General features: G+C 38.3%; 1 protein-coding gene across 1 annotated transcript; it reads left to right on the top strand.

Annotated features, from left to right (window-relative positions):
* The first annotated feature begins 55,788 nt into the window (after positions 1 to 55,788).
* On the top strand, positions 55,789 to 138,168 carry LMBR1 (limb development membrane protein 1). Its single transcript, XM_088018339.1, has 13 exons — positions 55,789 to 55,829; positions 80,265 to 80,391; positions 80,834 to 80,902; positions 81,615 to 81,679; positions 85,357 to 85,429; positions 103,965 to 104,045; positions 109,221 to 109,297; positions 109,936 to 110,013; positions 112,240 to 112,313; positions 112,535 to 112,625; positions 113,879 to 113,945; positions 129,011 to 129,172; positions 132,254 to 138,168. The coding sequence occupies exons 2-13, from the start codon at positions 80,298 to 80,300 to the stop codon at positions 132,337 to 132,339; spliced, it is 1,017 nt and encodes a 338-aa protein (XP_087874465.1). The 5' UTR covers positions 55,789 to 55,829; positions 80,265 to 80,297; the 3' UTR covers positions 132,340 to 138,168.
* Positions 138,169 to 144,179: the final 6,011 nt, after the last annotated feature.

Genomic DNA, 144,179 nt, shown 5'->3' with positions numbered 1-144,179 from the left:
TTAGTGGTTTTTTTTCGTTTCTAGCTTCACTATTGTGTTGGGTTGTTGATCTTTTTTTTTTGATTTTGAGAGTGGTCCTCTCTACCTCTTGGACTTGAATGTCTGTGTCCTTCCCCAGATTAGGGAAGTTCTCAGGTATGATTTGGTCAAATATACCTTCTGTCCGTCTCTCTTTCTTCTTCTTCAGGGACCCCAGTAATTCTAATATTGTTTCACTTTATGGTATCACTGATTTCTCGAAGCCTCCTCTCATGGTCCATTAGTGTTTTTTTTCTCATTTCCTCAGCTTCCTTCCTTTCCATCAACTTTCTTCTATGTTACTTATTCTGTCCTCTGCCTCATTTACCTTAGCTGTTAGAGCATCCAACTTAGACTGCATCTCAGTGAAAGCATTTTTAATTTCGGCCTGATTAGATTTTATTTCTGCACCAAGAGACTCTCTAGTGTCTTTTATGCCTTTTCAAGCCCAGCCAGTAACATTATAATCGTTGTCCTGAATTCCAGCTCTAACATTTTACTTAAATCCATATCGATTAGATCTCTGGCAGAGAGTATTACCTCTGGTTCTTTCTTTGGTTGTGAATTCCTCCTCCTAGTAATTTTGCCCAGAGAATAGATGAATGAGAGAACAAAAAAAATGGCTCAGTCGGTTAAGCATCTGTCTTTGGCTCAGGTCATGATCTCAGGGTCTTGGGATCGAGCCCTGTGTTGGGCTCCCTGGGGGGGGGGAGTCTGCTTCTCCTTCTGCCCCTCCCCCACTGGTGCTTGCTCTCGCTCTCAAATAAATGAAATCTTTAAAAAAAATATTAACCGCAACCCAAGTGAAATACACACTAGAGAAATCCGAAGAGGTTGGAAACCAAAAAAGAAAAGAAAAAAAAATGGGAAAAAGGGAGAATATAATCTCCCAGGTGGACAAAACAGGGTGATCCACTTGGTCCTGGGTGTATCTGGTTTGTTTGTTAGAAGGCACTAAATCCCCAAGTTGTAAAGAAAGCAAAACTTATGTCTATACAAAAATAAAGTTGAATACAGTGAAAGGAAGCGAAAAGTGAATATATCTATAAAATGTAAATGTAGGGCGCCTGGGTGGCTCAGATGGTTAAGCGTCTGCCTTCGGCTCAGGTCGTGATCCCAGGGTCCTGGGATCGAGTCCCGCATCGGGCTCCCTGCTCCTTGGGAGCCTGCTTCTCCCTCTGCTTCTCTCTCTCTCTCTCTCCCTCTCTCTCTCTCCTCCTCTGTCTCTCATGAATAAATAAATAAAATCTTTAAAAAAAAATAAAATGTAAATGTAAAAATGAAAGTTAAAGACTTAACAGAGTTGATAAAATAAGAAACTAGTTGAAAAGGAAAAAAAGAAAAAAAAGGAAAATTTTAAACTGAAAGATAAGAGAATCATGAAAAAAACCCCTTGAATTGTATATACTATTTTCCCCTAGTGCTGGAGTTTTGCAGTTCTGTGAGCTCAGTAAACTTGGTATTCACCTGATGTTCCAGCTGGTCTTCTGGGGGAGGGGCCTGCTGCACTGATTCTTAGGTGTCTTTGCTTGGGTGGAGTTGAACTGCCCCTTGCCAGGGGGCTGGGCTCAGTGTAAGCTGCTTGGGGTTGTTCTATGTGGCTTTTATTCCCTGGAGGCTTTGCGTGCTGCTTTAGAGGATGAAAATAAAAATGACTACGCCCTGATCTCCAGCCCCAGAGCTGAGAGACCATGGCCCCTCTCTTCAGTAAACCCTCAAGGAAGAGCAGTCTTCACTTTTGTGTGTGCTAAACTCTGCAGACTCCCGCAGTGCCCACCCGCGCCGCTCCTCCCCGGGGGAGGGGGGAGGGAGAAGTTTGCTGCATTTCTGCCCTTTGCAGGGCCCCTGCACAGAGAGTGGTCGCCAAATGGTACCGTGGTTTGCAGTTCATGGCAAACCGAGCTGAGAGCCTGGGCTCACTGACTGTAACTGGTTTCCCTGCTCCAGTGCTTGGGAACTCTGCTGGCTCAGGCAGCCCTGTTCTTTCTGTGACCTGGGGCAGCCTGAGACCACACTGTCCCACCTAGGATTCTGCCTTGCTTTGCCACCTGAGCACCTTTCAGGCAGGGACGTCTCTCACTGGAGCAGACTGCTAAAAGTTCAGATTTTGCAGTCCACTGCTATATCACTTTCCTGTAGTTGGCTCCCTCCCTCCTGCTGTTTATCTTCCGATGTATCCCCTCAGATTCACTTCTCTGTACCTCCTACCTTGCAAAATGTGGTCGCTTTTCTATTTGTAGAATTGCAGCAATTCTTTTCTTATATCTCAGGTTGAATTCATAGGTGTTCAGAATGATTTCATAGTTATTTAGCTAAATTCAAGGGATCAGATGAAACGAGGTCCCCTACTCTTCTGTCCATCTTGCCTCCCTCCTAGATTCATTTTCTTTAACCAAGGTAAAATCTAAAAACTTGAGTTAGTTATATATCATAGAAGACATTGGAGATGTGTTTAATACTCTCTATCACATAAAATATTGGGACCTGATGACTTCATAGCCGAATTCTGTATCACCCTTCAAGGTAATAATGATTATTATTATTTGATGTAACTCACACAAAAAGGAGGAAAGCTCCCAATTTCATTTTATGAAGTTACCATAACCTCAAAATCTGAATAAAAAAGAATTATAAAAAAATTTAAATATAGTACAATATAATAATGTATGAAAGGATTAATACACAGTAAATAAAATGGATTTATTCCAGGGGAATGGGTCAGTATCAGGATGGCTTAGGACCATGAAACATACTAACATAATTTATCATCTCAAGAATTTATTTATTTATTTATTTTTCAAGAGAGGGAGGGGTTACGGGCAGAGAGAGAGGCAGAGAGAGAATCTTAAGCAGGCTCCACATGAGGCTTGATTTCACAATCCTGAGATCATGACCTGAGCTGAAATCAGGAGTTGGATGCTTAATCAACTGAGCCACTCAGGCGCCTCTATCATCTCAAGAATTTAAAAGAAAAATTGATTATTCCAGTAAATGTTGATAAAATTAAGCAACCATTCCTAACAAAAGTGCCAAATAAGATGGAAATTAATGACAATTACTTAAATATTTTTTAAAAAGAACAGGAAGGATTATACTAAATGTGGAATTTCATATTTTTACTTTCTTCCTTATACTTCTTTGAATACATTAGATTTTTTAAAAAAATTTTATTTTTAGGTAATCTCCATACCCACTGTGGGGCTTGAACTTACAACCCTGAGATGAAGAGTTGCGTGTTCTACCCACTGAGCCAGCCAAGTGCCCCTGAATTGATTGAATTTTTAATAAGGATTTTTATTTATGTAATTGGGAAAAAAATAACACTATTTTCAATATGAACAAAATAAAATGGATTCTAATAACCATGCTGGAAAGCAATATGATGGAGTATTTATACACTATGATTCAATAACCTTATTCCTGGGAATTTATATTGCATTTATGTAAAAATGTGGCTTGTATGCATTAAAATTTTCTTTGTCTCATTATCTTAAACCATGAAAAACTAAAGAGAACCATTCATCTATTGTTAGATAATTAGTTTTTTTTTTTTTTTTTTTACTACTTATGATGATGTTAATAATCACAATAATGTAATAGCAGCTACTAGAGAATTTAGGAGCAGGAAGACATCTGTCAGCTACACCTTTGGGAATAAACTGGTAAGACAAGAAGTAAAGATTTAAATCCTTAGCGGGTTACCCAAGAGAATAACAAAGAGTAATAATATAATAAATGCCAGAGGAGGAAGTGGAAGACAGGTAGTAGTGGTAATAGTCATTAATTGGCGTAAATCCTCAGTATCAGAAAGCTAATCGGTAAATTCTGAACTTCTGTATTGGGTAGTCAGTATATATTGTTAATGTCAGTAAACTGAAACATTTCCTAGTATTACGGAAATGGCTTAGGAAAACAACAGATTGCCTATGGAGGAGAGTTGGATGGAAGTCTTTTTTTTTTTTTTAATACTTACTTTTTTTCCTGAGAGAGAGTTTGTGTGAGCAGGGGGAGGGACAGAGGGAGAGTGAGAGAGAGGATCTCAAGTAGACTCCACGCTGAATGCGGAGCCTGATGTGGGGCTTGATCTCACAACCCCAAGATCATGACCTGAGCAGAAACGAAGAGTCGGCCACTTAACCAACCGAGGCACCGAGGCGCCCCTGGCAGTCTTTTCTTGAGGTCTGTATATCACATGCATGTATATCTCTGACACAACAATTTATATATATATATATATATATATATAATTGTTATGTTAATTACCATACATTACATCATTAGTTTTTGATGCAGTGTTCCATGATTCATTGTTTGTGCATAACACCCAGTGCTCCAAGCAGAATGTGCCCTCTTTAATACCCATCACCAGGCTAACCCATCCCCCCACCCCCCCCCCTAGAACCCTCAGTTTGTTTTTCAGAGTCCATCGTCTCTCATGGTTCGTCTCCCCCTCCGACTTACTCCCCTTCATTCTTCCCCTCCTGCTATCTTCTTTTTCTTTTTTCTTAACATATCTTGCATTATTTGTTTCAGAAGTACAGATCTGTGATTCAACAGTCTTGCACAATGACACAACAATTTTTAAGTCATTCCTTAGAGATTTAGCTTCCATTCCTTCACTTGAAAATTTACATTATTTGAAAAAATTAAAACCAAATAATATAATTTTTACATTATTTCTTTTTTCCACATTTAGCATTCATTTCTTAGACCACTGGTTCTCAACTGGGTCCCCTTCCCACCCCCCCAGAAAACATGTAGTAGTGTAACAACTTGAGGGGTGGATTATGTGTTGGCATCTAGTGGGTAGAGGACCAAGATGATACTAAACTCCTACATTGCAAGGACCCTCACAGCAACAAGGAATTATTTGGCCTAAAATGTTAAGAGTGCCAGGGTGGAGGAACTCTCTTTTAGACTAACTGCCAAAAAATACATAAGCACAGAAATAATTACATAATCAACACAATTTGAATAGCCTCTTACAAGTAATGCTTGTTTTCTATTATAAGTTGCCTTAGTAGGGAATGCTTATATTAATTTAATTGGAACATTGTAATAACTGAATTCCTTTCTCTTTAAAAAAAAATAGGCACATTAAGAGATTAAAGGATAGATCATTCCAAACTACTTAGTATTAAAATGGGGGAGAAAGCACTTTCCATTATGATCTTACGCCTTGTGTTTTTTTAAAAAATGATTAAAATAATGTTTACTCTGTCAACCAGAAACTTATATTTAAAATTAAAAGTAAAACAGAATAAGTTAGAAAGAAGCCCTGGCATAACTCATCTGGATTAAGTCTATGCAGAGACTGCATATCAGAGGAAGATCCCAAGCAGCTGCCAAATGATGAATCCAAGAGAGTTCTCCAAGAGAATAAGTATTTTTAAAACAGTATTTTACATCATATACACCATACACAGAAAATAATTTCCAAGTAAATCAAAGACCTAAAGCTAAGAGCTAAAACAATAAAACATATAGGTGACTTCTGGTTTCCAGTCCAATTTGAAAAGAGCTTGGAGTCATCATTCCCAAACTCCCAATAGTGAGAAAAGCTGAAGAACTGGAAAATCAGCAGCTCTTCTTAGATTCGTCAGAGAATTGAGATCATAGGGCACATTGCTGCCTTGAAAACTGGAAAGAGAGGTGGATACCTAGAATCATAGCTTACCCAGAACAAAAGCCTATATAGCAGAAGCCTGCTAAGTAGCTAGTACTGGTAGGAACACTTAAGCTGTAATTAATTAATTGATGGAGGTTTAGTGTGGACTAACCAGAGTTTGAACCTCCAGAGGTCTAGTCTTCATAGGGGGTGCTTCTACACTTTAATGAGTTTTACTTCTAAGAGCTCTATTGGGTTCTCAGGTAAAAAAAAAAAAAAAAAAGTCCCCTAGTGCTTCTGGCAGGGGGGAGGGAAAGTAACCATTCTGGAAAATAACCAGAACATTTTGTTCACCTTGACAAAAGGCCTGCTCTCGAGGGAAATTGTTTTTACCAGAACCAACCGCTTTCTACCATATCAGTCAGCCTTCTGTATAATTACAGGGGATTACAGCTAAAAGAACTGCAAGGCTCAGACTCTCTTTAAGAGGAAGTCTCTATAGAAAACCAGAGGCAACAGGGGAGACAAAACCAAGCACCCTAGAGGACATTCTAGCCTCTGGCTCCTACAGCTTCATCAAACAGTAAACAGCCCAGCTCACAGCCAGATAAACATAAACCTCACTGAAGACCTATTTACCCTAGTTCCTCTTACCCTCTATATAATGTCTTTTTTTTCTTTAAATTTTGTTATGTTAATCACCATACATTACATCATTAGTTTTGTTATGTTAATCACCATATATTACATCATTAGTTTTTGATGTAGTGGTCCATGATTCATTGTTTGCATATAACACCCAGTGCTCCACGCAGAATGTGCCCTCTTTAATACCCATCACCAGGCTAACCCATTCCCCCACCTCCCTCCCCTCTAGAACCCCCAATTTGTTTTTCAGAGTCCATCATCTCTCATGGTTCGTCTCCCCCGATTTACTCCCCTTCATTCTTCCCCTCCTGCTATCTTCTTTTTTTTTTTCTTAACATATATTGCATTATTTGTTTCAGAGGTACAGATCTGTGATTCAACAGTCTTGCACAATTCACAGCTCTCACCATAGAACGAACGTACCCTCCCCAATGCCTATCACCCAGCCACCCCACCCCTCCCACCCCCCCACCACTCCAGCAACACTCAGTTTGTTTCCTGAGATTAAGAATTCCTCATATCAGTGAGGTCGTATGATACATGTCTTTCTCTGATTGACTTATTTCACTCAGCATAACAACCTCCGGTTCCATCCACGTCGTTGCAAATGGCAAGATCTCATTCCTTTTGATGGCTGCATAATATTCCATCGTGTATGTATACCACATCTTCTTTATCCATTCATCTGTCGACGGACATCTTGGCTCTTTCCACAGTTTGGCTATTGTGGACATTGCTGCTATACACATCGGGGTGCACATACCCCTTCGGATCCCTCCATTTGTATCCTTGGGGTAAATACCCAGTAGTGCAATTGCTGGATCGTATGGTAGCTCCATTTTCAACTTTTTGAGGAACCTCCATACTGTTTTCCAGAGGGGTTGCACCAGCTTGCATTCCCACCAACAGTGTAGGAGGGTTCCCCTTTCTCCGCATCCCCGCCAACATCTGTCCTTCCCTGACTTGTTAATTTTAGCCATTCTGACTGGTGTGAGGTGGTATCTCATTGAGGTTTTGATTTGGATTTCCCTGCTGCTGAGCGATGTTGAGCACTTTTTCATGTGTCTGTTGGCCATTTGGATGTCTTTTTTGGAAAAATGTCTGTTCATGTCTTCTGCCCATTTCTTGATTGGATTATTTGTTCTTTGGGTGTTGAGTTTGATAAGTTCTTTATAGATTTTGGATACTAGCCCTTTATCTGATATGTCATTTGCAACTATTTTCTCCCATTCTGTCGGTTATCTTTTGGTTTTGTGGACTGTTTCTTTTGCTGTGCAAAAGCTTTTTATCTTGATGAAATCCCAATAGTTCATTTTTGCCCTTGCTTCCCTTGCCTTTGGCGATGTTGCTAGGAAGAGGCTGAGGTCGAAGAGGTTGCTACCTGGGTTCTCCTTTAGGATATTGATGGACTCCTGTCTCACATTTAGGTCTTTCAACCATTTGGAGTCTATTTTTGTGTGTGGTGTAGGGAAATGGTCCAGTTTCATTCTTCTGCATGCAGCTGTCCAATTTTCCCAACACCATTTGTTGAAGAGACTGTCTTTTTTCCATTGGACATTCTTTCCTGCTTTGTCCAAGATGAGTTGACCATAGAGTTGAGGGTCCATTTCTGGGCCCTCGATTCTGTTCCATTGATCTATGTGTCTGTTTTTGTGCCAGGACTATACTGTCTTGATGATGGCAGCTTTGTAATAGAGCTGGAAGTCCGGAATTGTGATGCCGCCAGCTTTGCTTTTCTTTTTCAATATTCCTCTGGCTATTCAGGGTCTCTTCTGGTTCCATACAAATTTTAGGATTATTTGTTCCATTTCTTTGAAAAAAGTGGATGGTATTTTGATGGGGATTGCACTGAATGTGTAGATTGCTCTAGGTAGCATTGACATCTTCACAACATTTGTTCTTCCAATCCATGAGCATGGAACGTTTTTCCATTTCTTTGTGTCTTCTTCAATTTCTTTCATGAGTATTTTATAGTTTTCTGAGTACAGATCCTTTGCCTCTTTGGTTAAATTTATTCCTGGGTATCTTATGGTTTTGGGTGCAATTGCAAATGGGATCGACTCCTTGATTTGTCTCTCTTCTGTCTTGTTCTTGGTGTATAGGAATGCCACTGATTTCTGTGCATTGATTTTATATCCTGCCACTTTACTGAATTCCTGTATGAGTTCTAGCAGTTTTGGGGTGGAGTCTTTTGGGTTTTCCACATACAGTATCATATCATCTGCAAAGAGTGAGAGTTTGACTTCCTCTTTGCTGTTTTGGATGCCTTTGATTTTGTTGTCTGATTGCCGTGTTTAGGACTTCTAGTACTATGTTGAATAGCCGTGGTGATAGTGGACATCCCTGCCACGTTCCTGACCTTAGGGGGAAAGCTCTCAGTTTTTCCCCATTGAGAATGATATTCACTGTAGGTTTTTCATAGATGGCTTTTATGATATTGAGGTATGTACCCTTTATCCCTATACTCTGAAGAGTTTTGATCGAGAAGGGATGCTGTACTTTGTGAAATACTTTCTCTGCATCTATTGAGAGGATCAAATGATTCTTGTTCTTTCTTTTGTTAATATGTTATATCACATTGATTGGTTTGTGGATGTTGAACCAACCTTGCAGCCCAGGGATAAATCCCTCTTGGTCATGGTGAATAATCCTTTTAATGTACTGTTGGATCCTATTGGCTAGTATTTTGGTGAGAATTTTTGCATCTGTGTTCATCAAGGATATTGGTCTGTAATTCTCCTTTTTGATGGGGTCTTTGGTTTTGGGATCAAGGTAATGGTGGTCACATAAAATGGGTTTGGAAGTTTTCCTTCCATTTCTATTTTTTGGAACAGTTTCAGAAGAGTAGGTATTAATTCTTCTTTAAATGTTTGGTAAATTCCCCTGGGAAGCCATCTGGCCCTGGGCTTTTGTTTGTTGGGAGATATTTGATGACTACTTCAATTTCTGTAGTGGTTATAGGTCTGTTCAGGTTTTCTATTTCTTCCTGGTTCAGTTTTGGTAGTTGATACATCTCTAGGAATGCATCCATTTCTTCCAGATTATCTAATTTGCTGTCGTATAGTTGCTCATAATATGTTCTTACAATTGTTTGTATTTCTTTGGTGTTGGTTGTGATCTCTCCTCTTTCATTCATGATTTTGTTGATTTGGGTCATTTCTCTTTTCTTTTTGATAAGTCTGGCCTGGGGTTTATCAATCTTGTTAATTCTTTCAAAGAACCAGCTCCTAGTTTCGTTGATGTGTTCTACTGTTCTTTTGGTTTCTATTTCATTGATTTCTGCTCTGATCTTTATTATTTCTCTTCTCCTGCTGGGTTTAGGCTTTATTTGCTGTTTTTTCCCTAGCTCCTCTAGTGTAATGTCTTTTTTAAAAAATAGTTTATTTATTTATTTGGCAGCTAGAGAAAGTACAAGCAGGGGGAGCACCAGAGGGAGAGGGAGAAGCAGGCTCCCCGCTGAGCTGGTAGCCCGATGTGGGGCTCAATCCCAGAAGCCTGGGATCTTACCTGAGCCAAAGGCACATGCTTAACTGACTGAGTCACCCAGGTGCCCCTATAATGCCTTGACTTTTAATGAAAAAATTTAAAAACCAAAAGGCAAAATATACAGTTGAAAGAGACAAAGCAAGCATCAGAAGCAGATTTAGATATGACAGAGACTTGGGGTTTATAAAGCCCGAATTTGAAATAACTAATTAATATGCCAAGGGTGGTAATGGAAATAGTGCACAATATGCAAGAACAGATGGATAATATAAGCAAAGAGATGGAAACTTTAAGAACGAAGGAATGGTAGAAATCAAATAAAGTGTAATAGAATGAGAAACAGATAATCTGAGTAGGCCTGTATCTTTTAAAGAAATTGAATCAGCAATTGACCTTCCAAACAGTCCTAGATGGTTTCACCGGTGAATTCTACCAAATGTTTAAGGAAGATGTGATACCAATTCTCTGTAATCTCGAACAGAAAATAGAAGCAGAGGGAACACTTCTAGCTCATTCTAGGACGCCAGCATTACCTTAATACTAAAATTGGACAAAAACATTGCAATAAAGGAAAACTACAGACCAGTATCTGTTGTGAGCATAAATGCACAGTTCTGCAAGAAAATATTAGCAAACTAAATCCAGTAGCATATCAAAAGAATTATTATATACCACGACCAAGTGGGATTTATTCCAAGTATGCAAGGGTGGTTCTACATTCAGAAATCACTTGGTGTGTAATCCATCACATAAACAGACTCAAGAAGAAATAGCATATAATCCTATTAATATCCTATCGGAGAGAGCATTTGACAAAATCCAATACCCATTTATGATAAAAGCTCTCAATAAACCAAGAATAGAGGGGAACTTCCTCAGCTTGATAAAGAACATCCACAAAATATCTACAGCTAATATCATACTAATGAAGAAACCAAAAGCTTTCCAACTAAGATCAGAAACAAGGCAAGGATGTCCCCTTTTATCACTGCTTTTTTGTGGAAGTCCTAGCTAATGCAGTGAGAAAAGGAAAGGAACTGATAGGTTTACAAATTGGGGAGAGCAAAAGCAAACTGTCTTCATTCAGAGATGACATGATAGTCTAGGTAGACAATCCCAGAAAGTTAATAACAACAATAGAACTCCTGGGACTAATAGATTATAGCAAGACATTAAGATACAACGTTAATACACAAAAGTCCGTTGCTGTCCGGTGTATACCAGGATGAAAAATTGGAATTTGAAATTAAAAATACACCATTAACATTAGCATGAAGAAAAAAGTGCTTAGGTATAAAGCTAACAAAACATGTACCTGATCTATATGAGGAAAACTACTCTGATTTAAAAAAATCAAAGAAGATAATTAGTGGAGAGCTGTTCCTCTCCTGGAAGGAAGACTTAGTATCGTTCAGAGGTCGTACTTAACTGGTTATTGTGTGGGTAAACTTGGTAGGAAATAGTTGTAAAGCAGTTTCATTTTCTCCCACTGCTGCTTGCAAGGATCCTTTGTTGGGTCTCTGTTCCCTTCCTTTGGTGACAACTTTGGCTCATCTGATAGTTTTATGGTCACTCTCACATATTGAAAAATCAAGTCCAGTCGATTTTAAACTTCTGTCTTTCATCCTATTCAAAGTGTCTCCCCTTTGCCGTGATTGGGCCTCATGGAGGTTAAGGAACCAGAAGTGGGAAGGATTGTAATTTACTCTGTTTATTTTAAAATTATTTATCTAGGCACTCAGGAAGATTCAAGAGATGTATAAGGTAGTTCCTGTTTGTATTAGTACCTTTAATGTGCCTAAACGATATATAATAAGAATTTTAGGAGACACATTTTATTTACGTGAAACATTTAATGGAAATCAGTGGTTGTGCTGAAATACTGTGAACTAGGAGTATTGTGAGGGTTCAGAAGGGGGGGGCTTTGTGGGTAGAATAGCTGTGCTTGGGATGTAGAACACGAAGGACAAAGTGAGTGACAGCTGGCTCTGGTGGCAGCTTCTCTCAGGTAAAGCTGTCTTTCGTTTACATTTTGCTGGAGTCTGGGTCTCAGAAGGGATTTAGAGAACTTTTGGCTGGTGACATACAATGTAAGATTAGACAGAATCTGAAAAATCTCAATAAGTAATAAAGTGTAATATTGTAGATGACATTACTGAATTTGACATTTACTGTGATAATCTTGAAAAACAGAATATTTACTCCTTGTTAAAGGTCTCTGTTAGATGTTTATGAGGAAATACTGTTTTACCTTTATTGAAGCACAAGTTGATGGACACAGGGCAATTTATTATGATGGTGCCGATAACAGAAAAGTGGATATCAGCTTGTGTTTCAAAGTCATGTTAATTGTTTGGGAGATAGAATATTGCTAATTTTGTTTTCTTATCTCTTTAAAAGGTGGTTTGTTGCAGTAATAAACAATGAACATATGCAAATGTATCTGAAAGGAATGCTTGCAGCTGCTAGCAACAAAATATTCACTGTGTTTTTAATTACATAGTGTTTTATTTTTCTTGTAAAAAGTCTGGAAGAACGATGTATTGGTACATGCTATAGCATGGATGCACCTTGAAAACATTATGCTAAGGGAAAGAAGACAGACACAAAAAGGCGCATATTATGTTTTCATTTATATGAAATATCCGGAATAGGCAAATCCATAGAAACAGAAAACAGTAGTTGTGAGGGGCTAGGACATTGGGGTGGCAGGACATGGATTTATAGGTATATAGCATTGAGTATGATAAAGCCATTTATTTACTGGAGCAATATTATTACTTTAAAAAAATTCATATTTATTATTATGTATTTGGTTTGCATTTGCTTTTTCTTTGATGGTGAGTTGAAGACTCCCAACTAAAGTAGTGGTTTACATTTTCCCTTTCATACTCAGTTTTGAAAAATTATCTTGGTGTTTTTGGTACATGAGGATTCTTTCTTCATTGTGGGCGATACTGTTGTTCATAAAGTACCCTATTTTGTCTTCACACCTTATTAAAAAAAAAACGACAGCTTCTTTGTTAGCATCTGCCTGGTTTGTCTCTGTTTATCCTTTTGTTTTCAATCTTTTGGAGTCACTTTATTTTATTTCATTTTTTTTTAAAGATTTTTTGAGAGGAAGAGTGAGAGCGAGAGCAAGGAAGAGAGGGAGAAGCAGGCTTCCCGTGGAGCAGGGAGCCCGGTGCGGGGCTCCACCCCAGAAGTGTGGGGTCAGGGAACTGAGCTGAAGGCAGGCGCTTAACCAGCTGAGCCACCCAAGTGCATGAGTCACTTTATTTTAGATATGTCTGTATCTGTGAGAGTTTTCTTTTAATAATTTGTCTCATTTACAATTTTGGTTTTAGTGTTTCATCTTTAATCTGTTGTATTATTATTTTCATAATGTTGGTGTCTTCCTGTCTTTTACTACATAGTCTGGATTTTTCTTTGTTTTATTCTTGTTTTCCTGGCTCTTAGGGTAACTTGAAGAATTTTAATTTTATTTTAGTGGTTAGCTTGTAATGTTAAAGGATACTTAACATCTCTATTTTTTGATTTAGTGACCTTAAAATAAAGCAGTGTCTATTGGCTCTCAGCTGTGGTATGAGATTATTGGCTCAATTATAGTTTCCTCATTTCTCTGCCAAGATTTTGTCAGAAATGTGTTCACGGTAACAGTCCTTGAGCCTCTTTGCACCCATGACTCTTTTATGATACTCATTCCTTCTGGTTACCCTAAAATAGTTGAAGCCTATCGGCCTTGAATGAAAAGCTACTAGGTAGTACCATTTGATTATAATGTACCAGTTTGAATTTAGGTTCAAATCTTATACCTGGAATTTAAGAATTTTAGCTTTTAACATTGTATTTTGAAAGCATTATTAGATTATTTGTGACCGGGTAATTCAGTTCCCAAATGCCTAGCCCTTTTTTTAATTAAAAAATTATAATTTAAGTATAGTTAACATACAATGTTATATTAGTTTTAGGTGTACAACCTATTGATTCAACAATTTTGTACATTACCCAGTGCTCGCGACAATAAATGTAGTCACCATTTGTCACCATATAACATTTTTACAATATTATTGACTGTATTTCCTATGCTGTACTTTTCATCTCAGTGACTGACTGACTTTATAACTGGAAGTTTGTACCTCTTAATGCCCTTTATCTGTTTCACCCATCCTCCTACCCACCTTCCCTCTGGCAACCACCAGTTTATTTTCTGTATTTAAGAGTCCATTTTGTTTGGTTGTTTGCTTTTCATTTTTTTTAGATTCCACATGTAAGTGAAATCATATGGTATTTTGTCTTTCTTTGTCTGACTTATTTCACTCAGCATAATACCCTTAGGTCCATCCATGTTGTTGCAAATGGCAAGATATCGTTCTCTTTTATGGCTGAGTAATACTCTATTTTATTTATATATATGTGCCACATATTCTTTACTCATTCATCTATTGGTAGACACTTGGGTTGTCTCTGTATCTTGGCTGTTGTAGAAAATGCTGCAATACACATGAGTATATACATCTTTTCAAATTAATGTTTTTGTTTTCTTTGGGTAAGTACCCCGTAGTGCAAATATTGGATCATATGGTATTTCTTTTTTTAATTTTTGGAGGATCGTCCATACTGTTTCACAGAGTGGCTGCACTGATTTGCATTCCCACTAACAGTGCACAAGGGGTCCTCTTTCTCCACATCTTCACCAACACTTGTTATTTTTTGTCTTTTTGATACTAACCATTCTGACTGGTGTGAGGTCGTATTTATTTGTTTGTTTGTTTTTGGTGTAAGGTGGTTCTGATTTGCATTTCCCTGATGTTGCACATCTTTTCACATAGGCTTATCTGTATGTGTTTTTTGGAAAAATGTCTATTCAGGTCCTCTGCCCATTTTTAAATTGGAGTGTTTGTTTTTTTGGTATTGAGTTGTGTAAGTTCTTTATGTATTTTGGATATTTGCCCCAAATATCTTCTCCCAGTCATTAAGTTGACTGTTTGTTTTGTGGATGGTTTTCTTTGCTGTGCAAAAAGCTTTTTGTTTCGGTGTAGTCCCAATGGTTTATTTTTACTTTTGTATATCTTGCTTCAGGAGACATATCCACAACTATGTTGCTAAGGTGATTTCCAAGAGGTTGCTAGCTCTGTTTGCTTCTGGAGTTTTATGATTTCAGGTCTCATATTTAGGTCTTTGATCTGTTTTGAATTTATTTTGGGGTATGTTGTAAGAAAATGGTCCAGTTTCATTCTTGTGCATGTAGCTGTCCAGTTTTCCCAGCACCATTTATTGAGAAGACTGTCTTTTCCCCATTGTATATTCTTGCCTCCTTTGTTGTAGATTAATTAACCATATAGATACGGGTTTGTTTCTGGTCTCTCTGTCCTGTTCTGTTGACCCGTGTTTCTTGTTTTTGTGCCAGTACTGTACTATTTTGATTACTTTAGCTTTGTAGTATATTTTTAAATCTGGGATTGTGATACCTCCAGTTTTGTTCTTCTTTCTCAAGATTGCTTTGGTTATTCAAGGTCTTTTGTGGTTCTCTACAAATTTTAGGATTATTTGTTCTAGTTCTGGGAAAAATGCTATTGGTATTTTGGTAGGGATTGCAGTGCATCTGTAGATAGCTTTAGTATGGACATTTTAATAATATTCTTCCAGTCCATGAGCATGGTGTATCTTTCTGTTTGTGTCATCTTTATTTCATGAATGTCTTATAGTTTTCAGAATATGGGTGTTTTACCTTTTTGATGAGTTTATTCCTAGGTATTTTATTATTTTTGGTACAATTGTAAATGGGATTGATACTTTCATTTCTCTTTCTGCTACTTTGTTATCAGTGTATAGAAATGCAAGTTTTCTGAATATTAATTTTGTGTCCTGCAACTTTACTGAATTCAGTATCAGTTCTCATAGTTTTTTGGTGGAGTCTCTAGTGTTTTCTATATATTGTGTCATGTCATCTGCAAACAGTAGTAGTTTTACTTCTTCCTTAGCAATTTTTTTTTTTTTTTAAATGTAGGCTCCATGCCTAGCATGGAGTCCAATGTGGGGCTTGAACTCACGACCCTGAGATCAAGACCTGATCTGAGATCAAGAGCTGGACACTTATCGAGTGAGCCACCCAGGCACCCCACTTCCTCAGCAATATATGTCTTTTATTTCTTTTTCTTGCCTGATTGCTGCAGCTAGGACTTCTAGTACTTTGTTGAATAAAAGTGGTGAGAGTGAACATCCTTGCCTTGTTCCTGATCATAGAGAAAAAGCTTTCAGTTTTACATCATTGAGTATGATGTTAACTGTAGATTTTTCATATATGACCTTTATTATGTTGAGGTATTACTCCCTCTAAACTCACTTTGTTGAGTGTTTTTATCATGAATGGATGTTGTCAGTTGCTTTTTCTGCATCTACGAAATGATCATATGGTTTTTATCCTGCCTCTTGTTAGTATGATGTATCACATTGATTGGTTTGTGAATATTGAGCCATGTTTGAATCCCTGGAATAAATCCCACTTGATTGTGGTGAATGATTTTTTTCATGTATTGTTGGATTGGGTTTGCTAGTATTTTGTTGAAGAGTTTTTGCCTCTATGTTCAGCAGAGATATCAGCTTGTTTTTTTTTCCCCTCAGGTTTTTGTCTGGTTTTGGTATCAGGGTAATGCTGGTCTTATAAGATGAATTTGGAAGCTTTTCTCCATCTTCTATCTTTTTGGAATAGTTTGAGAAGAATAGGTATTAACCATTCTTTAAATGTTTGGTAGATTCACCTGTGAAGCCATCAGGTCCTGGACTTTTGTTTGTTGGTGGTTTTTCATTACCCATTCAATTTTATTACTAGAAATCGGTCTGTTCAAATTTTCTATTTCTTCTTGTTTCAGTTTTGGAAGAGTGTATGTTTCTAGGATAGCCATCCTTGATCATCATCAGGACTAAAGCCATGTGGCCCCCGAGAGGGCTGAATTTTCTGCTGTCTAGTTTAGCTGGCATAGAAGACATGCAACTGGTATTGTTTCTGCTTGAGTTTCAGTAACCTTGCTCTTCCTCCCTGACCAGGAGGGAAGAGCTCAGTCTTCTTAGAGAACCATGAGAGCCTGTTCCTCTCCCTTTTTATCAGCTGTGTCTTACTCACTGTTAATGGCGAGGAGCTGTAATGACTTTCTTCTTCTTTTTTTTTTTTAAGATTTTATTTATTTATTAGAGAGAGAGAGAGCATAAGCAGGGGGAGTGGCAGAGGGAGAGGGAGAAGCTGACTCCCCACTGAGCAGGGAGCCCCATGCGGGGCTAGATCCCAGGACTAGATCCCAGGACCCTGGGATCATGACCTGAGCCAAAGGCAGGTGCGGAACCAGCTAAGCCACCCAGGGTGCCCCGCCTTTCTCCTTTTTTGGTTAGGAATTTCCTTTTGTTCCCACCAGATATAGGGACAATAAAAGGCATCACGACAGCTTGCTTTCATTTCACTCATCTCTGGGTTGCTTTCTGTTGAAGATGCACTCATTTAGGGGAGGCATTTGCTCCTAGTCTCACTTTTGGAACTAGAAAAATAGTCTAACCCATTCTGTGAGTTTTCTAATCCGTTATAGTTGTATTTTTATTTTCCTAATGCGTGGCTTTTATATTTAAATTAGTAATACTTATATTTGTTTTTATAATTGTTAGCCTTATTTCCATTCTTAAATGAATCGCTTTCCATTAGTCTTTTCATTTTATGCCATGCATTTTGGTTTCTTAATTTCATTTTGTTCATTACCTCTCATGCCTTCTCATCTTCTGCTTCTGCATGAACTTTCTGGAATTCCTGACACTTTTGTTCTCTAAATTCAAATACTAAGTTTAAAAATCTATAAACATTCTTTAATCATAACCTTTTCTTCTTCCACGTTCCTTGGTCTCCTGCAGTTCTTCTGGGAGCCTCAGTTGATAGACATCTCCACTTATCCATCACTCTGTACTTGGTTTCCTTTTCCCCCCCCAATCTACTTAGGATTTATGGCCATTCATTTCACTCTTTTTTTTTTTTAAAGATTTTATTTATGTTTTAGAGAGAGCGTGCAAGAGAGCGAGCACAAGCTGTGTGGGGGAGGGGCAGAGGGAGAGGGAGAAGCAGACTCCCTTATGAACAGGGAGCCTGACGCAGGGATCAATCCCAGCGTATTGCAACCTAAGCCTAAGGGAAACACCCAACCGACTGAGCCACCCAGGTGCCCTTTACTTACTTTTGCTAATACCCTAATCCAATGGTTTTCACACTGTTGTCCAGGGATTTCTGGGGTTGATGGTTAAAACCCTGGGAGCAGATTAGGTTACCTGTGAAGAGTTTGTGGATTGAGAACAGATTTCTGGCTCAGCCCTGAAATCATGGAGAAGAAAAATAGTGTGCTGTGTTTTGTTTTGTTTGTTTTAGAAGAATAATGTTTAAAGACTGGCAGGAAAAGGGAAGCTAGTGATGGAAAATGGGTGAATAATCAGAGAAGGAGGATGATTGCTGAAATAGGAGGGGCTGCTCAGAGATCAGGTGAAATTGTGAGAGTGGAATTCGGATGCTGGGTCTTGACTGACCACTGCCAGAGCACTTGGAGTTGGTCAGTGGACATGAAGTCAGATCTGTGACTGGAGGAGTGAGTGAGCGGTACCTAGCACAAGTCTGCCAGTGTAGGCTGTACAGGGGAGGAGAGAATAGGGTCGTTGTTAGAATCCTCAAAGCTCTGCTTGGTGTACCTGCAGCTTCCCCAGCACCTAAGAGCTAGGCCGTCGTGTTGTAGAGCAGCAGTAGGCCTCCTGCCTGGCTCGGAGGTTCAGCTTGGGCTTGCCTGGAGCTGTGAAGTCCATTTCATCTTGCCGTGGCTCTCAGGATTCCCTCATATTCTCTACTCCATTTACGGTGTCCTCCTCCTGTGTGCATTCTGTCTCCATGTGTAACTCTTATTTGAGGAACTTGGCTTCTATTTTACTAAGAAAATAGAAACCATCTAAAGGGAATGTTTTTGTGCTTTTGCCACGCATCTGCTTACCTAGCTGCAGTGGAACTCAAATGTTCTGTCCTCTGCTCCTCCTCCTTCTGACTAGGGATACATTTATTTCTAGCTCCTCACCTTGAATGCATTGCTTTAGCACTTCTCCTTTTTCTTTCTTGCATCAATAATTTTTCTCTCTACCTGATTATTATTGCAATGTGTAACTTTTCTCATCTTAAAAAAAAAAAAGCCCTCTTCATAGTTCCCATCACATTTCTTTTGCTTCCCTTTACCTTAAAATTCCTGGAAAGAACTGTCTATGTACATTTTATTTTCAGTGCTTCTTCTGTCTTAATTTACTTCAGTCAGGGTTTTACGTTCACTGCTTCAGAAAAACAGCTCTGGTCAAGGTCACCGATGACCTCCATGTTGCTAAATCCAGTTGTCAATTCTCAGTGCTCGTCTAACTTGGCCTGTCAGCAGCATTTGACACGGCTGATAATTCCCTTTTCCTACATGAACTTTCTTCATTTGACTTTTGGGACATCACAGTCTGTTGTTTGCCTCCTACCTGCTGACTGCTGCTTCTCAGTTAGCTCTTCCTGGTTCCTTCTGTCAAGTTGACTTCTAAATATTTGAGAGCTCCGGGGCTTGGTTCTCCGACTTCTCTGGTTGTACTCACTCCCTGGGGTGGAAATCTCATCTGGTCTCAGGGCTTTAGCTATCTATCTGCTTATGTCCCCCCTGCTCCTCAGCTTAAAAAAAAATTCTGGCCAGGCTCCTTTCCTTGGACTGTACAGATTTTTATATCCAACAGCTCATCCACCCTCTCCACCTGAGTGAATAATAAGTATTTCACATTCATCAGTGTAAACTGTACTTTTTATTTCCAGCACAAAATAACTTTACTCATAATCTTTCCTGACTCAGGAAATGGCCACTCTCTCTTTCCAGTTTCTTCGGCCAAGCCTTAATGCCTGCAAGCCCTCTCAAGTCTGTTTTCAAAACATACCTAGAACTTAATAATTTTTGATATTTCTACTACACAGGTCCAAGTGACCTGTCTTCTGGATGATTGCAGGGCACTCCTAACTGGTCTCTCTGCTTCTGACCTGTCCCTTCTAAGTTACTTTCCACATTGTACCTAGAGTGAGCCTTTTGCCCTCTGTCAGATCCTGTCACCCTTCTGCTCAGAGTCTCGTCGCACGGATTCCTGTCTCACTCAGGGTGAAAACTAACTCTTCACTGTTTGTGAGAACTGACGCTTAGTACGAACTCCTGTATGACCTCATCTCTTACTTCTCTCTTGCTGTTTGAACACACCAGAGCTTTTCCTGTCTCAGACCCTTGGTGTGACTGTTCTCTGTCCCTTGAGTACCCTCCCTCCAGATTTCTGCATGTCTTGCTCTCTCTTCTCCCATAAGTCCTTCCTCAGATGTCACCTTATTAGTGAAGCGTGCCCCCTCACCTGAGCTCACACTCCCTGTTCCCGTAATCCTGCACCAATTGTCATTTGCCCCGTTGCCTGTTTATTGATGGGCTGTTTTCTTAGTGGAGTGTAAGCTCAGTGAGGGTGGGAGTTTTGTTTTGTTCACTGCTGTGTTCTCAGTTCTGAAAAGAATGCCTGGTGTACAGTAAGCTCATGACAAGTAATTGTTGAATGAATTGAATTTCATTTAGCTTCTGTAATAAATATTAATTGCCTTGGTCATTCGATCCCTCTGACTTTAACCTTGTAAGTCACGGAGTTTCTGCCCAGTTACCCTGTTTCTAGTGCTCTTGCAGCCCTACTCAGACTTCACCATTCCATTATAAACAGTCTCCCCCGACACTCAACATCTTCTTAGGAGACCCCCTCCGTTTACATTTCTTCACCAATAACTGGTTTCCTTTTTTGACCCATTTTCCCTACTCATAGGATTTTGGGAGGAAGTAGTGATGGTGCTAACATTCTCTTATCCATCTGGAGTTCTTAGTGGGCTCCCAGCAGTAGGCCAGTTTGATGCTTTTGACTCTTGGCTCCTTTTTGGTCACTGTCATTATGGTCCGTTGTCACTTTCCCACTCCACTGGTATTGGAAGAACATGAGGCTCGTGGTCTTCCTGTCCACTCTTAGTTTGTCATTTCCTAGATGACATTTCACAGTGGCTGTTCACACCTAGATCTAAGGTCCTTTTTAGTCATGTGGCCAACAATCCTTCAGAAATCTATGCATAGGGGTGCTCCCTAGACTATCGTCACTTTGAATTGTTTCATTTGAGAGTCTTCAAATTATTTTTACCCTGGTTCATAGCTCTAGTGAGACTGTATTTCTGCACACTTGGTCTTTGACAGGGACGAGGTCTCCCGTTCTTTGACCCACCCTCTTTTACCTATCGTTCCCATGAAATTAAATGGAATTTAATTTGAATTTAATATTTAAGAAGTTTCTCATTCAGCTGCTGTTTATTTTGATATGTGGTTTATTTATTGAATGATTATTCCCCCCACATTGATTTGTGATGCTTTCTATATGTAGAACCAAATTATATAAATTTTGTGTAGTAGATGTTTCATTTGTCTGTCAAGTTTTGGTGCCATCACACTCTTTAAATGTTACTGAAGCTTTATAGTGTGTTTGATATTTGGAAGGGATAGTAGCGTCTCATTGACTTTGGTTTTCAGAATTATTGGTGTTGGTCTTGCTCTTTACACTTCCATATGATTTTGAAAACAATTTGGTTAAGTTATGAAAAGAAAGATCTTCCTTGGGCTTTTTCTTCTGCAATGATATTAAACACTGGGCTATTTGAGTTATTAGTTCATATAAGTTAGTATTTTATCAAAACTTTATATTAGCAAAATATCTAAAAATTTTTACTTTTTTAGTAGATCAAATCCTTCTTGCATATAAATACCAAAGATGTATCTTCTATAATTTATTAAAAAAATATGCCACAAATGTAAATGAACTGTTAATTTTTTTTTCCAGATATGTTTCCTTCTTTTTGCCATTCTCTACATTGTTTCCTACTTCATCATCACAAGATACAAGAGAAAATCAGGCAAGTAGAAACACTGTAGTTAAAACTTAGATCATCATGTCCGCTGGTCTGTGGTATTTGGGCTGTATACTGTGCCTGTCAGTGTGGGAGTATATATATTCAGTATGGCCATGATTGAAGGACACGATAGCCTGGTACTAAGAGTAAACAGTAACCTTCAGGGAATCTGACTGCTTGCAGGGTCGTCATTCTCAGACCTGAGCCCTCGTTTACTACCGTTCTTATGTCCAACCAAGAACAGTGTGGGGCTGCTCAGTATCTGGGAAATTCTAGAGTTTATAAGGATATATGAGTTCTTGTGACTGGCTCTGAGTTTGAACATGCATACCCTATCCCATCTTTTCTCTGACTACTAGACTATCTTTTCTTTCTCTAAAGTAATACAGAATTTAGAGTCTCCATGATACCATTTAGTATCAGTTTAGGATTCAATCGTATATTATTCTTTTTATTATTTCATATATATCGTGTCTACCAGAGGGACCACTAAATCTTTGTTCTTTTTTTATTTAAAAAGTTATTTTTATTTTTTATTCATATATTTTTTATTATTGTTATGTTAGTCACCATACATTACATCATTTGTTTTGGTGTAGTGTTCCATGAATTATTGTTTGCGTATGACACCCAGTGCTCCACGCAGAACGTGCCCTCTTTAATACCCATCACCAGGCTGACCCATCCCCCCACCCCCTCCCCTCTAGAACCCTCAGTTTGTTTCTCAGAGTCCATCGTCTCTCATGGTTCGTCTCCCCCTCTGAATCCCCCCCTTCATTTTTCCCTTCCTATGATCTTTTTTTTTTTTTTAACATATATTGCATTATTTGTTTCAGAGGTACAGGTCTGTGATTCAACAGTCTTACACAATTCACAGCGCTCACCATAGCACATACCCTCCCCGATGTCTTTCACCCGGCCACCCCATCCCTCCCACCCCCCACCACTCCAGCATTGTTATTATTATTTTTAAAGATTTTATATTTTTGAGAGAGAGAGGGAGCGAATGTGCATGTGCATGAGCAGGGGGAGGAGCAGAGGGACAGGGAGGGGGACAAGCAGACTTCCTGCTGAGCAGGGAGCCTGGTGTGGGGCTCGATCCCAGGACCCTGGGATCATGACCTGAGCTGAAGGCAGACACTTAACTGACTGAGCCACCCAGGCACCTGTTCTTTTTTTTTTTTTAAGATTTTATTTATTTGTAGAGAGAGGGAGAGAGAGTGAGCACAAGCAGGGGGAGCGGCAGGCAGAGGGAGAAGCAGGCTCTCCACTGAGCAGGGAGCCTGATGTGAGACTTGACCCCAGGACCCTGGGATCGTGATCTGAGCTGAAGGCACGTTCTTAACTGACTGAGCCGCCCAGGCATCCCATCCCCTATTCTTTTTTTAAAAATGAACTTTGTGCTAATTCATTCACAGATTTTTGTGCCAGGGTTTTGTAAGGACCTAAACAGTTGCCTTACTGCCTTCTGTTAAATCTCAGCTATTTTCTATAAATCACAGGATTTTCTACCTGTGATGTTGGGCTAATAGTAGGTACCATATGAATACTTAAGGATTCCATATAATAGGGACTCTTTATGTGATAATATTAAACTTGTTAGACATTTGAAAGCAGTCAGTAAATGCTTGCTCTCTAGTGTTTTAGTTTGGCTCTATGATTACACTAAAATACTTCCTAGAATCTATAATCTCTCAAAAATTTGAAGACCTGCAGATTCAACACAGTATCTTAGCTATTTTTAAAGTTGTTTTGGCATCAGGTTTTAATGATTATGGACATAGAAGGTGGGGGGAGAATTAATGAATATAAATGCATCATTTTAGGGGAAATTAGGGGATGATGAGCAGGAAAATTAGAGATTTATTAGATAATTTAGATGATTTTTAAGTATTTATTTATTTTGAGAGAGAGTGAGCAGGGGTGGGGGGCAGAGACAGAGGAGGAGAGAGAGCCGCAAGCAGACTCCCCTGACCCCTTCAGTCAGCCTGGAGCCTGATGCAGGGCCTGATCCATGATCCCGAGACATGACCCCAGTGGAAATCAAGACCTGGATACTCAACTGACTGAACCACCTGGGCACCCTTATCAGATGATTTTTAAAATAATGGCAGGGAGAGGTGATGAATACCCTGGATTTTAGTAGAGTGTAGGGAGAAGAATTGAAATTTATGTGAAGCTATTAAAACGTTCTTCAGTAGTGGATGGTTAATTGGGGTGTGTACAACAGTATAAAAATTGTGACTGTTATTTTATGGTCCTTTTGGTTGTAAAGCTATTTTGGGCAGCCCATAATTAAGAATGGAGATTGGAGTAAGAGAATGGCTCAAATAAACCATTGACACGGAAGCAGGTGGACACTCATAATTACAGAGACTTAGAGAGAGAGCCTTTGAGGACAACCCCAGTTAGGTATTGAGGAGAAGGAGGGGCCAGGGGGTGCTGTGCAGTATTCTTGTAATTGGATCAGACTTTCTTTAGCTGGTAAATTTATGTGGGAGGACAGAGAGAAGGCGAGCAGCCATGAGGGAGAGGTAGAGGAGGTGAGCGAGCATTGGGGCAGAGGGTATCTGCTACTTGTAAGAGATACAGAACTTGATACTTTCCACTCTATAACTTGCACAGTAATTATGAAGTATTGAGGCAGTGGTATCTAAATGGTTTAGACTGGTCGAAGAGAATCTTCCTTATTACCATTAATAATGACAAACTCAAATCATAGAAAACTACATGAGTTTTAAGATTCTGACTTCTAATTTTATAGTAAAGATTTTTGCTGGATACTATCAACTAAAAAATTTCATTCATTAGCAATTATAATTTTACTTATATTGTATGACAGTAAACTTGATAGTGGTCCTAAGGTTCTACTAAGTTTTATTTTCTTGAGCAATAAATATTTGGAAAATTTCAATTTACATATGGTAGTTTTGTTAATCAGGATTTTGGTTAATCACAACACTCTTACCTAGCTACATTCTCTCTTACGTGATTTAATGAGATTTAAATTTGGATCCATGTTGAAATAAATACAGTGCATTTTGAAAATCAGTTCTTTTCAAAATAATTAAGTTTCTATTTTTGTTTAATTTCCTAATAAATTAATGAAACATTTTATTGAAGATAAAAAAATTAATACCTTAACCATTTTTACAGATGAACAAGAAGACGAAGATGCCATAGTCAACAGGATTTCGTATGTATTTTAAAATTCATTTGTTCTGTTTCAAATTTTGATGTCATAAATTCTTCAAATTTAATTCACACCTTTGGGCATAAATGTGGAAAAAATTCACCTGAAGTATTACAATGCTTTTATCGATATTAACCCTATCCTTAGAAACACATAGAGACAGATACCCAGTTGACTCTTGAACACCGTGGGGGTGAGGGACGCTGGCCCTGTGCAGTTGGAAATTGTGTATAATTTTTGACTTATCCAAAACTTAACTACTAATAGCTTACTATTGACTGGAAGTCTTACTGATGACATAAACAGCTGATTAACACATATTTTATATGTTATATGTATTATATACTGTATTCTCCCAATAAAGTAGCTAGAGAAAAGAAAACTATTAAGAAAATCATAAGGGAGAGAAAATACATTTATATTACTGTACTATATTTATTAAAAAAATTCACTTGTAAGTGGACCTGTGCATTTCTAAGCCATATTGTTCAAGGATCAACTGTACATGGAAAAATGAGGATTGATGTCTCCTGTTAAAATTTGCTTGTTTGAGGAGCTGACAATTTTACCTTCAGAGGTTTTAACCAGGAAGTGGGCTTATGGTTGGGGAAGTTGCTGGGCCATACGAAAGAAAACTCTTGGCTGTTTAATGGTCTGCTGAGAAGGCTGTGACAGTCTTGGAATAGGGAACAGACATCTCTTCTAGTTAATCGAACATCTACCTGCTGTGAGCAGGGAGACGGACTCAGATGGTTCTTTAGGTTCCCGATAGCTCTTTTTCTGCTTATATATGCTGATATATGATTGATGTACCCTTTAATTTTTTTTTTTGAGGTATCAAACCAGATGGGAAGCAGTGAGTTTCTTTCTATCATATTTTGCTTGACTAAAATTTGAAATCACACAGATGTAACTACATTGGAGAGATTATTATTCCAGGATTCTTTTGATTCTTGAAAAATTTTTGGCGTAGTCCTGAATTTAGACAAAAGTTAGAAATATAACAAAAAAGAGCCTTTTTGCCCCAGAACTGTTTGAGAAGTTGCTGACCTGGTTCTCCATTTCCTCAGGATACTTTTGTATATAATGCCTATAAACAGTGCATTCTCCTGTGTAGCTACCATACAAACATCAAGATAATGAAACTGATGCTGTACCACTCCTGCCCCATTCAGATTTACCAGTTGTCCCGTTCATGTCCTTTGTTGCAAAAAGATCCCACTCAGAATCACACACTGCTTGTAGTTGTCATGTCCCTTTAGTTGCCTTCAGACTGAAACCCTTCAGTATGTTCTTGACTTCCCTTACCTTGATACTTCTGAAGATGACAGGCCAGTTATTTGGATTTGTTTCTTCGCGATTAGTATCAGATTATTCACCTTTTGCCTGGGGTGGGGAGGAGGTGAGGGAAAGGGAGAAAGGCTGCCCGCACTTACGCACACATTCACGGATACTCTCGTGTACCCGGGGATATTATTCAGCCATAAAAAGGAATAAGGTACTGACACATACTACAGCATGTAGGAACCTTGAAAACATCATGCTAAGTGAAAGAAGCCAGACATGAAAGGCCATGTAGTGTAGGATTCCATTTATGAGAAATATCCAGAATAGGTAAACCCATCAGTGTCATATTGATGGTTACCAGGGACTGAGGGGAAGGCAAAATGGGGAGCAACTGCTTAATGAATACAAGGTTTTATTTTGGGGTGATGGAATGTTCTGGAACTAGAAAGTGGTGGTGTTTGCACAACAGACCAGAACACATCACTTAGACTGTACCTAGCAGTGTATTCTGTGAAACGGTGGCTGTGCCTCGTTTCCTTGTGAGGAGGCTCAGGAGCCCTGACCTCCCCTTCTGCTTTCATCAGTTCTGCTGCCATCGCTGTTGTGGCGGGTCTGAGGGTTCTCCTGGCAGGTGGCTCCTGCATCACGTGCCTGGAGCTGGCATCCCTTTCCTGCAGGCCGACGGGTGTACTTACAATAAAGACAGGAGAGGGCGCGGGGTGGCGGGGGGGGGCACCTGAGAGAATCAGGGCTGCTCTGTCCCCCCCCTTGCCCAGTAATCCTTTTGGCTTTCACCGCCTGTTTTCCCCCTTGTGTGATAGAATGAGTGAGAATGGAAGAGGAAGGTAGATCTGGGTTCAAATTCCGAACTCAAGATTAACTTAAGATCAGAAGAGATTGAGAAAGATTTGTTTTCTTCGTGTGTGAAGGAGAGCTGCCACTTACTCTGTCATGCTGTTGTGTGGATTCAATCACATCTGCAAAACAATCCAGGGTTGGTGCTCGTGCACAGTATGTGGGAATTTGGGGTTGCCTCCCTTCTCTCCACCGTCTTTCCTTGCCTGGCCCCCTCCACCAAAAAGGAGGAAATGGAAGGAGAGTCCTGCTGAACAAAGAGAAAAAAGGGGAAGAGCTCCGACAAGTTTTTTTTTTTTTTAAGATTTTATTTATCCATTTGAGAGAGAGAGAGAATGAGAGATAGAGAGCACGAGAGGGAAGAGGGTCAGAGGGAGAAGCAGACTCCCCGCCGAGCAGGGAGCCCAATGCGGGACTCGATCCCAGGACTCCAGGATCATGACCCGAGCCGAAGGCAGCCGCCCAACAAACTGAGCCACCCAGGCGCCCTCGGACAAGTTTTTAAGTGTAATGATTGGCAGCACTACCTGGCCACTTGAAACAGGGATCTCTGCAGCTGGTTCAGCACCCATGTCAAAATGGAAAGCCTGTCCCTTGGCCGTTCTCACCTCCCGTTAGACCCACGTTTGCTTTCTCCTTTGCTCCTTTGTTCTGTTCTCTGTTTGTATCTACTTGTGCCCCCAAATTAACTTTGCAACCAAAAACTACATTTTATGAGAGCTACTGTTGGCTAGTTAGTTGATTTGATTTGGATTTAAGTTATTGATATAAAAATGGAATGCCTAACTGGTGAAACTTTTGGGAGCCCTTGCAGGTGAGAGGAGAGTCTCCATTGCAGGAAGTAGGCCTGGCATGAGGTATCAGAGCCCGGGGGTGACCTGGTGTGGGCTCTCAGGGTCCAGGAGCAGGGAGGGAATTTTCCCTGCAGAGGGAAATCCTTGGTGGAGTGTCAGCTTGAGCGGTGATGAGGGGCACTCGCGTGTGTTCAGGGGTGCTCTGTTACAGGGAGTCAGAGGTTGGGGAGGGCATCCAGGCAGGATGACAGAGCCCAAGCAGGCTGAGGAGGGTGTCCCCAGAGGGATGGCCTGGCATAGGCATCAGAGGTCCGTGGGGAGAGAGGTGGGAGGGTCCGGAATGGGGCGTCACCTGAGCAGGAGGGCGCCTCCGCAGGGGGCGGGGTGTCAGATCATTTCCAGGGGGTTGGTCCATTAAAGGTGAGGGGAACCATTTTGTAGTTAAGGGAAAGGGAGAAAAATGAAAATGAACAGGGTTGTTGCATTGCAGTTGGACTTGCAAGTGAACTATCAGTGTGGACTCACGGTTTTCAATACAGAGTTGTTGCACCAGATCTAGATGTGAAGGTGGGTGTGTGTTAGTGTGTATATGTACATGCAGGCGTAGTGCATACTTGCATTCCTTGCCTGTCCATTGGGAGCATGACACCCCAGGAGCAGTGAATATACTTAGCACTAGATCTGTGCTTCTAAATACAACTTTCCACTGATAGGAACCAGGGCTCCTTGGGGAAGAAGCTGACTGCAGGGGTAGGAGAGGGGAAGTTCCAGGCTCATTTTGTACGTATGGTACTGCCAGAATGCAAGGAAGTGCTCCAAGAACGATGGGGTGCATGTCTAAAAGACCCAAGAGCCTTGAAGGGCTTTCACATCAATCAGGGACAATCTGAGTGTCCGGAGAACGATTGTAATGGATCCTGCACAGAATAAAATAGAACAATCTTGAGTCCATACTGATAGGCATCAGTAAATGAATAAACTTTTTGGCAAGGAACAGGGTATTTTTCCTAGTTTCAAACTTAGCTTCCCACAAAATACTTACTAATTAAAAGTGGAAGAGTGATGTTAGAGTCAGAGAGCCCTGGCAGACACCGTCCTGCCCAGTGGTCAGTCAGAACGTAACCAGCAATGGGGCAGACAGAAGTTCTAGGCCACCTGGTAGCCTGCGGAGAGGTGTGAAGCGTGGCCTCCGTGATGCTCCTGCCTTGTGGACATGACAGACGAGGCCGGGCCAAAGCTGAGTCCCGTGTTTCCCCGCCGGCCCGCTCCAGCTGTGGCCTTCTCCGTCACGGGCGATACCAGCTCTACTCTTCCCGTTCTCAGGCTGAAGGCTCAGCGTCAGCCTTGAGCCCTGGCTGCCCCGACCCCAGGAAGTCCTGTGGGTGCTGTCCTCAGAATCTGCTCCGTTTCGGAAGGTGACTTTTGTGAAACGGCACTTTAATCTGAAGGGCACTTCAGGAGGTCTGCAAGCTATGACCACTACTGGTCTTTTTCGATCTGGCCTTCCCTTGGGGACCCCTTGCCAGCATTGACCTGACCTGCATCGGCCTTTTCTCAGTAGCTTTCATGCTAGGTGCTCACAGGCAGGGTGAGAGGGTGGCAGCGGCGCTCTGTATCCAGAGCCCAGGCACAGTACCTGAGATGCAGTAGATTCTGCAAGTGTTTGTTTAGAGTTAGGCTTTTCTGGATCGTTTATGATTTCAAATACTTTACCTATTCGCCCTCATAAGCTTAGTTTTTTGTCAGATTACTGGTCCCGGTTTTTGATTTGGAAACTCTGGTTGGTCTTGCTGGTTATGTGGTCAGTGTCGTGTGAGCTGAGAGGAGAAGCATTGACTGTTGAGAGGAGTGTGGAGCGTGGTGCTGAGGCTGCTTCACAGGGCAGATGACATAAAGCGACCCTAGGGGCAGAGCTGACTGTGCCCCAGAGCACAGAACCGTGAGACGCATTGAGGTTTGGTGTGTGAGCAGGTGGGTACATCACACTGTATGTGGGAGTCTGTCGTGGCAAGAGGAGCCTGGCACACATACTGGAATAGCTGTTCAGGACCTGGAATGGTGACCTTGTGGGTTTGATCCTATTTTTGGCATTGGAAGGAAGCAATGGGAGCGATTGGGATAACTTCCTCCCTTGACTTGCAAGGACAAAACCAGAGAAGCACGCTTCAGGCCACGGGCTGGTAGTTGCCAGAGTTGGCAGTGGACCTGGCTGGACATTTTTCCTAGTGCGTTTCCCAGGAAACATGCCCACTCAGCAAAACAGCTTCTAAGCCTTCTTCTGTGTCTGATTTGAGCTGTATTTTTGGTATGTATGATATGGTCTACATTTAAACATTATCGATGATTTACTGAACAGAGGTTTCGTGGTTGTTTTGGCTTTTAAGTAGGAAAACACTTCTGTTGGTTGCCACAAGATGGCATTGGTCTCAAAGTTACTCTAGTGGATGTGTATTTCAAGCGTTTATTACGTGTTTTTTTTTTTTCTTATGTGTTACATTTATTTTCACGTTCTTCCTATATTGACTTTAATGGGATGGATATTAAATTAAGATTCCATCTCTAATGTTGGTGAGATTTTCTTTTCCTTTGCCTTTTAAGTCTTAAAAAAATCTTTTAAAAATTAGATAAAAAATTTTAAACATTTCAGACATATATATAACTGAGAAAGTGAAAGCCCTTTAGAATTCCACTCTCCTGTGGGATTGTTATATATTGTGCTAGGTTTTTTTTTGTGTGTGTGTGTGTGTGTGTGTGTGTGTGTGTGTACCTCTATTTTCCTGTGTGTATAAATGCATTTTTTTTGGGGGGGGAGCATGTTTTCTATTTATTGTCCGTGCCTTTTCAGTTTTTTTAACTTAATTTATCTTAGACATTTCTCTGTATCAGTATTTATGAGCAATATCTTATTTTTAAAAATGACAAATAGTGTTTTAAATACTGCTTAATAGTAGAATATTGTTTAATAGTTCTCTACTGTTTCTTAGTATAATTTATTTTGCCTTTACCCATTTTAAGAGGTAGCTGACCAATGGCTTTGTTAAGTTTTTTTCTCTTGAAATAACCATTTTGAATTGATTTGTTTTTCATACTGTTTTCACAAGTTTTTGTTTTTTTTTCATCTGAAATCAGCTTTTGCATTGCTGTTAGGATGTATTTGCCAATGTAGTTAATTAAATGCAATTGTGAAATAAATATTTAAATTTAAAAGAGGAAAGAGACTATGACTTATTCTTTGTAAAATGTGCAAAGTACTCTGTCTTCTGTATGTGATTCTTCTAGGGCCTGCTTGTTCAACAAGTTAATGACCCTTTTCACAGAGTGAGTAGTTTTAGAGTATACCTAATTGAACTTCTAGTATCATATATATATCATTTGTCTCCCAACTACACATATTTAATGAAAATCTTATGTAACTTTTTGGATTAAAAGATTTAAGAGTTTTTATCCTTTTTAAATTCCTACCGTATTCCTTGCTTTTTTCAATTGCTGGTGACAATGATCTCTTCTCTTCCAGGTTGTTTTTGAGCACGTTCACTCTGGCAGTTTCAGCTGGGGCTGTTTTGCTTTTACCCTTTTCAATAATCAGCAATGAAATCCTGCTTTCTTTTCCTCAAAACTACTATATTCAATGGCTAAATGGCTCCCTGATTCATGGTTAGTATATATTGCTTAATATCACAATGAATGTTTTCATTTTTTACTGCACTGTATTTTTAGATTTGCCTTTTCTTAATTTCCTTCATAATTTGCATCTTCCTCCAATAAACCAGGAGTCCTTCATAAAATCAGAAAACCAGATTTTTACTTACTATTCCTATTCTTAGTTGTGAAAGGCTTTTCTGTTTTACTTAATCAAGAAGCAGTCTTTATACTTAATGATTTGGTAAGTTCTCATTTAAATATTTAGCAAGAGAATTTCGGTTTATCTGGATATGTCAAAAGAACTCAGCCTCCATTTAAGACCTAAGAATACTAGCCATAGTTTTCTACTTAATTTATTTTCTGTTACTTTTGTTATTTAAGAATGTATAATTGAAGGGGGAAAAACTCTTTTGTCAAGTACAAACTTTAAAATTAATGTGGTTAAAAAAGTGACTTACTTACTGTGGGCAACATGGTATATTGCTTGGAGGCCAATTAGACCTGCATTCCAATCTTGACTCTGCCATTTCCTGGAAATTTTTAGTGAGGTGTATGACATTTTAATTTTAATTTATAAAATATATTACAAGATCTAATACATAGATCTTTTTTATATGTTTCATTGTCCTTCCCCCTTTTATTCTTTTTGAATTGTAATATCTTTATATGGAAAGCACATCAGCTTTTTATTAGATTTTTGTAAATATGTTCTAGTTATTTTTCTTTTTAACTTTACTTGCTTTTTATTTTTATTTTTATTTTATTTTTTTTAAAGATTTTATTTATTTATTTGAGAGAGAGAATGAGAGATAGAGAGCACGAGAGGGAAGAGGGTCAGAGGGAGAAGCAGACTCCCTGCTGAGCAGGGAGCCCGATGTGGGACTCGATCCTGGGACGCCAGGATCATGATCTGAGCCGAAGGCAGTCGCTCAACCAACTGAGCCACCCAGGCGCCCTTTACTTGCTTTTTATTGACAGAATTTTTAACATTTGTATATTGTCCAGTGTCCAGCCTTTTTTCTTCCTTTGGTTTCTCTAATTGTTTTGTGTTTAGAAGATCCTTTCCCTTCCTGATATGTGACAAATACTCTCTTTTTCCACCTCATTTTCTAAAGATGACTTTTTTTGTGCATAACTGTTTAATTCGTCTGGAATTTATACAGACAACTACCATTTCTCTCACTCCTTTGTGTTTAAAAAAAATGCTTCGTTTGCTGGAGAATATTTGGAAAACAATATATGGTGAAGAAAATTAATGTTACCCACAATCCTATAACCCACAGAGCTATTGTGAATACTGTGGTCTGTAATCTTCAGTAAGGTGTCTTCCTGTGAATACATAACCAGATGGCAACCTTCATGGACTCACTGATGATTTATGTTTCCCTAAATCAACATGTAAGTGGGAGGTTTCCATGCCATTAACTACTTTTCTGTGCAATTTATAGTAGTGCCTGGAGCTGTTATAAGCATGGATTGTTCCCAGTTTTTTTTAACTAAAAGAGCTCCAGTGTACATCTTTACAAATATTTGTCCTTAGGATAAATTTCTGCAATTCACTTTCTAGGTAAGCACACTTTAAAAGTTTTGAGAAGATGTTTCCTGATTCCGAAAAGCTGTGTGAATTCCACTAGTGGTTTCACTTTCACTGAGGGGCTCCTCTTCCCAGAATGTATCTTCATCAACTGTGGGTGGTACTTAAAACCTGCCAATTCAAGGAGTGCTTGGGTGTCACAGTTGGTTAAGTGTCCAACTCATGGTTTCTGCTCAGGGTCATGAGATTGAGTCCTGCATCAGGTTCCATGCTCAGTGCAGTCTACTTGAATTCTCTCTCTCTGCCCACCCCCCACCCCCTGCAATAAATCTTAAAAAAAAAAAAAGTTCCAGGTCAGAAATATGAAACATTTCCCCTCTTAAATGTACTTTCCTTTAATTACTAGTAAGGATAGACATTTACAAAACATACTCAGAGGTCATTCATAGTTATTTTTTAGTAAATTGCCTACCTATGTTTCCTTTGCCCATTTTTACAGTGTTTTCCCCTCCTTTTTTTTTTTAATTAAAATTTTACTTCCTGTTAGTTAACATACAGTGTAATATTAGTTTCAGGTGTACAGTGCAGTCCTTCAGCACTCCATACACTGCCCCGTGCTCATCCCAAGTGCTCTCCTTAATCGCTATCACCTATTTCATTCATCCCCCCACGACTCCCTCCCCTCTGGTAACCATCAGTTTGTTCTCTATAGTGAAGAGTCTGTTTCCTGGCTTGCCCCCCCCCCTTTTGTCCGTTTGCTCATTTGTTTTGTTTCTTAAATTCCCCATATGAGTGAAATCATAGGGTATTTCTCTGACTGACTTATTTCTCCTGCATTATACTCTCACTCCATCCATGTTGTTGCAAATGGCAAGATTTCATTCCTTTTTACACTTGCAGTTTTTTTTTAAGTAATTAGTTGTCTCTCAGAGGTTAATTGCAAACATTTTCCTCCCATTTGTCCTTTAATACTGCTTAAACTGTTTTTTAACATGAAAAATTTTAACATTTTAGTTTAATCATATATTTGAATCTGGCCTTTGTGGTTTCTGTCATGCTTGAAAGTAGAAACAAATGGAGTCATGATGCTCTGAAGACCAAATGAATTCAGTAAAATTAGGACTAATTATTAACTGAATAAAAAGAAATTACTCCATTTTTTTGCTTAGCAATTGAAAAAAACTGAATAAGCAAACTGAAATTGATACAAAAAATAAATCCTCTACTGAAAAGTCAGCTATTATTATGAAAGGCACGAGGCAACCTGGAAAGTAATGGCTGTGAATGTTTTGGTGAGTTTTTTTTAGATGACATGTTTTTAGTTATTAAAAATACTTGGATAATATATAATTTAGAAAATGGTTTTTATATGTATTGTCTAAAATGTTTGAGGAAGACTGTTTGGCATGGTTCCCCTTGGCCCTAGCTTTCTGTAAAGCTATAGGTACTATAGCACATACATTTTTCAGGATTGGGCTCCAGGTGTTCTTACCAGCAGTGCAGGTGGTCTCAAGCTGGGCTAACCAGTATGACAGGTGAACTGGCCTTTGTTTCCAGTTTTACTGAGTAGAAATTGCATGCTATACTTAGTGACCTTCACATACTCTAAATCAAGGCTATTTCTTTTATTCTGTTTATGGACTGTAAGTAAGAGCTACTAACACATGACATGCCATATATTTGGAGGCCTTAACTCTGGAAGTAAATATATTTGTTTTATTGGTAGTCTTTCTCATTATAATGTAAGGTGTGTAAGCTCAAATATTTTGTTTATAAATTAGGGCTTAGAACAATGATTCCCACATAGTGATTGCCTAATAAACCTATTGAATGAATATGTGATAGACAATAATTTTGAACTCCAATAAACCACATCATCTGAAAGTTGGGGAACTAGAGGAAGAACCTTCTAAATGATGTCACTGCTTCTAAATGTACCCTTAGGAATAGGTTTCAGGAGGCCTGGGATATAAGCCCTAGAAATTTTCCTTGAGGGTTTTATGACCCCTGGCTTTGTTTCTGCTAAATCTTTGGTAGGTCTGTATCCTTTGCTGCATGTAGTGAATTTCGTAAATCTTTTAAATTCATCTTTCTCTTCTAAATTCATAGCTTTCTTTAACCTTGTCGATGACATTCAAGGGAGTGCTTATTATTAGTCCCTTAGATTGTCTTGGGGTTGAAGATTTGTCAACCTTAGACATACTTGCTTCTTGGCTTTTAAAAAATCATTAATGGGGCCAAATTATGGTAATACTAAGACATGCCCTGAGGCATGTTCTGTGTTCAAGACACGCTCTTCCTCACTTCTATTGTGGAGGAGGCGTCCAGGTTCCCCCTGGGGGTCAGAACTCCCTTCCTTGCTGGTTGATTGAGAGGCATGAGGACCGCAAAGTGCTGGACAGTAGTCTGAACTTCCATTTCAGTGGAATCATTGTTGTGTCTCCTGGTGGAAACGTTCCTCCCTTTGGAGCTAGAACTCTAGTCTAGCAGCACTGGTTCCTAAGGTTACAGGAACAGGAGACAGAAAGTTTGCTAGTGGGTCATTACGGATAATGGTGAGTGCTACCACTCCCGATTCTACTCCTCGATTCTACCTGTGAACCCCGGCGATGGGAGAAGTACCACCATATATTGAATACAGATTCAGGGCGAATACAGCCTCCTAGAGTACCTTTCTTCAGCCCTGCGAGGTATGGCCACCTAGCGGGCACCGTAACAGTCTTCAGAAGGACATTCCACTATTCTGTCGAACCAGCTGCTTCAGGATCGTGGGAAACATGCATGACCAGTGAATTCCGAGGGCATGGGCCCATTGTTGTTCTTCTGCTGTGAAGTATTTCCTAGATCAGAAGCACTGCTGTGATGATGGTGGGCAAGGCATTCTGAAAGTCCACAGATAGTAGTTTTGGCAGCAGCTTTGCGCGAAGTTCAAGGCAAATCTGTACCCAGAGTGTCTGTTCCAATAAGGACAAATTGCTGCCCTCTCCATGATGGGAGTGGCCCATTTCAGTGAACCCACCACCAGGTAGCTGGCTAATCTCCCCTGGGTGTGGTGCCATATTGAGGTCTCAGTGTTGGTTTTTGCTGCTGGTGATTAGGCATGCAGTTGGTAGCCATAGCCAGGTGAGTGTGATGAGTAGACGTGCACACTGCTGAGCCCGTGCCTAATCTCTACCCTGCCATCGTGGCCACTTTGCTTATGAGCCCATTGGATCATGACGGGTGGCGGGGAAAGAGGCTGACTGGTATCTGCAGAACAGGGAGTCCCATGCACTTGATTATTAAACTCCTCCTTTGCCAGGGTCCCCTTTTGATGAGCAGTCACATGGGACATGAATATCTTCATGTTTTTTTTCCCCATTCAGAGAGCACTGTCTGTACTACCTCTGCCCCAAATTTCAATTTCCTTGTTACCAGTTTTCTAGTCATGTTTCTTCCTGACCTTCTAGCCAGATCACTGGACACAACCCATGAATTTATAATTACGTGTCTGGTCATTTCTCCTCCCAAGCAAAGTGAACAACCAGGGGCATCGGGAGGATTTCCCTTCACTGCTGTCTTAGAGGGCTCTGGTGCTGCAGCTGTCCACTCTGGGTGGTGTCGTGCAGAACCATCTGTAAACCAGGCCTGAGTCTTTTCTTCCCTCTGTCAACTGATTGTAGGGAACTCCCTATGAGGCCCTAGGCGCAAGTTGGGGAAGAGAAGTAGTAGAGCAGGAGTGGAGACCATGGGCGTTTGGGCCACTTGTTCACGTAACTTACTTGTACCTTCAGGGCCTGCTTGGGCCTGATCTTATGTATACCACTTCTGTTTGATGATGGAGTATTGCTGTTGCATGTCTGATGTTACAGGTCGGTGGGTCACATAACAAACACCCTGTTCATCATGGGCAGCTCCAGTCACATGGTAACTTGGTGGCTCATGGTCAAGTGTTCAGTCTCTTCTAAGGCCCGGTAACAGGCCAAGATTTACTGTGTTAATTAAATTAAATTACAAGTGTTACTTAAACGAGAATGGTTATCTGTGCAGGGCTGTCCTTCAGGTATATCCCAGAGGGGCTGTAGTGCTGTAGGGCTTTGCTCTAAAGTCCTACGGGCCTGTGCTGTGATCCATCTATAGCGCCTGCCAAAGGCTCCACGCAGCATTCCTGCCTGCCGTGGACACTTCAGGCATCGCTGGGTTTGCGGATCAGATGGCCTACATAACAGAGCAACTTGTACAGCGGCCTATACTTGTTGTAGAACCTTCTCTTATTCTGGACCCCACTGTAAACTGGCAGCTCTGGGCGTCACTCGGTAAGTGAGCTGCAGTAACACACCCAGAGGAGGAATAGGGGGCATATGTTACCTTCAAAATCCCAAGAAGCCCATGGACTTTGTGCCTTTCTTGGTTGTAGGAAGAGCCAGATTCAACAACTCATCCTTCGCCTGAGAACAGAGATCCCCACGTCCACACACCACTAGACCCCTAGAAATTTCACTGACATAGAAGGCCCCTGAATTATTTTTGGATTTATTCTCCACCTTCTGACATGAAAATGTCTTACCAATAAGTCTAGAGTACTTGCTACTTCTCGCTCACTACATCCAGTCGGCACAGTGTCATCATTAGTATGGGCCACTGTGACATTTGGTGGAAGGGAAAGGCGATCAAAATTCCTGCAAATTAAATTGTAACAGGGCTGAGGAGTTGGGGTGTCCCTGGGGTAAGACAGTGAGGGTGCTTTGCTGGCCTTGCAGCTGAAAGTAAACTTCCTCTGGTGGGTCTTATGGACAGAGATGGAGACAGAGGCCTCTGTCACATTAGGAGTCACACACCAGGTACCACGGTATGTGTTAATTTACTTAAGCAGTGAAACCACATCTGGAACAGCAGCTACAGTGGGAGCCACCACCTAGTGAGGCTTACAGTAATCCACTGTCATTGTCCTAAGGTCTGTCTGTTTTGGGGATGTGGGAGTCACTACTTCTGCGTCTTTCAAACCCTTGATGGTGGCATTAATCTCTGCATTTCCTTTGGGGATGTGGCATGACTTTTGGTTTACTGTTTTCCTAGTTAGAGGCAATTCTGGGGGCTTCCACTTGGCGTTTCCCATTGTAATAGCCCTTACTACACAGGTCAGGGGACCAGAGTAGGGGTTCTGTTAGCTGTGAAGTATATCTATTCCTTATGCATTCTGGCACTGGGGATATGACCACAGACCTGGTTTGCAGACCCACTGTGACACATGTGAGACCTGAGCTAACACTCAGTTGACCAGCTGACCTCCATAAGCCTTTGCTCTGACTGGTGGGCCGCAGTGATGTTTTGGGTCTCCCAAAAGCAGTCCCTGAAAAGTCTGATGATTTCCTTAACCCCAGTGCAGTTATATCATCCATATTCATTTGTCAATCATTTACCATCTTGTAACACTTAACGAGATTTTCTTAAGTTGTTACTTGTCTTTTTGTGTTAAGCTTTTGTGAATTTATGCCAAGTTCTTTGAGGTCTCAGAATATGTCTGAAATTCTCTTAATCTCCCACGGATCACTGCTCCAGTACTTTCACACTGAAATTGTCCAATAAAGATTCATCGTTGAGTGAATAAAAGTTATTTATTGTGTCATTAGGAATACCTTGGTAAAAAGGAACTTAATTTGAAAACAAATGTAATGGCTTATCCTGTAAAATTGTCAGTATGGATGGTTTTGATCACTTGTGCCTTTAGTGTGTAAATCATATGGATTAGGCCACTGTATGTGTTGATAATGCTTTAGTATGTATAAAAATATTTAGTTTGAATTAAATATAGTGTCTGGATTTGGGCCACTTGGGTTTGAGATGTTACATGTTAACCAGATTACGTTAGAATGCCACTTCACTTCTGTGGGCCAGAATTTAATAACATAAATAAATAAAATATTACCCTTAGTTTTAAATCTGTATCGTGTAGCAAGATGTATCTCTGTCTACAAGGGGAAAATGATTAAAATAGCTTGGAAAATGTGATATACAAAAATGATATTGGAGCTAGAATGGGGCAGAATGGTAATCTGGTCATTGGCAGTTTTAGCCCAGGGTCTTTTTTGCTTGTCAGCTGGATGTTGTGAGGTGTGTCCCATCATTCACTTAGTGTGGGTATGACATGCCGGCAACTATAGTTATTATAGGATGGTACAAAGAGAGCAGAGATGACAAAATGGTAGCTAAAATTTGTATTGTCACTTTTATTGTTAAAATTGAAAAAGGGTAAAAAATGGACAGAAAAAGAAAGCATCTATTTGTATTCACTTTCTTTGTATCTTGTTAAAAACTTAGCAGAAAAATAGGAAACTTTTCAGTTCCATAAATTGAAAAACTGATACAAATGCTTAATGGGTTTTCCTTTCGGGGTGATAGACATGTTTTGGGGTGAGATGGTGGTAGTGGTAGCATGATTTGTGAATGCACTAAATGCATTGAATTACTTCCTTATTTAAATGGTAATTTTATGTAATGTGATATTAAAGTTAAAAAATAAACAGGAATAAATCTTTGGAAGGTAGGAGAATGATGGAGTTAAGTTGTAGCCTTAAATAAAGTCAGGAAATAATTCTTCAGTTTTTTGAGGTATCCCCCATTGGGGGCCAATTTTTGCTAAGCCGTTCATACTTATTTATGAAAGAGACAGAGACACACGTTTATAACATGATTGCCTAGTTGACATTTAGGTCTGTTAAAAGATAACCAACATGAACCTGACTAGTCTTTTCAAGGTATGGGTGTTTTATTTTGATTTTTCAACAGGAATAGACAATATGCTATTGTGGATATCATGAAGGAACAATACAAAATCCATCTTTAATTTAGCCATTTTCAAGTCCCACAGAAGATTAAAAAAATCAGACTTCTAGATTATAAGCAATTAAATTTAAAAATAAGTATTACATCTACTTATGTATAGATATTAAATCAAAGTCAGTCCTTCATAAAGTTTAATATACCATTATTAGTTAAATGTTACTAGTAGTTTCTAATTAATTGGTCTTAATAGTCATTTGTCATAGTATGCATCACCGTAGTTACTGGATATTAATGGAGGTATTGTTTATAAAAATTTTAAAAATGAAACAATCTAAGTGTCAAAGTAAGAAATTTGCTTAATTGAATTTTGGTAAATCCTAACAGTGGAGTGCTTTCTTGGCCATTATAGATGATGATGTAGAAGAGTATTTGTTGATAGAGAAAGATGTTGAAAAACATGTTTTTCCCTGGGTGGTAGGATTAATTACAGGATATAAACATTTTTTTGGTGCTTGTATTGTATAATATTTCTGCAATGGACATGTATTGCTTTTTTGTTACAAGAAAAAAGTTATATTAAGGTAAAAAGTTTCACAACTCATTGCTAAAGTTGTTTTTTAATTTTTGTTTTTCTTCTAATAGACGGAAGCTGTTCTAATTCTGAGGTTCACACAATACTTACTGTTCAAAAGCAAACTTGTCTTTCTCTAAGGCTTCTGCTTTCTTGGTAGAATTTTTTTATTATATAACTCACTTTTTGACAATAGCGTTAGATCCTCAATTCCACTGCAATACTGATTTTAACTTAGATTTATCATTTTAGAAATTATTGAATATGGCTGAACTCTGATTAATTTTCTGTTTTAAATTCATGAAGTGTTTGGTCTGTATGATAAATTGTAGATCATTTGTTTCATAGTATTTTATGTCAGATTTTGGAATATTTTGTGACTCCAGCAGATGGAGCTAGAAGTTAATGCATCCTATGGTGATCTGGCAATTCAGTTTGGTTTGGTTTGAAATGAAGTATTCTAGGATTAGTAAATAACCTTTGTTTAAGTTCAGATACATCTTTGGGAGATAGGCATAGGACATCTTTCAGAAAGGTTGTCACTGATACTGATTTAGACAAACTACAAGGTTTTTGAATTTTTTGGGTTATATTGAAGGATTTTAGCTATATGAAGTAATTTTAGCCTTTTGAAGTAGAGAAATTTGATTATTTTTATTTTATAAATTAATATGTAGTCATATAAATAAGTTATATTATAAATATTAGTCCTAATTTAAAATTAGGAAAGTTTCATCAAAATTACAGAATAATTCTTAAGGGATATTTATGTATATATGTCTGATGTATGTTTGTAAAATGTTGGAAACTAATTAAGTCTTAATTGTCAAGAATATAATTACTACTTAGGAATGTATGTTAGATATATTTCTCTATATTAGATGTTTTTCTCATAGTAACTTTAACTTATATGTTGTAGATTTAATAATTAAATTAGCATAAGCTAAGCCTGAAACTTTCACATTTACTTACTCTGGTAAATAAACTTAATTCTTTGCATTTAATTATTTAGACTTTGAATAAAAACTGGTTATTTGTGTAGATGATTTTTCTGTTAAGATAAGACCTCAGCTCTCAAATTCTTTGTGTTAAGTGAATATTTCTTGCAAAAATAAATACAGTGGAGGTTCTGTATCACATATCCCTTCCTACAATTGTGGTTGTCAAAACCATTAGTAGTAATGTTGAGTCTCCTGGAAAAGGGGCAATTGGGGGAAAATAAAAAAAAAATTTAAATGATATATGTATATATATACACACACTTATGTATTATATATGCACACATATATAGCATACATATGTACACACATATATTACTTATATATAAAGTATATATAATATATATACTTTATATATATAAAGTTACTTATATATAAAAATGTAGGCATCTAATTTCCTGTCAAACTAAATGAGTTGGTATTCAGAATCTTTGTGATCATACTCATCATTTTCTCCACTTGTTCTGCAGACATTGCTGCTTGTTGATATCTGTTGATACAGGTTTCTTTATTTAGCTTTTCTTAATTATCTTCATTTTAAGTGTGTAGGTTAGTCAGAGCAGATACTTTTTCTGATTTGTGAGCTTTTGCCCAAGGCAGAGTTTTATTTCTTTTTTCTTTTTTTCAAGATTTTATTTATTTATTTGACAGAGAGAGACACAGCGAGAGAGGGAACACAGGCAGGGGGAGTGGGAGAGGGAGAAGCAGGCTTCCCGCGGAGCAGGGAGCCCGATGCGGGGCTTGATCCCAGGACCCTGGGGTCATGACCTGAGCCGAAGGCAGATGCTCAACGACTGAGCCACCCAGGCGCCCCCAGAGTTTTATTTCTTAACTTTTGATTTTCAGAGAACAATTTGTAGTTTTCCCTGCATGAAAGGAGACATATATGATCAGAAGGATGAATTCTGGGAGTACGTGTATTTATAGTTCAATAACAATAAAAAAGTTCCTTTCTGTGCTACGAATGTTGTTTCAAATTACAAAAACTAATAAAGTTTTACCCCTTATTATAAAAGTATAGTGGATTTTAAGCATTCAGGGGTTTATATTCATGGTGGCAACTATTTGAGAGCAAGCTTTGAGCTCCCTCCTAAGTGGTAATCTGTGACTTGGCTGAAGCTTGGATTTGAACTGTGTTGTCAGTGAGGCTGGTAAATAGAGTGAATGGCATGGCTGACGGGAAGGCCAGCATTTTGTTGGGAGATTACCTAACAGGGATTTGGAGAATTTTGAGTTTCACAACAAGGTCTAAATATATTTCATTTTTTTTAAGGGTCTTTATTTGCTCCTTATAGAAAACTAATAATATGTAGAAAAGTAGGAAGCAAATCATCCATAATTTTAGTACATTCACATTGTTAGTAATTTGGTGTATTTCTTATTTTCTGTTTCTGTTTTTGGTCGTTGTTTATATATATATATGTTTATATATATATATATTTTAAAGATTTTATTTATATATGTGATGAAGAGAGAGACAGCGAGAGAGGGAAGACAAGCAGGGGGAGTGTGAGAGGGGAAGCAGACTCCCTGCTGAGCAGGGAGCCCGATGAGGGCCTCCATCCCAGGACTTTGGGATCATGACCTGAGCCGAAGGCAGACACTTAACGACTGAGCCACCCAGGCGCCCCTGTTTTTATATATTTTTAATGTGTGTATATACAGGTTTTTGTTTTGTAAGCTTTTTGGGGTATAATTAATGAGAATCATGCTTTTTAAAAAAAATTTTAAAAGATTTTATTTGTGAGAGCAAGTGTGAGAGACCATGAGCTGGTGATTGGCAGAGAGAGAGGGAGAAGCAGACTCCCTGCTGAGCAGGGAGCCCGAAGAGACTCGAAGAGACTCGGGGCTCCATCCCAGGACTCCAGGATCATGACCAGAGCTGAAGGCAGATGCTTAACTGACTGAGCCACCCAGGAAGCCCCTAATGAGAATAATTCTTTAGGGAAAGGTTGAGAGCTGATTTTAGCTGTAAATCACTTTCTTGTCTTTATCAGGTCAAAGCTGGTGTGCATTAGAATTTTTCAGTTGTTTGGAACATTTACATTATTTTGAGATGGCTGGCGGGAGGCACTGACATTTGTTTAGTATTTGGTATGTTATTTCTCTTCTTTATGAGAGCCCTTAACTATGAGTTAAGTTGTAGCCTATTTTATGAGGACACAGAGTTGAAGTTCCTTTTCCAGCTCATGTATAGCTGATAGATGCAATCTTAGGCTAGTCAGACATAAAGTGCCACTTACTCAGACATCTGGCCTCAGGACTTTTAGGCCTTTTAAATCATGAATAGTGTGAATGCCTTGTTTTGTCAGAGGACATTATAGCACACAGAGTACATATAGTACAGTCAGTGTTTTATCAGAGTTGGATTTGTTAAAACCTTTCTGTATTTGATGTTTTCAGAGGCTTGGGTGTACATGTGCTCACATATAATGTAGAAGTGCTGAATTCTGTTTCAGTGTCTTTCAAACTGATCAGAAGCTCCACTAATTTTGTTTTACACCGATGGATAGAATTAATAAGCTGTCATATTCTCAGTTTAAACATTTCCTTTAGTAAAATCTTATTAAACTGATTGCTTTTTTCAGCAGATGATATTAACAAAATTCAAAATATTGTGCTTTTTTCATCCAGAATGATAAGTGTGAGATCCATACAGTAGTGTAGAAAGAGCAAGAGATCTTGGATCTAATCCTTTGTCCATTATTTGTAAGTTTTGGAATTTGTGTGGCATTTATTTAACCACTTTTAAAAATTTTAAAAAAAGAATTTGGTTTCTGAGTGAATTAAACAAGCGATCTCAAAGTTCTTTTCTGCTCCAAAATTCTGTGTTTACTTGTTATTCTTGGTGCATTAAAAGTACACTTTTGCTTATTTTGAATAAATCTTAATTTCAGAATCTTACAAATGTATGTCTACCCTGCTTAAGTATTTTGTTAAAGAGATCTTTATTTAGACCAGTAGAAACAGGAAGAGAGGTCCTTTTAATTTAACACAATTCTTTGAGAAGATATAAAACTGGTACTTTTTTTCCTAAGTGATTTTTTTTTTCCCTTTCAGAGTGTAAATTGAAAGTAGCAGGTATTGAATAGTATAATAGGAGCTTAACAAAGTGAGGCTTTGCAATGATTTCATTATGTTTAATATGTTTTTAGGACACTGTCGTTTTTTTAAAAAAGATTTTATTTATTTATTGACAGCGAGAGAGAGAGAGAGAGAGAGAGAGAGAGACACACACAAGCAGGGGGAGTGGCAGGCAGAGGGAGAAGCAGACTCCCTGCTGAGCAGAGAGCCTGATGCGATGCAGGACTCAATCGCAGGACCCTGGGATCATGACCTGAGCTGAAGGCAGATGCTTACTGACTGAGCCACCCAGGTGCCCCTAGGATACTATCCTATTTGATTAGAGTGCACTTTCTAAATGTATCAAAGAATATAATGGGCAGGGTATAGAAAAGGGAGAAAAAAGAATAAGCATGATGGTTTTGTGAGCTATCCTAGAGGCCCACTATAGAATGTGTACTGGAGCAGTTATATTTTAGGAATTTAGGGCAAGAGAGTAAAGAGAATGGATATTTTACAATAGGGAACAATTTTGTCTAAGACATAGGAGTTGAGGCTTAGGCTTTATTGAGTTGTGTGTTGAAACAATTTAAAAAAGGGTCAAGGACCTCAATAAGTATTTGGGAAGTCAACTTCAAACAGTGGGTAACTACCCGTTAAAAGCAGCTTTTTAAAGATTAACAAATCCATGAGGACAGTGAGTAAAGAATGAGTGATCTGCTATGGTATTTTATGCCCAGAGCATTCCCTGTGTTTATTGTTTTATCAAAAACTAAGGCTCAGGTATGAAGTAAGAAAAATTAAAATCAGCATTCAAGTTTAAAAGCTACATATAGTCTGGCCAAGATGAAGTAAGAGACTGTATATACCCTGTCACCTAAAACAACTAAGTTTTCAAGAAAACCTAGGCACTGAAGAATAGCAATTCAGCATATAAATAAATACATTCAACTGCTGGAGGGTGCTGCCGAGAGAATGGAGGTGCAGGCTATAGTTGGGGGGCAGGTGGCTGGAGGTTCTGGGCAGAGTACTAGACAGGTGAGAGTTGCACAGAGAAACATCTTGTTTTACAGATGAATAGAATTAATGGACTATCATAATCTCAGTTTAAACATTTCTCTTTGTAAGATCTTATTAAATGGATGTTCTTTTGTGGGGGGAAGCTGAAATGAAGGTTTTCGTGAGGTTGCATTCCTTATTGGAGGCTCTGGGGAAGAATTTGCTTCCGGGCTCATTCAGGTTATTGGCTGAATTTGGTTCTTTGTGGTTGTAAGACTGAAGTCCTCCATTTCCTTGCCAGGTGCTGGTCTTTGCCCTAGAGGCTGCCCACCTCTTATGTTTTTCATGTGACCCCCTCCAGAAAAAGTGGCTTGAGTTCCTCCCTGATTTACCCTTCTACTGCTTCTCTCTGACTTCAGCTGGAGAAAGTTCTCTGCTTTTAAAGGTTCGTTGGGTAGGTTTCACCCACCTGGCTAATCTAAGATGATCTGTCTCCCTATATTAAGGTCTATAGCCTTAATAATTATATCTGCAGTCTTTTTGGCATGTATACTGGATTGGATAATGGTCCTCTTTCCTGCCCACCCTTCTTTCCCCCATCAGGTCCACCTCGAACCTCAGAATGTGGCCTTATTTGGAAATAATGTCTTTGAAGTTGTAATTAGTTAAGATAAGGTCACACTGGGTTAGGGTGGGCCCTAATTTAATTACTAGTATCCTTATAAGAAGATAAAACAGAGACACAGACACACCTGAAAAAGGCCATGTGAAGACAAGTAGATTTGGAGAGATACTTCTATAAGAACTAGGAATGCAGCTACCTTGTCTCTACCAGAGATAAGGAAGGATTCTTGTCTAGAGCCTTCAGAAGGGATATGGCCCTACTGATACCTTGATTTTGGACTTACAGCCTCCAGAACTGTGAAAGAACAAATTTCTGTTGTTGGAAGCCATCCAGTTTGTGGTACTTTGTTAGAGCAGCCCTAGAAAACTAATATACCATGTAATGTAACATATTCACAGATTCCAGGGATTAAGATATGGACATCTTTGGAGGTTCACTCTGCCTACCTTGAGTCTACAACTGAGTACAAAGCAGGAAAGGAAAACTCATAACAAAGAGAAAAATAAGTCAAAACTGACTTACAATTGACACAGATTCAGAATTGGTAGACAATGTTTTCATGAGGTTGCATTCCTTATTGAAGGCTCTTGGTAAGAATTTGCTTCCAGGCTCATTCAGGTTATTGGCTGAATTTTGTGGCAAAATATAAAAGTTTTTATTATATGTCTTTTAAAAAGATAATTGGGGGCACCTGGGTGGTTCAGTTGGTTAGCGTCTGACTTCGGCTCAGGTCATGATGCCAGGGTCCTGGGATTGAGCCCCTGCATCGGGCTCCCTGCTTAGTGGGGAGCCTGCCTCTCCCTCCCCCCCGGTTGTGCTCTCTCAAATAAATAATTAAAATCTTTAAAAAAATAAAAAGAGGGGCGCCTGGGTGGCTCAGTTGGTTGAGCGACTGCCTTTGGCTCATGTCATGATCCTGGAGTCCCGGGATCGAGTCCCACATCGGGCTCCCTGCTCAGCGGGGAGTCTGCTTCTCCCTCTGACCCTCTTCCCTCTCATACCAAATTCCACCTCTGACCCTCTTCCCTCTCATGCTCTCTATCTCTCATTCTTTCTCTCAAATAAATAAAATCTTTAAAAAAAATAAAAAGATAATTGGCTGCTTAAAAAGTAGTAACAATGTATTGTGATTTTATAGTATATACAGGTAAAATTCATGACAACAATAGCACAGAGGCAGAAGGAAAGAAATGGAAATATACTATTGGAAGGTTATTATGCTGTACATGAAGTATTATATCACTTGAAAGCAGATTGTGATGAGTTAGGGTGTATGTGATAAACCTGCAGATGACCGTAAAATAGCTCAACAAGGAGATACAGTCAATAAGCAACTGTAAGAAATAAAATGGAATCATAAAAATTAATCCAAAGGAGCACAGAAAAAGAAGAAAAAGGGAAGATAAATGGGACAAATAGAAAACAAAGAGCAAATCAATAGACTTAAACCTGACCATATCAGTAAACATTAGTGGTCTAAACATTCCAATTAAAAGACAGAGATTGGGGACACCTGGTTGGATCAGTCGGAAGAGCATGTAACTCTTGATCTTGGGGTTGTGAGTTCGAGCCCCACGATGGGTGTAGACATTACTTAAAAATAAACAAATAAATAAACTTAAAAAAAAAGGCAGAGATTATCAGACTGAATAAAAAGGAAGGACTCAAGTATATGCTGCCTACAGTAAACCCATTTTAAATATACAGACACAAATAGGTTTAGAGCAATAGAAGAAAAAAGGTATACCATGCTAATTCTAATAAAAAGAAAGCTGGAGTAGGTATATTATTATTATTAGAAAAGGGTATAGATTTTGCCAGGCATAAATAAGATCATTTCATAATGATGAAATTCATCAAAACATAATAAACATTTATCTACCTAATAAGTAGCTATTAAATACATAAAGCAAAAATTTAATAGAAATGAAAGGATTAATGGTCAAAATCACAGTTCTATTCAGATTTATCAATATCTTCTTTTTAATAATTGATAGAACAAATTAAGAAGACAACACAGAAGATTTGAATAACATTCTTAACTAATTTGGCCTAATTTGCATTTATAGACCACTCTGCCCAACAGTTGTAGAATATACATTCTTTTAGTACAGTAGGCACATTTACCAAGAGAGACCATATTCTGTGCCATAAAATAAATCTCAGTACTTTTAGAAGAATTTAAGTCATACAAGATAGGTTCTCTAATGAAATTAAATGGGAAACCAGTAAAAGAAACATATTTAGAAAATCACTCAATTATTTGGTAACTAAATAATAGGTCAAAGAAGAAATTAGAAGGGAAGTTTGGAAGTTCTTTGAACTAAATGAAAACAAAAATAAAACATTTGAAAATTTATAGCACTAAAATGTCTATTTTAGAAAAGAAAAAAGGTCTCAAATCAGTGCCCACAATTTCCACCTTAAGAAAACAGGAAGAGGGGAACAAATGAATACCGAATTAAGAAAATTGGAGGGCGCCTGGGTGGCTCAGTTGGTTAAGTGGCTGCCTTCGGCTCAGGTCATGATCCTGGAGTCCCGGGATCGAGTCCCGCATCGGGCTCCCTGCTCAGCGAGGAGCCTGCTTCTCCCTCTAACCCTCCCCCTCTCATGTACTCTCTCTCTTTCTCATTCTCGCTCTCTCAAATAAATAAATAAGTCTTAAAAAAAAAGGAAAATTGGAAATAAAAAAAGGATAAGAGGAGAAATCAGTGAAATAGAAAACAGAAAATACAGAGAAAGTGAGATTGATAAAATTGATAAAGCTGCAGCAAGGTTGATTAGCAAAAAAAAGAGAAGACACCAATTACCAATATCAGGAGTGAAATAGATGACATCACTATGGATTCTACAGGTATTTTTTTTATTATTATGTTAATCACCATACATTACATCATTAGTTTTTGATGTAGTGTTCCATGATTCATTGTGTGCGTTTAACACCCAGTGCTCCATTCAGTACATGCCCTCTTTAATACCCATCACCAGGCTAACCCATCCCCCCACCCCTCTCCCCTCTAGAACCCTCAGTTTCTTTCTCAGAGTCCATAGTCTCTCATGGTTCGTCTCCCCCACCTATTTCCCCCCCTTCATTTCTCCCTTCCTACTATCTTCTTCTTTTTTTTAAAACATAAAATGTATTATTTGTTTCAGGGATACAGGTCTGTGATTCAACAGTCTTATACAATTCACAGCGCTCACCATAGCACATACCCTCCCCAATGTCTATCACCCAGCCACCCCATCCCTCCCACCCCCCACTACTCCAGCAACCCTCAGTTTGTTTCCTGAGATTAAGAATTCCTCATATCAGTGAGGTCATATGATACATGTGGATTCTACAGGTATTAAAAGGATAATTAGTGCACATTGTGAAAACCTTTATGCCAATACAACACCTTAGAGAAATGGAAAAATTTGGAAGGCAAAAACTACTAAAGTCTCTCAGACATTGTAAAAATGTTACAAATTTCTCACAAATAAAACTGTAGGCCAAGAAGACTTCACTGTCAATTCTATCAAATATTTAAGGAAGAAGCAATACCAGTTCTACACAGACTCTTTTAGAAAATTAGAAATGAAGGAACACTTCCTAATTCATGGTGCCTAGCATTACCCTGATTCCAGAACCAGACAGACATTACATGAAAAGAAAATTACAGACTAATATCCCTCATGAACATATATGCATAAATTCTAAACAAAATTTAGCAAATCAAATACAGCAATATATAAAAAGGATAATACAGTATGACTTTTGAAAAATCAATGAATGTAATTACTATATTCAAACCCTAAAAAAGAAAAGTCACCACAATACATGCAGAAAAAGCAGAAAAAAAATTCAACATTCATTCTTTTTTTTTTTTAAAGATTTTATTTATTTATTTGACAGAGACATAGCAAGAGCAGGAACACAAGCAGGGCGAGTGGGAGAGGGAGAAGCAGGTCTCCTGCAGAGCAGGGAGCCCGATGCAGGACTCTATCCCAGGATCCCGGGATCATGACCTAAGCCGAAGGCAGACGCTTAACGACTGAGCCACCCAGGCACCCTCAACATCCATTCTTGATAAAATCAGCAAACTAGGCATGAAAAGGAATTTCTTCATCCTAATAAAGAGCATCTGTAAAAACCCTACAGATAACATCATGCTTAATAAAGACTGAATGCTCTTTTCCCTGCGAATAGAAATAAGGCAAGGATGTCCCCTCTCACCACTTCTATTCAACATTGTTCTGGTGATTTTTAGAAAATAAAGGACATTGAGGTTGGAAAGGAAAAAGTGAAACTGTTTCTATTAACAGATGATATGGTTGTCTATATAGAAATTGTGATGGAATCTGTTATTAAAAAGCTATTAGAACCAATAAATGAATTTGCAGGGTTGCAGGATACACGGTAAATATACAAAACTCAATTGCATTTCTGGATTCTCGCAATGAATAATTGGATATTGATTAAAAAAAACAAGCCCACTTGTGTACAGTAGCATCATAAACCTGATATACTTAGGGATGTGTGGGACCTGTATACCATAAACTATAAAACACTGCTGACAAAAATTAAAGAATGCCACAATAAATGGAAAGATATACCATGTTCATGGACAAGAAGACAATGTTAAGATGTCAGTTTTCCCCAGATGGGTCTCCCAATTAAATGCAACCTCATTCAAAATCCCAGCAGGCTTTTTTTTTTTTTTTTTGTAGAAATTTAAAAGCTGATCTGAAATTCAGATAGGACTTCAAAGGACTTAGAATAGTCAAAACAACTTTGAGAGAGAACAAAATTGGAGGACTTACTACCCAACTCGAAGACTATATTAAGGCCATAGTAATCATTGATGGTGTGGTATTGGCATAAAGATAAATAGATCGACTCGATGGAATAGAGGATCCAGGAATATATCTACACATATATTGTCAATTTACTTTCAAAGAAGGTGCAAAGGCAATTTGGTGGAAAAAGGGTATTCTTTTCTACAAATGGTGTTGGAGCAATTGGATAATCATAGGGAAAAAAATGAACTTCAGTCCATACCTGGCACCATATACAAAAGTGACTCAGAGGGATCATAGATCTAAATGTAAATCTTAAAACTGTAACCCTTGTAGAAGGAACCATAGGAGAAAGTCTTAGTGTTACTGGGCTAGACCATATAATTTCTTGGGTAAGATGGTCTGTAAAAGAAAAAATTGGTAAATTGGACTTTGTCAAAATGAAGAAATTTTGTTCTTTGAAAGATACTTGTTAAAAAAATGAAAAGACAATCTAGAGATGGGGAGAAAATATCTGCAAATTATATACCTGATAAAGGACTTGTATTCAGCATATATAAAGAACTTGACAGACTCAACAATAAGTAAACAATCTAATGAAACAATGGGCAACAGACTTGAAGAGACTCTTCACCAAAGAAGATATACATGGGTGGCAGATAAGTTAATGAAGATGTTCATGTTATTCTTTATTGATTAGGGAAATGTAAATTAAAACAGTAAGGAGATACCACTTTATACTTGTTAGAATGGCTAAAACTGAAAAGATTCCTCATACCATATTTTGGTGAAAACAAAGGTTTTGTGTTTTGTTTGTTCCTGTGTCTCCTGTGCTTGGAACGGTGCCTTCTAAATAAGGGTGTTGAAAGAATGTTGGTTTCCCATTTTCCAAAGCACTGAATGATAAGTGCATGCGATAGATTGAATTTATGCTTAGCATAATTTTATCTTTAACTTTTGATTTTATAAGTATTATAGGCATTATTTTGGCACGCCTGGGTGGCTCAGTTGGTTAAGCGACTGCCTTCAGCTCAGGTCATGGTCCTGGAGTCCCGGGATTGAGTCCCACGTTGGGCTCCCTGCTCAGTGGGAAGTGTACTTCTCCCTCTGATCCTCCCCCCTCTCATGTTCTCTCTCTCTCTTCTCTCATTCTCTCTCAAATAAATAAAAATCTAAAAAAAAGTAGGCATTATTTTGAAAATTGTTTTAAATTTGAGTGTTATACCTATAAAAGGTATAAGATGTTTGGCCAAACATAATCCCAAAGACAGACTTAGTCTTCTTTTTCTAAATCTATTTTTATTGTCATCTTAGTACCTTTTTATTGTGGTTTTACAAGAGTACAGAATGTGTCAGAAAGGGAAAAGGTAATATGAATTTGCCTGCCTCTCTTAAATTTTCCTTCCCACTTAGAATTGCTTACTTAAACTTCTATGATATAGTGGTTTTTAAAAATCCCAGGAGTTAGTTCTGCCACTGGCTCTGCAACCTTGGCTAAGTTATATAACCAGCCTGTTTCTCTGTCTTGTTGGGGGATTCCTATGAAGAGTATGTGAGTTTGTATAATATTGGTAAATCACTCAGAATAGTGCTTGGCACAGAAGGGCTCAATAGATGCTAATTATTACCCTTAGTGTTTTTACTAGGCTTAAGTTAAATGATATTATGCATGTACAATGTCTAGTAGAGTATCTGGCATTTATTAAGTGCTCAGTAAATGCTAGTGGATCTAATTTAAATATTCAGTTGCCAGTATGTCTAAAGAGACTGTGTCTTTGGATCTCTGCATTTGTCATATCTTTAGTGAATTTGTTTTAGGACATGAGGAAAAATATTTCTAGTTTCTATATTGGCTTTTCCTAATAGGTTACAAGTTACAAAGTTACAGAAATTTGGATGTGTAATTATTTTCTCATTTCTAAGTTTAGGTGATTCGTTAGTCCACTGTCCTCAAGTTTATGTTTATTTTTATTAGTAAAAAGTATAGATCTTCGACTAATATCATAATTTAGCATAGTAATTTTTTTTACAAGTCCTGTCTCTAATCTTTATTCTTTTTTTTGCTATCTCCTTATAGGCTTGTGGAATCTTGCTTCTCTCTTTTCCAACCTTTGTTTATTTGTGTTGATGCCCTTTGCCTTTTTCTTTCTGGAATCAGAAGGTTTTGCTGGCCTGAAAAAGGTAAGGGAATCATATTTTGGAATTAAACTTGTCAAATTAAGAAGTATACGTCATTCATGTTGAACTAGTAAAAGCAGGCTTGAGCCACCATTTGAAATACAAAAGTTTAATTAGTAATAATAACATCTTATTAATATTAATCATGTTGACAGTACTATTAATAATAGTGCATATTGAATGATTTTGTGTGCCCACAGGGAGGAAGTCATCTTTTGGCCTTTGAATGTTTACTTGGTGGAATGTTTGTAGAGAATAAAGCTGATAAAATAGCCATTCTTCCTTTCCTAGGCTCTCTCGCATTTAGTTTAAAGCATGACATGAAATTCTCAAAATATTAAAACATATCTTGATGTAAAAGTTATTTTATATCTAGTATTTTCAGAAGAGTAGCATTTTATAAAATCAAACATGCCCTGGAGATAGTCAAATTCTCAAGATACTGTGAGTTACTGATCTTAGTGAATGTGGGAGGTTAGAAGTGAGCAAAACAGGAGACTTTGCAAGGGCATCTTAAACAATCAGTCCAGACTGTATCAGTGGTAATAACTTCATCTGTCTTTGAATATAACATTTTAAAGTGAAATGAACAATGTTTCTGTTTATAGCTTGTGGAGGTCTTTGCTATAAACATTTGGAATATAATACAAAGATTTAAGTAGTTAATACTTTTTGGCAAAAATGAGTTCTAGGTTACAGTTTATTTATAGACACATTACACCTTTTTAGTTGTTAGTTCTATTCATATTGTGATACATGAAGCGAAAGTATGCCTATGTATCTTATTGTTGAATAATACTATAATGCCAGTTCCATAAATTTGGCAAGGGAAGCCATAAACTGTGAATTTATATGACTTTTTATTTCATATAACTTTTTGTAGGTACTTAGGAATGAAATTGTTTAGTTTCACATTTTGATAAGTCTTCTGATTTTAAACCTTAAGTGCAGCACTTTTTAGGTCTGTGTGTTGAAGGATGCTGGGAAAGAGTCACAGAGGTGATAAAGTATTGTTTTAGTGGATGCACCTTTTTGCTTTCTAGATATTATTCCATACTTGAATAGTTTGAAGCTGAAAAACTCAGCGTTGATTTCATATATAGTAAATGTCCTGAGATCAGAATGGATGGTTGTATTTGGTAGTCAACCCTGACATTGAGAAAACTGGCTTTGGTATATTGGAATTGTTTTTTATCATGATGTATTTGAATTATTTAAGTCATCTGTATAATGTGAAAGAATTGTGTAGTTTCAGTTTAAAAAGCTCTTTGAGTGTTTATGACTTCGTGAAGAAATTATAGGAGTTTTGCTGAATGGGATTTAATACAAACCTTCCTTTTGTAAGGAGAAAACTGAGGTCCAAATATATTAAATATTATTAAATTGTCTAAGGGCCTTGTATGTACAATTCCAGAACTGGTACTAAAACCTAGGGTCACTTTTAACCACCCCAAAGTGGTTGTGATCTTCACACGTCAACACTGTGGAGTGTACTGGGGCCGCCCAAGGGGATGAGGTGGCCGAGGACAAGTGAGGCTGGAGCAGAGAAGAGGGCTACACGGCCTGCTGCAGGGGGGAGGAAGCGGAGGGGACCACTGAGCAGGTCCTGCCAGAAGGCAGGGGAGCAAGAGAAGTGTGGTTTTCTGGGAGCCAGAAGACAGAGTTTCTAGAAGAATGGAATGTAAAATATTGTGTTAAAGAGGGCTGGAAAGAACATCAAGAAGAAGTGAGAGCATAGGAGACACTTGAGAAAGCGATTTCTGTATAATTTTAGAGCCAAAGCTTTTGATGGATATTCATTCATTCAACAGAGTTTTACTACGCACCTACTAGAAAGTAATTATTATGCTACTGTAGGACTTTGCTGGGGACAGAAATGAAGTCAGGGCTTCTGCCTCCCAGGGGTAGGCGGAAGGAGAAAGAAGAGGTGCAGTCTGCCAGGACGCAGTGTGATGGACTTTCACACCGCTGCGGTGGGGGGCACTATGGAGTGAAGAGCTTGATTTGCCTAGGGAACTGGGGGAAGGCACGGGTTCTGACTGGATTGAGGGAATGGCTGACCCTTAGCTACAGAACGGAGAATTGGTGAGAGATCAGGGTGCATGGAATCTTGTTGGGGTCACATCCTGGAGGCCTTGAATCCTCTGCCAGTTAGTTTGGATTTTGTGCTCCATTATCTATAGATAATGGAGTTGGCAACAGAATTTTGAAAAAGATTTTTGCATCTACTGTTTTATTTAAGTATGGAGATAAATGCACATGTCAGAGTTTAAACATACGTCACTAAGGGAAGGAGTACATGTGGAGACACCACCATACTGAATCGGTCACGCACCTTGTCCTGCTAAACAGCGTTGCAGCATAGGTCCCCAACATTGTTCTGCTGGTGTTTGCGTTAAATATGCAGATTGTTCTTTTGTCCTATCTCTGCCTTGTGTGTAATCTTGCCAAGTACAAAAACAATTGGTAAAGCTCAGTGTTAAGTGTAATTTCATATTTGGTAGTATACGTTTCTCTACCTAATTTATACTCTTTATAAAATTCTAGTTTTTAGTTAAATAGGTTATTTTAAAAAACAGTGTGTAATGTGGACAGACCTCTTGTCTCCAAATTGCTTTCCTCCCTTGTTGTGAACTAACCAACTAGAAGAGGGACTTGGCTACATTTATTGGAGTAGAATTACCATCTCTAGAATAAAAAAAAAACTGACAAAAACCCCAGTGACATGTCACTGTTCTCTTGTTTCCCCTTGTAGACTAAGGTCCAAGGGGAGACGCAGCTTGAGGAAGGACACAAGAAGGTACTTGAAGATATTTCATACCTACCACTGTAGAGCATTCTTTCCTCTTAAGTTTTTTACGTCTAGTCTCTCTATACGCACTTAAAAGAATATTCTTTTCTAAGCACATCTTTGTTAGTCTCCTCAGAATCCCTCAACATCACCAGCCCCATTTCGTGATCTCAGAGGGGACTGATGTGTTGGATGACTGTAGGGTACAGTCGACATGACCAGTCCAGGTGATTCCCCAGCTCAGCGAAGGATCTAAAGGAGGGCAAGGAGACAGAGCTCAGGATGGTTGGTTACCATTTGTCCAACTTGCATCTCTGGACAATGATTGGGCGTTGTAGGAACCAAATGAAAGAACTTGGTCTTTAAAACTCTTAGAGGAGGGAAGGGAAAATGGGGCTGTAGCCTGGAGGCAGAAGAGGCAGAATGATTCTGCTCTTCTTGCACTGAGGGGCCTGTGGCAGAGAGATGGAGGGTGAGGGTGCTCAGGTGAGGAAATCTGCCCTTTGAGTCTCACAGCCTGGGCCGGTTTTTTCATCTGGACCTCACGTTCTCTTTCTGTAAAATGAGTATAGTAATGATTGTTACCTTACTGTATTATTTAAGGATTAAATGAGAGGGGATTATTCATGTAGAACACACAGCCCAGGGTATGGTAGCTATTAGTGCTGTCATTCTAGAGCTTAATGCATTTCACCAGTAAGTGTTCTATGGGGCCATCAGAAAGCAACGGAGTACAGTACAGTCCGTTCTTAATTATTCACATATTACCTTGGGCAATTTTAAGGTTACAAATTATTTTTCCCATTTTGAAATGACATGGACTGAAGCAAAATCAAACCTGCTTGAAGATAAGGTGCATTCTAGACCCTGTTAGAATTGTTTGGAAAGCTTTAAAATTGAGGTAATTGTGACATATTATTTTAAATATTCATATTTTTCAGTTTTAAAATCAATTACGTGAAAGTTGCAAGGGTTATTAGCATTGCATGGTTAAGTCTTAAATGTGTAAACTATGTTTGAGCCTTTCATTGTTAGGCCTTTCTCTAATACACGATCCTAGGAGTTGACTTGTGCAGGTTTTACATCGTGTTTGTTGAGATCTGTAGTTCTTTACACGGTGTTGTAGACTGTATCCCAGACTTGTACTGCTGCCTCACTGAAGCGAATGTATCACAGACATTGACTTTTAACACAGCTGGCTAGCAAGGATATTCCTTTGTGTATATCCTTTAAAGCTTTTTGCTCATTGGCATTAGACACATCTAGTCTGAAGGGATATTGAAGAGGGCTTAGAAAACACTTCTAATTGGTAGATTCCGCACAATGATTTGAGTAATGACAAACTTGAAATATGGTTAAGTTAAATTTCTTTTTTATTCCTTTGGCCACCCTCCTGGTGCTGTTTTACTATGTCTAAGTCTGGTGGAGTCCCTAAATGGCATATGGCTCCACCATACTCCCATTGATTCCCCTGGGCAATCGATTTTAAAACAGCCCCTTGCATATTGTGCCGAGACGCGGAAATTGGCCACTGGCCACGGGCGGATGCAGAGCTTGAATTGAAAATCAAATTAAGCAGAATTCTCTACTTAGTTTTTAATTAAACCACTATGTTAATTCAAACAGGACATTTTAGGCCTGGGGGGTTGACCATGCCCTTTTAAGGGCCTTAAATGAGCCTTTCTTCTCTCTCCTTACCATGGTGCATGTTTCTATTTTATTAGGACCATCTCCTCACTATTCCCATTCTTTATATTCTCAAGGGTAGGAGAATGTAAATGGTTTGGATAAAGCAAAACATTTTTTTAGTAAGGTAACTTTTATCTTAGAACTCTAACTTATTATTAGCACCTAAATGTTTATCAAATTTATATTATTAGTAACCTTTATGTATTGTGTCAAGCATTATATTTGTTCATGTGTGTTTGAACCTGATCCCATGCTTGCATCTTAATGTTTGTTTCAGTTCTGATAAAAACGGTTGCATCTGCTGAGTGTTGTGGTGGAGATCCTTTCTCTGCAGTTTTTGTCTTGGTCACTCAGTCATATACCAGAGTACAAGGGTATTGGGGCCGACAGCACTGCTGTTCCTGTCACACCTCAGATCAGCTGTGTGGTTTTCTCTTCCCATTCTGCCTCGGAGAGGCCTCTGGATTATGTGGGATGATGTCAGAAGATGTTTGCTGATTGCATCGTGAACTCTGAGGGTCTAACCTCTGGCCAGGGTTGAAATAAGGGTTAGGAATATATTTATTTCATATTATATTTTAACATCTTACTTTGAGTTCAGATGTTACGAAGTAAAAATTCAACAATTTAATGAAAGTGAAAAAAATATAATCAGTGACAGATTAATTCGCAAACCAAAGATGTTTCTGGGAGTAACTTTATATTGTGCCTCACCTTAGTGCCTATCTTTGATTTGAAGCCTTGGCATAAAATTTAACATAAGCGACAGCAACATCCTGACCAATTATCCAGCTATATCCAGACATCCCCAAATGTCCAGAACATAGCACACGGTCTGTAGGATTAAGAGGTTAACTCCTATAACTTCAAACGAAGTGCTTGATAATAAAAGCAAAAAGTACAGAATTTGAGGTAACTTCCTTTCTTAATTAATTAGACTGACCAGGTGGAAGCGAAGAGCCCGGTGCCGGTGCCGGGAAGGCCTATAAAGCTGAGCACTGTGACAGCACAATGGAGGAGGAACAGAGATTGTTTTAATATGTTTCTATCCTGTGTCACAGTGTGAAATTGTCCTGGTTTATGTCCCTTTTGGCAAACTTACATAAAAGTGACCTTGTACTGTATTTTATGACCAGATGACTTTTCCCCCCAGTGGCTAATTTGTATCAGGCCTCCATCTGAAAGAGACACAGAAATGAGTAGGAAGTCCAGCTTGGTCTCAGGGAGCTTTCATGGCATTCTTTCATTATTTTTGCTCGTTTTTGCCACTGATCATCCATAAATTGTTGGACATGAGTGAATAAGGAAGTGCTGCTTAGTGTTAGCGGCACATGCGCGTATTTGGCCTGGTTTTTGTGGGTGAGAGGAAATCGCATACAAAAAGGAAAACTCCTGCTGGGGAACTTGCAAGGAAATTTACCTTGGGTGCGTTTTGATCTTGGTGTTTATTACAGAAAATGGAGTCATATCTCACTAACTATTGTTATGTGTTAATTTGATTTTCCCAACACCTTCAAGAAAAAAAAAATCATTCAGTAATTTATTAATAGAATTCCTCTGCCCTCCCCCACTTGGGAGCACTCCCTGTTTTCCATAGAAACAACATGGATAAAGATGATTATTTTTAAAACGTTTGATTCTGGTAGTGTTGTTATGCTCAGGGTTCTTTTTGGAATTGTTAATCTACTGTAAAAGGCGTGGTTATAATGATTTATTGAAGCTTGGCGTATGGGATCTCAGAGAAAGATGTATAAAAGTACTACTTTGAGGAAAAGAATACATTTGTTTCATTTAAAATTATTTGAGTTTATAAAGATTTTGAACTAAAAATCATTTACTTCATGAAATGATCTTAATTTTGTCACTGTTCTTAGTATAACGGCATATTGGAGGGAACTAAATTATAATTTCAGTAACAGTAACTGTTACTGTTAAATAGCAGCTGTGTTTCTAAAAGTTATCACTGGTATACCCATATACTTTGAGATGGTATGAGTGTTGAATTGGACCAATATGTAGCACTTTCATCTTTCTGTCCTATCAGAAAATGAGAGATTTCTACTCTAAGGCTAAATTTTCTCTTTATTTGCATAATAGTATAGTGGACAAATTGTGAGCTTTGGCATTTAGACTGACTTAAATCCTGACTCTTCTCCTTACTGACGTGGGACTTCAGGCATGTTTCTTAGTGTCTGCATCTGTAAAATGGGCTGGCAGTACTTATCTCGGTGTGGAGTTGCTGAGGGTCTTGTTTGTCTCACCTACCATATGAGATGCAGTAGGAGCAGCCACTCTTAGTAGGTGCTTAAATGTATTGGCTGTGTGGAAGTTGATATGAAACATCAGGAAGATTTGTGTAGGATTATTTTTTACATATGATAGCAAAGCTACATATAAGATATTATTGTGGTGTCAACATAGCTTTATTTATTTACTTTTTGAAATAGGAACCGTCTTATCTTGTAACAGTATAAGTTGTAAAAAAATAGGTATTATGTTTAATAGGTAACTAGACTTCAAACTTTATTTTATATGATGATTAAATTATTAACTAAAAGTCTCACAATTTTGGGCTCTTTGTTAAATGAAGAGTTTTAGTATGGAGGAAATAAAAAATAGGTTCAGATTTTAAAGTAATTATACTCGTAATTAAATTGGCCCTACTACTTCCAACATTCATGAAACAATTTTATGGAAATAATCATTGTCGATTAGAGTCTCTTTTCCAAAACTTTTCTTGGGGGGGGACTTGAAAACTATCTACCCTTGGCTGGAATAAACTTTATTTGAAAGTAAAATTAATGTCTAATTTCATGCTGACTAGAGAGCTGCTTACCTGGTTATGGCACGTTATGGCACATGCCCACAGGTCCACAGGACGGCTGGAGTTTGGGCTATTAAAATCTGTTTGGCATTTAAACATATTTATTTGTCTATAAAATAATTTATTCAGCATGGTACAGTGTTAATCTTCTGATCTCTATGAAATGTTTGCCAGTGTATAGTTGAAACTTGGTATATTACTTTACCAACCCATTTATTTGGCCCATTTGTATGGGAAATAAATGTTGCGTAAGCAGATAAATCAAAGGCGATTGGATTGTTTGATAGTTTTTTTTTTTTAAAGATTTTATTTATTTGACAGAGAGAGAGAGACAGCGAGAGCAGGAACACAAGCAGGGGGAGTGGGAGAGGGAGAGGAAGAAGCAGGCTTCCCAGTGAGCAGGGAGCCCGATGCGGGGCTCGATCCCAGGACCCTGGGATCGTGATCTGAGCCGAAGGCAGACGCTTAACGATTGAGCCACCTAGGCGCCCCTGATAGTTTTGACATTAGGGAATATTTTAGGTTGTGATATACCTACTTTTTTTAAAAACTGAAGTTATTAGCAGTTTCATTACTTACAAATTTACTGGTTTGCACATCTGGTAAGCAAAGGAAGTTCTTATCTAAAAAAGACAAGTTCTTACTGTTCTAGAATGATTGAATTTTAAAGCACTGAATTGTCAGAAGTATATATATGAATGTATGTTCTTTTAGTTATTAAAAATAAGATTAGCAGGCAAAAACTGAAAAAATAAGGCTATATCAACAGAAGAAAAAGTTTGAATTAAGTACTGAAATGACCAGTTCTTAGAAAACATTTCCTGTTATCTTTTTTTTAGAACACAAAGAAGAAATTTGAAGTTGTTCAGAATGCTAGATTTAAATACTTGTATACTTTCATATTTTAGTTGGGATTACTTGATATTTAATGTTTCTCTTTACACATTAATTAATGAGTATTAATTTTTATTATAAGCGTGGGATTTTTTTTTTTTAAAACAGGCGTGGGAAGGGCTTAAAATTTTTTAAAGCTTTTTTGAGTTATCATAAAGATTTGTCTGATCTCATGATGACTTTTGTTTCCTTCTTAAATGCCCAGAATTAAATTATACTTCTGATTTATTTTTTTTAGAAGAGATGTAATAAAGTACCTTACCTTGTAATAAGAACTTAGTGCATTAGATAGCTTAAAAGTACTGGATTCACTACTATGAATAACTTCTGAATAAGTGTTCTGAATGTTCCTCTTTTCTTTTTGCCGTTACCTTAGTTCAGGCTTCATCATTTTTTGCTTGGATTTATTTAAACCACTGTCCTACTGTTTTTCCTGCTTCCAGTTTCCTTCCTATACAATGTAATCTCCACACTGCCTTCCAGCATTGTTTTCTTAATGATATTGTGTAACTAACCTCCATAAAATCTTTTGATAGTTTTTAACTGCCAACAAAATGAAGTCTAAAATCTGTAACGTTATATCTATAACTCTGGAAATTTGGCTTCCATCTGTCATTTCGGCCACATTTTTCAGGAGGCTCCCCTGTTCCCCAAGCTGTATCCCCCTGAGCTCCTCACCTTGCCCAGGACTTTCCAGGTGCTTTCATGGCCTCCTGTCTTCATGTGCTGTTCTGCCAGGAAGCCCTCTACTCACTTCCCAGTGGAATCTGTCTTTTAGTGCTACCTCCTGGTGCTCCTTAAGTCTTTCCGGTGGGCCTCCTTTGTGGTGACCTGCTTCCTCCCCCTGCAGTTAGGGATTGTAATTCTATTGTGATTGTTTGTAGGTGTGTCTTTTTCTCTTATTTACCATGGTATTCCCAAATATATATACTTAGCCTACTGCAGACAAAGCTTTTGTACAGGAAAAATAAAGCATAAAAGCTGAGTAGGTCTTAGGTTCCATTGGTTTGTCAGAGGAAGGATCTAAAAATGCATCAATGCTCCCCTTTCTGGAGGGGGCTGGTTATGGGTTCCTGCGTGGTTATCTTTCAGGGTGTGTTATTTTTAGAATCATTTTAGAACCTCAACACAAATGAAGACATGAGAGTTTGCATTGTTTTAGTACAGCTTAGGCTTTTAGTCCAGAACCTCCAGGTTAAATTATAATGAGGCTCTTCACTAATGAAGTGAGTCTTTACAGGATCTTTACCATCCTTGGCTTGGTTTACAAAACCGTATCTCCCCCACCCCATCCTGGTTCTTTAGCTGGCTGTTAGGAATGAGCCCCACAGTCACCACCGTGTTTGCCTGTTGGGTGAGACTGGTAGTTCTAGCTCTCTTGTTGTGCTAGAGCTCAGCCTGACTGTAGCCTGCCTGGCAGGATGTTGACCACCTGCCAGGGTGTGAGGTCTTCCTTCTCCTGGCCATGCCCTTCAAGGGCCACGTGTTCAGCAGTGGAGCTTTCCTCTGTCCATAGTGCTCCATTCCCAGTTTCCTTCTCTGCCTGGCCTGTCAGTGGAGGACTAGCATGCCTCCTGGGTTGGAGTGCCTGAGAGGCAGGAAGACAGGTGCTAGTGTTTACTTGTGATAGAAATTGATGAAAAGTTAAACTCTGAAAATAGCGTTAATATTGTTAACCTAATGTCTTCTATGCCAAATCTGATTCTCACATAGAATAGGCACTAGCCTCTTTTTTCCCTGCAGCCAGGTATTATTGAAGGTTCATGCCTGCTTTGTATTTTATTGTTTTTAAACTGCTTTCATATATTTCATTTGATTTGTTAAATATCTGAGAAGTAACCAAGGCAAGTTATATTGCACATTTCTTATAGATAATGTCTTGAAGCCCAGGTTTCTTGGGAAACTTCCAGGACATGGTCCATGGCAAAGCTCGTAATAGACTCCGAAGAGTGTGTTTTCCCCGTGTTAGTATTTACTAATCAAATAGTTCTCAAACCTTCTCAAGATTAGAGAAGGGTTACTGCAGTGCAATTCTAAAAAGAGATCTCATACTATTTCTATTTTTAAAAAATCAATAAATGTATATTTTTTCCTTAAAAGAAAATATCTTGAGAGCTTGTGAATGTGTATTTGGTGAGATTGCCAGGTTTTAGTGGAGATTCAGGGAGCATGCTCATGGTTGCAGGACTCCACTGATTGATCACTCAGGTGAACCCCACAAGCCACAGTAGTGGTTTTGAGCATTGTGTGTTTTCTTTTTTAAAAATTCTTAGTCATTTAGTGCTACAATGAATGATTGTTTAAATACCATGAATCTAAGGGGCACTGAGGTTTAAGTGCAATGTGGATAGAGAACATGCAACTAATAACGAGACAAATCATGATTCTGCAGACCCACCCAGTAAATCCTCACCGGGTTGTGGTGAAGGTATTTGCCTCATTAAAAATTCTGTACTGCACATTAAGATGGCCCTGGAGCTTCAAAATTAATGCTAACCAGAGAAAATTGAATAATAATTTTATCTAATTTGGCTTTTTATGTATTAAAAATAGACAACTTGGGCCTGGAGTGTTATTTATTGAGGAACATTTGCAAATAACTGCTTGAAATCTTCTCTTACTTCAATATGTAGAAATAAAATATGAAGGTTATAAAAATAGTTTTTTAAAAGTTAGAGACGTTAGAGTTTAAAAAAATACTGTAAGATGTAATACATAGAGAAAATTTAGTCTATATATTTTATACGTAAGGCTTTGTTTAGGTCTGCTTATATGATGTTTGATGCCAACTCATGAATTTTTTTTTAAAGATTTTACTTATTTGTTTGACAGAGAGACACAGTGAGAGAGGGAACACAAACAGGGAGAGTGGGAGAGGGAGAAGCCGGCTCTCCGCTGAGCAGGGAGCCCGATGTGGGGCTCAATCCCAGAACCCTGCGATCATGACCTGAGCCAAAGGCAGATGCTTAACGACTGAGCCACCCAGGCGCCCCAACTCATGAGTTTTCTTACATAGTTAGTTTAAAGGAAGTTAAATAGCATCTATCATTGTTAAATAGAACCAAGTCAAAAATTTAATTGTATAACCAAATCCCTGTATGATTAAATGCATCGATAAGTTCCAGGAAAGCAAGAAGATCTCCAAAGACCAAACTGAAAAGGCACCAAAAACATGAATAGTGAGTAGGTGATGCCCTGGCTGCGTTGGTCAGGACAGCGAGGTGGTTATATGGTGACAGAGGATCATAGGCACATAGAGGCAAGGAGATGGAACTGAGGCCCCTCTGAAAACCTTCAGCAAAAGGGCCTCCTTGTTTAACACAGACACACAGACACATACACACACACTCACACCCTTTGCCCACTGATAGGGGAAGACTGTACTGTCAGCCTTAGTTCTGGGTAGAGAGTTACTGCACAGGCCTTTACCTCCTAGGAGTTGGGGTTCAGTATTTAACAACTGCTGGGAAATCCCAAGACAAGAAATTAGCATAAAGGTTGTTTCAAAGCATTATGCATCATTTTGTCATTTTAACCTAGTGTGTAATACTTTTAAGTAAATTTTAGTTAAAAATGGTTTATATAAATATATAATTAAAGTTGGTTTTAGAAAGTTCATTTACTATAATTCAAGATTCATAATCCATATATGATTTTGACCTGGTCCTATTTAACTATGACATGTGTTGTTTAATTGCCTTTAAATTAATTGTGTGAGAAAACTCAGGCCTGACAATAAATGTTACATAAGCAGGCCTAAATAAAACCTGGTTTCATTTTATCCTAGCTTTTGTACACTTTAAACTTATACTCTTTCTTAGTAGTTTGATATTGGTTTAGTTTGTTAAGTGTTATCATCCCTCAAAGTCAAGAATGAATAATGTAGTCTCTTTTATTTTAGCTACCCTTTTCTGTGAGTTTTTACAAAGATCTAGTATTTTAATCTATGTAGTTAATTTTGTGAGGTGATTAAAAAGAATGAATCTAAATTATTTTTCTCTGTATTATTCAATTCTAAGGCAATTTATATAAGAATATTACTCTTATCTATTATTTTAAATATTTTATTGTGTTCTGATCTTTTCTATATTTATCTATAATTTTTGGATTTTTTGACTAGAAGCTTATAGCTCTTAGAATCACTGCTCTTTTCTTATTTCCCCCTTTTTTTTAAGACTATAATTTCTCTATAGATTTGATCCCATCTACTTTCTATCATTTAGGGATTTCTTAACATTATTAGTCTACTGCTGGCAGTCTTGTCTTCTAGCATAGTTCATTCAGTTAATTCCTGTTGGCCATTTATTGTATGCTTGGTATTATTACAGCTGCTAGGGATGGTGCGGATTAATTGATTGATTGATTATTATATATTTTTCCTGTCTTCTATGATAATCCATCATCTTGAACCAATCTCCCTGATTCCTCTTTTCTCTCTACCTGTTAACTTTACTGGCCCTTTATCTGGAATACAGTGTTAATTTGCTAATTGTTAATTTGGGGACATTCTTGGGTCTTTTTCCAGATTGGGAGATTTTGTGGTCTCTGTTTGAATTGTCTCTGATTTTGTCAGCAAATATGGGGGTCCAGTCTTTTCTTTTGGCCTTTCCTCTTTAGCTTTGTAAACTGTTTTGGCCTCTCATGGCCTTACTGTTCAAAGAAGATCTTTTTCAATCTAATGTTCAGAAATCCTCAAGATTCCAAGATGGTTTCTACAAATGTACAAATCCTTCCTGAATGCATCTGTATTGTAGGATCCTTAATGTTTACTTTTCCTATGTCATATTGGGCTTGCATGAAGCATACTTATGAGGCTGATGATTTTGTTTGATTGTGCTATGTATCTTGACTTCTGTTGCTTTTTCATTAATATTTTAATTTTAGACAATTTCATAGAAAGCCAATTAATCTGTCATTATACTTTATATCATTCCAGATTACCTGTCAATATTTGTGTTTGGAGTATTGTGTAATTATAATTAGTGTGTACATATAGTTTATATCCTTTTTATTTTAATAATTTATTTTGCATACATAAATTTTCTGGTGCCAGGAAGAGTTGTCCAAGACTTGGAAATGGGCAGAGGAGATCCTGGGTGTTCTGTCAGTGGAGTCCTAGGCATTGTGTAGTGGACCGTGGTGGTCATCCGATTTTGTAGGGGTGTGTATCTTTGGCTGATTTTCTATTGACTTGACTATTTTACATCTCTTTAGGATTAGAGTTAACTTGTAGGAAAGTAAGAGCAATGAAAATGATTCTGTCTGATAGAATTGATTCCTTTTCTATACAAAAGATAACCCCAAACATTTTATTATGTTGTCCCATAGGATACTATCCAGTTTTGCATCTATTAGCAAATTGATTTTAGCATTTCCAGTTACCTAAGTATATCTGTGTTTTTCACATTTTTGTTTGACCTGGTCTTAACAAAAATTAAAACCATCTGGCTCTGCTGGTAAAGGATGTGAGGAACAGAAAGGATCAGGGTACTCAGAGGGGAGCTGCAGTTAGCAAGCAGTAGTAATACTGTAGACTGACATAGAAAATGGGGGTTCTGGTGGTAGAGCGTCTGGTAAATACTTAAAAGTGTCCACCAGGATACAAGCTACCAAGACATGTCACTCAGAATCAGATCCTGCCTATCTAGATCTATTTTCTAGATTCACTTACTAGTTCTACCGTCACCAGAGTCAGGAGGTGATAAAGAGAACTGGGAGGGACAAAAACTCTTAAATATAAAGATGAGTAGGGATTCAGAAAATGACCTGACATTTGGGAAAAGCCAACACTGTGAGAGGTACCAAACTCAATGTATTGCTCAGAATAAATAGACAAAGAGAAGATTTCAGGGAGATTTAAAAATATTTGATCTAGCATTTTAGACATTTTTTGGCAGAGGGAATTAAGGATATCTTATTCTCAATATTGCCAGAAATGAAAGTTCTATAGTCATTAGATTTAAAAAAAATCAAGTCCAGACAGTTTGCAAGATATTTTTACCAGACTTCAAAGAATAGGTGACTTCAGTTTCTTTCTTTTTTTTTTTTTTAAGATTTTTAAATTTATTTTTTGACAGAGAGAGAGACAGCGAGAGAGGGAACACAAGCAGGGGGAGTGGGAGAGGGAGAAGCAGGCTTCCCGCTGAGCAGGGAGCCCGATGCGGGGCTCGATCCCAGGACCCTGGGATCATGACCTGAGCCAAAGGCAGACGCTTAACGACTGAACCACCCAAGATTTTATTTATCTATTTGACAGAGAGAGACACAGCGAGAGAGGGAACACAAGCAGGGGGAGTGGGAGAGGGAGAAGCAGGCTTCCCACTGAGCAGGGAGCCCGAAGTGGTGCTCGATCCCAGGACCCTGGGATCATGACCTGAGCGGAAGGCAGATGCTTAACGACTGAGCCACCCAGGCGCCCCTAGATGACTTCAGTTTCATACAAATTTGTTCAGAGATTTGAAGATGGAACGAACACTCACAGTTTTATGGGACTAATATAATCTCGATACTGAAAGTAGACAAGGACAGTGTAAGAAAGGATCATTATAGGCCATTCTTATTTGCGAATACTTGTGAATCAGAAAATATTAAGCTGAATTCAGCCATGTATGCAAAAAATCATCATCAAGGAAAATTTTATTTCAGGTATGTAAGATTGGTTTCACATTAGAAAATCAATGGCTGTAATTCATATTAGGAAAGTAAATGAGGAAAAAAAAGTCAAGCGAGCACCTCTAAAGAGACACAAAACACATTTAGAAAATCAGTAACCATTCATGATTAAAAAGCAAACTAAGAACTTGAGCGAACTTTCTTAACTTGATAATGGATATCTACTCTAAGTCTGTAACTGACATTGTACTTAATGGTAAAAATATAAATAGTATTTACTTTAAAATTGGGATGCTGTCTTAAATCCTTTATTTCTAATAATAACACTGTAATGGAGTTACTAGTAGTACAATTTAGACAAGAAAAGGAAAACTTGAAAGGAACAAATAAAATAGTCATCATTTTATTTGTTAGATGATATTGTCTATTGAAAAATCCCATAGAATCTAAAGATAAATTATTCAAGTAAAAAAAAATTTAGCAAGGAACCTGGATATAAGATTAACATAGAAAAAATTAATATAGATTAAAATAGAAAATTAATATAGAAAAATCAAATAACAAAGAAAATCTAATTAAAAATATTTTTATAGTAGCAAGATAGCCTTAAGGTATTTTGAAATAAATTAGACAAATGATATGCAGAATCTTTATGGAAATAATATATGGAAACAAAAAATCTCATTGAAGGATGTTACAGGAGACTTAAACAAATGGATAGGTTATTCTGTGTTTATGACTTTCTTTATATGGTAAAAATAACAGTTCTCAAATTATTTTTTAGAGTTTATGCAATTCTAAAAAGAGTTCCAGCAAATTATCTTAAAGAATGTAATAAGCAGATAGTAAAATTCTTATGGAGGAACAGAGAGCCAAGAATAGCCAAAGCAATTTTGAAGAACATGGTGATGGTACCTGTTCTATCAAATAAAAAAGGAACAGAGGACTGGAATAGACATGTCTCCAAAGAAAACATACGTGTGACCATTAAGCACATGAAAGACCTCAGCAGCACTAGTCTTTGGGGAAACGTAAATCAAAACCGCAGTGAGGTACTTCTTCACACCCACTAGGATGGCTGCTAACAACTGCCAAAACCCCCAAAACAATAACAAGTCATGGTGAGGATGTAGAGAGAACGGGACTCTTGTACACTGCTGGTGGGCATGTAAGATTGTGTGGATGCTGCGGAAAACAGCATGGTGGTTGCTCAAAAAGTTAACATAGAACTACTGTATATGATCCAGCAGTTCCACTTCTGGGTATACACACAAAAGAATTGAAAGCAAGAACTCCACAGATATTCCTTTATTTATTTATGAAAGTTTTTATTCAAATTCCAGTTAACATACAGAGTAATGTTAGTTTCAGGTGTACAGCACAGTGAAACACTTGCATATACCTCCTGGTGCTCATCGCAAGTGCACTCCTTCATCCCCATCACCTATTTCCCCCGTCCTCTCGCCCACCTGCCCTCTGGCAACCAGTGAGCCTAGGGTCCTCCTTCTCCACCGCCATCTTCCTCTCTTTCCTTCACAGACCTTTCTATGCTTATTTTCCTGGCAGCATTATTTATAATGGCCAAAAGGTGAAAACAACCTAAGTATCCACCAATGGATTAATAGATAAACAAAATGTAGTTTGCATCTACAATGGAATATTATTTCACCTTAAAAAGTAAAGAAATCTTCTGACACATGCTGCAACATGGGTGAGCCTTGAGAGCATTATGCTGAGTGAGGGAAGGCTGACACAACAAGGTAAATACTGTGATGCCACTTATATGAGGTCCCTAGAATGGTCAAATTCATTGAGACAGAAATAGGATGGTAAGTGCTAGGGGCTGGGGGTAGGAGCAGGAAGGAATGGGGAGTCATGTTATAATGGGTGCAGAGTTTCAGCTGGAGAATGTGAAAAAGTTCTGGGGATGGATGGTGATGGTGATGGCAGAACAATGTGAATGAATGTATTTAATGCTCTAGAACTGTACATTTAAAAATGTTCAAAATGGTAAACTTTATGTTCTGTGTATGTTACCACAATCAAAAATAAAAGTAAATAAATGACAAAGATGGCAGTTCAAATTAGTGGTTCCATTTGGCCACTTTGGTATGGAAGTTTGGTGCAGTTGGGAGGGCCACATGGGTGCCGCAGTGGTTGTGATGATGTTCCTTTAAGTTGGGTGGTAAATCCACAAGTATTTAATAGACATACAGAGCTAAACAGTATCCTGTCATTATTTAAAAATAGGAAGGAACAAAAGGCTGTTTATTTCTTGGTGATGGGCTCACATTACCCAAATTGAAGCTGATAGGTAAAACTAAAATGCCAATTTATTGGTTTTCAGTGGAAAACTGTAAAATACACATGCGTGCACACCTATCCACCCAAAGCAGCTTTTATTGAGAGCTGGAGGGAATGTGGAAATCAGGGAGAGATGGGCCCAACTCAGATAATGGAGTGAGGGCAGATAGCCCCAAGGTTTATGTAGTATTTTGGAATTCCTAGTGCTTTTTGTGTGAATGTACTGTTTGCCATATAAGCGATGTGACGCTACATCTAAATCATGTGGCAGTATTTTCTATTATATTCTACACTTTAGTATTTTGTACATTTTGCTCTAGTAATGTGATAAAAACCCTAATCTCTGTTTTGTTGTGTCTTTATTGGAGTTTATGCTTGGGTGTTTTATGAAACCAATAGTAAGGTATTGACTTCTTTTGTATTAAGTGTCTTACGGGACTGAGGATTTGACCTCAGCATGAGTTTGCTATTATGGGATTGAAAATTAATGTTCTAGTAAAAGAAGCTTTTATGTATTTTGCTTTATTTCTTTTACTAAATTAGAGGTTTGTCTTAAATATGTTTTAAGCATTCTCCCCCACCTCCCTATTTCCATGTCAGTTTGTCTTTGGTGTCTTATTTCTGTTGTGTGAGGAGGTGGAAAGCACAGGCTTTGAAAGCTGACAGACCTGTGTTTACTGTGAGTGCAGGCAAACCTTGAACAGGGTGACTCTAGGCAGATTATTTAACTTTTTGGGGTGTGAGCTTTCTCATTTATAATACAACTTACCTTCTAATTTATCATGAAGGTTCAGTGAGCACATATAAAACAACTGGTAGGAGCTTGGCAAATGTCATTTCCCATCTCTTTTCTGTGAAATTGATAACTAAAGATTATTGGAAAAGAAGTAGAAGGAAAGGTCTTTACTGGCTGTCCATTAAGTTATTTTGATATGATGTAGTATACCGAGAAATACTTTTTTTCCAAATTTAGAATTACGTTTTAAAATTTTAATATAAATTCTTTGCAATCTTTTTATGGTTCAGTTCTTTTATTTACTTGTTTCATTTACTTGCCGTATTAATTTATTTACTTGCAATCTTGAGGATTTTTGTTTGTCTAACATCATGGGAGGTTTCTTATAAATTTGAATACAGTGAACATCTTAGTTAAATAAACTGGCAATCATAGTGTTTTTATTTTATCTTATCCTAAAATATATTCTCTCTGTCAAATTTTAATAGCTTGAACATCTTATAGTTTTAATCTTTCCATCTTAAATAGATTAAATGCAGAAAATATTAATATTAAAAATATTTCACTGTAGCTTAACAAAGCTTTCTGTAAAGCTGTTTTCTTTGCCCTGGGACCAAAACTTTTTTTTGTCCAAATTCTTAATGATTACCTTGGGAGCAAAGGGGGGAAATGTGTGACACTCTACTGATGCTTGTTTGTAGCTATTTTCATGGTTTAAAATAATTAATACCTGCCTTTATTTTCTGTTCCTTATTAGTGTTTCTGTCAATCTTCCCCAGATGACAGCATATATGTTTGGTGCAGTCTTTTTTTTTTTTAATTAATTTATTATTTTTTATAGATTTTATTTATGTATTTGACAGAGAGAGAAACAGCGAGAGAGGGAACACAAGCAGGAGGAGTGGGAGAGGGAGAAGCAGGCTTCTTGACAAGCAGGGATCCCGATGTGGGGCTCGATCCCAGGACCCTGGGATCATGACCTGAGCCAAAGGCAGACACCTAACGACTGAGCCTGTTTGGTGCAGTCTTGATGGCATGCTGAGCAAACCGTATCTTAGTGTTACTAAGAGACTCTTTTTGTTAAATGAACAGTGGCTTGATACATATTTTAAATGTTCTATAATTGTAGAAATTTTTACCAGGCTTTCCTGATGGGTGGAGCCATAGTATATAATATGGTGTTTACATACGTTCTGAGAGGTCAAGATGTCCAGGCAAAATCTTGTTTAAATGTTCATCACCACAGAAACATGTCAGCTTATTGTTAGAGCTTTTGTGTATACGTTGTAATTGTCACTTCATTGATCTTCAGCACAAAGCAATTAAATGTGTAATTGACCAGCACGAAAAGTTCAAAAAGCAATAACTATTTTAATGTTTTAGACTTTTACCCATTCAGTGCTTATTTAAATGTAAAAAGAAATCTCTGTTTACATGTATTTCGTCTTTATTAGCCTACTTAATTTAACCTGTTACTATGTTGTGATGGTTGTAATTTTTCAAAATAATATTGATATGAAACTAGTGTAATTATGTAGCTTGCTTTTCTTAAAAACAATGTAGTGTTTCAGAAAGTGTTAGCAGAAAGAAGTACTTAGTTTCGATGCTGCTTTTTAACTAGTACATTGAGTGCTTATTGAACTATGATTTTAATAAAAGGGGTGGAGTTTCATTAAAGTAACTTAGGTTCATGGTTTTTGGGAGGGATTATCCCAGTATTTATACTGGGGATAAAAATGTTATGGAGTTCTTGAAATCTTAGTAATATATGATAGAGGATAAGCATTCAAAAGTACTTGAAGTACAACTGTTTAAGTTCAAGTTCTTATAGTTTGTGATCTTATATTTAGGAGACTTTCCTTACTTTTTAAGATAAACATGGAAACCTTTTCCCCTCTGACAATGTTTTGCCACTTTGTTATTTGCAGGGTATTTCAGTCAGTTATTCTGACATCTGGCACATCTTTCAGCTCAGCATATGCGAGAATAGAGTTGATAGGAACCTTCCCCTTGGGGATCCTAGCTCCTCATTCTGACTCTTAATGGAAAAATGAGCAGTAGGCATATTTTTTGCTTATATGCTGTCCTGCTGGTGATTAGTGGTAGCGATAAAAGCTCTCTCAATGCTTTCATTACTTTTGCAGGCAGAATCACGTACAAAAGTTTAAAAATCTCACATATTCCATGCCACAAAGCCTGTCCTTTTTAGGCTTTGTCATACTGTTATGGTCTCAAGAAAGGTAGTAACCATAGTTTATGTATTTTTGGCACTTGCAGGAGCCAGTCAATTCTGAATTAACAGATGAAGTCTCTGGTTATTTAGAGCCCCATTACCCCTCTTCTCTCTGTCCTAAAGTTGTTGAGGATAAAAAAAAGCTGCCACGTCGCATTTAATGAAAAAATTTATATTTTTCTATTGGTGTTGCTAAAGCTCATAAATGTGACACTTCACTGATTTCAAGTTGGGCTGATTTTCGTCTCGTTTAATTAAAAAAAAAAAGAATACAATTAAAAGAAAAACATAACTGTCCTGGCCTCCTAGTGGACTGAGTCAGAATAACGGTTATTTCTTCCTACAGCAGTTATCAGTATTTCATAACAGGCATAATCCTATCCAACAGTTTTGATGACCTGCTCTGTGGCAGCCTTTTCTGTACATGTAATATTGCTAATTCACTCTTTTGTGCTTAGATTGATAACTGAAAATGAGCAGATTTCTTTCTGTGTTATTTACTATTTTTTTTAAAAGATTTTATTTATTTATTTGACAGAGAGAGACACAGCGAGAGAGGGAACACAAGCAGGGGGAGTGGGAGAGGGAGAAGCAGGCTTCCCACGGAGCAGGGGGCCCGATGCGGGACTCGATCCCAGCATCCCGGGATCGTGACCTGAGCCGAAGGCAGACGCTTGACGACTGAGCCACCCAGGCGCCCTATTTAGTACTTTTCAAAAGAAATATTGATAGTAAATTTTGAACCACTTATATGATTTGACTACAGAGGTCTTTTTTTGCTAAATGATTTTTATATGACTGCTTAAGCATGTGAGTATACATTTTAGACATTTCTTCTTGATATTATTCATATATCTGTAATAGAAAAAAGCATCTTCTTGGAATTACATAGCTTGTTTCTTTTTAGAAAAACTGTTCACATATAATTTATTTTTTTTTAACACAAAGAGATTTATTTAAAGACTTGGTTTGTCAGTGTATGGGAATAAGTGTGTGGGTCTTGAACCTTAGTGTCAGTGTTAGATGGGTCATATGTAGGCTGCATTTTAAAAACTGTTTTTCTTAATGAGAGAATGTAATTTTTCTTAATATAAACAGAAGGGGGCAGTTTTTGAATTAAAAGTAGATTACCTCTTTTTGACATAAATGCTAATGAAAATACTAAGTAGAGCAATAGCATGTTAAATGAGGTTACTTTAACCAAGCTGTTTTTCAAATAATTTTATATCAAGGTTAAATTTAGAAAAATAACCAGAAGGTAGGGGCGCCTGGGTGGCTCAGTTGGTTAAGCAACTGCCTTCGGCTCAGGTCATGATCCTGGAGTCCCGGGATCGAGTCCCACATCGGGCTCCCTGCTCAGCAGGGAGTCTGCTTCTCCCTCTGACCCTCTTCCCTCTCGTGCTGTCTCTTTCTCTCTCTCTCAAATAAATAAATAAAATCTTAAAAAAAAAACAGAATAACAAATGGATTAAAAAAAATAACCAGAAAGTACTTGAGAGTACAGAGAGTACTTATATCAGATTTTATTAGCAACAGGCTGTTAATAATCTTCTCTGATCAATATGGTAACCATTAGCCATGTGTGGCTATATAAATTTAAAAGAACTAAAATTACATAAAATTAAAAATCAGCTCTTCATTCATAGTAATGACATTCTAAGTGCTTGATAAACACATATGGCTAGTTGCTATCTTATTGGATAACACAGAACATTTCCATCATCACAGAAGCGTCTTTTGGACAGCACTTTTGTATGCTATTAAATCATAAATAATTTGTTTCATCTATATTTGTTTTGTCTTTAATTATTTTGTCTACCATCTAAACAGCAGAAGACAGAGTAAGACCCAGCTTTAAGGATCTATGTGTATAGCACCTCCTTTTCTTAGAAGTGATGCTAATGAGATTTGATGTTTATGTGTTGTTGCATTAATGCACCTGTTTCCCTGTTGCTGGCCTGTACTTCTGTTAGCAAGTTCTGACTAAAAGTGACACGATCAGAGTTGTGTTTTGCAAAGATTGCATTCCCACTGCAATGTAGGCAACAGGTCAGGCAGAAAGAGTTAAGAGTTGCATTTTGGACTACTAGCTAGCAAAGTAGGGAGTTGTCCAGGTGAGTTGGATGTAGTGGCAGAAAGAGAAGTGGATGGATTTAGTTGTAATGACACAGTAGAATCAGAAGGACTTGGTGTTTGAATAGATCAGAGTCCAAGGTGTGTGTGTGTGTGAGAGAGAGAGAGAGAGAGAGCGAGAGCGAGAGAGAGGGTGCAGCAGCAAGGGGGATGATACGGATGTTTGCAGCATCTGGAAAAAACAGTGGATAATGGTGCCATTAATTGGGGTATGTAACACTGAAGGAGCTTGTTTAGGGGATAAAGTGATGAGTTTGACTTTAGAATTGTTTATGTACTTGTGAGATACTTGAGGGGAGGTGGCAGTTTAGATGTATGGATCTTGGTCTCAGTGGTGAGATTTGGACTAAAGATAGAAACTTTAGAGCCGTCGGTTACGTGAGGAGCCGAGATCACCCAGGGGAAGAACAGAGCAGTCTATCTGGTGTCTTCATCACATGAACTGGCTTCGTCAGAATTGACTGAAGTGTCTTTGGGCTGGTTCTCAGGGATTGGCAAGCCCCTTGGTAATGCTGACATACGCTGAAGTTTGAGAAGCACTAATCCGGCATGTTGAAAGGATGAACATCTAAGCCTGAGCCATGGAAAAAAGGGATCTGAGGCATTTTCCTTTATATAAAGAATGAAAGAAAGAATGGAGACAGAGAAACCAGAGATAGGGGAAGGAAGCTGAGGGATGTGCAGTCTCCCCAGTTATGTCCTACTAAGGAAGAGGTAAGGGCAGCTGCAATTTGCTAGAAAGCAGGGGATGAGATTTAGGGTCAAGGAGAATGGAAAACATTTAAAAAATCATTGAGGGAATCGTTAGCCAGAGATCAGCATAAGTATTGCCAGGTAACAGCAAAGACCCACTTTGGAATGTAGTAGCACATGTTTCTCAAGATTTTGTAAATTTCTTTCACAGGACTGAGAATTCAAAGGAATGAGCCACCAGTGGAATTAAGGTAGTCTGGTGGAAATCAAAGGGACCAGGAATATTAGAATATTATTGGTACTGGATTATCATTAAAATACACAGTTCAACATAGGGTTTAAGCAAGTGAAAACAAGACTGATTGGAGGAGTTGGGTGGATTGAGGGAGTGGAGGTTATAATGATGAAGACACAGTGTAGGTTAGAGGACTGGAGGTATCAGAGAAATATGGAGCAGTCTCACAGTCTGAGATCTTAGGATGGGTCTGAGAGACGAGGGAGTCAGGCTAGTGGATGTGCTGGGCTGTAGTAGCATGGAAGTTAAGTTCATTAGGAGCTGGTATGTTAATCATCATGGCAGGGGAAATGATAAGAAATGCTTGTGTACCCGGTGTTCATCAAGAAACATGAGATTGTTTCTTACAGGTCTGTGAATGATAGGTGACAGATGGGAAGAAGTTGATAAGCTGGCATTAGGAGAAATAAATTTAATCCAGAAACACAAATGATAGGTGAACTACAAAGCCTTGGAAAATTTAAAAACAAAGGCAGTAATTTGAGCCGTTACAGTTAACCCTTATATTGTGCTTACTAAACACCTAGCCTAATGCTAAGCATGTTACTTATTTTAACTTATTTGATCCTTATAATGACCCCATAAGGTAGGGATAAACCTATTTTATGAAGAAATAAACTGATGCACAGAGAGGTTTAGAAATTTGCACAGTGTTACACAGTTGGTCAGTGATGGGACCAGGCTTTGAACCCAAGCAGTCTGTTGCTGGAGTTGGGGTCCTGAACTAGCTCGCTATACTGTCTCATAAACTGAAGTTGGATATTTTAAAAATTATTTTTCTGAGTGTCAATCTCTTGGAAGTTAGTTCTTTTAAGAAAAAAATTAAAAATTAAAAACAACATTAATTTGTTCTCATATTACTTAAAGCCCTGCACATTCACTCTATGAAATTTGGAAAATACAGAAAAGAACAAAATATACAAGAAAAATAGTTCCTTGTAATCATAGTCTTTTTAGTTGGCCTTGTAGGGCTTGGTGTTACACGAACATGATAACACCCCTACTCTCTGGGAGAAGGGGCTATGACCAAGCTCCACCTGTAGCTCAGCCTCTGACAGGCATTAGCACGTCAGGTCCTTGGGGGACTCATACTTCTCCCACTTGCCTACTGCTTGGGTAAGAGCATTCCCTGCTAGATCTTGGGAGTTTTCTCATTGCCCCTAACCCAACCTTGTGGGCCCTTATTTGTTCTTCTCTAGAAAGCCATGTTAGCTGCCTACCCTTGTCACCCAAAGCTGCAAGAATTGTGGAGGTCTGAGATTTTACTGAGATTTTGCAAGCTGACAGTCTGCTAGATTCCTGCATGGTAGTTGTAGACATGAGACTCCTGGATCAGAGACAAAGGACTTCATTACTCAGAACAGGCAAGCCATGAGTTTCCTGTTCTCCAGGACAACACCCCCACCCACCAGCTTCATGGGGGCAGTGTGGCTCAGGTGGAGGCTGCTCCTACAGTGGGCTCAAGTCATAGCTGAGGAATCTCAGGGGAACCCACAAATGGGCTTCAAGCAAACTTGTCTGTGCTTTGCTCTGTATGAAACAGACCTGCTTCAGAGAGACAGCGTCTCTATTTTCCAAGGCTGTTTGCTATCCAGACATCCTTAATAAGATAGTCCAGGGGCTCCTGGGTGGCTCAGTTGGTTAAGCATCCAATTTGATTTCGGCTCAGGTCATGATCTCAGGGTCATGGGATTGAGCCACTTGTTGGGCTCCACTTTCAGTGGTTTGTCAGCTTGGGATTCTCTTTCCCTCACCCTCTCCCCCTCCCCCCTGCATGCATGCATGCTCTCTCTCCAAAATAAATAAATCTTAAAAAAAAAAAAGTCCAGAACAAGGTCTATCCCTGCCTCTGAGATGCACAGAAATGAGAGAGGCCCATGGAGCATTAGCTCCCGAAGCAGAATAACATATTTGAAGAAAAATACATTTAATTGCCAACAGATATTTCTTACCAAAATAACAGAGGAAGTGTGTAAATCTTATGGTAGATTGATTCCCCAACACTTAATATCATCGTAATGGTTATATACTTATTACGTTATTACAATTGTTTAATAATTATATTATTAAAACACTTTTTTGGGACAGTGGGTCTCAGATGGTTCCAAGGATCACTACTGTTTTGTATCAAACATGGTTGCAGTGTTTAGCTCATATGTCATAACACTTAAGACACATGTGTTAGGTGTTTTGGGAGCCCTTAGTATTCCTAAGTTCTGGTTGGAGGCAGGCAGGATTTGGGCTCCAGTGAGAGATAGGAAGAGACAAGCTGAAAGGGTGTTACACATTCTCATCAGAGCACCTGTTCTTTTTATCTGTTACAAGCTTTCCACGTAATATTTGATGTGTAATAAGAAGATTCTTGCTTACAAAAAAAGACTATTGCTCAGAAAGAGAGAAGGAAGGAAAAAGAAATTACCATTAAAAGGTGGCTGTCTCACTTGGCTGGCTCACTTGGTAGAGCCTGTGACTCTTCATCTCAGGGTTTTGAGTTCAAGCCCCACACTGGGCGTGGTGCCTACTTAAAAAAGAAAAAAGGGGGGTGGTGGTCATGTTTTGGTATCCTAAGTGGTTTGAAAGTTGTGAAGTGCGGGTTTGGAGAGTTCTTCAGGAAAGCTGGAGTGTGTTTTTTAGTAGTATGTTTGGGGACTGTTCATATTTCATCTTACTTGAGTCATAACTACTGTTAGATCTGATGTGTTAAATAAAATACAAGCGTCATTTACTCTGGTCCACCGACCTCCCTACTGGAAACACTTAAGGTGTGCTGACTCCAGGGGACATCTTTTAACCGGCCGAGGGCAGTCCTGTGTAAGACTGGGCTATAAGAGCAGGCCCCTCCAACTCTTTTATCGAGAGACATGGATTTACTTCTAATTTTGTTTGTTGTATTCCATGTACATTATAGTATAAAACAACAATGTGAATCTTTGAATTTAGGTATGGATTCAATCATTTGGTGACTTTTCAGGAATATAAGAAAGTTGTTTTTATTCGTTTGTTTGTTTGGCTTGTCCAATAGGTTTCAAGTTTAGAAGCCTGGCCTCTGGTTGGCCCTGAGGTCAGAATTTGTTTTATATTTAAAACAAAATTGTGCAGAAAGATGGTTTATTATATTCCAGGCACATGAAGTAATGGCGGTTTTATCTAATGTGAAGAAAGAAGTGTAGTACATAATCGATAACCGTGCACTGCGCCTGGCCTTGGTTTCTGCTGCAGGCTTTGCTCAGGGAGTCCCTGGGCTGCTGGCGGGAGCAGGGGGCACACGGGCTTCGGGAGCTGGAGGTGGTCGCTGGCAGAAGTCGGGGAGGGGGCACTGGCCGCTGCAGGGCGGGGGGAGAGGGGAGGGGGGCGCTGGCGGGAGCGGGGGAGGGGGCGCTGGCCCTGTGGGCGTGGGGGAAGGGGGTGGGGACGCTGGCGGCTGCACCCGCGGCTGCGGGAGCGGTGCAGGTGGCTGGCGCCCGGGGACTGGGGGCTGTGTGTGCTCGCGGGGTCCGTCGCTCCCATGGCTGCTTGGCCCCGGACCGTGGTTGTCCTCGAGGCCCTTGCTTAGAGCCACAGACAAAAATTCATCAATCTGTGTTTTAAAACCCGTTTTTGTTTTTTCTTTAAGATTTTATTTATCTGGGAGAGAGAGGCGGTGACAGAGATAGCAAGAGAGAGTACAAGCGGGAGGGAGAGGGAGAAGCAGGTCCCCACTGAGCAGGGAGCCCCGCGTGGGGCTGGATCCATGACCTGAGCGGCAGGCAGGCCCTTGACGGGCTGAGCCTTCCAGGCGCCCCTTAAAACACTGCTCTGAAAAATGTTTTCGTGACGAATTTTTTTGGTTTTTTAAAGCTTGATGGTATTCTACATAATTTGGTAAAACAAAGGCAGTCTAAACATGACACTGTAAAGCTAGTGTTTTCTGTCTTCCTTATAAATAGAAATTTCTTCCCTTTCCAAAGAATTTTTGTGCTTTCATACAGATAGAAGCCTAATTAATCATGAGATGAAATGAAATACAGTTAGATCTCCATTATCTTTTTCAGGGAATCCGAGCCCGAATTTTAGAAACTCTGGTCATGCTTGTCCTGCTTGCGCTCCTCATCCTGGGGATGGTGTGGGTGGCCTCCGCGCTCGTTGACAAGGACGCCGCGAGCATGGAGTCTTTGTACGGTCAGTCGGCTTCTCTCCGGGACCTTGAACCGGCCTATGACTACACGTTCGCTGTCGTGAACGTTGTAGTGATTCTTTGTGTGGTCAGCCCTTGTTGTTAATTTACAGAGTTAACAAGTCTTTAGACAGGTTTAAGAAAATAAATGAGTGTTCCTGTGTTTGCTGTATTCAGAACGAGCAAGCAGCTTTTAGGATTTTTCTTTGTTTCTTAGTTGGTTTCTGTTCTTAAAATTCCATGGAGACTTTTTTTCTCCCTCCAAACAGGTTTTGCAAAAGGGGTATTTCCTTTTCTGTTTTAGATCTTTTTATTGTACAATTTAGAAATTATATGGTTTAGTAGACTCAAATAGACAATTATGATGTTTATCAAACATTATAGTCAGCCTATATCTTAATGTACAATATTTTGGATTTACTAAAATATATTTGTGTTTCTTTACAGATCTCTGGGAGTTCTACCTACCCTATTTATATTCCTGTATATCTCTGATGGGATGTTTGTTACTTCTCCGTAAGTATTTTTCTGGCTTAATGGTGATGGGAAAATGGAGTTCTTTGTTCTAGAAAATTATACTAAGGTTTCCTGATGAAATTACTTAACAGCTTGGAGATGTTTTTAAAGTTGGCCCTTAACTTTTTTTATGTTAAGATAAATTTTGATAAACTGAAGCCATGAAATAATACTCATGTGTTGTTCTTTAAGGAAAGCCTCTCTTGTGGAGAGACACACACACAGGCCCACACTCACTGAAGCATTAGATTCTACTTTTGAGTGGTAACATAGACCCTGTGTGGTGAATTTGTGGTTTAATTTATTTAAAATGTACTCAGTTTTACCTGAGGCATTACAGCATATCTCAGGGATATTATAAGCAGATAAATGTAGTTAAAAGGAGTTAAGATAATAGTTGTTTGGTTCTCAACTCCATCAGTACTTGAAATTTTAATCTGTTCTTTAGTTTTTTTTTTTTAATTTTTTAAGTGAAAATACTATTATTCAACTGCTAGAGTCTTGCACGTGCTAAGCCTTCTTCAGTCTTTGGGTATCTTTCATCTTTCACCTGTCATCCCCTCTAGCTTCTTTATTGATGAAGACTCCTCTGATAAAACACTGAGAGAATCTAAATTTGAGGCAAGAATTTTCTTACAACGATAGTCTTGGAGTCTGTTCTGTATTTTGCACTAGCCATTTATCAGCCTCCTCTCTGTGACCTCTCCTGCAGTGTGTACCCCTGTTGGCCTTTCCCGCATGTTCACAGTGATGGGTCAGTTGCTGGTGAAGCCAACAGTAAGTGTGTCATCTTGTTTGTTAAATGTGTTTACATTTGAACATCTTTTAGGTTGTGAATTAGCAATCAGAAACATTAGTGTATTTCTGTGGGCTTGTGACCTTGTTATTGTTGCTTTTATTTTAATCTTTTTCATCTTTGGAAACAAATTTGTTTTTGCTTTTAAAATACTAACTATAGACACTCAGGTAGAAATTCTTCTAGCAAATTTTAAGACAAAATTTACAAATACTTACAGGTATTTTAGGTGTCTGTTGTATCAGCAGTAACTCTGTTATGTTTCAAAATTTACCACATATATTCCTTGATTTAATTATACTTTTCACTTGAATCTCAGAGTTGCCATATATTCATTTTTGATTGTCAGTTGGTAGTAATTCTTAGCTGCATTTAAGGAACTTGCCATTTACATTCTTTTCATGGGTCCTCACTGCCTACAGACTCAGGTCTGAATGACTCACAGCCTCTTCCCTCGTCCGCTGACCTCCAGCCTGTGCTCCTGCCCCCGCGGCTCGGACTGCACGGTCGCTGCTAATGGGCTGTGCTCCCAACGGGCCGCGTGCTTTCACTTAGCAGGCGTGTCCGGGGCTTTCTCCTGTCAGTGCCCCCTGCCTGCTCCAGCCGCCCGACCGCCTCCTCAAGGCCGGGCTCTGATGTTGCTGCACCCACTGCCTACTCTTGAACCTTGCCTCACCTCTTCTTTAAGTTGAGATAATCAAGCTCCTTTCTCTGCACTTTTCATATTCCCCTTTGTTAGTACCTATTAAATTATTTTGGTTATATGTTTGTCTTTCCTATTGAGGTGATTAATCAGAAAAAATTTGAGGAAATATTGTAGTAGACATTCCTTTAGTAATGCTTGCTTAATTTTGAAAGATTTAAAAAAATAAGTGACAAATAATTTTTTCCTGTCTTTTAAAAAAATAAAATTGGATTATTTAACTTGCTACATAAATGTATACACACTCAAAACATGCTATCAAATCTTGAAATTCACTTCCCTCTTGAAGAGGTTTCATGACACTGCATTCTTAATTTTTTCCTGATTCTCTGGCAGAGCTTTTCTTTTTGTTTTTTGGTCTCCTTTTCCGTTTTTATTTCCTAGCCCCCTAAGATAGGCAAATGTTCCAAGTTCTGTCCTTGGTCTAAAGTTGCTCTGCTCTGTTCTCCTTACCACCTCTGCCACTTTCATGACACTTCTAAATGTGTAGCTCTAGGGAGCAAAAGGCACCGAAAACAAACTACACCACATTGTGAATGCTATACCCGAACACTCAACGGAGCTGAGAGCTCAGCTTATAGAAAACCAAACTACTTACTTAGTGCCCTTCCCAAAGCTGATTTTTGTCCTAAACTTGTCTCTTATTAACATTATTCTCGAAACTTTAATTATCTTCACCTCTTTTCTTGTTCCTAACATCCAATATTAATGATACTCAATTCAGTGTAGGCTCTATGTTTGTGATAAGTACTATATTTTACACACATTTCATTTAATTGTGTTAACAAACCCATAAGTTAGGTGGTGGTCTTATTTTATGGCTGAATTAACTGTAGTTCAGGGAGATTAAGTCACTTGTACGAGATTACAGATCAGTCATGATGGGGTGGGATTTGAACCCAGAGACTGGTTACAGACCCTGGGCTCTGGACCACTGTTTTGTTCTGCCATAAGCTCCAGAATACTCGAACCGCTTTATTGCTGAGTGTACTTCATACCTCTTCATCTCTGTGTTTTGCTTACAGTTTTTTCTGATCCAAATGCCTTTCCCCTTTTTAGTAAGCTAAGCTATCAGCTAAGAGGCTACTATTATCAAAAACACTCGCCAAAACTTTTTTTCTTCCCACCTAGAATTTGGGGGTCTTTCTTCCTCTGAACTTTTGTAACATTTTATTTTTGCTTCAGTTATGACAGTTATTTTCACCCTATAATTATTTTTTTGAGTTCATTCTGTTTTTCTTGGACACTAGAATGTAAGCTGTTTGAGGTCAGGGACTGTGTTTGACTCATATTTAGGTCCCCATCAGCTCAGAGTGTTTAAGAGTTTAGGCTTTAAAAGGCAGATAACTTTTCTTTGCCAAACCCTTGTTTCTTGGCATATTATAAGATGGGGGTGATAACAGTCTGTTTTTCATTGGATTGTTGTAGAATCAAGGGGATGAGGCACACAAGCATTTAACACAAATATCGGTGTGCCATTCATTGTCACTCACTCACATGAAGACAGACCCATGGTGGTAAGTCACTAACGGATAGTTTGCATTGTAAGAGGAAATCTTTTTATATGGGCTAGACCTTAAGAAAAGTAAAAACTGGATTGTGATCCAAATGGTAGAAATGGTGAGAATATTGATGGGAAAGAAGCTTGATATCATGACCCACAAAGATAGGGCCCCTGCCTACCGTAGGCTCAGAGCCTGTCTTGGATTAATTTAGCCCAGTCCGCTGCCTGTACTGGTGCTGTCCATCTGCCCAGTCTTTCCCATTTAGGACTCAAGGGTCATCTCCTGGGGGAGGCCCTCAGTGGTGGCCTGCTGAAGTGGGTCACCCCACCCTTTTCTCCTAGGTCGGTCAGCTTTTGTACTTATTTATTTGTGTGTTGGTATTTATTCTTATTTTACTATTTTATTTTGCTGTGAGTGTTAAACCTGTTGATAATAAGGGATTATCAATATTTGTTGAAATACTGGGAATTATTGGATTGCTCTAAATAAATTTTATAGAAATTAGGCAGATTTGATACCTGATAGGAGTTACATGCTTTGAGACTGCTTTTTATGAATGTACCTCATCAGGGAGCTGAAAGGATATACATATATAGGGTTTCTACCCTTTTGCTTTGTCCATCAACTTCTCACAATTTATTGTTTTGTTGGGAATAAGTAGTTTGGGTTTGAATGACATTAAATATATCAGCTCTGGGCTTCTTTCAGATTTTCCCCAGAGCTAGGAAGATATTTAGGATCATTTCAAGAAGAATACCTATGTTAACAAAGCTAGAATTAAACATATTTTAGCCTTTATCAGTTGTGAAGATAGTGCAGATCATATCCTATGTAATTGGTGATTGATTGGTGGTTCTTGTTTTTTACTAGTGTTGTACGGTATGGTAGTGAGTGGGGTATATACAAGCATAATATTTCTCTCGGGTTCTGTCTACAGAATGATTTTGATAATACCAGTATTCATAATTTGCAGAAAATTTTTATTATATACAGATGATGTAATTGGAAAGTATTGCATGGTAGTTACTGAGTTTATAGGTCTCTTGTGTTAAATATTATGTAGGTAAATATAAATGAGAAACCAGTGTTGGACGGAGTGATCTATTCCTTCTTGCTCTAAAATGTTGGTTTGGGCATAAGAGGTATAATTGTATTTAGCCTTTTGGATATTGAGAATTCATACATTTACTTGTCATTGAGAGAACTGCAGTGTTCTTTAATCCTTTAAATTTAAATATATGTAGATTTTCTAATAGTCAACTTTTGATGTGTTTAGTTATATGCTAAAATATTTTTCCTAAACTTATAAATAAACTAGTTTGGTATTTTTATTTTAAATTCCTAATGATTTTAAATGGTTATCTAAGTCGTAGGCCAAATAACCTAAGTGTTCTCATAAGCACTAGTTTTCTAATGTTGCATTAGTCAAAGGTTTGATCTTTGAATTTAGATTCTTGAAGACCTGGATGAACAGATTTATATTATTACCCTAGAGGAGGAAGCACTGCAGAGACGACTAAATGGTACGTATGTATTCCATAGTTAGAGCTCAATAAAAAAATTATTTAATTCACAAAAAGACAGCTATTTGAGGGGGGAGAAATACAAGCCTCTTAGCACATTGTGCTGATGCACTAGGTCAAGACCTAAGAGTAACATGTGAACGTCCCAGGTGAGGATAGTTTTGCTGAAGACTAGTGGCACTGTGGTCAAGTTCCTGTCTTTCCCTAGCTGTGATTAGCTATAGTCTAGCAAGGCCAGTTCAGTTCTGAGACACTGGCCACTAAGGCACACCCCTACTGCTATGTGTTTTAAGCATGACGACTTAGTTACTGAGGTTTTGCAAATTTGCATGTTTTCTTAGTGACTTTAATATCCCTACTGCATTTCTTTCCTGTTGAAATCTTTAAGGTCAAAAGTAGTATGTCTCTTTGCTACTAGGTGCTAAATTTGACTGTCTCAGTTATGCTTAGGAGCTCTGTTGTTATTTAGGAATGCTATTCATAATCAGCTGTGGTAACCAAGTAAGCATGTCAAAGATCTTAAAGTTCAATTTTTATTTACCCATCCTTTTGGCTTCAAATGAAGGACCAGTAGAAAAAAGAATAATGACATAGTTTAACAGAGAAATGATATAATTTGGGTAAATTTTCTATTTTACTTAAATGCTTTGCACTCTGCACTCTCTTCTCCTGAAAAGCTGTTTTTTTTTCTTTAATGTTGAAAACCAACCCCAAGATCAGGTTATTAATAGCTAACTGTATTTCAGGGTCATAATTAAAGAGTAGATATAAAATGGAAGGGTACTTTAAGTATGAAATAGGAAGAAATATACCTACTTTCTTAAGCTACAAATAGTGAATTTAAAGATTTTATTTTTATTTATTTATTTGAGAGAGAGAGTGAGATAGAGGGCACAAGGAGGGGGAGAGGCAGATAGAGAGGGAGAAGCAGGCTCCCCATGGAGCAGGGAGCCTTATACTAGCTAGGCTCGATCCCAGGACCCTGGGATTATGACCTGAGCCGAAGGCAGACGCTTAACCGACTGAGCCACCCAGGTGCCCCACAAATAATAAATTTAAATCATCAACTCAAAAGTGTTGCTAACATTTAGACCTTTATTCTTAAATCAAATTTTATCTATTTTAGAGAATTCTTGGCAATAATATTGTATCCTTTGGTACCAATAACTTTTAGACTGGAACTACGTGTATCTTTTATTCTTCTAACGTTATTAAAGCTATTTTAATATTTAAGCCTATTTTGTTTCAGAATTATAACTTTACACTCAATACTGTCAGCTTTATAAAATTTCATTAAAGTAGTAAATATTATAATAAATTTGTCTTACTTAGGTAATCATGCTAATATGTGATATATATGCCTGAATTGTCATGCTGCCTGCAGTATGCAGTTATGTTTCAGCCTGAAATATAAGGTCTTTCTGTCTTACAGATCAGGAGGCTGAGAACTAGGAAGGGTAAAAGATAGCACCCCATGGAGGCCCCTGGGTAGCTCAGTTGGTTAAACGTTCGACTTTTGATCTCAGCTCAGGTCTTGATTTTAAGTTTGTGGGTTTGGGCCCCACATCGGGCTCCACGTGGGATGTGGAGTCTACTTAATTAAAAAAAAAAAAAATATATATATGTATATATATATATATAGTGCCCCATGAATTAAAGAAGTTGAGTTAAAACAAAACTAAACCAAAAATACAACCTTTTCCCACTTTTTGCTTTAAGAAAAAGTCCCTCCAGAATCTTTCTAATCCTTTGGCTCCTCAAATTCAAAAGTGAATTATTATATCTAAAGAAATTGCAAAAGAAGTAGTTGCCAGAAGGCTAGATATATTACAAAATGAAGCCAAACCCAAATAAACAAAATACCCTGACTACCACAGAAATATAATTTGGAGAGGATTAAGCATGTTATGATAGCTAATGCTAAGTATAATTTTATTTTCTGCCATTTTGGTAAGCCATGCACCACTTCTAAGGGCTCTGTTGGTAGGTTTTTAAAGTCTTTCTATTGATGCTCTTTAATGATATGTTGGGATAGTTGCTGTAGTTTTGTTATTTGCTGCTCGTTAGCACTGTGGACTGTTGCAGGTGGAAAACAACAGGCTTGTAACACAAATGGTTCTGTAGCAAAGCGTCCCACTCTGATCTCAGCTCAGGTCTTGATCTCAGGGTCATGAGTTCAAGCCCCATGTTGGGGTCCACACTGGGCATGGAGTCTGCTTAAAAAAAAAAAGTATAGATCATAGAATGTAAGTAGTGGAAATCATCCCCTGGGTTTGATTTAATCTAGTATTATGTCAAGTGCATTTTGTTGTAAGTTATTTTGCATTTTAAATTATTTTTTTAAAAAGTGAATTTAAATAATACATTATATGTTAAAAAAAGATAGTAAGAAGGGGAAAATGAAGGGGAGTAAGTCGGAGGGGGAGACAAACCATGAGAGACTATGGACTCTGAGAAACAAACTGAGGGTTCTAGAGGGGAGGGGGGTGGGGGGATGGGTTAGCCTGGTGATGGGTATTAAGGAGGGCACGTACTGAACAGAGCACTGGGTGTTATATGCAAACAATGAATCATGGAACACTACATCAAAAATTAATGATGTAATGTATGGTGATTAACATAACATAATAAAATAAAAAAAGTGAATTTAAAATATTTTTTATTCTGGGCTATTTTTTCTTAAAGGTTTTATTATTTATTAGAGCACTTGTGCACAAGCAGGGGGAGGGGGAGGGGCAAAGAGAGAGGGAGAAGCCGACTCCCTGCTGAGCAGGGAGCCCGAAATGGGACTTGATCCCAGGACCCTGGGGTCATGACCTGAGCCAAAGGCAGACGCTTAACTGACTGAGCCACCCAGGCATCCTATATTCCTATATTCTTGAAAAGAATATAGGAATAATAATAATAGAAAATTAAAAATTTTTTACAGCAGCGATTTACTCCAGAATTCATGGTGGTGTTTTGCTAGTGGCCATTGAGTGTGCTTTCTTGGTCTGCGCGGGGATGTGTGAGGCACATCACAGGAATCTTTGGGACATCAGTGTGGTTTGCTCTGAGCTCAGCTTCACAGTCATTGAAAAAAAATAACACTTTTTTTTTCTGGAAGATATGTAACTTGTTGTGGTAGTTCTTATATTATTGGAGTTGAATTTCCATGCATAGTTTTTAAAATATCAGTATACTTTTTGATAGAATACTTGCCTGTGACTTCTCCATTGTTCGTGTTTATCACTTGTTGGTGCTAGTTTTGTTCTTATGAATATTAGTATTACTTCAGAATGTTAATATGTTATAAAATAAAGGTATAAAATTATAAAGTTATAAAGTTAATGTTACAAAACAAAACATGTTAATATGTTATTAAAATAAATTTAATGTTATAAAATATAATATATGTTAATAAAATAAAGCTAACCTGTACACTATTATAATGTAAATCAGTGTTCTAAAGAAGCCATCCTGCTAGTGGTCTGCTTGGCTTTTTGTCCTCCCTTTTCTGTTTACTGCTCATCTTCTTCTAAGCAGCAGACCTTGAGCAGATGAATTTAAATTCTGAGTCTCAAGATCATAGATGAGTTGGCTGAAGAAGAGAAAAACAAGGGTAAGGATCTATAAGATTTTATCCAGAACTGGAATACTTGAAAACAAAAGAAATAGATGGTGGGAGTCATATGTATTCCTGGAGCAGGGGGGAGCCCCGGATTTCCAGCCGTCTGCTGCAGACAGCCCTCCCTAGTGTGCACATCACATGCAGGAGTGAGATGTCCCAGGACTCAGCACTGTCCTCACGAGGCTCCTGCTCTTCTCGGCCGCAGCACACGGCCTTACTTTGGTGTCTGCCTTGAGGCCAGGGGGAGTACTGCTTGCATTCTTCCCTCCCCCTTTCTGTAGTCAGCATAAGGAGCCCAGAATATCCAGGACCCTTGCATCTCAGATTGTCCCTCACATCTCTCTACGTCGCATTTCTGACCTGATTTCCCGCTGTCCCTGAGCTCCTGAAACTCTGCTTATACCATGTGGAACCCTGTGGATCTAAGAGCTGCTGGGACACAGCAGCAGAGCCACTGAAATCCTCAGCCTTCTCCCTCTTGCTAGAAGAAATTTGGCTCCCCCAGCACATACTGCTTCTCAGTCCCTCTCAGGTGATAGCTGTGTTCTTTCCCACGCCCCTTACTCTGCTCCTGCGGGGGTCTGGGCAGGCGTCCTCCCGTCCTCTTCTGCTTTCACACGCTTTGAATCTCATCTCATTAGATCGTGGCCTGATTACTTCTTCTTTTCCCTTCATTCCTCTCCTTCCAGACAGTTCCTCTTCCATCCTTAAGGTTCATGATCATTCTTTCTTTCTCTCTTTTTTTTTTTTTGATCAGTCTTTCTGCCACTATGCCTGTCGCAACTGGGGACTTCGGCGTCTGTGTGGATGACCCTTCCGGCCTGCCTGGCCAACCCTACACCTCTCTCGGTGGTCTTCCTCGGCCGCTGGCTGCCTGGGGCCACAGCGCAGGCCTGTCACTAGCAGGACAAGCTCTTGTGCGGTCTCACCATGAGTCACCCTGCCCTCCAGCTTGCTGCCTGAAGTGTGCCATGCCCCGTGGTTCTTCATGCCGTCTGTGCATCTCAGTAACTTTTTACTGCGTTTTCTCCCGCACCTCCTTCAGACCCTTGCTGTCTCACACAGTTTCAATTCCTGGGCCATCGTTTGACTCAGTGCCCTGCTTTCTCAGTTCCCTTTCCCTCTCTCTGCTTGGCCAAACCCTAGCCTTGGTCACAGCCAGCTCTTCACGTTCTCGGCACGCGCGCCTGTTCAACTGCCTGCCTGGCCTTTCCTTAAATGTCTGACCAGTATATTAAACGTACTTTATGTTCTCCTGGAGTCATTTCATGCCTTCTCTTTCCTCAGGACTTCTTCACCATCACTCTCAGCCAATGACCTTGCTTCCTCTTTTCTTGAGAAAACAGAAGCAAGCATGCTGAAATGTTGACAAGCTTTTTCCTTCGTATTGACTCATCTACCTGCACCCCCCCCCCCCATGCTGCCTTTTCTACTGATGCTATGACTGGACTGAAGCTCAGCCCTCCCCTCAGGCACTGGATTCAGTCCCTTCTCCCTGATTCAAGGACACATCTATGACCATTCTCCTGTCTCTCTGACATAACCAGTCTTTCTCCAGCTGGATCATTTCCTTCAGCACAGAGATATGCTATAATTTTTCTCAATAGAATGAACAAATGGAAGGAAGGAAAAGAAAAAAGAAAGAAGGAAATGAAATCAATCTGTGTTGACTTCCTATCCCTTCTGGCTCACCATCTCATTGCTTTGCTTGTCTTCATAGCAGAACTCGTGGGGTTGTACATGCATCGGTTTCATTTCTGTGCTCCATATTTGGTTTTGGAGCCACTCTCGCCTCCACTGCTGTACTTGACATGCTGTTGTCAAGTTGGCTAGTGACTTCGGAGTCCTCAGCCACACTCCTCATTCCACTTGGTTTTCAGTTCACTACGCTCTCCTTGTTCTTTTACTTAAGGAGCTACTGCTTCTCAAAAAACTGCTGGTTTTTCTCCGTGTCCATAGCTTTTTCACACTGGAACGCCTCATGCCTCAGTCCTTAAACTCTTCCCTTTGTTTACCTGCACACCTTTGGTTATCTGGTCTCATGGCTTTAAATACCATCTATATGCTACTGATCTCCCTTCTGACCTCTCCATCTGTCTACTGACGTTTCCACTTGGATGCCTGATAGGCATCTCAAACATATCTTTGATATGTCCAAAATCAGCTAAAGATCTCATTTCCCGTTTCTGCTTCTCTTATAGCCAACCTGTCTCTATAGGTGGCAAATCCATTCTTTTAGGTGCTCAGGCCAATTCCTTGGAGTCTTTCTCTTAATTCCCGTATGGATTCCTTTTAGCAAAGCTGTTGGCTCTAGCTTCAAAGTATCTGTGTGTCACCACCTTGGTTTGAGCGACAGTCCCCTCTTGGTTAGATTGTTTCCTAATTAGCCTCCATGCATCTGTCTTTGGCCTTATAAGTCAAAGTGTTTGAGATGTAAGTTAGATCTTCTCACTTACTTGCTGAGTGTTCTCCAGTGGCTTCCTTTTTTCAATCTGAATAAAAACCAGTTTTTGCAGTGCTTCCCTTTCTGCCCCCCATGTACTCTCTGACTTCCTTTCCTGCAGTCTCCTTGCTGTTCTTCCCTGGCCCATTGCCTCCTGTTCCAGGGCATTGTGTTTCCCTTTTGCCTCCTGTCTTTCAGGGCTTTACCTAAAGATCCCCTTCTGGGTAGGCTTTCCCACACTGGAGCCTTGTGGGTATGACTAATATTGCCAAGCTCCACCTCTGCCCTGGCACTTCTTTCCCTCTTTCCTGCCTTATGTTTTCCTGTAACACTTTCCACTTTCTCCACTTTTTAAATATATTGCCAGTTTCTTCATAGTAGAACAGGAACTGCACAGGGGCAGGGATTTTTGTTTGTTTTCTTCCTTTCCATACTCCTGAGCCCATGATATCCCCAGTCACGTAGTGGGTTGATGGTAAATATTTGTTGCATGAGTAAATGAAGAGATGAAAAACATGCATGATGGAGAGTTGTCATTTTATCCAGAAGGAAGTGAAGAAGGCAGAAGAAATAAAATTTGGTGATAGGATAAAAGAATTACGTGGAGACACTATTTAGGAAGGCCCACAGTAGAGACCTCTGAAGACAAGCCAAGATTGTGGGGCTGGAGGACCTTATGCCCTGGGGTGTTAGTAAAGAAGCAGAGATAAGGTGATTTCCCCTAGTGTGAAGCCATGAAATACAAGCAATCAAGATCCATTTCTATCTACTCCAAGACCCCAGAAGAGTAGCCCAACAGAAAGTCCCATTACATTAATTGTGGTAGAAAATCTTTTGTAATTCCTACCCAGGATTAAGAGGATGCATATATCATTAGCATGTTTAAATGTTTAAGTAATGCAACAGCATTAATTGAAATAATTAGCTTTCGTGTGTATATAGCCTATGGGTGTACTGGGTAACTTTAGAAGTACCATAATGAATAGGAATTATTTTTTATTGTTTAAGTTCAAAACCTTGACAGTTCTTTTAATGTAATTTATTTAAAAATATTGTAGACTTTGAACTTAATGATTCAATTCAACTTTGTTAGGTACTAGTTTCATCTTCATGATAAAAAGTTAGTATATCACTTTTGGTAGCAATTACTTTCCTGCTTGATTTAGATCTTTTTTTAAAAAGCCTTTTTCATTGAAGCTTGTATTCTTTATTCTTAAGAGCACAGAAAATGTACTTGTTTCATTTTTGTGGAGTGTCAAGTTGCAGTACCTTTGTATTCTGAAAAATAGAAGATTGATAAAAATTAACTCATTCAATCTTCTCGTGGAACGTAGTTACCTGTCAGAAGCAATTGGTCACCATCAGTCTTAGAATCTTGCTTATTTATCACTACATTGAGTTTGCCAGGCAGTTTTATGATGATGTCAAGGTTTATGGTGGTATTTATGCTTGGTTTAGAGTAGTTACATCCTGTCAGAGGCATTTTTTATCATTACTGTCAGTACAGTTTGCTGACTTGGTCATTCCTTATCTGAATTAAGGTAACACCCATAATGTAAGGGAGCTTGTATCACATCTTGTGTTCTCTACATACCTTCCTCTTGACTTTCTTTAGCTATTCTTCTATAGTCTAGCAATGGTTATTCTAGGAATACGATTTACTGTTGGTTATAGCACTGAAATTGAGAATATCTCAAATGTATCAGACCCTGGGCCACTTTGAGCAGTGATGGGCTTGGACTGGCTGAAGGTGATCAAATACCAGCTCTCATCAACAACATACATAGCAAAAATTGTTGATACTCAGTGACCCCCTCCTTTTGGCAATACTGTGATAGAAGAAAGTGTCTAGTAATATCTTGACTTCCTGAGCTAACAGGAAAGAATATTAACTCTACTGGTGAAGTTAATTAAATGGTTTCTTTCTAACATGATTACCAACATTTGGGTCCAAATGTCTGAAACAATGAGAGATGCCTTGTTAACAATTTATTCGGCTTCTTGGGCCATATAACCACTTTCTTGACTATAAATTGTGGCCCAAACAAATGATCTGTTGCAAGATGAAATGAGGTGACTGAAGAGATGTAAGATAAGATATATTATCAGTAGATGAGGAATAGTTTGGAGTAACAACCTATAGAATAACTTAAGAGTCAAGTATCATATAGTCTCTGAAATTTAGAGAAAGATTGCTGTACATAAATGATCTAAATGTGTTAGCAGAAGAAAAAATTTAATATACACAAGCTACTTGTTCAGCCACACAACCTATTTGGATGATAGTATTCACTATCTTAATATCTTATCTAGTTTAAGATCTACCAATAACTTATATCTAAGGTTTAAAAAAAAAGCCAAACAATTACTTTGATTGTTTGATTTTTTTTTAAAAAAGATTTTACCTATTTATTTGAGAGAGTGAAAGAAAGAGAGCACGAGTGGAGTGAGGGGCAGAGGGACAAGCCATCTCCCTGCAGAGCCTGATGCAGGGCTTAATTCCAGGACCCCCAGATCCCGACCTGAGCCGAAGCCAGAGGCTTAACTGACTGAGCCACCCAGGTGCCCTGGTACATAGCTTTTTATAATGTTCTTAAAACTGATTGTTTAATGTCTTACTGTGGTCGTTTATAATGAAAGTATATTTGAATCTTCTAATTGTGTTGGATATCAAATGTCTTATAGTACTTGATTTCTGTACTTAGCCATATTTTTGTGGATATGTCACGAGTAAATAGAAACTAATATTTTAACAAATATTAGCATTGCAAATGAAATAGAAATAGAGTGTTTGAGTGTATGAATTGTCAATCTCTTTTATAGATAATAACAGAGTTTGTTGATGCTGAGATAGATGCTTTAGAGATTTGAATGTCCGGGCTTCAGTTTTCAAAAACTTTCTGGGGCCTGCCTCATTGGCAGTGGCTCTGTGCTGAACAGTAATTGCTGTTTGCTTAGAGGATGGAGACTGTTCACTCTATGAAGTTTTAGGAGTCTTGGGCTTTAGACAACAAAATTATCTGTCTAAGTGATTAGAAATAATTAAAAAGTACTTGAGGGACCTCACAATCTGTTGATAGAGATCACATTGGTCAATTTAATGTATTAAGTACAATCAAAATTTTAAAGAGTTACTTAGGCAACAGATTTTCTAATCAACTTTCTTTGGTTATATGCTAAATTTAAAAAAATGCAAAACTAATCTGTTTATACTAGAGATGTCTACTTCTAAATAGTATTCATTATGAGACTTAGTTTAGGACACTAAATTGTTTAGGGAGATTCGTTGCTTCACATTATATGAGTTGTTTACATACCAATTTAGAGATTTATATTTATTTTAAAAATGCATTACATATTTTAAATAGTATCTGCCCTTTAACATATGAGTATCAGTTAAAGCTTTCTTATGCATTAAGGCTTAGTTATTGAAGAAATGCTGGGCTTTGGGAAATTTTGTTATCTTGGACGCAAAATATTTTTAATACCACACTAGTTTTTCAGCTTAAGAATAAAGCCGGGAAGAGTTGCCTTCAGCTATTAGTTTTCCTGAATCCAAAGAGACGGGTGGGGCAGGATCAAAAATACTTACTTGATCAAAGTTATTGGCTCTGAAGGTATTCTTACCTGTGTAAGGAAGATGAAAGGTGTTGTTTTTATTGCACGCTAGTAACAGTGTAATTTTGAACTAATTGGTGTTGAACTGCCAATCACCTAGGGGAATGCAAATAGATACTCTTCTAATTTCCTTTGAGGTAGTGAAATCTTATGTCGTGGCTGGAAGAAAAACAGAATAATACCGTTAAATTGACCTTAAATGAGCTGCTTTGTGGTTTTCTTGGAGAATCCCTTTTTATTTTTCATGACTAGTCCAGACAGGTTTTGTCTACCGATTTGACTTATTGACTAGACAATGCTGACATGGAGCATGTTAGATTCATTTTGAAATAAAGTAAGGATAATACAATTGTTCAGGATATTTTGATGATTTTTTTTTAGTGCAACTTAAATTCCCGTCACATTCCAATGTGTGTTTGCAGTGTGTCTTGATTCCTTACAATAGCCATCATTCCTTTTGGTCATTTGCACTGGAAGATTCTGCCTAAACAAGCTTGCTCTTCTCACTAAGGTAATGATACATATATAGTAAAGGATGGTAATGTCTTTGAAAATTGTGTTATTCCAGGTGAATCAAAGCATGCTTTGTTTGAAGATAATGAGAATGTATTCTTAATTTTTGTATGCAAGTCAATCAGTATTTATTAACTGTTGTGTGCCTAGCGTTGTGTCACCTGAAAAAAACACAGCATTTCAGATACTACTTTAGTTATTTTTCCTTTGAAAAATATAGTGATTGGTCTAGATATTTGTATTGAGCTTTGCAGATACCACACCCACAAAGTAGGCATTTCTATCTTTTCACGTAACTTAAAATTGGCAGCAGGAATACTGTTTCTTCTGATACCTATTCCATTTTAAAATTCTGAATATTCATCAGATTATTTTTCTTTAGCACTGAACTGGTTACTGGAATAATGCTTCTTTATAAATACAGGGAATGAAGTATAGTTTGGAATTGTATTTGTAATTAATCAGATAGAGAAGTTAAATGAGCATCAACTACAGATACACACCATATAATTTATGAAGAAATGGGGTAAAAAGCAAAAGGTATCTCTAAGACTGTTATGTAGTCTAAGCTTTGATGCAAAGACACTTGAAAACCTTATAATACCATGCCATCTTACTGTAAGTCTCCTTCTTATATGGAGATAATTATTGATTCCATAATTTAAGTGTCTCCCTTTGGCTTTGGCTACCAGAAACTCTATAAACTACATTCATAGTCAAAGTTTAGTAGTTTTGGGCCACACTTCCTGAATATCTCTGTCTTTAACCCTGTTCTCCTATAACCTGAATATCTGTGTCTTTAACCCTGTTCTCCTATAAATGTCAGTTATATATTGACTAGTAAAATGATTAAACTCAGGAGCTCTGGAAATACTGTAGAACAGTTTAGTGCATTCAAGACCTCAGGCTCTCCAAAAGAGAAGGTATTGAATTTCTCTCTCTTCACTGATGGACACAAGTGAGGAAGGCGATGCAGAGGGCACAGTACTTACCTTTCCTAGGAACCCAGGGCAAGACTAGAGTTTAGTGATTCTCCAGGAGGGCTTAGAAAAAGAGCCTCTGAATTCCCCTAGTGCATTAGCACCTTTGCCATCTTGCACTTTGGGTGTGAATCCTCTGTTTTCTTTCTCCCTCTGAGAAAGGAGTACAGCTGCAGAGAGAAACCCCAGAGCACCAATGCTTCTTCTTCCTGCATCGTTGTTTCTGGCCAGTTCATCCCCAGGCCCCCAAAACAGAAATTGCTGGGCCCTCAAAGTGGTTTGTCATTGTTTGAATGACTGTCTGACTTGATTAAGTGTGAAGGGAACAGTAGCAGTGCATAAAGAAAAATGATCACTTGCTTAAGGCTGAGTGATGAAGGTTAAGATGAGTATCTACAACAATGATTCCCACGGAAGTTAAAAGTTAATGGAGAGACAAATAAGAATTTGTACTTAGTCCCCAAAAGTAATATGGGCTTTTTTTTTTTTTAAAGATTTTATTTATTTATTTGACAGAGAGAGACACAGCGAGAGAGGGAACACAAGCAGGGGGAGTGGGAGAGGGAGAAGCAGGCTTCCCGCTGAGCAGGGAGCCCGACGCGGGGCTCGATCCCAGGACCCTGGGACCGTGACCTGAGCTGAAGGCAGACGCTTAATACCTGAGCCACCCAGGCGCCCCAGTAATACAGACTTTTAAGGAGCTATAATTAGAGAAGAAAAAAGACCACCTGGAATGTGAAAAAAATTAAAAATTCAGTAGACAAAAGATGAAATAGACCTTATGGTAGGCAGAATAGTGACCCTGCAAAAGTATCCAAGTCCTAACCACCCTGATCCCGTAAACATGTCCCCTACATGGCAAAAAGGACTTTGTAAGGTAATTAGGTGAAGGGTCTCAAGATTATCCCAGATGATCTGGTGGGCCCAGTGCCCTCACAGCATTGTCATAAGTGAGGGTTAGAGAAGGAGATGTGACAGTGGAAGTAAAGGTGTCTAGTGACCTGAAGAGGGAACCATGAGCCAAGGAGTGCAGGTGCCTCTAGAAGTTGGAAAAGACAAAGAAACAGATTCTCTCCTAGAATCTCCAGAAGGAACACAGTCCTGCTGACACCCAGATTTCAGACTTCTGACCTCTAGAACTGTAAGATAATAAATTAGTGTTTAAGCCACTAAGTTTATGGTACTTTGTCACAGCAGCAGTAGGGAATGAGTGTAGTCTTTCTGAAAACTGAACTAATTATCTGGTAGAATCAAGTGGGAGAACTATTTCATGTCACAAGCCAAAAGTACAAAGAGAAGGAAACACCAATGAAATGGCAGACACAGACTAGAGCTAAGCTGCTTAATCTAAATAGTAAGCATCTAGAAGGAGGAAAAAGAACAAGTAGAAAAAAAATAAGTAAATAGATAATAGAAGAAAATGTCAATGAACTGAAGAAATATTTTAGTGCAGATTAAAAGACCACAGAGTCCTGACAAGATTATTAAACGGGACATTTAAAAGATCTAGATTTATTGTGTAACATTGTTGAATTCCAAGAATAGTGATAATAAAACACCTTACAAGCTTTCACATAGAAAAATCACTTATAAAGGAGAGAGAAATCAACATTAAACTTCCCGTTTGTAACCTGCTAAGGATTATTGAATAATATCATTAGTTTTAAAGGTGTGGGGGGGAAAGATTGCAATGAAAAACTCATATATTTATAAATATGTTGTATGTATATTAGGGCCAAAAAAGACATTCATTTATTCCTTCATTTCTTATCTGTATATTGAGTATCTAATTTGTGCTAGATACTGTTCTAGGCATTAAGGATATGGCAACTTTTATATTGAAAGAAAAATTTAATAATAATCTTATACTAAATATTTAATTAATTAATTAATTAATTTGAGGGGGTTAAGGGAGGGGCAGAGGGAAGGAAGAGTCTTAAGCAGGCTCCATGCTCAGTGTGGAGCCTGTCCCAGGGATTGGTCTCATGATCCTAGATCATGACCTGAGCCGAAATCAAGAGTTGGACACTTAACCAACTGAGTCACTCAGGTGCCCCGGTATACTAAATTTTTTTTTTTCTGAAGATTTTATTTATTTATTTGACAGAGATACAACAAGAGAGGGAACACAAGCAGGGGGAGTGGGAGAGGGAGAAGCAGACTTCCTGCTGAGCAAGGAGCCTGATGTGGGGCTCGATCCCAGGACCCTGGGATCATGACCTGAGCTGAAGGCAGACACTTTAATGACTGAGCCACCCAGGCGCGCCTATACTAAATATTTTTAAAGCAATCCCAGCAAAATCCAGGGTTTAGGAGGAATGGGTGGGAAGCAATGAAAGAATAGATAAAAGTATCATGAAAGCTTCACCTTGGTGCAGGAAGGTTATTCAGTAAGGCATCACTAGGGTTATAACTATGTTATATTAAAAAAAAGTACAAGTCTACTTTTGTTAACAGTGAGAAAGTAACCACTGAAGTGCCAAATTAACATAGGGAAAAAGAATAAACGGAAATTCTACTAGCTGGGAAAAGAAGAAATAAAGAGCAAAATAAACAGAAATTATGAAATTACATTAAAGAAGAAAGAGCCACCAGTCTTCATATCAAGCCAACTTGTGGATGGCAGCACTCAGTCCCTGGATGTCACTGTTGTGCTGTGGGAAAAAACCCACTTTGAAGCCCACTCTGTGTCTAAACTTCTAATTTCATGAAATTATTTTCTTTTTTTAAAAGCTACTTTGAATTGAGGTTTTTGATTGAGTGGAAAACATCCTAATAAATACAGCTCATTCACATATGAGAACAATGAGGTTCAGAGAATGAGAACTTGAGAAAACCCCAGTAAAATTTTGGAATTTAGTAGACCTGAGAAAACCTTAGAAGTAACCAGTTTAGCAGACCCAAGGAAGCTAAATCCTAAGCCATCTGTGCTTGATTTATATCCTGGAATCTCCCAAAGTCTCAAGAGGTGGCACCACCAGATAAGGAGGTGGAGATGAAGTGGAGTAAGTTTAAGGTAAGGAGGGCTCGTTGAAGATCCTGTTGGTGAAGCATTTTGTTCTCTACATTTTTTCCCTCCATCCAAGGCACCAGGCTCTTTCCTACCCCAAGAGAAGAGTGAGGGTTGTTCTCCAGAGAGTGAAACAGAGTCTGTGGCCTGGTGAAGTAGAGGATGGGGTGTGGGCTCACAGGCTCCCATCTCCCTTCACTTGGACAGCCAAGCTTCAATACCCCAAGGAGATCAGAAGAGTCTTATCTGGGGAGTCTGTCTAACCCAGGAGGAAAGCCCCACAGAAGCCAGCAGTAGGGTGTCCTCCATGAAAGGCCTGGCTGGGTTACCCAGTAAGAAGTTGTCAGCCACCACCTACACACTCTTGGGTTTCACATTAGCATGTTTAATGCTTTGTTCTTTTTTTCCCCCCAAGAATTTCATTTATTTGGGAGAGACAGAAGAGCCTATGCGAGCGGGGGGAGGAGCAGAGGGACAAACAGACTTCACGCTGAGTGTGGAGCCCCATGTGGGGCTTGATGTCACAACCCTAAGATCATGACCTGAGCTGAAACCAAAAGTTGGAAGCCCTAATCAACTGATGTCCCAGTGCTTTATTCTTAAATATAAGCAGGCAGCTACGGTTCATCAGACTTCTGAGCCACATGAAAGGAGAGGTCAAAACAAGTAAGACCACCGGGGGAGACAATATACACAGAGAAAATATTTAAAAATAAACCTGTTGTTAATATCCTGAGAGAGACCAAGAGTGCAGTCATGACAAAGGCCAGGATTTCATAAAAATGGAGTATCTAGTGAACAGAAAGTGACTCTTGATAATTAGAAATAATGACTTATCTAAAAGACTGGAAGATAGAGAACTTTTTTAGAAGATAGGTCAAAATGACAAAAATAGGAGAATAGAATATTAGAGAACCAATTCAGGATATCTAACATCCAAATAATAGGAATTCCAGATGGAGAGAGGAGAGATTCCTAGATCCGAAGGATGTGAATTTGGAGATTGGAAGGGCTCACTAGTGCCCCACATAGTACGTGGAAAGGGTCTCACTGCAAGAACATTGGGAACAAAGATCCCACACATTTCACAGGATGGAAAGCAGTTCACACTCAAGGGGACAAGAAGAAGAACTTTAGACTTCTCAGAAGCAGCATTAGAAGCTGGAAGACAATGGAACAATGACTTAATAATTCTGAAGGATAGTTTTAACCTAGATTTCCTTATTTAACCAAACTATAAGAGCAAAGGTAAAATATCCAGACTTACGTAGTCTCAAAAATACTACCTCCCATTCACCTTTTCTTTGCAAGCTGCTGGAGAGGCCATGTGCCACCTAAATAAAGGAGTGAAACAGTGAGAAAGGCTAAGTTGGAAATAAGAGATGTGCCATAGGAGAGGAGAGAACAGGGCCCGGGATGCCGTTGTGCAGCAGGCTGAGAGAGCAGCCTGTCCAGGTCTCAGGGTCTCACGACTCCAGGAGAAGTTCTCCCAGATAATGCAATGATATGGGATAACAGGAATTTAAACACCGAGAGAAAAAGACATTTGGGAGGAGAGGGTGGCTTTGAGACAGTGATAAGTACATAGAAGACTGAGCAAATGGGGAAAATGATTACTTCTAGGGGTGGGAAGAATACTGTATGGAAGAAAGGAAGGCTAATCATAGTTTATTTTGTGGGTAAGTAATGGATGGCGTTTCTTTTGTAATGATGCAGACATCGAATATTAATGTAACCAAAATATCCAATAATCCACATTGGGAGAGAGGGGAATGACAAGGTGTGTGGTTTAATAGGAAGGCCATAGTAAGTAAGCGGAAAAAGGCCATAGAGCTGGAAAATCCAGACCCAGCAAGGGAAGCTGTTTGTTTAGTGCTAGGAAGACAAATACTGAACGAATCAGGTAAACAACTGAAGTGGCTGTCTTTGGGTAGGTGGAACTGGGAGGAAGGCAGCATGTATGTATGTGCCTTGTGCAAGTATGTGGGACTGGGAATTGTGTGCACGTTTCATTTTGAGAAAGATAAAATTAAAAGAAAACCACTTCAAAAGTTAATACAAATAGTATGGAAGGTATAAAATCAAGTTTATCAGCTGTTATAAAAATTATATTGAATGCAAATACTTTATTTTACTAAATGTAAATGGGCTGAATTCCGTTGTTAAAGAACAGAGCCTGTCAGATTGGGTTATTCAACCATTTTGCTATAAGCACCTATTGCTCTTTATTCTAGGAAAGCATCTGATTGGGCTTTGTTGTTTCTCCTATTTGATCACATCTGTGGAACCGCTTGTCAAAGTTCTCTGCCTCCTCTACTCAGGGAATTAACATGTGACTCTGAGCTAGGCCATTAGGACACTGGAAATTTATTCTTGATCCTAGCAACATAAAGTCTAAAAATTTTATTCTTGATCATAGCAACATAAAGACTGAAAATAGTTGGGACTGATCCATCCCAGGTATAATACTATGAGGAGACAGTCCATCTGTTCCTGCCACCTGGAGCCCCCAGCTTCCTGGTTCCTCTCCTTTCCAAGAAAACTAGAAGTTTTCCTGCTGGTTCTCTCTGTCTCATGAATTCCTTTTCTGTTTTAACCAGTCAGTCAATTTCAGTTGCTTATAACGAACTCTATCTGATAAGATTAAACCTCAAATAAGATTCAGCTGATACACACACACACACACACACACACACACACACACACTCCTTTAATTTTAGTCTTTCTTTCTTTGTCTCTTATATGTAAGTTTGTAATAAATCAGTAAGTAAGTAAGGCAGGTAAAAACAAAAAGAAAGTAGAACTTAAGGTCCACAAAACAGGATTTAAGCGGAGAAACATTAAAGACAAAGTGGGTCATTATCTAAAGATAAAAGGTGTGATTCATAAGGTGGGTGTAACAGTCTTATACGAACCTGAAAAACTTAGCAGACAAATACAAATATATAATGAAAAAACTCTTAAAAACTGAGAAGATGTAATCAATAAAAAAAGTACATTTGTAGTGGGGGATTTTAACTTAATGGATAAAATAGAATATGGAGATATACACATCATTATAGAAATAAGTAGAAAATGTGAATAGGGAAAGTCCATGTGATAAATAAATGTCTGAAAAGATGCTCAACCACATTTAGGGGAATGCATGTTAAAGTAACAATAAGAAAACATTTTTTATCCATCATACTGGCCAAAATTCAAGAATTACAACATCCAGTGCTAGGGAAAATACAGGAAGAAAATAGGTACTTTCAAAAGCTATATGGAAATGTAAATTATTACAATAATTTCCTTTTTCTTTTTTCCTTTTTTTGAGAGAGAAAGCGTGTGTGTGTATGTGTGTGCGTGTGTGCATGCAAGCATGGAAATAAGGGCAAAGGGAGAGGGAGAGAGAGACTCTTAAGCAGGTTCCACACCCAATGCAAAGCTTGTTATGGGGCTCAATCTCATGATCCTGAGATCATGACTGGAGCCAAAATCAAGAGTCCAATGCTTAACTGACTGAGCCACCCAGGTGCCCTTATTTTTTAAAATTATTACAATATTTAAATCATTACAATAAATTACAATATTTAGAAGGAAGTAACCTTTAAATATCTCTTAATTGTAAATGCTTATATCCTTTGACTCAGCAATTGGAATTTTGGGAATCTGTCCTATAGAAACAATAGAATTAGAATGTACTGGATATGCATATAGAAATTTTTGTTACAACATTGTGTGTAGTTGCCAAAAACAGGAAAACCTGGCTAGTCATAAGTGGAATAATTCTGAATAAAATTGAAATGCATCCGTACTATGGAATGTTATTCATTTGTTAAGGGAGTTGGCACTGTCTATAAACATGGATGTATCATTGACTAGGAAAGCAAGTGGTAAAATAACATGTCCGATTTAACCCATTTCTATAAAATATATAATAGAAACCATGTGTGTGGTATATATGTATATATGAATATTCACATGATCATGAAGAAAGGTGTGGAAGCATCAATCAGGCTGTTACCACTTGTCACTTTCGGGGGTGGGATGGAGAAGGAGATTGTTAATTTCTTTCACTTTCTATAATCATAAGATACTTTTGTCATTAATGAAAACAACAGATCAAGTAAAAATTTTATCAGAGTAAGGCATTTTCTAGGAAACATGTAGTATTTAATCAGCAACAACCTGGAAGTCTTAAGTGGTGAAGAAATGGATAGGTATGTTTTCCTGTGAATCACAGCAGCATTTGTTTTTATTCTCTGTGATCAGGATTTGTAGTGTGTTATCTTATATTTTAATTAAGGTGAGGGCTATCCATTCTGTGCTGTTAATAAGGTTCTGTTGTGATACTTCTAAACTATTTTTGCTTTTGACAGGACTGTCTTCATCAGTGGAATACAATATAATGGAGTTGGAACAAGAACTTGAAAACGTGAAGACTCTAAAGACAAAATTAGGTACTGTACATTTTTGTTCTTGACTCATGTACTGGTCTTGGATTCTTTCCAGAGACTTGCTGGTAGTCTGAAATATTAAAAAAAGTTATGAAATCTTTAGGGTATGTTACAAGCTTCCAGTCTGTCCAAAGGTATCGATACAGACTGTTTTTTAGTTTGGGGAGAAGATAAACATGTATGTACTCCCATTTTTTTTTGTTTTGTTTTGTTTTGTACGTGCATAAAATGACTTTTCAGATGCTGACGTTCAGAGATGTCACTCTATTGTCTCTTCACTTGCATGATTTCTGACGAGTAATCTGTCCTCCTCATCCTTTGAATTGTCTTTTTTCTCTCTCTGCTTTTAAGATGTCCTCTTTGTCACTGACTTTGAACAGTTTGATTCAGATGTGCTTTAGAGTAGTTTTCTTTATGTTTCTTATTCACTGGGTTCATTGGGTCTCTTCGATCTGGGAATTTATAGTTTTCATCTAATTTGGAACATTTTTGGCCATTGTTTTTCCAAATTTTTTTTCTTTTCCTCTCTGTGTCCCCCTTTCAGGGACTCCAGTTACATGTACACTGGCCCACTGGAAGTTGCCCCCAAAACTCACGGATATTCCTTTATTTTTCAGATGTTTTTCTCTGTGTGTTTCATTTTGGATAGTTCCTCTTACTGTATCTTCATGTTCACTACTCTTTTCTTTTGAGTATCTAATCTGTGTTTAATCCCATCTCTTGTATTCTTCTCAAACACTGCAGTTTTTTTTATTATTGTTTTTAAATAGGCTCCACGCCCAGTGTGGAGCCCAGTGTAGGGCCTGGAACCCACGACCTTGAGATCAAGACCTGAGCTGGGATTGAGTCTGATGCTCAACTGACGTAACCCAGGCATCCTCAGACATTGCAGTTTTTATGTTTAAAAGTTCTGTTTAGACCTGTTTAGTCTGTGTCCTCCACTTTTAAAAAGAATATGGAATACATTATAAGAACACTTATAATGTTTTTATAACTTCTGTGTTCTTGATAGATTTTGATTGATTGACTTTCCTCCTCATCATTGGGTATATTTTTGTGCTTTTATGCATGCCTAGCAATTTTTGATTGGATAGTGGACACTGAGAATCTTACTGCTGGGTGCTGATATTTTTGTATTGCTGTAAGTGTGGAACTTTGCTGTGGGATGCAGTTAAGTTACTTGGAAGCAGTTTGATATTCTTGGGTTTTGCTCTGAAGGCTTGTCAGGCAGGGCTAGAGCAGCATGTCTCTAGGGCCAGTTTTTCCCACACTAAGGCAACAATGCTTGTGATTTATGAGGTCTCATTCTTATCTTGTGGGAGCAGGCCCTATTCTTGGCCCCTTATAATGGTTGGATACTCCTGCCCCATGGGTGGTTCTTTCTTCAGGGGTGGGTTGTTTGTTCATGTACCTGAGCTGATCTTTACCCTACTGAAAACTCAAGGATGACCCTTTGAAGATCCGTGGAGTTCTTTCTCTGAGGACTTTTGTCTGTGGTACTTTGCTCTGTATAGTCCAGCTAACTTGGTCTCTCCACACTCCCATTATATGTCCTCAACTCAAGGAATGAGTTGGGCTTTGTTTGGGTTCCTGTGCCCTCTACTGTGGCCAGCAAACTGTCACAAGACAGTAAGCAGGAGCGAACCCAGGGTTTTCCTTGTTTGCTTCCCATCTCTCAGAGATCTTTGGCTTTTTGTGACCACACATCCAGAGTCTTGAAACTGTTTCATATGCATGTATTTTTTGTTTCCTAATTGTTTCAGCCTGGATGGAAAATTGGTCCCTATTATTACTCTGTTTTCAGAAATGAAGTTCATTGTTTTATTGTTGAAAATTTATTCATTTTCATTTTTCTTTTTTTATTGAAGTGTAATTACCATGCAGTGTTATTTAGTGATAGTTATATAGTGATTTAGCAATTCCATATATTATTCCGGGCTCATCATGGTATTTTACCCATCCTCCACCCACTTCCTCTGCCAATCACCAGTTTGTTCTCTGTATTTAAGAGTGGTTTTTTTGTTTGTCTTTTTTTACTTTGTTTTGTTTTGTTTCTTAAATCCCACATGTGAGTGAAATCATAAGGTATTTGTCTTTCTCTGACTAACTTACTTCACTTAGAATAGTACACTCTAGCTCTATCCATGTTGTTGCAAATGGCAAGATTCCATTCTTTTTCGTGGCTGAGTAATATTCCTGTGTGTGTGTGTGTGTGTGTGTGTGTGTGTGTGTGTGTGTGTGTGTGTGTGTGTGTTAGTGTATACATATCACATCTTTATCCATTCATCTGTGGATGAACACTTGGGTTATTTCCATGTTTTGGCTATTGTAAATTAGTGCTGCAATAAACATTGGGGTGCATATGTCTTTTTGAATTAGTGTTTTTGTTTTCTTTGGGTACCCAGTATTGGAATTACTGGATTGTTTGGTAATTCTATTTTTAATTTTTTGAGGAACCTCCATGGTGTTTTCCATGGTGGCTGCACCAGTTTGTATTCCCACCAACAGTGTATGAGGGGTCCTTTTTCTCTACATCTTTGCCAACACTTGTTTTTTCTTGTGTTATTGTGGTTTTTATTTGCATTTCCCTGATGAATAGTGATGTTGAGCATTTTTTCGTGTGTTTGTTGGACATCTGGATGTCTTCTTTGGAAAAGAAGTCAAGTCTTCTTTTCATTTTTTAATTTGGTGCTGGGTTGTGTAAGTTCTTCATATATTTTGGATATTAACCCTTTAGTGGATATATCATTTGCAAATGCCTTCTCCCATTCTGTAGGTTCCTCTCATTTTCGTTTTTGTAAACAACATCATATTGTCTGAAGTTACTTTATTCATTCTGCTGTTGGTGGATATTTGATGTGTTTCTCTTTTGTTATTATGAATAATATTGGTATAAACATTGTTCTTCATACCTCTTGGTACACATGTTTTTTCATGGTACATACCTGGGAGTGGAATTATAGGATCATTGAGTATGTGAATATATAGCTTTCTAAAATAATGCCAAATTGTTTTCCCAGGTAGTTGTATTGTTTTGCATTTGTTTTAGGCATGAGTAAGGACTTCCTGTTGCTCAGCATCTTTGTCAACAATTGACATTGTTGGACTCTACATTTTTACCAGTTTAGTGGTTGTGAAGTGGTTTTCACGGGTGTTTTAATTTATACGTCCCTGATTTGTGTTTCCAGTGTTCATTTAGCTTCTGCTTTAAAAACATCTGCTAGCGTTTCATTAGTGATGGTTTGTTGGCAACGGATTCTCTAGTTTTTGTTACCTGAAAACATTTTTACTTGCCTTCTCATTGGTAGTGCAGTTTTACAGAATTTAGAATTATTATTTGGTAGTTTTCAACATTGAAAAAAATGTCTTTCTAGTGTCTTCTGGTTTCTCATTAAAAGTTGTATTGTTGCCCTTTTGAAAGCTTTTAAGATTTTCTTTTTGTCTTTGTTTAGTAGTTCTACCCTGATGTGCTCAGGTTTGGTTTTCTTTGTGTTTATTCTTCTGAGATCTGTGGCGCTTCGTCAGTGTGTGGCCTAATGTCTTTTACCCATTTGGGGACTTGCTCGCCATCGTCTCATCAAATGCTGCTTCTGCTCCTTTTCTTTTAGTTCCTTGGACCTTAGCTGCACATGTGCTAGACTTTTCACTCCTGTATTGTTTTCTGAGTTTCCCCTCCTTTATCACATTCTTTGATCTGTGATATTTTCTATTGATGTGTCTTCCATTTCAGTGTCTTTTCAGCTGTGTCATAACTATTGCTAAATTATCTCTTGAAGTCTTAATTTTAGTTACAGTATTTTTTAGTTCTAGAATTTTCATTCAGATTCAAATTATGACATTTGCCATCTTGTCACTTACCTTATTGAACATATTAATCAGTTATTTTAAGACCTCTTTCTGATAAGTTCAATATCTGGATAAACTGAGTCTGTTTCTATTATCTTTTTTCTTTGTCCTATCTCCAGGGAACATTTGATTGAGTGTCAGGCATTTCTCATACAAAATAAAAACTCTGGATAATGTTTTCTTCTTGAGAGGATTTACTTTTTCTTCTGGTAGGCATTTAGAGTAGGGGCAAATCCTCTCATCTGTCTGGGCTGGTGATAGTTCCAGAGTGGGTTTTGGTCTTCATGAGAGCCGGTTGATTTGCAGTTTGGCCTTGCTCCTAGTGTATAGCTTTCCTAAGTGAAAGTCTGGGTGTTTTGTTGTTGACTATGATACCATCTTCCTTATGTACCCTGAACTTTAGTTTTTATCTCAGGAAGTGTGAGCCTGACAGAAGCTTTGCCCCTTCTCTTTTGCTGCACCTTCTTGTCACTTTCTCAGCCTGCTGGCCATTGGTGCCTTGCAGGGCAAAAGGCTGAATGTTAGGCTCCCTTCTTTTTTCTTTCCTTTTCTCTGTGATTGTAGCCTCTCAAATTTTGGCTGCCTTGGTAGCCCCACACTCCAGTTTTTGTTTTCCTGATGCTGTTGAGTTTGCTGAAAGCATTGCTTTAGCATCATTTTCTTTCACCCACTGATATTTGCTTGATTTCTCAGCTTCGTGGGGCCATGTCATTTTTTTGTTGGAAAACTCTGAGGGAAAGATAGTGCAAATGTGAGGGCTCACATCAATCCATTTCACAGAGTATTGACCTCACAGTTTTGTTGTGGTAGCTCTGTGATTCCTTCATGTATCTTTTTTTCTTAGTTAAGTTTGATTTGTTTTTACCAGTTGTTCATAGCATGAGGATTGGTGTGTGAATCAGGTAGATCACTGTAGCCAGAAGTTTGCTTCCACTTTTAGAAAACTGGAGGTATTTATCTTTGGATTAAAGGGGATTTTTTACTCATGTTAACTTTATTCACTCAAATCTGTATCAATATGTAAATCTACATCAAATACAAATATTTCTATATTTTCATAGTAAACCATGTATTAACAGTACATTTCGTTAGCAACTGAGATGTCTTTACAGAGCTAAAATGTAAGCATCATAGGATTGAGCTATTTAATGTAGCAAAGTGATTTTAAAACTCTGATTTTTATAGTTTTTGGAGGAAAATTAAAAATAATTTATGTTTGTGAAAAATTTTATAAAAATAATACATACTGGTTATAGCAGTAAGGAATGAAAATATGGGTCTGGAGAGAATTTTTGGAAATCTTTTGTTGTATTTTGTTTTTTTTCCTAATAGAGAGGCGAAAAAAAGCTTCAGCATGGGAAAGAAATTTGGTGTATCCTGCTGTTATGGTTCTCCTTCTTATTGAGACAGTAAGAATTTATTTGCCTAGTTAAATAAAGCAAATTATTTTTTATTTACTTTTGATATTTGAGTATGGCAACTCCCTCAGCTAAATGGTTTCAAGTAAACTGGTTTTCTATCAACAGGATTAAAATCCATCTATACTTTTATTTGGAAAAACTCAATAGAGCAAAAATAGAAATTAATGGCAATTTTTAAAAAGTTCTTAAGATTAACTATTTCCTCATGAAAGCAGGACATTTACTCTTTTGTGCCATTTAGAATTAAGAGACAAGGTATTGCAGATATCTTGCTTCAGACTATGATGAGATGTGAAAATTATATTATTAAATTAGTTCTAATAACATTTTAACCATTTTTTAAATCTGTGGAGTTGTGGGTTTCCAATTGGGAATCAGTCAGTAACTGGATCTATATTATTAGCTTTAGTCACAAGCTTTGAAATTGTAATAATTTGCAGAGCTTTTAGAGTTTATTCTGAAGTTTTTGCAGATAGTTTAATTACTTTCGGTTTGTTTGTGTGTAGAATTTTGGTCTTCTCCTCTGTTCTGAAGTGTATATTTGATTGATAACTTAGATTTTAATACATGTGTACTCACAAAATATCTGTGAAATTCAGAACTGATAATCATTTTTTGTGTTGTAGTCTATCTCGGTCCTCTTGGTGGCTTGTAATATTCTTTGCCTGTTGGTTGATGAAACAGCCATGCCAAAGGGAACAAGGGTAAAGTGCTTTAAATGTCTTTCTTTTGCAAAAGTGTTCTGTGTATATACCCAGAGTGTTTCAAATAAGTAATTTAAAACATCACCTTTCTGCACCTATGTTTCAGGTTGTATGAATTTCTTTATGTAAAGAGCCTTTGTAAACAGTGTTTGTGAACTATGACTTTTGTTTCTAATTTCTTACTTTTGGTTGGCTAGCCCTTTTACCAAATATCAGAGTTTCCTTTTAGATTTTGTATCACAGTTTATTTTAGTTTTACTAAAGTTCATATTTGTAATTCTTTAAGAAAATGTATACTCTGTGAAATAGTGATGTGGAAGGAGTTTATTAGATGGATTCATAGTGTTTGCAAAAGATGCTGATCTGTGGTTGGTAGGGACTTACGTTTCAGAAGAGTCACACATTTTATGAATCTGAGTCAAATGTTTAGTTACTGGAGGACTGTCAGATGTACATCTTTTCATGAATTTGTTTTCTCTCTCGTTTAAAAATTGATGATTCTATTAAGTTCTATCTTTTAGCCTATTTAAATATATTCTCCATATAGAAGGTAGTTATCACTAAAGATTCATTTTTGGCATACTTCTAGGAGTCTCTGTAAACTTTTGATTGCTTAAAGTAACATTTACATCCTAACATTTTCTTATATTTTTCTAAGTCAGTAGCATTCTCATTCCCCGTAGGAAAGGACTTCAAAACTCTTCCAGACTTTTAGTGCCGCTTGTCTCTGTGAACCAGAGGATGTATACCTTTCCTCTCATAGAAATAAGCCAACATCAACCTAAATTTCTTCCCTTCAGTCCAAGACAGAGATACCCTGTTCTTTCAAAGCTAATTTTTTTTCAGCCATATTCTCCAGTTAGATTCTGCCCTCCTCTAACTTTTGCTGGACATTCTGCCTTCTGTTACTGCCCATTGTCTAGCCTGCCAACATGCTTTCCAGGTGCTTCACTCCACAAGCAAACAATAACACTAAACAGTACTTCATCTGCAGCCTGGTCTTAATCTTTTGTTTAGACCCAAATTCATTGATAGAGCAGGAAGTTATCTACTGTGTTGGCTTCTATTCGCTTTGTAACCCTCTTTTCTACGTTGGCACACTATGTAAGTCCCAAGCCCCCATAGTACATTTTTGTACCATCCCCTTAGTGTATCATAGAGAGGAACTTATACCTGGTAGGGCCTATGCATGATTGTGTAAATAAATCAGATCATCTTAATTCTGCCTGGAGGACTTCTCTTGAGATAGGGAATATTTCCAAAATGTTTTTCACCCAGCCAATAAGCTGTCTATTAGCATTATTCATTTCTTTGTCAAAAGACTGACAAAAAGTTGATAGTTCTTTGACTTGTTTATATATATGAAATTTCCATGAGTATTCTTACTTCTTTATGCCAAAATTAGAATGTATATATGATGTGTATGATATTATTGGTTTATTTTTTACTAACCTGACTATACATTCTTAATTTTCCTGGTATTTTTGTTTGATACAATTAAAGCTGATAGTAGAACAGTAGTTCATATTTGAATACTTCCTTTAACTAGTAAACTTTGAAAATATTCTTCCTACTTTAGTAAGAAATTATTTTTTTGCCTGTTCGGTCTCATTAATAAATACTGGTTTTTCTGCTTGTTTTCTTAAATTCTAGATAAAGATAGGTTTTGACAATAGGTATAATGTTTTGGAAAAATGTGTAGTGTTACCTTAAAAAAAAAATCTGTGTTAATTAAGTTATATCTTCTAAAAACGTCTGAATTCCCAAGGAAGATTTGGGGAAACAACTTTCAACTGTAGAAATAGGATATGCACATTCACTTTCTTACTATGCTTAGCCTACTTTGATATATTTTAATTGTATAATTTTTATATGTTGTTGTAGGGTTTATTTAAATAATTATATATTCTATTCCTGTGGTACTGTTTTAAAAATTTTTTCTTCCAATAATATTCAGGACTTTGAACAATAAGTATAATATCATTTTGATAAGTAAATTACATTTGAGATAAATCGGAGATGTTTTGAGCTTGTTAAAATTATTAACATGTGCTTGCATTAGTTGATGAATGCAATCTAATGTCATGTTTTATTGTCCTTAGAAAATCTAGATGTTATTCTAGGGTATTAAACATTCCTAATTCCTGTATTTATGAAACAGTTTTAGGGAAAGCAAATATATAGTGTCCTTGAATTCTGAAAAGCGATTTTTCCCCCCCCCCCCAGGGTCCTGGAATAGGAAATGCTTCTCTTTCTGCTTTTGGTTTTGTGGGAGCTGCACTTGAAATCATTTTGATTTTGTATCCTTTCTTTAAACATTGTTTAACAAATTTTCTGTTTAGTTTTCTGGAACAGTGGTAATTTACTAAGACACTTTCCTAGAAGGGAAAACAAATCAGTCTTCCTCAAGCACACCAAGTGGCTTTTTGTTTTTCCTTTTGGACCTTAAGAGTTTCTGGAGACTACTGAGAACTTAAGGAAACTTGCATTCTTGGGAGAGTTTTTTCCTTGATTCTCACAGCTATCTTATGGTGTCCTCTGTTGTCGGTTTCTATAGCCTCCGATTTTTTGGAAATTTTATTCCCAAGAAGGATGACACAACTATGACAAAGGTAAGGTGAAGTCTTAGTGGCTGTGCTTCCCTTTTGCGTTGCAAGGCAAAGGAGCTGTTTTATTTTGTAATCGCCCTGAATGGTTCATTTGCGGTGATAGGTATTTGTTTGTAAATTGCATAAACACAAACTGAAAGATTTTCAAAATGCTGAACGAGTGGGAAAAGGATGTGCTGCTCTGTTTAATTTGGACGGCGTCCATTCACTTGTAAATGCGTACGACTGCAGGGCTTGTTACCAGCTACAGAAGGCTAGTGAAAGGGCTCTCTCCTCTAAAGAAGCGTACTGCTAATGAGTGACTCTGATTGTGCACACCGCACTTCAGGGGGCTTGTTTGAAATCTGGAAGAACTTAGTTGCTACAAGTAGTAGAGACAGAGTATTTCAAATTTGAATAATTAAAGCAAGACGGAAGAGTTCTATTCAGAAACATTTTGTAGTCGGAGGCTAATTTGACTTCCTACAATGTGTCATTGGCTTTGGAATAACAAAGACTGTTACCTTATATAGTGTTAAAATATTCCCACAGGCTGACCATGAAGAATAAGTAATAAGAGCTGCTGGTTTCTTTTCTTTGTATTACATATCATATATTTTCAGCCTATCTTAAAAAGGAAAAGTTATTTTATGTACTTTATTTACCTATCTACAGAATGCTATGACTTGTTGAGATACTTAGCATCTAGTTTAAGTGATCATCAGCATTAATCAGTATTTTCAGCTCCTTTTATTTAATATGAAAGAATAAGCGTAGGACACATTGGAAATGAATTATTAGAATTTAGGGGTTTTAGATTTCTAGCTTTTTGGAATTAAATCTTATAATAGTTGAACGTATTAGAAGTAGATATTATATATCTTGAGCAGTAGTCTGGCTTTAAATATAGTCAGAAGTATTAAATGTATTCATTCTATTTTACTTGACAGGCAAACCTTTTTAAAATTGGCAACCTAAATCAATAATGTAAAGTGCATTGTCTGAGGTGTAATTTAAATGTTCTATAACTTTATATTTGTGCCAGCTACTGTAAATACCTTCTAGAACTTTACAGATGTAACTTTAAATATTTGTAGAAAACGTTTCTTAGTCTCTTTAAATTCTGTACTGAGTAATATCATTAAGAAGTTAGCAAAGTACAGCACAATAGTACAAGGTAAGTAAAATGTGCAGTAAGTTCCCAGAATGTGAGTAGATTGATTGCATTTGTCATTCTAATGTCTGACTGCCCAATATTCTTTGTGATCCCCACACAGATCATTGGGAATTGTGTGTCCATCTTGGTCTTGAGCTCTGCACTCCCTGTGATGTCAAGAACACTGGGTAAGTTTACAGGAGAAATGTCCATTTAAAGTCCATACCTTGTTAACGTATCTTTCTTAAACTTCTGCCTTAACTTTTAGTTTTTGCACTTTTTCAAAGAGATCATCCTTTGAAATACAGTATTTCCTTTCACATTATTTTATAACTTCTATACTTCGTTTATGTAGAGAACCATACCAAAACAAGTACTTGTATCAAATAAAGACCATTTATTTTTTTAAATACTTAAAAATGTCCCTCCAAACAGTGTGGACAGTTTTTTCCACTGACTAGTTAAGCTTTTGAGTTCTCTGGTGAGAAAACTGTGATATTAAAAAAAATGTTTAATGTCTAGAAAGTATTAAACTAATTTTTCTTATATGAAATGTGTTTTAAAGCTTATAATTTAGCATGTGGTTTAAAAAATTGAAAATGTATAAAACTTTTTTAAACTGCTTCATGTCCATGAAATAGACTTGAAAACATGCGAGCATGTGCAGATTTCAAGGGCGTCCTTTGGTTGTTGAATTTTTTTCTTGCCTGTCATTTATATAGTTTTCTTAATTTTTCAATTTACAGGAACGTTGATCATCTTTTAAAACTAGTACATTTCTACGTTGTCATTGAAATAGTTGAACAAATCTTCACTTGGCCTTCTTATCTTTTATAAAGCATGTTGCAGGCTGTGATCTCACTTCTTGGCTAAATATTATTTCAGACAAAAGTTTCCGTTTGGCAGTTCTGTTTGGTTTTCTGGACCTAGGTTTCCACTTAAGAGTGTTCACAAATGATTAGAAGAATCCCATCATTCAACCTTCGCAACTTGCTCATAACAAAAATTACTAGTCGCTTTGAGTTGCTTTTGTTTACCTCTTCTTTTGCTCCGTTGTTGATTCAAGACTCCTGGCCAGCAGGGAGGCAGGCTGCAAGAGGGAAATAGAGGCTTTATAGTTATCTGCGCAATGCTTACCGAGAATTTCATGTTTTAGTAAGAAGTGAAATCTAAGTATAAATGTAAAGAGACCACTGTTCCACAGACTAATACAAAGCTTATTTACTTAGTGGTCTTACCTCTTTTGTGTTTGCTTTATAGGACTTGTTATTGTTTTGACATCTGCTTATGGTGCGCTAATCTTGAAAATGCCAAAAGTATGCACCTCAGTAACTTCATTTGTAACTAAGTGATATCATTTGTTTTATGACAGTCCAACAATAATTTCTGTGATATTATAGCCACCCTACCATTTAGTCATTTATAAAACTTACTGTGATCTGTTATTTAAGATTTATTGTTAATAGTGATATATACTGATTTTATGGAAGAAAATTGCATGGTAGGTATACTTTTAATACAAAGAAAACAAATTAATGACAAAATTTGCTTTTTGAAGATCAACAAATTAAATTCCTGAGTAGTTTGCCATAGAGATAACTAAAAAGAAGAAAAAGAAAGATGGGACAATTAGAATGCAGCTAACAAACGCCTGGACCCAGCTGTCCAAACAGGATTAATGGAGCGCATTAGGGTACAGTGAGTCATGTGGTGCTTTGCAAAATATCAACACGCACTGCATTACAGGTTATGCCCAGTGGCACTGAATAGATGAAAAGAAGTAAATACGTTAAACAGATTCATGGAGGCTTTTCACAGTATTAAAAAAGCAAATTTCTGGACTAAAAGAAGCAGCTTTATTTTAGTATTATGGGAAATGCAAACTAGAGAGTTACTTTGTAATTCCTCTATTAACCCTTTAGGACTGAGCCTTTGATTTTTAAGAAGATAAAATGTGGAGAATTGTCATGAATGTTATCCTGGTGTATAACAGGGTTTTGATTTACCAGCTGAAAAGCTCATAAGCCTAGAATAGAGGATGTGTTTCACAACCACATTCCAAGCTGTGAAAGTTTTCACTCTTTCTCTTTGCCTCTCCCAAGGAAAGCCTGACCCTTAGGATGCTCTCATCTGCCCCTGGGAATCCCATGAGCAGCACCCCATCACTTACAGTGAAATAAGAAATGAAATAGCAAGGAAAAATCCAACATTACCTGTATATGAGCAGCTTTTCTCTTATTTCAGCAATTTATCAGTGATAGTTTTTACTTTAATTGTAAAATTGAAAATACATTGAGTCCTGCATAAAATAATTAATTTGGTGATATTTTTGCTTCAAAAATGAAAGTGTTATATGAATTTTATGGTTTTTGGCTTTTTAATTTGCTAGCTGGTGTTATTGGTTCAATGGAGGCATCATTAAACTCTAGCTTTAGACTTCAGTGCCTGGTGTGATAGGACACATTCATTAAAGAATTCCTTTGATCAGCTTCTTATATTTGAATATGGAAAAATTTGTTCTAATTGAAAAATTGCCACAGAGTAGATTTTATAAGCATATCACTTGACAACTAAGAATTAAGTTGTGAGGATGATTTTGGCCATGTATTTTTGGCTAAATATAATTAATATAAATGATGGTTTTGTTGTCTATAGGAAACACAAAGAATCTGAGCTTAACATTTCTTATTCACACTCTTTAAAGCCCTTTAAAAAAGTAATGCCATGTCAGTGCACATGATTTCCAAAACATTGCTTTGCTGCCTATTTAGACGTTAGTTTTGAAGAATCCAGCATTTTGGGGGACTTGATGTCTGTTATGTGCAGTAAACAAACAGTTTACTGTTTGCTTTGACCCTGACTAGAGGAGGTGGCTGGCAAACAAGGTGAAAATAGAACAGGACCAAGCCTAAGGAACTCTCTGTAGATGCCCAAACTTTTCTGCAATAAAATATTTTAAAAGCAGCAATGAATTCTGTAAGAACAGATTTTGTAATATTGCTGACATGCTCTTTATTATGCTTAATCAAGAAACTACTGAGAGATGGACCTTTTTTCACATTGTTACTTGCAATCTCCTCTAACAGGGAAAATTTTTCTCAAATGTAACCAACAGACTTTGCAATACTGTTACTAATTTCTTTTTTAAAATTGTCTTTATAGTTATTCGGCTATCCTGAAGCTCTTTCTGTAACTTGTAAATTATTACAGGCCCAGATGCAGAGTTTTATTTTTTTTATTTTTATTTTTTTAAAGATTTTATTTATTCATTTGAGAGAGAGAGAATGAGAGAGAGCACGAGAGGGAAGAGGGTCAGAGGGAGAAGCAGACTCCCTGCTGAGCAGGAAGCCCGATGTGGGACTCGATCCCGGGACTCCAGGATCATGACCTGAGCCGAAGGCAGTCGCTCAACCAACTGAGCCACCCAGACGCCCCCAGATGCAGAGTTTTAAAAGGAAATGTACTTACGATACTAAAACAAGAACATTTACCCCTTTGAATCACCTTGAATTTATATTTTAGTATTTCCGTGTATTTCTCTGGGTCCCATCTAGTCCCTCATCTTGCAGGAGATAAAGTGGATTGCTCTTTTATTCCTTGATGAAGGGAGCCTGTTTAAAAACTGGTCCATCTTGGAGAGGTCTTGATTTCGGGTTTCATAAATGTACTATTAATCTTTACCCTGGGCCAATTCTCTTCAATTCTCAGTGTAAACAAAAGTGAATGATGCTTAGAAATGACAAATGCAAAATAGGAAGTATAAATCATAATATGTATTCCTAACTATGATTTTGATTAAAAATAATTTTGAACACCTTCTTGACAAATTCTCTATGACTTATATGTTCAGTTATATTGCAGAGAGAGAGTGGCGCTAATTGATTTTTTGTTGATTAGTATTGTTCTTATATCTGAACAATAAATTTGTATATCTAGTTATGATTTTTAATAATAAAGAGAAAGTTATTGTGTGTCAGATGTCTAAAAGTTAAGAGACTAACAAATGCTTAATCCTTAAATGCTCTTTATTCCCAGTATCTACTTGTTATATTCTTCTGGTGCCACTCTTATTTCAGGGAACATAGTCCTGTCTGAGAAAATGTCATGTTGGCCACACATTACCTTACCTAAATAATATAGCCATCTGCTGACATACATTCAAATATTTTAAATTTTAGTTTGTTAATAAAATATTTTTATGTGAAAATAATTCTAGTTAGGATAATTTGGCTAGAAGGAGGCTTAAGATGTAATCCTTAAAATGTTATAATTAAAAACCAGACAGTAAGCTATAATAAGGGTCTACTTTGTACTAAGACAAAAGGCCCCTAGCCTGGCTGAGGATACTTCATAGTGCACCTGCACACAGTCAGTTCTGAGACTAGTGAATATATTATCTCCTTATTTGTAGATTTTATTTTAAAATTAATTTTAATTAATTATATAGGTATAGACATGAATAAATTCTCCTTATAAAGAATACTAAAATTAGAGGTCAGGCTACAGTTCCTTGTGACCGCCAGTTTTACTCCCAGTTCCCCCTTCAGAGTATCCAGGGCTTCAGATCCTCTTCTGTGCATCAACAGACCTACCTGGTGCCTCCGCAGGAAATGTGAAATCCTCACCTGGGGTTACCGGGATGCTGACTCTGGTCGTCGTTCTTGTTCCTTCTGTTGACTCCTGACCTCGGTGTGCTGTCTAGGAGGAGCTGAAATCATTTCCTCTGCTGGAACTCAGTCATCGGAAAATGAATTTCAAACCCCAAAACTATCTCTTTCTGTTCAGGTCACCAGTGACCTCTTAATTGTCCCATCTTGTGGATTCTGTTTTTGTCCTCATTGCTCCGTGGCACTTGCGGCTTGTAATCCCACTTCCCAGATCTCCTCTTCCTTTATTTCTGGTCCCCATTCCCGTTTCTTTCTTCTCCTTCAGCCGTTCCCTAACTGTCTGTCTGGCCGCTCCTCCGCTGTATCTGTGCTTGTCCCCAGACCCAGACCGCCAACCCAGCACGCACCCCGAGCGAGGACCAGGTAACCCCGACTCTGGGCCCCGCTGTGGCTGCCGTCCCACACCGGCCGTTTCTGCAGCAGGACCCACACTGGCGTGTGCCTGTCCCCCCCTCCCTCTCACTGCCCTTCCCTTTCCCCCCTCTTCCTCCGCTGTGCCCCCTCAGTCCTTCACCACTTCCTGTCTGACAGGCCAAAGCGGAAACCTGACAGTCACGTAGATGCCTCTCCTTCTTCATGCTGACACCTAATGGTGATGGGCAGTTTCATCTTGTTAACATTTCTCACATTTGCTTCTTCCTTCCCATTTCCCTTGCAAAAAAGTGAAAAGAATCAGACTCCTGTAAACACCCAAGTGGAGAGCTGAGTATATGATTTTATTTTCAATACTTTATCGTTAGGGAATGTTCATGAAGTAGATTCTAAACAGGTGTTCTTTTCTTTGAGGAGAATAGAGTAAGAAGTGAAACCAAAGCAAATGAACTGAAGAAGTATTTACTTTTCCAAGTCAGGAAGTATTATTGAGGGACACTGGAGGCTCCATCTCTGGATGTTCTCTTCAGGAAGAGAGGAGACAGTTCCTGTCCAATTTTGGGGGCGCTTAAACGTTTACCTATTTGAAAATCAGCACGTAGGCGCTTCTTGGACAGTGATTTTCATTCCCATTCACTGGCTTTTAGTTTATTAAAATTCACATAGTCTCGTTCGTCTGGCCTACTAATTAGGTTGCCTTCGTATTAGGACAAAATGAGTTTGTAGCATGTAAACAGTTGTGACTACAATTGGTTTGCTATTTGCAGACACACTTGCCTGCCCTGAGCTTTGGTTCACATTGCTCCCACCTCTCTCTCACCTGTCTGCTTTTGTCCAGTTCCTCCCCATCCTCTAAGGCCAGGTCACAGGCTGGTCATACACAAAGCTCTCAGTTTCTTCCTTATTCAGCCTTGTGTTGTACTTACCTGCATCTATTAGCTTTCTCAAGAAACTTTACACCCTTTAAAGGACAAGACCATATTTTATGCATCTTTTTATCCCTTCCAGCATCTAGTTAATAAATATTTGTGGTGTCAGTGGGTGCCCCGTCTTGAGTGTGGACTGTGGTCTTGGAATAGGTGAACTAAGAAATCAGGTGTCTTGCTTCCTTCCTGATTGTCTGTATTTCCATGTTTCAAGCCTGTGTGACCGACTTCGTTTTATTATTTTAAAAGACCCTTATAATAATAACCAAAAGGTAGAAAGAACTCAAGAGTTCACTGACAGATAAATGCATAAACAAATTGTGGTCCAATACATACAGGGGAATATTATTCAGCCATAAAAAGGAATGAAGTCTAAGTGAAATAAGCCAGTCACAAAAAAACAAATGCTGTGTGATTTCTCTTACATGAGGTCCCTACGGTCATCTAAATCATAGAGACAGAAGGGGGAATGATGGTTGCCAGGGTCTGGGGGGGAGAGGAAAATGGGGAGTTGTTCTTTAATGGGTACAGTTTCAGTTTTGCAAGATGAAAGTTCTGGAGGTTAGTTGTACAATAGCGTGAATGTACTTTACACTTAAAAATGGTTCAGATGGTAAATTCTGTGTTGTGTGTGTTTTACTACAATTAAATAAAAAAAGGAAAAGAGTGGTGTACTGATACAACATGGATGAACCTTGAAAACATGATCCTAAGTGAAATGAGGCAGGCACAAAAAGCCACATGTTGTAATATTCCATTTGTATGAAATGTCCTGAGTAGGGAACTTGACAGGGAGAGAAAGTAGGTTAGTGGTTGCCAGGGATTGGGGGGAGGGGTGATGGGGAGAAACTGCTTAATGGGTCTGGGGTTTCACTTTGGGGTGATGAAAGTGTTTTGGAACTGGATAGATTTACACAACATTGTGAATGTACTCAGTGCACTGGATTGTTTACTTTAAAATCGTTAATTTTATGATATGTGAATTTCATCTTAATAAACTATTATTTTTTTAAAGACCCTTACACAGTAGAATAGTAGACAGTAAATATTTGCTCTGTCCTCTGTTTCCTTGATGTGGTAATCTAATTAATCCTGAGGTCTACCTATTTTTAATGATCGTGAGTCAGCCTTTGAGTGTTCTCTGTTTGTTCCCCTGTGTAGGCACTTGATAGAGGAAGGGGGAGCAGACAGCAGGGGCCTTTATGGTACAGATAGACTCCTAACCAGGAGCACCTTCCGTCCTCCCTGCTCTCCATGCAGTCTGCTCAGGATTTAATGGCTAGTTTAGCACTCCACAAGGGAAATGTGATCCTGTCACTCCCCTGCTTTCGGTGCTTCAAAAGACTTTTGCCATTAGAACAAGGTTCTTTCTTGTTAAGGTGGCACAGGAGGCCTTTAAACCTGACCCCTGCGTGTATGTCCAACTTCATTTCTTGCCACTCCGGGCCTCACCTGCTTTGAACCGTGATTGATACTAGCGGTGTTCTTCGGATGTACTGAGTGGGAATAAGGAACTGCTCTACTTCGCATGCCTCTGAACATGTGACTTCGCCTGACGCGAGTGATTTTGTTCACCACCCAGTCCCCGGCACCCCTACCATGTCGTTCAAGCCTGGGCTTAGCCCTTAGCTCCACAGAGGTTTTCGCTGAGTCTCCGCCCTTCAGGCGTCCCTCCTGAGTGCTCCCCCATCACCCTTCCTCATTCTCCACACATCTGCCTTCTCATTGAGCATGTTGTGTTATAAAGGTTCACTTTTCTCTTCCCTCCATAAAACTGTGAGTTCCTTGAGGAAAGGGCTGGTCAGTCTGCACACAGATTTTGGTACATCTGTGGGAATTCATGCTTCTTAATTTGGCCTTTTACTTAACTGCACAGACACTTAGTTGTGCTGGAAATACATATGAAAATATGAACTATGTTACTGAAAGTCCTCACTTCTTAGGATGTGAAGACAGTTCCATGAAGGGAATGAATATCTTACATACTTTGTAACTCCTATAGTACCTATTGTATAGTGTTAGGAATATGATAGGGACTGAAAAATACTATAAAAATTTAACTTGTAACACAAGAGCAAATATAGAAATATAGAATTTCTAATGAAATCTAATTGCCACAGCCATAAGCTAATAAAGGCATGCATGCTATGGGGTGTATATAGTCTGAAGCCTTATGTATTTTAACAGCTTTACTGAGGTATAATTGACAAACCATAATCTGTACATATTTAAAGTGTACAGTTGGCAAGTTTTTTTTTTTTACAAGTTTTGACTTATTTGTACACCTGTGAAACCATCACCCTGTCAAGATAGTGAACATACCTGTCACCTCAAAATGGTTCCTTTTGGCCCTACGTGGTTCCTCCCTCACACCTCTCCCACTGTATCACACCCCGACCCTGTGTCCCCAGGCAACCACTGACCTGCTTTTTATAACTATAGATTCGTTCATGTTTCCTGGAGTTTTATATAAATGAAATCATATAATATGTACTGTTTTTTGTCTGGCTTTTTTCACTCCGCATATTTACTTTAAGATTCACCCAGGTTGTTGCATGTATCAGTAGTTCATTTTTTATTGTTGAGTAGTGTTTCATTTTATGTGTGGACCACAATTTGTTTATCCTGTCACACACTGAAGGACGTTTGAGGTGATAACTTTTAGCTATTATAAGTAAAGTTGTTGTGAACATTCATATCCAAGTGTCTGTATGGGCATGTGCTTTCATTTCTCTTGGGTAATAACTAGAAAATGGAGAGCCTTGTGTATGCTTCATTTTTTAAGAAACTGCCAAACTGTTCCAAAGTGCTTCTCCATTTTGCATTCTCAGCACCAGTATGGGACTCCTGGTTCCTCTCCATCTTCACCAGCACTGGTATAGACCATCAGTTACTGTCTGGCATTCCAGTAGGTGTGTAGTGGTATGTCTTTGTGGACTTACTTGCATTTCCCAGATGACTCAAGTGCTCATCTGCTGTCTGTATATCTCTGAAGTATCTGTTCACATCTTTGGCTCATCTTAAAAATTGGGGTTATTTTCTTGTTCCTGAGTTTTGGGTGCTGTTTACATTTTCTAGATAGAAGTTCCTTATCAAGATATGTGATTTGCAAATATTTTTCCCATTTGGTGGCTTTTTTTTTATTCTCTTAAAAATATCTTTCAAAGGATAGACATCCTTAATTTTGATGAAGTCAGATTTACCACGTTTTCTTTTTGGATTGTACTTTTGGTGTTATATCAGTATACTGAATCTTTCTCTAGCCCCAAATCACTTAGATTATCTGTGTTTTCTTCTAGAAGTTTTATACTTTTAGGTTTTAGCTTTTGTACTTAGATCCAGAAATTAACTCTGTTTTGTGATAATTTCTGCATATAGTATGAGGTATGAATTGAGATACATTTTTTTGCATATAGCTAGCCAATTATTCTAGCACCACTGCTTGAAAAGTCTATTCATTTTCCCACTGAATGGCCTTGAAAACTTCATGGAAAATCAGTTGTCCATGTATGTGTGGGTGTGGGTTTATTTCTGGACTCTATTTTGTTCCATTGATGTCTCTGTTTGTCTTTACATCAATACTGCACTGTCTGGGTTGCTGTAGATTGATCGTAAGACTTGAGATCAGGCAGTGAAGTCTGTTCTTTTTGAGAGTGGTTTTAGTTATTCTAAGTCCTTTGCATTCCCTGTGGCTTTTTAAATTAGCTTGTCATTTTCTACACAAATGTCTGCGAGGGTTTTGGATTGTGTTGAATCTGTAGAACGAATTGGAGAGGATTAAGATCTTTACAATATTGAGTCTTTCAGTCCCTGAACACTGTATACTTATTTAGTTCTTTAATTTGTCTCTGCAAAGTTTGCATTTTTTGTTTAGGTCTTGCACATTTGATGCTATTGTAATGGTATTTCTTTAAAATTTTAATTTCTTATATTAGTTAATGGCTGGTACACAGAGATACAGTTGATTTGTGTATATTGGTCTTTTATTCTGCAACCTTGCTAAACTCGCTTATTAATAATAATATCTGTTTTGTAGATTTTGCTGAATTTTTGTTGATGATGTTGTCTGTGACTAAAGATAGTTTTACTTTTTCCTTTCCAGTATGGATGCTTTAATTTATTTTTCTTGTCTCTTGCACTATCTGGAGCTTGGAGTACAATATTGAATAGAAGTAGTGAGAGCAGACATTCTTGGACTTGTTTCTCACCATAGCAAGAAAGCATTCTGTCCTTTACTGTTAACTGGTAATAGCTGTAGTGTTTTTTTGCTTGTTTATTTTGGTAGATGCCTTTCACCAGGTTGAGAAGGTTTCCTTCTTTTCTCCTTTGCTGAATTTTTATCGGGAACGGATGTTGGATTTTGTTAAATGCTTTTTCTGCATCTACTGATATAATCATGTGGCTTTCTGTTTTAGACTGTTAATGTGCTGAATTACACCAAGTGATTCTTGATTGTTAAACCAATCTTGCATTCCTGGGATATCCCCCACTCGGTCATGACATAGTATCCTTTTTTTTTTTTTTTTTTTTAAATATTGTTGGGTTAACTTGATAAACATTTGCTTGGGATTTTTGTATGTGTATGAGTGCATAGATCTGTAGTTTTTTTTTTTTTCTTGTTAATAACCTTTTTCTGGCTTTGATTATGTGAGTAATGCTATCTTGATTGATTGAAAGTATTCAGAAGTATTTCCTCCTCTTCAATTTGCTAGGTGAGTGCTATACACTAAGTGTTTGTGTGTTGAAACTTACTCCCCAGTGTGATGGCCTGAGGAGGTGATAGGTGATGGTTGAAGTCCCATCCCTTCATGGATGGGACCCGTGCCCTTCGGAAAGAGGCCCAGGAGAGCTCTGTTGCCCTTGTGCCGTGTGAGGGTGCAGTGAGTGGATGGCTGGCTGGGAGCCCCGGGGGTGCCCTTCGAAGACTCCAGCCCTGCTGGGGCCTTCCTCCGGGGCTTCTGGCCTGCGCAGCTGTGAGCGGTACCTGCCTGCTGTTCATATGCCCCCTGGCCTGCAGCATCCTGGTATAGCAGCCCTAATGTACTGAGACACTGAGGTGCTCTGGAACTGGGGTTTGTTCCTTCAGCGTTTGATACAGCTCATCAGTGAAGCCATCTGGGCCTGGGATTGACTTGCAGAAAGGTTTTAACAACAAATTCAATTGCTTTTATAGATAGAGGACTACTCAGCTTATTTATTTCTTCTTGAGTGAGTTTGTTAATGTTTTAAGGAATTTATTTCATCTATGTTGTCAAGGTTTTTGGCATAAAGTTCCTTTATTATCCCTTCAGTATAGATAGATATATCAGTGCACTGCAGTGCTAATTACCTACTCATAGCTGATATTAGTAATTTGTCTTTTTTTTCCTTTAATACTATTGCTACTAGGTATGTTGATTTTTTTTTTTTAAGGTTTATTTTATTAGAGAGAGTGCGCGCACATGTGTGCACGCATGAGTCGGGGGAGGGGCAAAGGGGAAGAGGGAGAGAGCGCTTCTCAAGCAGACTCCCTCCTGAACTCGGAGCCCAACGCAGGGCTTGATTCCACGACCCTGAGATCGTGACCTGAGCCGAAATCAAGAGTCAGCTGCTTAACTGACTGAGCCACCCAGGTGCCCCAAGAGGTTTATTGATTTTTATTGATCTTCTCAAAGGACCAGGTTTTAGTTTCATTTATTTTTCTCTATTCTTTTTCTATGTTCCTTTCATTGATGCACTACTATTTACTTTCTTCTGCTTATTTGGGGGTTTTTCTCTTACTTTTCTGCTTTCTTAAAATTGAAGCTAAGTTCCCTGATTTGAGATCTTAATTTTCTAACATTGGCATTTAGCACTGTGAGTTTCTCTCTAAGTACTGCTTTGGCTACACACACCCCCGCCCCCCCGCATTTTGATCTATAGTGTTTCCATTTTCATTCAGTTCAATATCCTTCCGACTTCCTTTTTTATCTCGTCTTTGACCATGGATTATTTAGAAGCCTGTCATTTAGTTTCTAAATATTTGAGGATTTTCCAGAGAGATTTGTCTGTTGTGATTTCTCATTTAATTCCATTGAGGTGAGGAAATACATTTTATGACTTGAATCATTTTGAACTTACTGAGACTTGCTTTATGGCCCAGAACATGGTCTATCCTCATATATCTTTGTGCTTGAACAAGTGTATTGTATTCGTGGGTAGAATGTTCTATGAATGTCAGGTCAATTTAGTTGATAATGTTACTCAAGTTCTTTGTATCCTTACTGATTTTCTAACTATTTGTTTTATTGAGAGAAGGGTTTTGAAATCTAAAATTGTGGATTTGTTTATTTCTTCTTACATTTCTGTTTTTGCTTCATGTATTTTGAAGTTCTGGTATTAGATGCATAAATATTTAGGGCCATTATGTTCTCTTGATGAATTGACCCCTTTATAATCATGAAAGTGATGATGACATTCTTTATCCTTGCTAATATTCTTTGCTGTAAAATCTGCTTTACAGGACATTCATATAGCTGTGTCAGGTATTTTTTGATTATGGTTACATAGTATACTTTTTCCCATTCTTATGCTTTCAACCTGTTTGTGTCTTTATATTTAAATAGTTCATTTCTTACAGATAATGTAGAGTTGGGTCTTGCTTTTTTATCCAATGTATTAATCTTTATTTTTGAGTTTGGGTGTTTAGACCATTTACTTTGAATGTGATTACTGATATTATTATGTTTGACTATAATCTTGCTCTTTATTATCTCTTTCTTCTCATCTCTTATTTGTTCCCTTTTTCCTCTTTATCTTCATTTTTCTGGATGAGCTGCATTAAAAAATGATTCCACTTTACCTCCTTTGTTGGCCTATTTGCTATAACTGTGGTATTTTTTGGACATATGAGAATACCTATTTACCTTTATCATTATTATTATTATTTTTAAAGTCTGTCCTTTGTATATAATGTAAAAGCCAGTGAGTAGTACATATATAGTTTTAAAATGATTAAATACACATATATTGGGTATATGTGTTCTAATTTTGTTTTTGCTAATGGTGGTGTATGATTAAAAATGTCTTGAGACCAGGTAGACTTTCCTGGAGCATCTGGACAAGGGTTTTTATTTTGTGATCTGTCAGTTTTTCCATAAATCAGCTTCATCATATGCAAGATTTTGTATGGGTGCGCATCTCTTTGTTTTTCTTGTGAAAAGATCTGTGGCTCTCACCAGATTCTCAAAGGAGTCTTTGGTCCTAAAGGTCAAATGAACTACTTATCTGGGATCCTTGGGCTGAAATCACTGAAATTTGTTTTGGAAGGGTTGTATCCTGTCTACAGATAACTTCCTAGGTTAAATTAAATGGTACTTTGAAGAATAAAATGTATAATTAGATCTGTATTCCTTTTGACAAAGTTTTTTGTTGATTTTTTTAAAAGATTTTATTTGAGAGAGAGCACAAGAGAGCACGAGGTGGGGGCGGGCAGAGGGAGAGGGAGAGGCAGACTCCCCACTGAGCAGAGAGCCCGACGTGGGACTCGATCCCAGGTCCCTGAGATCATGACTTGAGCCAAAGGCAAGTGCTTAACCAACTGAGCCACCCAGGCGCCCCAGACAAAGTAAAGTTTTATTAAGGCTTTTTTCTGAGAAGCTGCAGCCATGATTATTGCCATGACTAATGATGTGTGGTCTTTGTGGCATATTCTGGTGTCTGAGTCCCTTTACCTTCTTTAAAAAGATATTTTATTTTGTGTTTTCATTAATTTTTTCTTTAAAATATATGGTAGATTATTGTCTCTCAAGTTCAAATACACTGGCCCTGTGTAAATGTGGCCATAAAAGAACTACTTCTTAGGACACCTAGGGGACTCAGTTGGTTAAGTGTCTGCCTTCGGCTCATGTCATGATCCCAGGGTCCTGGGATCGAGTCTGGCACTGGGCTTCTTGCTCAGCGGGGGGCCTCTTCTCCCTCTGCCTGCCACTCCCCCTGCTTATGCTCTCTCTCTCTTTGACAAATAAAATATTAAAAAAAAAAGAACTACGTCTTGAAACCTATTTTTGTGATACTTTTGGGTATGAAGGTTTTTCTGTTGTCTATGCACTGCTTTTGTGGCGTCTGTCCCTGTAACGGGTGATGGGATTGCTTTGGGTGGGGATGAGAGCTAAGTTCAAAAGTCAGCTGACAGAGTGACATGAAGTTTGGTTACTATTGAAATCCTTAGACCACTCAAAAAATAAAGGTGTACAGGATTTTGTTTATACAGTCCTTTATGATTAAAATTTTATATGGCCCCAAGTAACTCTTCAGTTTCTTCCTTGAAGATTGTCAACAGTCCTGTCATCTGTCAGTTGACTACCTGAATGCTGTTTACTTATTTATTTACCAGTGGTCAGAAAAATCCTAACATTCACATATTCTTTCCAATAAGTATTTGGCCTAGGGCACATTATTACTGAATAGGGTGACTTTTGGATTATTCTTTTGAATAAAAAGACTTGTTTTTTAAAATGTGTATAGGAAATTTAAGTAACTTCAATGTATATATGAGATAACTGCCTTTCTAGGTTTGCCATTTTATTCCACAAGCCTGTGGTGTCCAACTCAGATTAATAATGTTTTTATTCCCACCTCCCCCCACCTGCCAACCCAGAAAGGAATCACCCTAGTTGTTTATCTGTTTATGTAGTAACTATTATGTATGTACAAGCATTGCTCTGGGCATTAGGATTGTAGGAGTGAAAAAAACAAAGTCCCTTTTCTCATAGAACTTACATACTGGTGGGAAAAGTAGGCAATAAATAAACCAGAAAGGAAAAGAAATATGTGAAGTAGCACATGTTACAAAGAAATGTAATTAAGATAGATGGCCATGGAGGGTGCAGCTGTTTTCTGTAGAGTAAACAGTTGCCCTCTCCAAGGAGATGTTTGATGTGGGACCTGCATGGGGAGAGGGACCAAGCAGCGGGGAGGTGGGCGCTTTAAGGGGCTGTCAGGTGTTTTCTCCGTCCTGTTTCAGTTGAGCACACTGTGCCTATTCTCTCCATGAGCTGCAGAGTGGATTTCTTGTCAGTGTAAGTGGAGTGAGTGACAAGGGACATTCACTCCAGCCTCATCACTTCCAAGATACTGTGACATGTGGAGAAAGTAGGTTAGGGCTGGCTGATGCTGTTCCACAAGGTAACAATTACATATTCTAACTAGGATCCCCACTAACAAATGAGAAAGTCCATGGAATTTGATCTGACTTGTACTTTGTTTTGTAAGGTGTTTAAATATATTGTACCTGATTTTATTAAGGGTTATTTTATTTATTTTTAACAGGAATCACTAGATTTGATCTACTTGGAGACTTTGGAAGGTTTAATTGGCTGGGAAATTTCTATATTGTATTATCCTACAATTTGCTTTTTGCTATTGTGACAACATTGTGTCTGGTCAGAAAATTCACCTCTGCTGTACGAGAAGAACTTTTCAAGGCCCTAGGTAATCCTGAGGTTTATGGGTATTTTTCTGTCTTTCTGCTAATTTTTAATTTTGTTATTTGAATTAATTTTAAATCTTCATCTGTTCATTTTTCCTACTGTGTGAAACCATAGAGGTCCCATTTCTGACCCACTACTTACTGGTTATGCTTGTGTGTGAAATTACCTTGTTAAGCCTCAGCTTCCTTATCTGTAAAACGGTGACAGTATCTTCTTCTCTCAAGGACTGTTGTGAATATTAACTGGAATATTTCTTGTAAGGGCCTGAGCAGAGTCCTGGCACATCATAAGAGCTCAATAAAATTAGCTCTTTTGTTGTTATGATGATGGTGGTCGAGGCAAGGTGAGGCTAATGGCTAGAGACTATTTTTTGGTAATGGTACCTCTTACAGTTTTTTGGTTACAGATTTCTTTTGATTACTTGGATTTTACAAGTATCAGACTGATCCATAATTCTCTTCAGTAAGCCAAATAACTCAGGATAAAAATATTAGTATTCTTGTCATTAGTAGGAGAGAGGGCATTCATTATCATGTGTTCCAAAAGTCACATGCATTGTGACAGTCTTAAAAACTTTAGGTTTGGCTAGGGTAAAAAAAAAAAAAAGGGTATAAATGTAACTTATGAATGAGTTTTTCATGCCCACTTCATCATTAGCACTAAACATTTTATGTGTTTTTATTTTATATTTTTATAAGTTTTATTTTATATTGTAGGAATACCAGGGCTTTATAAACTATCTTGCTATAAACCCTCTTGGGTTTGGAGTAATTTTAAATTTGGCAGTGATTTATTGTAGAAAATCCTAACATTAGGTCATTTACCTAACTTGACATCATTTGAATGCTTATACTCTGTATTCCATTGTGACTTTTAGCTGTTGCAAAAGGCTACGTAGTGATTGATTCATAAGGTCCAGATAACTCCAGCCTTCTGAGCAACAAGAAAACTTTGCACCCCACTAAGTTCTTCCAACACCTGTGATTGAAGGGATGACCTTTGGGAAGGAAAAAAGATTTCAAATTATCTATTCATCCATATTTTATTAAATTCACCCTGTGAGGGGATGGCTGGTGCAATAGTGCCTGGAAATGAAAGTGACATCTCATTTCAGCTGAAGCACCAGATAATTTATGGATTTTCATGCCTAGGTTTCAGAATGCTGGCCAGGTTAAAATCTGCAAGGTGAGGTGGGAATCAGCAGCTCTCTGAACCAAATGTCTAAAGTTAGAACTTCATTTTTAAGCCCATGGTAGCATCAGTGAGATTAGTTAGCCATAATGTCAGATCATTTCCCACTTACCAGTCACTAACATGAGAGGGTTGTAAATGAACTGCAGTAAATTTAGTTTTGTGTTAAGTATTCTGGATATCATCTTTCTAACTTAAGGTGAATTCATGTATGTTGTGTCGGCTCTTTGACCATAACAGGCAGTAGAATTATCAAGACTTGTCTAAAACTAATAGATGGATTTGGTTTTTTGTCCAAATGTTTTCTGTTACTCTTTGGAATGCTTTAAGGAAGAAATGCATTATATGTAGAAAAAGATCCTCATTAAGTATATGTAATAATGTGTGAATGGTCTGAGATCTTAAATCTGATTCCATGGGGAATCATAATTTGATTATAAAATTTAACCATCTCCTCCCCCCCCTTGTTTTGTAGTCTTTTTTCCTCTGCTGCTATGTCCATTGATAATGACAGTATTTGTCTCATAGAGTATCTGGTACACAGTAGATAAAAATCAGTTGGTGGTGGAGGTGATTGTTTCTGCAGAGAGAGACATTGTAGTTTTTTTGTTTTTTTTTTTTTAAAGATGGGTAGCCTGTGCTGCACCCAAGTTTTAGAAGTAATAATGGAAATAATCTATCCTCAAAGGGGATTCCTTTTCACTTTGGGCATTGATTACTCTGCTGGTTCTCTCTCTACCTACTTCCTTCACTAGCAGGCCCTGTTTAAAACACGCTTCCCCACACCCAACAGCTGTGGGTTCCTATTGTCACTCAGTGGTTTGGCCAGAACTGCTGCTTGTGTTGGATTTCTTTTTTCCTTCCCATTCATCCATCATAGACGGTCTCAATTTTACCTTTTCTTTCATTAAGATATGCAGGTGGTAGAAACTTTAAAATTCAGAGGGCTGTGTTGACTTAAGAGCGTTAAAAAATTGCTTAACTGCCAGGTAGATAAACTAATGGAATCTTAGGGGAATAGAATCTTATCCAGGTATGTTTTTGATGTGTCACAAAGGTCTGAGCCTCATAAAGATGTTTCCTCAAAATCTTCTCCATAGATGTGCTGGTTATATATTCTTGAACATCTTTGTGCTTCATCTTATTACTAAGTGCTGAGAGCTTTGGTGCCACGTAAAGTCTTAGGTTTTCGTTTACCTGTTACCCCTGTGAGTTGCACAGGACTGTTGTATATATCAGGTACATTATGTAAATGACTGATGTATGATACAGAGGGAAACTAACATAACTGTAAAAGATAGTGAAAATGTTTTATTCTGTGAAGTATCTTTGAATAATGAAATATTTATGTTCAGTTTATTCTTTTGCCATTTCTCCTTTTCTATTTGGTCATGTTTTCCATTGCTTTTCCTCTTAATTATGTGCTTAATATTTTGGTGTGTCTTTCTGGATGTCTTCCTGTATGTATACTTGCATGTGTGTATACAAAAATGGGATCATACTTGTCTCAGGTTAGTTCCCCTGCTGGAAAGCACACTTTGGGGCTGGGACAAGCTTGCAGGAGGAGGTGGATGAGAGGGGTGCTCTTGGGATTGGTATGGAGGGCAGGAGGTGGGGAAGGGACTAACTGCAGAGAGAAGAAACCAGAAGCTTCCATGGGCCCCAGAGCTTCATGGAGTTGAGGAGAAGGCATGGCTTCCTAAGAGACAACTGTCTTCTGCTTAGGCCCCCAGGGAGCCTGCAGTGGGGAATAAGAGATTTTTCATGCTAACGGGGGTCTGGCCAGCACATCACAGCTTTCGCAGTAACACTTGACACTCCGCCTCCTTAGCCCTCTGCCCACCCACGCAACCGTCCCTCATTTCTCACCGTTTTCTTAATTTCTCTGCAGGGCTTCATAAGCTTCACTTATCAAATACTTCAAGGGATTCAGAAACATCAAAGCCGTCAGCAAACGGGCATCACAAAGCACTGTGAGATATGCAGCAGCACTCTGCCATCAAGAGACCCGGGAGCCCCAACTCCCACCGTCCCCGTCAGTCAGAAATGACGCGCACTGACTGGGCTTCACATTTAGGGCCTGGGCCTGGCAGCGCCATTTCTTTAATAACCTCCTAAGAACTTGGCTGCTGCAGGCCTTCTTCTCATTTAACTGTGTGATGGACCCCACAGTTTCCAGCCAAATGCAGGCTTCGTAGGGCAGCACATTTTTCTGTGGACACATTTGCTTGCAGCACTTGATACAGTCACCCATACGCGAATGTTAGAAAAGGCAACTTCGGGGCTTTCTAAGAATTCAGGTAAATCCCAGTATATATTTTATTCAAAATGGAGAACCTGACATGAAAGGCATCCTTGGTACTTGGATATGAAGTGAAGGCCCTGCAAAAATGCGGGTTTTATAGATGCCGTTACTGCAGTGGGTGCATTGGAACGGTGGTGTGCAAATGCTATTTTTCACTTCCTTGAAGAAAAAGACAAAAGCGTAGTTCTGGTTTATATTTCAGAATGATACTGTTTGGACTTTGAGTCAAGAGAAAAATATGAAATTCTTTTGAAAACCTGATCCATGGTAGAACACCATGGGAATACCTTCCACTGTACAGTATAGTAAGCCAAGTAGGAAGTCTTATGTAATCATAGTTCTCTGACCTCTTATGTGTGTAGAATTCAGTATTACCTCTCATAACATAGTTGCCAGTGTCGAATACACTTGTAACTTAGATTTTGCCTTATAGGCTATCTGTACACTTGATTTTTTTTAAGCTTTTTTTCAAAAATCCCTCAGTTCCTTGTGCTCTTGTGTCCATTATGGAATTACCAATGCTCTGTGGTAGAAACTCCTTCTGTCAACATATTCTTCAGGTCTTGGTTACTTTTGTATATGCTGGTTTAAACCTCGGATTTATAAAAGTACTAGTTTAACACCCAGATACACAGAGTCAGCATTCATGAGGTAAGAATAGTTTCTCAGTGTTTCATGATCTGATAAATCATTCAGTTATGAAATTGTAAATAATTCTGGGGATGGCTTCTTGACTTTAAGTCCATTGAATAAAAGCTATAAAATTGTACTCTGTGTTACCATCCACTAGGATAGAGTACTGAAAATTGTGCATGCGGAAATAAGAGATGAGCCCCTTTGCACACACTTTGGAGTTGTGCAGTCTCTATAAATACGTATGTTCACATGCACTATGTGTACGGCAACAGATTGTCTGTGTTCAGACAAACGTAAAAGAACATTTTTCTCAAATTGTTGAGTTTAAAGGGGTTTTTTTGGGAGAAATTTATGAAAATCAGGCTGTATATATTTGACATAAAAGATTTCCACTTAGAGCCAAAATAATAAGAAAAATTTATCTGTGTATTCCTAAGTTCCATTGAGTATACCTCTCCTTTATTTATACCTCTGCATTTCCTTCTGAGCTTCTCTTCTCATTAAAATACAGCCCAGTTTTAAGATAAAAGAACATTTTGTGATTCTAAACAACACTCCGTAAATACCACCAGTCTAGTATTGGTGAATCTCTCTGCATAGGATCTGCATACTGAGAAAATTAATAGAAGTTGGTTGTTTCCTAATTTCACTGGTAATTACACCTATTTAAACATTAATTGCAAGCTTTGATTTTTACTGAAACTTGCTTGCAGGCAATCCATATTTTGAGCAGACTAGGTCAAGGGGAGAAGAAAAAGAAAGTTCTTTAAATAAAAGAGCATCGCTTGTAACTTAACACTGGTTTCTGGGCACATTCGTAGGAAGTTCTGGGGTATTTGTAAGATGTCTGAAAATTTCTGAGTAAAATATTAAACTTTTCAATGTCTGTATCAATTCTTTGTTCATTTGAAAGTTTCTTTCCATCGGAAAACTTAGGCCAGGTTTGATTAGTAAGCAGTGATATGTATTATAAATTCCTACAGCTGTTACTGGGTGCATCTTCATTGCCTTTGAGACAGAGGATATGCCTCACATGGAGGGACAGTTTTGAACCTTGGGTCTCAGATGCCTTTTATGGGAACAGTTGCAGGTGGTTATATACTCTGCTGCATGATTACAGCCACTTCTGGGGTTCTATAAAGAGTATATTCCTGGTTACGTACACAAGAGTCTTCCTCTTGAGTGAGGGACTTAGCAAATGCAGGTGCTTCTATTGGACACACACTGGAGGCTGGCTGCATGAGGCCGTGACAGAAATTGGTGACAGCACACTGAGGCCAAGCACTTGAACTCTGGTAAGGACAGGCGCCCCTCAGGTCTTTGATTTGTTGCAGTTACTGTGCTAGTGAGGGAGGATGCAGATGGCCTGATGCCAGGGCGCCCTGTGCCCGCGGTCAAAGTGGCCCCGGGGATGGCCATTTCGTTCTCTTTGGGTGGGGGGGTCTAGGTGACTGTGTGAAGTCAGACGTTCTGTTGACTCTTTCTCACCTTTGGCTCAACTTTAAAGGGGCATTAGACACGTCTGTAGTAAAAAAGTTTCTTGAGGAGACTTAGCCAATTCTTAATTGGTTCTGCAATACTTATTTTAAAATTATAAATTTTATAGGTTATAACATTTGTAATTTTTACCGACTTTTCCAAGATGTTTCTTAGATTCAGTATTTACTTAGCTTTATATATATTCTATATAAAAATAGACCTGCTCTAAAAGAAGAGACTGTGAGAATCGCACGCACACGCACACTCGCGCACATACAGGTTAGCTCCTTCAGTGCCACACTGAGAGATTGATTAGTGGATAAGCATGAAATCTTCTGCACGGTTTGACTCTTGGATGTATTCAAGGTGTGTACTATGTACACCTGTTCTTAGGGGCATCGACATCGGCCTTGCTTTGCTGGAGCACAGTAGACCTCTCTGTGCCTCCATAACCACTTAACCTGCTACAGCATAGGCTTACATCATTTGAAAACCCTATGTAGTTTTCTTTGTTGTTAGCACAGTATTTAATGTATAAAGGCAGAGTTCTTAAAATAATTTTTTAAAAATATGAGCATATATTCAGTACTGACTTTAAAAAAAACTGGTATGATGTTACTTTTAAAATAATGTTTAGATGCACTGGTATATTACTTTTGTTTACAGTGTTTTGTTTACAAATTGTCTTTTGGGCTCGTTTCTATGAGATACTTTTAGTGTGACTTTTTAAATGTCTTAGAAATTAAAACGTTACAAAAGGTGGTTTCATGTTTTGGTTTATAAGCATTCAAATGTGTTTTTGTTTTGGTTTTAAATCTTAATTACCATCATGGCTAAAACTTTAGGGTGTATATAGGTAACTTCCATGTCAGTTTTATAAAGGGCAGTAATGGTTCTGGTGAGATGTTGGACTGAGGAACAAGTGAATGTTTTCTCTCTCTTTTTGTTGTGGAGTTATTGGTGGATGAATTTCTTTGAACCATTTGCAGCTAAAATGTAGCATCAGCAATTAAAATCATGTGTGTCGTCTAATCGTTTGAGTTACTTAGATGTATTTGATTCTTCTAATCTTTTCCATAAAAGGACTGAGGCATGCCTACTTGTGGTCTGGGCAGCTTAATGCAGAGCTCTCAGAAGAGTAAATGGCATTGGCATCTGGTGCCTTAGACAGAAACCTTTACAGCAGTGGCTTTCCAGCTCTCTGACCACAGAAAAAATACTGTTTACACTGTAACACACACACACACACACACAAACACACATACACACACTTCTATACATGTAAACAAATACTTAACAAAGTAGTACCTACTTTTAATGTATGTGACGCGTGCTGGCATTTTCTGTTCTCTTTTTTAGAATACTAGACACAAACCACACTAATACTAATGAATGGTCAACTTTAGTTTGAAAAACGTGACTTCCGGGATCTAGTTGAAAGATGAACGAACACAAAAACTTTTTTTGGCTTTTGAATAATAGGTAAAATTCATTATTGCATATACTACTGAAGCAAAAGTATTATCTGTACAGATTACTTGTTGCACTGCAAAAAATGTAATTAAAATCAATAGAAATTGCTGAAACTCTAAAAATGGATTATAAAATTTCAAAACTAGGTGGTTGATCATATTTCTTGGAGAAGTAGAGCTGGGACCTTGTTTTGAAGAGAAGTTATTTAATTTCCTATTCTGTGTAATTCAATTAGGTAAAAGTGTTTTCAAGTTCAAATGTGATCAAATAGGAAATTCAGACAAAACCCAGTTATTCTTGAATGTGATTTTGGTATTCTGTTCTTCCTAAACATACTGGAGAAGTCAAGTTCACAAGTATAGGTTATGAAAAGTAGGGTAGCAGCACCCGATGTATATGATTTCTGAGGATCAATGTGAGCAGAAAGATCTTTAGTGTCTGAATGTGAGGAGGTAGAGATTTAAATATGAATCTGAGGAAGAAAGTTTTATCAGTTATTAAAAATCCCATGTGAATGTTTTAATGTCTTCTCTATTGGAAAGCTCTTACTTACTATAAGATAGACTGCTGACCAACAGTGGCCTCTAAGAACCCAGGACATGCTCTAGTATTGAGTGGCTACAGCTGTCCTGTCATGCCGTGTAGCTGGTATATCATATTGAATGGCTGTAAGTGCTAACAAACAGCTTTTTACATATATCTTAGCACATTGTTCTATTATTGCTTTTATTGCTTTAGAAATTAGTAGTGAAAAACTTCTCTTTTTCTGTATTCTCAGTACTTCACTTTTAGCCACCAAATGTGTGTGGAGTTTTTCTACACCAGGCTGTTCTCCCAGTTCTCTGTGGATACCACATCAGTGACCTGCAGTTTGATTTAATTTTGACACTATCTACGTGGAGTTAGTGCAGACCCTCAGTCCCATAAGATTGGCTCCCCACCCCCACTTCAGATGCCAGTCCCAAGTCCAGGCTGTCCCATGTGCTTTGACCATGCAGCTATAAATCAGGGGTTCCCACCACCCCCTCTGGTTCAGGGATGTGCTAGAGCAGCTCACAGAACTCTGGGACACACTTTACTTACTAGATGACCTGTTCATTACAGGGGGTACCCCTCAGGAACACCAGAGGGAGGAGAAGCATGGGACTGGGGATGGGGGTGCACACAGAGCTTCCGTGCCTCTCCAGGGGCACCAGACTCCCAGCCCCTCCATGTGCTCGCCATCCGGAAGCCCTCTGAATCCCTTCAGTTAGGTGGGTTTTTTGTTTGTTTGTTTGTTTGTTTTATGGAAGCTTCGCTACAAAGACATGATTGATTAAAAGGATTGGCCATTAGTGATTAGCTCAGCTTCCAAGCCTTCCCCACTCCCCAGAGGTCAGAAGGGTGGGACCAAAAGTGGTTGGTTCCACGGGCCATCATTAGGGGCTTTCCAAAAGACAGCCATTAGCATAAGCTCAGGTGTGGTTGGAAGGGGCTTCTTATGGATATCAAAAGATACCTTGATCTTCTTATCACTTAGGAAATTCCACAGGTTTTGGCTCTGTGTCAGGAATGGGGAGGAAGACCAAATACATATTTCTTACTACAAATTACTTGGAGGGTCTGGTTTGGAGCATCGACTTGCATCAGGCGACCAGGGACCACTATTTACTAGATACTCAAGTCTTGGATCAAAGACAATGCACATTTTCAAACTACTTCCAGAAAGACCCTATCAACATATACTCTCATCAACAGCATGTGAAGATGTGTTTCTTTTGCTAACACTGGATTTTGCCAGTCTTTTACATTAGTGCCAACCTGAGAGGCAAATATTTAATTGTTTTTCTTTGCATTTTTAATAACTATTGGGGGAACTTAATTTTTTATCAGCTATGTGTATTTCTACTTTTGTGAATTATCATTAAATATACTTAGCCTATTTTTCTTCTGGTATTTCATAATATCTTTACTGTTTTATAAAAACTCTGTATATTATGGATTAAATGTTTGTCTTTCAGATGTGTGTATTTTTCCTGGCTGTTTTTTAACTTGTCCACATTGGTTTTTGTATTTTTTTTCTGTGTGGAAAATTTAAATTCTGAAGTAATCAAAATTTGCAATTTCCCATAATTTTTTGGTGTCATACTTAGACCTACCCTACTCTTAAGACTTTTAAAAATATTTCCCAGTATTTTTCCTTATCTACTTGAGATATAATTCACATATTATAAAATTCACTCTTAAAGCACATGATTCGTTGATGTGTAGTATATTCCTGGGGTTGTGCAACCACCCTCACCATGTGATCCCACATCATTTTCATTACCCCAAACCTAGCTACTTTTATGTCTTTATTTTTTTTCATAATTCATCGACACTTTATCTGGATTTATTTTGCTGAAAGGAATGAAGTAATGGTTGTGCAGAGATGTCAGTGGCCACACAGCATCGATTCATGCCAGGCAGCCCAGCCCATTTTATTCAGGGTGGCAGTGTGCCCAGCTTCCTGTGCAGGTGGTGTGGCCACGGGGCTGGGATCTGACCTGCGAGTTTATGCCGCCTACCCTGTGGGACCTCCAGAAAGATGACTGGGAGGAAGCCAGTCAGCCAGAGAGGAAGCACCATCGCACCGCCCGCGTCCCCTCCTGGTGGTGCCGTGGATGGGACAGGAAGTGACACAGCTGGGGCCCCAAGAGCCACTTCAGACTGCGAGTTGCCTGTGAAGACAGCTGGGAGAGTTTGGGTGCCCACTGAACGCACCGCTGCCCTGCCGCCCTCCTTGGCTTCTGCAGAGATGGTGACTCCTTGTGTAACCAGACTGCTGCATGCAGGTCTGATAGGAGTGTCCGAATGCACTTCTAACCTGTCCTTGGCTAGTTTTATTGTTTCCCCAAATGACAGGCCAGTGTGACAGAACCATACGTTATGTTTGATTTGAGTGCTGTTTTCATGAACTGAATGTCCATAAACATTGAGCTTTTTTTCTAAATTTTATATCTTAAATTCTCTAATTAATGTATCTCATAAACTCATTTTGAAGAATATTCTCCTCTGTTACTGTACCAAACAAATGCTAATCTTGTGTTTTGAATTAATACTTAAGTTTACACTTGACTTCCGTAGCTCTTACCAGTGACTCGTTCTGCTGTCTGGAAACCTCCAGTTAATATGGTGACTTTACCATATACACTTGAATTATAATTTGGAAGATGTATTCTTTTAGACACATTAGCATTCACGTTGGCAAAGAAAGTTCTTATTCACAAAACATCCCGGAGACAGTTGACAAAATTTGAATAAAATGTGTAGATTAGTTAACACTTCTGTATCATTGTCAATTTCTGGTTTAGATAATTTTATTATGGCGTGTTAACATGAGGGGAAGCTGGTGAAGCGTATAGGGGAATTCTATTTTTGCAACTGTTTAATCACTTGCAACAATTTAAAGTACTTAAAAATCCCAGAGACATTGTATAAGAAAGAATTGTGCTGTAAAATAATTGTGCTCGGTTCAGAAACATGTACCTAAAAATTTTCACTCATGTGCAAAGTGCCCTTAAGCATGGAAGCCAGGTACTGGTGGATGGTGGAACAGAAAGAAGTGTGTGGTCTCAAGGGCACAGATGTCTGTGGTCCCTGACCTGCCCACCTCAGCCCTGTGAACGTGGTCTAGCCTGGCTGCCTCCGGAGATGGTCATGTATTCACAAAGGGCCTTGTGCTGCTCCTCAGCCACCCCCAGGACAGGCTTGCACAGGCATTCTTTTGATACTGTACACCAGCTATTTCCTTGACAAACTGTAGTGTGTGTGTTTCCACATGTAGGCCTGAGAACCTTGCAATTTTTCAACAAAACTCATGGAAAATCTGCCAAGGACAGTGAAGTCTTTGATCTTAGGTCTTTTCCTCTCTGGGCAGAAATAGGTCATGATTTAGGCTTTTATGAATTTAATATTATTCCTGATTATTGGGGCTCATAGAGAACTTTATCCAATAACACTATTGTGCGAACCAGAGATAAAATTTTAAAATTCTCACACCATTTTAGAGAAGTTAGATGTATGTCTACACCCCTGCAGAAAGCAGAAAGCAAGCATGGGATCGGGTTCAGGACACACTACTCTCACATGTGGCTCATTGGTATATTGAATATTTTAAGCTGAAGGGCTTTGAGGTTTACTCTTCTTCCCTAAACCAGGTCCAAGATCCTCTTGAGAGGTGTCCTCCCTGTACCCAGAGGAAAGGAGCATCCTCACCTCAAGGAATCCTAACTGGCCTTGCTGAGTTCCCCAGCTTCCACACTTACCTCCCATTCCTTAACCTATCGTATTTCCCACAACTGCCTCCTCTTCATCAGATGCAGTGGAAAGTAGGTCTGTGTCTTTGGGTCTTCACCTCTTTATGAAGCCTCCCGTGTCAGCTAAAACTTCTACTAAATATATTTGTGTGCTTTTCTCCTGTTAAGCAGTCTTGGTCAGTTTAATTTTAAGACCCAGCCAGGGATCTAAGAGGGTCAAGGAAGACTTTCTTCCCCTCTGCTGTCTTTTAATACAGTTCATATTTTTGTCTTGATCCAAGATGGATCCAAACAAACAACTGCTCTTGCTACCGAATTGTTGGCTACTGATCAGCTCTGCTAAAATTAAATTATTTGGGGTGGGTATTTCCCAGCTTTAACAATCACATCCACTAAGTTACTTTGGATTATCTTAGTGAGTGGTTTTAGAAAAGTATATTAAGAAATAGCGTTATTCAAAGCCAGTTATGCTGTGGATGCTTTACTCGGATGTCATTGTGGTCATCCGTCTAAAAGATAACTTTCCAAGCCCAGAATATCTTGGTTACATTGTAGGGCGTTGATCTTCATGGCCTCCCTCCCCAGCATGTCTGTGTGGTATGTACATGGCAAGCAAGTGGCCTGGGGGCTGTGCTCAACTCAAACATGTGATTTTGCCAGTTCAACATTTAAAAAATTTAGTCAACGTTAATGAATCACAAAAATTCCACAATACCATAGCAAGTTTAGCTAAAAGCTCTAACTTCAGTGTCTTTTTTTAAATTGAAATATAGTTGTCATACAATATTCCATTAGTTTCAGGTGCATAACATAATGAGTTAACATACCTATATATATTGAGAAATGATCACCACCACACAATTACACATCTTTTTTTTCTGGTGATGAGAACTTGTAAGATTTACTCTCAGCAGCTTTCAAATATGCGATACAGTGTTGTTAACCACCGTTGCCATGCTGTACATGACATCAGCGGGACTTACTTTATAACTGGAAGTTTGAACCTTTGATCACTTTCACCCATGTTGCCCACTCCCCACTCCCCACTTTAGGCAACCATCAATCTGTGTTCTCTGTATCTATGAATTTCGTTTTTTATTTTTTAGATTCTACATATAAGAGAGATCATATGGTATTTGTCTTTCTCTGACTTACTTCATTTAGCAGAATGCCTTTGAGGTCCATCCATGTCCCAAACGGCAGGATTTCCCTTTTATGTAGCTGCGTAATATTTCAGTGTATATGTATGCCACATTTATTTATCCATTCATCTATCGATGGGCACTTGGGTTATTTCCATATCTTGGCTATTGTAAATAATCCACAGTGAACACAAGGGTGCTAATATCTTTTTGGATTAGTGTTTTCATTTTCTTTGGATAAATACACAGAAGTGGAATTGCTAAATCATACGGTAGCTCTATTTTTAACTTTTTGAGCAACCTCCATACTGTTTTCCACAGTGGCTACACCAGTTTGCATTCCCACCAACGGCGCATCTTTTCATGTGCCTTTTGGCCATCTGTAGGTCTTTGGGAAGATGTCTATTCAGATTTGCCCATTTCTAAATTGGATTATTTATTTTGCTATTAGGTTGTATGAGTTCTTTATATATTGGGAGATTAACCCTGTAGCAGGTATATGATTTGCACACATTTTCTCCCATTCAGTAGGTTGCCCTTTCATTTTATTGATTATGGGTTTTTTTTGTTTTGTTTTTTTGTTTTTGTTGTTTTTGCTGTGTGGAAGCTTTTTTGTTTGATGCAGTCCTGCTTGTTTGATTTTGCTTTTGTTGCCTTTGCTGTTGGTGTCAAATGCAAAAAGTCATCGCCAAGACTAATGTCAAAGAGCTTACCATCTATGCAGTCTTCTAGGAATTTTATGGTTTCAGGTCTTAGGTTCGAGTCTTTAATCCATTTTGAGTTGATTTGTGTGTATGGTAAGTTAGTGGTCCAGTTTCATTCTTCAGCACGTGGCTGTCCAGTTTCCCAGCACCAATTGTTGAAGAGAATGTTCTTTCCCCATTGCATATTTTTTGTCTCCTTTGTCATAAATTAACTGACCATATACGAATGGTGTGTTTGTTTCTGGGCTGTCTGTTACACTGATCTGTTCCTATGCCAATACCATATTGCTGTCAGTGTCAAGATTAAGCATCCTTTTTTTTTTTTCAAAGATTTTATTTACTTGACAGAGACACAGCGAGAGAGGGAACACAAGCAGGGGGAGTGGGAGAGGGAGAAGCAGGCTTCCCACCGAGCAGGGAGCCCGATGTGGGGCTTGATCCCAGGACCCTGGGACCATGACCTGAGCCGGAGACAGACGCTTAACGACTGAGCCACCCAGGTGCCCCAAGATTAAGCATCTTTTGATTGAGAGATACTCTTTGGAAGTATTAGAAAATCTGGCAACATTAAGTTCCATATTTTGGAGTCATGGCAATAATAACTGCTTTCTTCACTAATCTGTTACCTGCTTGGCTGCAAAAGCCATTTGAGTTTGCCTAGTTTGCTAGAATAAGAGATCAGATCCACCTATTGTTTGTTTGTATTTTTGTTAAAAACATTTTTTGAGTATAGTTGACACACAATGTTACATTAGTTTCAGGTGCACAACATCAGCTACTATCTGTCACCATCGTATCATGGACTCTATTCCCTATGCTGCGTTATTTATTTATTTTAAATGGAAATTCTGGTGCTGCTAGTGGCTCACCTCAGAGAAAGTCTGGACAGCTCTGTCTCCAGTACCCTTCATAGGCTTTCAGCTTTTCCAGGAAGTAGTTAACTATATTTAACATGCTGTTGTCTATTGAGATATGTCAGTTTATATGCAGATTGTCTTGTATGAAAGAAGCAAGCAGTCCTGGTACTTACTAGGGGGTAAATTTGAAACTGTTAACCAGTATTTATCAAAACAGCACTAGAAATGATTTCCCATCAGAATTACGTGAAGTACACACAGTCACCCTTACAGATATTATGGACAGGCAAGCCAGGTGCACCACAGAGACCATCCCAGAAGACTGCACCAGAGTGAGCTTCACAGAAACTGCCATCGTTGACTATGGTGTGGCCATCATACTGAGGAACATTTTACAAAATCTGTCCCATGAAACTCACCACTGCATATCTGAAGGGACACCCAAGGGAGCACCATTTTGTTGTGTCATATAATTTTGTCTTTATGGTAAAAGTCATGTTTGAGGATGAGCAGTGGTTGTCCATGAGGTGGGAATACGCACCCGTGTGAATGGCATGCTCCCCTGCAGCAGGGTCTGGACCCCTTGGTGCTAAAGGGCAGCCTGGAAGCATATGGCCTTGGCATGAGCACTCAGCGGATCTGAAGGGGCAGTGGCAGGAAGATGTCAGCTCACTGACTCCTCACAATTCTCTTGAAATGAGACCTGTAGGATGCTCCTCCATGGCCACCCCAATTACCAATTCAAAGAACAGAAGAGAGGAGACACTTCTCAAAAAAAAAGAGTAGTCGTTCTTTTCTGAACACCTGCCTTATTTTTAACTCGTGGACAGGACAGGATGCTCTGTGTAGCAGACATGAGTGTCCATTTTGGGTCCACTACTGGGAAGCTCAGAACCGAACATACATTGCTCCCAAAGCAAGCGCACGTGGGTGTTTGTGCCGTG

The sequence above is a fragment of the Eumetopias jubatus genome, unplaced genomic scaffold (assembly GCF_037043125.1).
Source record: "Eumetopias jubatus isolate StellerSeaLion01/CBP00866 unplaced genomic scaffold, mEumJub1_p1.0 scaffold_14, whole genome shotgun sequence".
NCBI classification, from domain to species: Eukaryota; Metazoa; Chordata; class Mammalia; order Carnivora; family Otariidae; genus Eumetopias; species Eumetopias jubatus.
Note: the sequence above shows the minus strand (reverse complement) of the source record. Positions and strands in the feature narration are given on the sequence as shown.

What these genes read in the sequence shown, in the direction of transcription:
- LMBR1 (XM_088018339.1), top strand. Translation starts at nt 80,298, where the DNA reads ATGCTTGTCCTGCTTGCGCTCCTCATCCTGGGGATGGTGTGGGTGGCC. An exon ending in GAGCATGGAGTCTTTGTACG is followed by an intron (nt 80,392 to 80,833) that starts GTCAGTCGGCTT and finishes GTTTCTTTACAG; the next exon opens with ATCTCTGGGAGTTCTACCTA. An exon ending in CCATGCCAAAGGGAACAAGG is followed by an intron (nt 110,014 to 112,239) that starts GTAAAGTGCTTT and finishes CCCCCCCCCCAG; the next exon opens with GGTCCTGGAATAGGAAATGC.